Source organism: Molothrus ater, chromosome 5 (genome assembly GCF_012460135.2).
Source record: "Molothrus ater isolate BHLD 08-10-18 breed brown headed cowbird chromosome 5, BPBGC_Mater_1.1, whole genome shotgun sequence".
In the NCBI taxonomy this organism is placed as follows: domain Eukaryota; kingdom Metazoa; phylum Chordata; class Aves; order Passeriformes; family Icteridae; genus Molothrus; species Molothrus ater.
In genome coordinates, this window is record NC_050482.2 from 42,649,074 (window position 1) to 42,766,346 (window position 117,273).

General features: G+C 38.6%; 2 protein-coding genes across 8 annotated transcripts; one reads left to right on the plus strand and one right to left on the minus strand.

Moving 5' to 3' along the window:
- Positions 1 to 11,337: 11,337 nt before the first annotated feature.
- Positions 11,338 to 72,103, minus strand: ATP2B1 (ATPase plasma membrane Ca2+ transporting 1). 7 transcript variants are annotated; one of them, XM_036400813.2, is made up of 22 exons: positions 71,414 to 71,595; positions 45,295 to 45,706; positions 40,278 to 40,475; positions 39,199 to 39,453; positions 38,993 to 39,118; positions 38,466 to 38,609; positions 36,125 to 36,163; positions 35,588 to 35,749; positions 33,971 to 34,185; positions 32,563 to 32,805; positions 29,946 to 30,187; positions 27,017 to 27,254; positions 25,947 to 26,126; positions 25,771 to 25,858; positions 25,292 to 25,398; positions 23,588 to 23,779; positions 23,181 to 23,394; positions 22,839 to 23,050; positions 20,863 to 20,970; positions 18,850 to 19,032; positions 18,433 to 18,546; positions 11,338 to 14,253 (listed from the first exon to the last, which is right to left on the minus strand). In XM_036400813.2, the coding sequence occupies exons 2-22, from the start codon at positions 45,497 to 45,499 to the stop codon at positions 13,942 to 13,944; spliced, it is 3,777 nt and encodes a 1,258-aa protein (XP_036256706.1). In that variant the 5' UTR covers positions 45,500 to 45,706; positions 71,414 to 71,595; the 3' UTR covers positions 11,338 to 13,941. The 7 variants fall into 7 exon arrangements, with proteins under 7 accessions (XP_036256706.1, XP_036256702.1, XP_036256701.1 ...); XM_036400809.2 differs by lacking the exon at positions 71,414 to 71,595 and adding an exon at positions 72,001 to 72,103 and having other exon boundaries at positions 14,110 to 14,253; positions 18,393 to 18,546; XM_036400808.2 differs by lacking the exon at positions 71,414 to 71,595 and adding an exon at positions 71,750 to 71,864 and having other exon boundaries at positions 14,110 to 14,253; positions 18,393 to 18,546.
- On the plus strand, positions 70,421 to 73,070 carry LOC118698089 (collagen alpha-1(I) chain-like). The gene is made up of 3 exons (XM_036401169.1): positions 70,421 to 70,761; positions 70,855 to 71,607; positions 71,756 to 73,070. Exons 1-3 carry the CDS (start codon positions 70,421 to 70,423, stop codon positions 73,068 to 73,070), a joined length of 2,409 nt encoding a protein of 802 aa, XP_036257062.1.
- The last annotated feature ends 44,203 nt before the right edge of the window (positions 73,071 to 117,273 follow it).

Here is a 117,273-nt window from a genome sequence, read left to right on the forward strand (position 1 = left end):
CCTGAATGGGAGAAAGTACCATCTCTGCTGCTTTAATTGTGTGCTGCGTGCTTTCAGTATTTCTTGTACTTTGTGTTTTCAGGTTTGGATCTGTTCTGGAAGCTGCTTAAAACCCAGTGGTCAGAAACATGTTACTTTTGTTAGAAACTGAGCTAAATGACAATTTCCAGTCCTGCTGAATCCTTTTCCATTTGCCTTCTTTAGAGCTGCTATGCTTTCAGCAGGTCAGTATATTTTACTGATTTTGGTATGCTCACAATAAACTGGAATCTCTACCTGCCCACAAAACTCCTGGACTATAAATTGCCAGGTGATAGGCATAAAGCAAAGGAATGGCTGTGATTTTGGAGAGAAGGAGGGTGGCATCTCTCTTTCTACAAATTGACAGTTGAGTGTTTCTCAAATTGTGGGGCTTACAAAGTTAATCTATTTCTTGCTGTTTCTCCTCACCTGAGAGTGCTTTGAGGATTCCCAAATGCACGTAGGAAGCAAAGTATTCCTTTACTGCACACATGTCATTAGCTAGAGTGACTGTAGTTACAAAGCTGGCAGGTAATAGTTTTTATGATGATTATGTTCCCTCATTAGTATGTATAGATTTTATTTTTAAAATTATTTAAAGATTATTGTAATCTCCTAATAACACAATTATGAGTTGGCATTGTCTTTTGAAGGTTGTGATATGCAGGAGCAACTTACTGTAATAAGTTGTTGTGCACTGTGATGACAATGATAAATGTTGCCTCAGAAAATGTGTTCCAAGCATCATGTGTCAGCAGGCTGCTGTTTCAGCAGCTATGGAGTTGGTTTTTTCTCAGGTGCTGTGTTAAGGTAGTATATGTCCAAACAAGAACTGTATCTAGAGAAGAACACTTTAGGATGGTAATTCCAGCTTGTGCTGACTGCATGGTCACTGCAGGAAAAGAATTAGTAAAAGGATGTGTAGAATTCAAGGACACGTGGACAGACATGATAACCTCGGTGCATGAATGCTGCAATGCACACATTAATTACACTAATTACATATGGTTTCATAGTAATAATTGATGTAAAACAATACATGAGCATAAGGGGCAAATATGCTAGCAATATAGTAGCCCACCAAAAATTCTTTCATGTAAAATGAGGTATTTTAACTTAGTGTTAATTCTACTTTAAAATAAAACTAAGAGCCGCAGCTGTAATTATGTGGGCTCCTATTGGGAGCAGCTGTGTTAGCAGCAGAGCAGTCCAGGCTGCCGAGAGGCCTCAGGAGGTCATGCTCTGTCACTAGAGGGGAGTGTGAGATCTGCTTTGCCAGCGTGGTGTTATTCCACCACGTGGGTGTTCATCCACCTACATGCAGGAAGAGAATGTAGTTCAAGGGCACGAAGATTTAATTGCAGGCTGTCTTGCTGTCGTAGAACCATTATACCTTATGATCTTTCTTTCCATCCTCTGATCCTACATTTTTTCTCCTCCAGCAAAATAGTTATGAAAATAAATATTAAATCTATGAAATAACTTGTGGAGTAGTGTTGGGTTTTTGCTTCTGTTGAAATTTTCTTATCAAAATCCCATTAAAGTCTTTTTGCCAATGGCAGTAAGAGAATGGAAAAGAAAAGAATATCAAGTAGGTACATAACGATTTGAAATACAAGGATGATTTGGAATACATATAATGTTACTTTTAGTCTAAGAAACATCCTGGGGTTCTGAGGGAATTGGCAGTTGTAATGGCAGAGCCATGTCTCCATCATGTTTGAAAAGTCACTGCCATTCAGTGACTGGAGTGACAGTGACTACCTGCAACTATCTCAGGGAAGGGATTATCACACCCAGACCCTGGGAACTGCTGACCAAGCAGCCTCACCTTTATGCCCAACAAGATCATGGAGCAAGTCCTGCTGGAAGTTATGTCAAAGCATATGAGGGGTGATTGTATGAAGGTGATTAGAGACAGCCGACGTGGCTTTGCCAAGAGCAAATCATGCCCAACTCATCTCATGGCTGCCTATGACAGAGAGACTGCATCAGGGGACAAAGGAAAGTGATGTCACTTCTGTAAAGCCTTTAATACTGTCCCTTCCAATGCTTTTGCTTCTAAATTGATGTGGATTTGATGGATGGACTATTAGATGGCAAGGAATTGTATGACTGCAACCAAAGAGCTACCAGTGCTGAGTAGTATCCCCCCAGGGGTCTGTTTTGGGGCCTATAGTATTTAATATATTAATGACATAGATAGTGGGATTGAGTGCACCTTCAGGAAGTTAATGGGTGACACCAAGCTGAGTGGTTCAGTTGACACAGGGTAAGGGATGCCATCCAGAGGACCTTGACAGGCGTGAGGAATTGGCATGTACAAACATCATGAAGTTTAAAATTGTTCTGCACCTGGCTTGAGGCAATGCACAGTGTCAATATACACTGAGGGATGAATGGACTGAAAGCAGTGGAAAAGGTACTGGGAATACCAATGGATAAGAAGCTGGACATCACCTAGCAATGTGCACTTCCAGCCCAGAAAGCCAAATGCATCCTGGGCTGCATCAAAGGTAACGTGACTACTGGATTGAGAGGGGTGACTCTCCCCCTCTGCTCTGCTCTCATGAGATCCCTCCTGGAGTTCTGTCTCCAACTCTAGGACATGGACCTGTTGTAGCAGGTCCAGAGGAGAGCCACAAAAATGCTGAGTAGTCTATTGATGCAGATAGATGTTTGAGATTTTTCTTTTTTCAGTGTAGGGATTGTATTTGTACGGAAGGATGAAAAAGAGAATTTATCTCTTATTACTGATGCCTGAAGGGAAACACGTGTGAAAGAAAACTGCATAATTTAAGACCAGCACTTTAGAACAAATAACCATCTGGATTAGAAGTTGAGAGTGACAATTACTCTGCCAAAGACCCTAAAGTCATTAGAATTTGTATAAAAGTGAGTGTGTTATCCAGAAGTCCTTTTTTGTTTTTTCCTTAGATACTTTTGTGTATAAGATACATATCTTCATAATGACTATAGGGATTAAATCCTTAATGTTCCTCCCTTAGTACCCAAACAGCACAATAAAAACATTGACAGACTAATATGCAGCATGTGTTGAGCTGCATTTAAATCTCTTAGTGTTACCTTAAATGCCAGACTATAACTCTTGCCCTCTATAATGTATGTGCATTATTTGAATCTCAGAAAATTTGCAGACACTAATTGGTTTTGGATAATTGAACAGGTTTTACTATGAAATTTTCTGGGATAATCTTATTATGGTATTTTATATCAGTAGCATTGCTATGTGGATGAATATCCATATGCAATTCTAAATTTAAAGAACATCTTCCTTTTTTTTCCCCCGCATGTTTTAATGGATGATCAATACCAGTAAGGTTTCCTGTGTTGCCATTAACATGGGTGTGTCGGTAAAAACATTTTTATTTCAATGCACTTTCATCCAGCTTTTCTAAAAATAAGTAAAGCAGTTTTTTTCCTAAATAGATATGTAGTTTGCTGTCTCTTTGCCATACAATACCTGAAATTGTCGTGTTGCAAAATTCAATGTATTGGAATAAAGTTACTTTAGCAAATTGTTTGGTAATGTTCACTTAAAAATCAATTACTATTCCTGTGTCTTACTGAATCTGTGAGAGCTAGATCAATTTTAGAAGAATTTAATACAACATAGCAAAGGTTAGTACAAATTTATTAATGCTTCAGAAGATACTATACAGAATGATTTAGGGCATCTTCACTTAGTACGTCGTCTAACAGGATCATTCATCTGCTATAACATGGATGCTAGCTGTAAAGGTGAATCAATGAAAACTGGGGAATTGTATAGAGATGCCTAGTTTGGTAAAGTATCTCTTTAGGTATGTACTAGAAGGGAACATTTCACCTAAAGGAGGATGATCTAGGGAATAGAACAAACATGAACAAGGAATCCAGAATAAGAAATCTAACTAGAAAAATGAGCTCTTGATATCAGAACTCGCCTAAATTTTCAGGAAAAAAATGTAATTGTCCAAGTGGAACTATATTAAGCATGTTTATAGGTAATTTTAGCAAGTGGCCTTTTAAAAAAAAACAACTCTTATAACTCAGAATTTTATTTACATATAATTTTCAGGGGTAAGTATTCCCTGGAAGCACACTAGCAATTTCTTGGAGTGCTGAAATAAGCATTGTGAACTAGACATTAATCCTGTTTCTGATTTTTCTGTAATCCTCCATAAAATTAGTTTCTTTAGAGTGCATGTTTTCAACAGCAGTCTTCCAATAGCAGTAAAGCTAAAATAAGTGCTTGAAACCAATATCTGCAACTGCCAGGTAAAAAGTAAGACAAATGATAACAATTGTAATTACAAAAACAGAAATTACTGAAAAATAAGGAACCTAATGGTTCTTGAACAACCGCAGCTACAACATCCTTGATGTTAATTTCTTCTGCTAATTGCTTTCTGAAGGGTGAGGTCTGACCCACCAGAGACTCCAGGTGCTTAGCAGGGGCTGTTCTCTATGCATTTCTTTTGTAATGTCATAGTCCAAGGCTCCCAGCTCCACACCCCCCATGCATCCTCTAAAAGGATTGGATCCTTGACTCTGTATCTCATGAGTGCTCCAGAAGTGACCACTTTGAAATGACCACTTGGGTGCTGATTTAGAAATGTCACTGTTCTCTCCTCTGCTGCTGCTTTGTGGCATCTGTCTAAGGAGCCAGTTTATTTTACCAGGGCTGAACCAGACTTCTGTTAGTATGTTCAGAAGAACTAGGAAACTTTGATTCTCTTAGGTTAGCTACCCATCCAGTGGGACAGGACTCAGGCAGCAGTGGCAGCTGCTTCATTTCAGGATAGTTGTAGAGGAGATATGAGAAGACAACATTACCAATCACATCTGCGTTCATCACTACTTTACCAGAGTAGGGCAGGGACTTGTTCTGGACAAGAAGAACATTCATCTTTACTCTTCTTTTGTTTGCTTCCTTTTTTTTTTTTCTGTTGCAGCACTGGGTGCTTGGGCAGGAAGAACTTCCCAGCGTGACAGTTGGCAAACCCACAACATGACGGACTGCCACAGATGCTTCCTGCTGCTATCATATAGATTTTCTCTTGACTATTACTTGTGTGCCTGATGCAGAGAGAAAAATGAAGGGAGTGGTAGTAGTATCAGAGTGAGGTGCAGCAGAAGGAGGCATCTGCTTAGTAGTACAAAATGAAGCAAGGAAGAATGCCCACAATTTTCTCATTAGAACAAGTTTTCAGAAAAACCCCTCAGCTTCCTGAGGAGTTAACAGCTTTCTGTTGTATCACAGAACATTAACTGTTTTTATCAAAAAGTGACTGAAATACTCTAGCATAAGTAGAGGGCATAATTTGTAATGCTCCTGACATTACTGCCTTTAGCTGGATAAATCTGCTTTAAAACACAAGCTTTTCAACTTGTATATTCATGTTTTCTGCTCTTCTTGCTCCTATCCTGTTACCCTGCTTTTCTTCCCCAAAAGTTTTCAAACACATGTTGCTCATATGTTTTCTTCCACTCACCCCTTTCAGTTCCTACTTCCTTCATCTACAGTGCCTTGGTTGTTGTTTCCTGAGCTGGGCAGCAGGAGTCACGGGGGGAGCAGGTCTGTGCTGGAGTTGCTGCTGTGCAGAGAGCCCCACCCCACCCCAGCAGCCTGCAGCAGCAGTTTGCCCAGAAATGGTTCCGGTGTGGTTGACCACACTGTCACAGGCGCTGTTGAAATGAAACAGAGGGAACGCTGCAGGAAGAGAGGAGTGGTAACCTGGGCCAGCATCACATACTGCATCTCCACTCTGTGAAAGGATCAGTTTAACCCAATCACATCCCTGCAATGAGGTGGAGCAGTTTGCTTATAAAAGCTACAGTTTTGCTGGAAAGCTGACAAGGCTGACTGTACAGATACAGATAAGTTGAACTTGTCGACACTCCCTGCTGGGAGAGCAAAAGAAATCCCCAACACCAGATCCTCCTTGGCAGGTGGCAAAGCTTGTTCAAAAGCTTGGAGATGGTAGACCAACAGGCGTGAACAGAAAAATAACAAATTTCCTTCTTAGAAGTGGCTAAGCCCTTTCATTTCATAACACCAAAGCAAACCACTCAAGCTGTATAATTTTATTAGGGTGCTTAGTACATAAATAAATTCTTCCATGAAGTTTCCACTGAAGCCTGATTTCTGAGTTACAGCAAAATCATCAAGATTTGCTAGACTAAAACAAAGCAAGAAAGCCATGGGAGCACTTCTGTTTTTTTTGGCAATATTTCAGATGTAGTCAGTTTGGAAATAGCTATCTATGGCTTAACTGTTGGACTTGGATTGATTCCAAGTGCAATGTTCCAGACTGGGCATATGATAGCATATACAAGTGTGTCCCAGTATTTCAGTCTTTTTGACAATGATTGTCAGAGATGAAGCATGACCTTGGAAAACAAACACTGAGGGGTCTATTGGTTGTGCTGATTGCCTTTGGGAACAGTAATAAAGAAAACCAATGGGAAATAATTTACTCAAGTGCTATTTTATCAGCTCACACTCCTTGTCCAGTGATCAAAAAGCCTGTAGCACTTCTTCATTCAAATATGTAAAATGCTGATTGTGTTGATTGGTATCAAGCTGACACTTGATCATTTAGTTGATATTCAGACTTGGACTGTTTATGGCCCTTTTGAAAAAGACTGAAGTCAGTAAGATTTAAAGCCATAATAACTATTGTTATTAAGTACTGACATGCCTACAGAATTGGCTGGGCATCATCCCAAGCTCCTTGAAAATGGCAGTTCAGAATACTTTTAACCTCCTGCTGTAGAGTTATCTTTTATTGAATCATTAAGACTTTTGAAATGAAACGTGCTTCAATATATTGACTCCACAGATGAAAATTATAAAGATTTCTGCACCTTTAAGGTAGAGAGCCATTATATAGCATATTGGAAGTTAATGTTGTAGGCACTCCCCCACATCCTCTAAACATACTTGTTTTAAATGTGTTTTAGTTTCAAAAGGAATGTGTTATTTCTAACAAAAAAAGACCATGTTTCTGTTTTGCAGAAACTCAGCTATTTTTTCAAAAGTTAGAATGTCAAATTTTGGGTTGAATCGTCTCATTACTATGACATTTGATCATCCAGCCAGACAGTTTTACTATGCAGGTTATGCATGGACTCTTTGAAACTTTTCATATTGCAACATTTTTAAGATCAGAATGGCAGTTTCATAATGTCTTCTTACATCAGCATTAAAGTTTTATAGACAATCATGTGAGAGGCAATAAAAAGAGAATCCAACTCTGATACAACACTAAATTTTTTAAGTGCAGCAAAACATTTCTGCAACTGCAGGCAGAAGAAGGCAGCATTTGTATGCAAGATCAGAACTGATATGGCATTTCATTTAATTTCACCTATACTTAGCTCAATTAGATAAAAGCCTGTAACACCACCACTCCATGAACTAAGATAAGGAGAAAAGTTAGCTTCTCAATTCCAGGTAAATTATAGCCTTCTATGACTAAAAACATACTTTTCAGTGCTCTTTGTGTTGATCCATTAGAATAATATAAATTTCACTAACTTTATATGCCTGCAAGAGAATCTTTTTTAAAAGCTGATCTTAAACACTTGAAAGCAGAAAAAAAAATAGTAACTTTGAAAAAAAGGACCAGGTTCTTTCAAGAAAGTCCCAAGCAGTGAGCAAGGCAATGAAACCACACAAATATTCAAATAAGCTGGAGTTTAATTTCCCTTAGAAACAGCTAATTTTTTTTTCTTTCTACACCTGAAAGAGGCAAATAACAAATTGAGAAATCCTCTCCTTAAAGAGAAGCTGGTTTCCACAGGTCTGCAGCTTTCCATAGGTCATGTTAAAATCTGTGGGCTTTCCTATGAACTACAGACTGCCAGTCATGATTCAAGAAGGTTTACTAGAGCAGAAGTGATCCAAGCTCTCCTACCACAGTAAGCATTACAGCAGGCAAATATCAGCAAGCCTTTTGGTCAGGTCAGTTTAAGATAAGAGAAAGAAAATAATCAGTTGCTTCCTTGCTTTGCTTTAGGTTTGATTGTTCCAGTGACCGGCGTCTTTGTTGAATTCCATCTATGCATGGAAATAATATCCATGAGGATAGTGAAGAAACCCAACAGAATTACACCTCCAGCTCAAGAATTTCAGGATCAGAGAATTGCTGAGGTTGGCAAGGGCCTCTGCAGGTTATCTTTTCCAAACCTCTGCTAAAAACAGCATCAGCTACAGCAGGCTGCTCAGGGCTGTGTCTAGCTGAGTTCTGAATGTCCCCAAGGATGAAGACTCCCTAACCTCTCTGTGTGTTTTCTTGTGTTCACGCAGTTTCATGTGCTGTCACTTTTAACTGGCTGGGAAAATCAGAAACTAATTTCTTATAATGGCATCAATTTAGCTGTGTTCTGAATCTTTATGGGCTAAGTAACCAGCCAAGCCATTCTGGTGATATTTGGCCTGCAAATATCTTTGGGCTTAAAAATTTCATAATGAAACTCATAATGTCTTTTTTACTAATTAGGAAAAAAAAGCTGTCTGTCTGTCTTTCATTCTTTATTTTTCCAAAGCCAGTTCTTTTCATAGATGATGTTGAAAGAGCTCTCCTATGAGTTGCTCTGGGCTACAGCACCAAAGGATGCTACCATATAAAAAGTACTCCCCAAATTTACTGAGAATGGGTGAGAACTTGAAGAAGAAAGCAGAAGAGAGGATCAAAAGGCAAGATAGAAATATGATAAAAGAGACAAATCCACACCTGCACATCCTACGCCATCTGTCCTTCACTGATTCCCTATAATCATCCTTGGCAGACTGGAAGGGGGAAGACAGGAAGGAGTTACCAAGTCGTAATTTATGTCTATATACTGCTAGATTTATTAGAGCAGAGCCTAGTTGATTTGGCAAAAGGAAAGAAGCTAAGAATGACTCATCTTTTAGGGAAATTAAAATATGACAAAAAAGTACCTTCTCCAGAGTTTTCTTTTTATTTAAAAACACTTGTTTATTAGAATGCTTTTTGAATGATGGTCCTCAATGAATTAAATTGATGCACTGATCAGAACATTAATGGCCAATACATGGCAAGTGATTAAAGAGAAATCTTCTCATCTCTAATGCAGTGTTGTCCAAAGCAAAATCCTGGTTTATACCAAAATATCAGTTTGAAGAATTTCCTATTTCAAGCATTCGGTGCCACTTATCTATCCTTTTACAGGTCCCATTGCATGGCTCTGAATTTTGTAAATTGTTCATTTTGCAGATTCTCTCCTAAAATACATAGCACAAAACACTATGCAGAAGCTGCCAGCACAGTATTCAAAATAAGCTATGTATTTCCCCACAAATATCTGCCAAATAGAGACTTACCTTCAGATCTTGCAACAACCTTAGGTCATAATTGAAGAGGCTTTGTACCTAGCAGCCATCAGAGCAACCAGCTTGTAGAAAACTGAGGAAGTCAAGTTAAATCCTGTATTTGTAATACTGAAATTGTCAAAGATAACAAACAGATCTTCCAGGGTTTATTTGTAGACTGGGTTTGTGGTTTTTATTATATCTTAAATCAAAAGCTTTGGGAGGCTTTTCACACAAGGCATTTGAACAGTACACCCTAATTCTCTACAAGAGACTGCGAGCTTTAAAACAGGAAAAGCCAGTATTCATTCTGTGCCTGAGCAGTTGCCATGGAGTGAAACCAAGGCCAAGGAGGCCTCCTTTGCCAAGGAGGAAGACATTGAAAAGTTTTCTGTATGATCATACTTAGAGTCTTTCAGCATAATTGAGCTTTGTGCCCTGCAAGAGAGGCAGCCTAGGAAAGTTAGTGAAGATGCTCAGAATAGTTAGATACTGCTACATGTGCAAGGGCTCAAAGGGATCCAGAATGCACACTTCCATTTTAGTGAGCAACTGCTGCTTCAGGTTTGGATTGACACTTGTCATTACACCAGAATGTGAGATGATGTTCCAGTATTCCAGAATGTTCACTTCCTCCAAAAGCTGTTAATTCCCTGAAATACTCCTGTTAGTTATTTTTCCAAGTTTAAATTCCCACTGTCTTCTATTTGGGGCAAGCCAAGGTACCCTTCTCAAACTGCTAATTGTATAAATTTTGTAAAAAAACTCTACATTAGGTGTTCATAACAGTAGTAAAGGGTCACTATCTAGTGTGCTACCTTTTACATGCTGTCTTTTCTCAGTTGTCTAAACCCATCCCATCATTTTCTTAGCAAGCCCTCATCTTTGAGCACAAAGGACAAGTACTACCTGTAGGAGGCTTCTGTTTAAGAAACTAAGTCATATCTCCTTGATGGATGCTGCAACCTCCTGAGGAAGGTGGCTAGGTATTTCTGGACACAGTTCAGAGGAGAAGATTGGCAGGAACAACTATAAGGCTCTTTATTCTGGCCCAGAATTTCTCATGACATGGTCCTGAATAAGCAGGCCTAATCAGTGAGGAGATAAATTGGAGCTGGACCCTTTATGCTGGCCAGGCTCATCCATCAAAGTTAAGGTACTTCAGTGAGGGCTTGAAATCTGTAAGATCAGAAGAAATGCACTGCTGGGGGAGAGGGTGCAGGTGGAAAAAAGCAGCAACTCTTTAAAACCAAGTATTTGCATTAGAAGAGTAGTACAGACATTAAGATATTCTACTTTAATCTATGTAATGCTAACTATGATCTGGATTATTCTAGAGCTCTGCAGAGGGTAGAACTACTGGCAGTAGAAATTGAACTTATCAGGCCTTTGGAATCACTTTCCAATACTCAATATACACAAGTTACATGTCCATGAATATTACATTTGCTTGCTTACTTAAAACACATTGGAAAATTTGCTGTTATTCTAAGAAAGCCTTTGAGTATGTTACTTCATATATTTTGGCTGCTTGTACTTGCTATAGACCTCTGCATTTACCCACTTATTTAGCATTAAGGCATTTGGTTCCAGACTACTCCGTGATGCAGCATTTTCCTCTTCCTATTAAGGCCAATATGGAAAAAAAAAAAAGAGTCCTCTTATATTAGTTACTGTTTTCAGCCCTCCTTCAGAGCCAAGATGAGGTGTCCTAAGATGTACACACCTATAGCAGACATCCCACCCAGGAAACCCCATTTTAAGCCACTCCAAACCACATTTTAAGCCACTCAGTGTAGAACTGAGTTTATGTTCCAAGTCACTATCACTCAACAATGTACACTATATACCATGACCTCTTCAAAGCAAATGAGTGCAAAATTGTAGCAAGAGCTGTTTTATATAACTGGCATGCATTTCCAGATTAAATCAGTACTGTACTGATATTCAAGAATTTCAGTCCCCATACAGACTGAGATGAACAGCACTTTTATTTATTTCAGTTACAAGAAGAAAGACAAGTAAACCTTACAACCAGAAAGGCAATGAAGGCCTCATGAGCTTAGTGAAAACCATTTCATAATCTAGGCAATGTTATGATTTCTTGAGATCACAAAGAAAGCATACCCCCCTCTTAAACAACTTTTCCTTATTTCTGTAAGGATGTTTCCTGCAAGAACAGCACATTGATGTTAACAGAATCAAGAGGGACCAGCGATGTACAAAGCCTACATTCACCATCCCACCCCCCACAAAAGGTTTAAGTGTAGATATTATTCCAAAAAAGATTAACATGCAGTCATGATCACACCTAGAGAAGAGGGGAAAATTAAAGTTTGTTTTGAAATGAAGTCAAATCATTACTCATTAACGAAGTTAAACGAAGATAGTTTTCCACATGGCAGTGTACTTCACAGGTAAAGAAAACTCCCTTTATTTTAAGCCAGTGCTTATCTGACTTTTGTAGTAAAGAGAAAATAGCTTACATAAAAACTGACCCCCCAACCAAGCGCTCTAGATAAGAACTATGATGTAAGAAAAGTGCTAGAAACATGTGGGAGAAATCACTATACAAAGTGTCAAGTGCAACCCCCCACCCTCGACCCCCTTGCCTAGAATTCAGTGTATTTACTGAAGTACAATAGAAAAGATGGAATTCAGGAGTGGTTGACAGTGGGATACAGTGCCACAGGTTGAACAATATCCACTAAAGGACAGCCCCAAGCATGCATGTACCCCACCACAAGGGAAAGATGTGCTTGAGCTTCCCAACCTGCTCATTTCTGCAGTTAGCTCCACTATTATCTCCTTCCTCATTGCCAACTTAATTCTTGCAGTCCTTTGAAGGGACCACCTTAAAAAATGTCCATAATTCTGGATTATTTAACAAAAAAATTCATTTGGTATTTTTAAGAATACAGAGCTGGAAAAAGAAAATCTTACAACTCATGTCTTCTGTTGCGCTATTAAGCAGTATTGGACCAAGAAAACATGAGGAAGTGCCAGACCAAGTACTGTTTCATCATCCTTCGCTGTCTGAACAATACAGCAGAGGCAGACCATAATTTCTTCAGTCAATCTCTAGCCGATCAGTTCTGGTGCATTTCACCTGTGCTTTATGTCAGTTCTCAGTCTTCCTCACTTAAGCAGTCAGAGATACTGTGAGTACCATGTAATAAATATAAGTCTTGGAATTTCAGGCAGACCTATTAATTCCCCAGGAGTATCCTTTTGGCTCAGTGAAGACTTTTGAGTACCTTAACTTACATTCATTCTGGAGGCAGCCATCATGATTCCATTTACCCAGAGAGCTATTTGGAGTGGGGCTGTTACCATCTTGAAATTGCAGTTTAAAGGTAACCAGTAACACAAAAGAGTACCTTCTGTTATTTCCAGTGAAGGAGCTGAGAAAAAAAAATCTGTAAGAAACCATTGCTGCAATTTTATTTTAACAAAAGGGCAGATTTATTCATGTTTACAAACAAGTTTCAAAAACAAAAAGGAGAACATGTATGCTACCCACTAACAACCTTTCAAAATGCCAACAGCCCTCATGCTGCATGAAGGATTCTATAGATTAGAAAAAAATCACAGTTCCACTCACAGTTCACCAAGACAGCACTAAACTAACATGATTAGACAAAAACAAAGGACTAAGATTCTGATGTATTTTGATTTAATCCATTTTGCCCGAGATAACAGAAATATTTCAAGCAAGTTCCATCACGTATTGATGTCCTGCATTAAACAATCCTACTAAGTTCTGAACAAAAGTTATTCATTAAGTTTCTCAAAATTTTTAAAAATTAAACAGTTGTTTCAAAACCATTAAGTAGTAAATGTATTTAAGAAACTAATTAGGACAGAGGCCATAACTTCATTAGAACACCACTGCTCATGTTTTTACAAAGCATTAGTGTTATCTATTTGGCTATTAGTAGTAGCAATTTATCTACAATATTTAACAAGGTAAATTGCAGGCAAAATTTAGTACAGTTTCAATAGAAACACCCTTTTCCTGAAAATACAGCAGTATTTGAAGGACTAGTTTTTTTGGTTTTTTGTTTTGTTTTTCATCTTCTCTGCATCATTTATAAGGAAGCTTCCCATCTATGAACAGGAACAAAAAAGTATCTACAAACCTTGTAAACAGATCTGTATCATTTATAAACATAAATAATCCAAATTATTAACAGCCAACAGCAGAAATTAAAGTATCAATTCAATGATCCAGGGCCTCCTTGCCCTTCCCAGCTTTCCCCTCAGAAAAGGATCATGATAAACTAAAGCTCTGCTAACACACTCTTCAGGACCATTCTTAGTACAACAGATGATCCACAGGTCACTTATGCTGAGTTACTGTTTATCTGTCAGAGTTCATTATTACTCCCACCCACAGAAAAGCACCCTCCAGTCTGGCAGAAAGCTTTTTTTTAAAAAAATAAATCTACATTCGTACAAGTGTTTCTTCTGTTGAAGTCCAAGACAAGAATATCATCTTGTCCATCATAATGTGTGAAGAGACCCAGTTTCAATTTCTTTACAATGCAGCTAGTGTGTTAACATTCAGCTTACAATCAGAGTGATGTTTCCAAACTATGTAGTGGGCTCCCTGGGGATGAAGAGGTAGCAGACTTGTTCTTGTCTGTTGTAAGGTGAATTCCACTGTCAACCGCATTGTTATTTCTATTGGGAGAGGGAGGGGGACTAGAGTTGCGTTTTGTTGGAGCATCATCTTCAGCATCAGTATCATCAATAAGGGGAATATGAGGCTCGGAGTCTTCTATTCTAAACTCAGGATGCGTCATAAAATTGTGAATTGAACTTCGTGTCTCAGGTTTCTCTAGCCCCTCGTACAAGGAGCTACGAAATGCATTCACCACTCGGATCTGTAAACAAAGAAAGAGTATTGTTAAAATGCTGCATATTTACTGATAATGGCATGGTTCTTATGAGTTTGAATCCACAAACAGCTAGACATGAGTGAATCAAATTTGTATGATGCAGTGGAACTTGCAATAAACTGTAAAAAATGAAGAGCATTTCAGTACAGCACTGCCAGTCTACACAGTAGGAATAAAAATTGTGAAAGCACTGCAAAAAGCTGAAGGGCCCTAAAATTCAGACATGGCACTAGAGTTGTTTAATTATTTAACATGGGCTAAGCATTTTTCAGAAGTGAGGCCAACAAATATTTACTTATTCAAAAATTAAATCTCAATGAGTGTTCTATTGAATATTTGGGTGAGGCTGGAGGGAGGGAAGGAGGGGAGAGGCTGAAAATAAGTTAGGGGATAAAAGGGTCACTAATTCTCATGCTAGGAATTAGGATGTCAACTGACTATGAAAAAGCCAAGCAAGTGTAAGCCAATGTCACAATGAACGAACATTTACAAAGTCATGCAAAAAAGGATACCGCTGTAACAGCTGTAAATATTCGAGTATATAGCCATTTACCACTCTAGAGAAAGCTCCTTAGTGAACAGTGCTTTGGAAACTTAAGACCAGAAGTAGGAAACTGAATACTGTGTTGTACTGTTTAGTAGCCAGGACAGGTTGTAACTTTGAAGGGACTACTTAAGTAGTGCCAGGTATGAGAAAAGCAGGATGATCAGCCTTTGCTGAGTCTTCGATTTACATTGAATTCATGGACATACTTTCCAGGCTGAGGACTGTTTTGTGTCTTTTAGTTGTTTAATATTTCTTGAATCAGAAAGCCAAGCTAGCAGATTTCATACATAAACCTTTCATAGTTAGATTAGATACAAAAGAAAGCACACCTTTATTCTGCAAATTGTGCATGTCCAGGCTGACTTGAATTTAAGCTTTTCTAACTATTATTTGAATGATGAAACCAGCTGCCCACACCCCCCCTTCTCCCATGCCTCGTGTTTCCCTGATCAACTGGAGAAACTGAGGATCCATTCTTGAACTGATAAAACAAGTAAGCTGAGGCAGAAGACATTCTCTCGTTTATCCAACACTTTTCCCAAGACAGTTTCCCCCTCCTGTTGACTCCTTATTCAATTCTCAACATCCCTACCCTGAGCAAGTCTCCAGCAAAGCAGTGTGAAATGGTGTTAAATAGTAAGCAGCAGAGCAACTCTGTAGTAAACAAGAACTTGCTGTTACAAACAGCAAGTCAAATTTAAAGCTTTTCTTAGCGCATCCAAGATGTTTCAAGCTGAGAAACATATCATGACTAGTGCTTCCAGAGTTCCTCAACAGGAAAAATAAAGTGACTTCCAGATGAGGGAATGAAGCTGGAAGGTCAAGCAGATCAAGAGCAGAGACTTCAAAACAGCTAAGATACACCTGGGAAGTTCCCTGTAAACAGAGAAAGGCTCCCCAAAAGCAATGTATTAAATCAAATTGGTTAAATGGAACCACTGCACATGATAAATAACCACTGCACATGAGTCTCACGTCTCAACTGTGTTCTAGAAGTAGCATCATTTCCCCAGATGCTCCCTCAGACGACTTGCACAAAGAATTTTACTCCAAAGTGATCATGTCCCCATTTTTATAATACAGGTACATGCTGAGCCCAATTAACCATGGAGGCAAGGGAAGAAGGCACAGGGAATAAGGGGAAACAGGGATGGGGCACACGATCAAGGGGGAGGACATAACTACCAGTAAGGGGAAGACAAAAGAGAGGGAATGTGCTGGAAAAAAGATTATAACAGCAGCTAATACTTTACTGTTCATTGCATGAAAAGAATTGAGCACACTGTCAAGGAGTTGACGCATTATACAAGGTTTAAGTAAGTCCAGCCAGCTGCCTAAACTGGTTTGGCACTTACCAAGAAAATTAGCAGTGTCAATACCAGACTGAAAGCTTGCAATGACTTTATTTGGCATGTTGCATCCCACTGTGCCATTTATGTGGCAAAATGAAATATGAATGTCTCATGGGACTGTTTGTTCATTGCTTACAGATGAGAATTTAAAACATCAGCAGCAATGAAAAACAATTCTGGCTTAAGAGGACAGCTGTAATTATCATAGACTATATGCATACCCACAATAAAGCTTGGTGCCCATGCAGAATGCATACTACACAAGTGGACCAGACACTACAGCAAGCCCAGGACCCTAAGAGTCCAGCCACAAAGGCAGAAATCAAATTTTCAGCACTTTGAAAGGGAAAATCTAGTGTTTTGAAGGCTCTATTTTCAACCACTCAAGATAATTAAACTAGAGGGATAACTATAAATAAATCATGTAAGTGAGGTGCAAACAAGACAATTTGTTAAGTGTAATTCATACTGTCATCAGGCCTTCCTCATATTAGTACCAGAATAGCAAGGAATGCAGTTGGCACTCCAAATCCTCCTAACCAGATGGCTGCTTAAGAGTTGCAACCTTACTTTATAGGAACTATTTTCCAACAAGCAGCTCCAAAAAAGAGACAATAACACATCTGCTTCCCATTAATCTATATTAGTTCTCAAAAGCTGCTCTTCTGGAGGGTGTAGCAGAAGACTGTAATAGTGAGGATAAAAAACTCGTTCTCTGCTATGGTAGCTCTGTAACTGCATTGGTCATTTGATGCAATGAGATGCTGCAGTGCCCAGTAGATTCTGCTCAAATAGCAGCATGGAATGACATTGCTCTCTAGAGAATTCTGAATGTCTAATTAATGTTCTGGAGTGTAGTTAGGGATACAGGTTACTAATTAGCATTTTAACTAGGAGATGCAATCCTGTGCATCCTTAAGTGTTAAATCTACTTTTCATTTTGTGTTCTTGAGGCATGCAAATTTGTGAGCTGAGCTTCTCAGTACTACTGCAAGGTAGGGAAATACCTGTCTCGCCACCAGAGAACAAATACAGAGGTAAATGCTTGTGCAAGCTCACAAACGAATTCTGGCTGAGCCCAAAAATAATAATAAAAGCAAATAAATAAATAAAGTCTGAAGATTTCACCATTTCACTTAAGACAGCTCCTGAAATTAAGGGTCTTCATCCATCTGGTAATCTGAAAGTTTAAGCAGGGAGGGGAAGGGGGAGAAGAAGCCCTCTCAGAGTTATTTTAAAAAACCAATTATTTAACCCGTCTCTAGGAAGTTAGAGAAGAAAGTTAAACATGTATTAAGATGGAAAATTCTGAACAAAGATATTGGCTATCAGTATTCAACTACAACTACTATGCATCTTCTGGCTCCAGAGTTTAGGCCTACATCCAAGAGTAAATAAATCTCCAGCCTCTACAGAGAGGAAGGCTGAAACTGAAATGCCACTTAGAGCACAAGATAGAGATGGTAGAATTGAGGTGAGACAAACTTCGCTGTCACTGATGGCTTATGAACTGCTCCCAGAAGAACCTAGAGAGGAAAAAGAACCCTTCAGATTCGAATGAAAGTTTTGCCATTTAATGCTTAATTTCTTTTTCCTTTTTATATTAGCTAACTCGCATTTCTTCTGACTTGTATGCATTTTAGAAGCCTTGTTTCGCCACCTGAATCCTGATGTTGAAAAAGGTGTTATTCAGTAAATAAGGTCCAATGAAAGCAGAGATTCATAAAGTTCCTTACAGGCTACAAAGAAAAGGCATTTAGTGCTCCATGTTCTAACTACATTCATTCATATCTTCAACATACCGTTTGCTTCCAAATCAGCTTGCTTACTTGAGTATTGCTTGTGCTACAGTGCAAGAGATCTGTTTTTGTTGACCTGGGTCCATGATTATACAGTTAATTCACTTATTCAATGCAAGTCACCCTAAGAGGCATATACTCGAAAATTTACAACAGTTTTCCCTTTTTATCTTTAAACTCCCTCTGTACACGAATGGATGAAGGCACAGGATGTGCAGGCTCACAGCTTTCGCAATAAAGTCTTTTGTTGAAACTGTTCCACCTGTTCTCAGCCCTCTAAGAAAAAAAAGTCTTGAGGACTCCACTTTGTGGAAGAGCTCTATAAAAGCCTGAACGATGATTTTAAGTACTAAGGAGAAAATGAGAAACGTTAGGTACGTGAATTAGGAAATGTTAATTTCATGCACTTTAGGAACACACACTCACACCCCACAGTAGTAGAAGCAGTAGTAGAGGAAAACACTACATGTGTAGGGGTAGAAATATTTGTTACATCATGGTGCTGGCTGGCGATGGAGGGTTGCCGCCTTAGAGCCCCCTGAATGGTACTTCCACTCTGGAAAGCATTCACTACATCCATCTGCAAGGAATCAGAGATTGTGACAGCTTGCTCAGCAAGAGAGAGAGAGAACAAGAGAAAGGACCATCCCATCTATAACACACAAAAAGTAAAGAAAAAAAGGCACTTTTTAAAAACAGAGCAGATAAACAGGCAAGAGTTGCATTTAAAGCTGAAGAAAACAGAGGACCCTGAGGGATTACACATCCATCCATACCCCCTTTTGACAGTCTCAGTCACACCAGTTAGAACAGCCACCTTAGTCAAAAATGGAGAAATTTCCCTCATAACACCCGTGGCATCCTACCTTTTTCAAGACCATACCTGAGTTTGTATCCTGTTTAGGCCCCTAAACCACAAGATCTGACCACGACGCAATTCTCTCTCAGCATGATCAATCTCCTCTACATCTTCTGCTAGTTCTTCTTCAGGAATCTCTTCCTTTTGTGTTCCATGACCAGCTTCTTTAAGGAATTTCAGTCGGCTGGTTGGAATTGTTGAAATCAACTAACAGTGGATGAAATACATAAACCAGGATTATTCTTTGTTTAACAACAACAACAAAAAAAAAAGGAGTAATATCAATCTTAAGGCTTAACAGATATCCTGCATACAATTAGCAAAGTTGAAAAAACTAAGTTACATAGACAGGATGAGTGCATCAACATAGAACAATCACTCCAGCTGAATAGCTGCAAAGACGTGAATATACTTACTACCTCAACCAAGGTGTGAAATTAAGCTTGGACTACAAAACAGCCTTGGCAGGGACAAAGAATTCCACATTAACATTACTTGACAATGCCAGGAAGGAGCAGTACGAAAGCTACAAAAGCCATTAATCCTGTAAATTGTACTTTTATCTAGAGCTTTTACAGTTTCATCAGTTTGATGAGCATGACTTGTCACCTCAAGTGAAACCTCCATCACCTAAAGTAACCACAATTAATTCAGAAATACAGAAGAGACATTCATTCATTTGTGACCTGGGAGATATCAATCCATTTGCAAGGCGAGTGATGTTTCTGAAATTTTATGTATCTCAAACTGTTACTTTGCTACTTGGTGTATAGCAATTTATATATTTTAAACAAAAACTACAGTGGTTAAGGGGAGTCATTTTTTGGTACATTATATCTGGCAGATTCAGATACATTCCAAGACTGCTTTCTTTGATCATTACAAACCTAGAAGACCATTTTTGCAGCTGCAGAGGAAAAAAGTCTGCACCAAAAGCAAGATAAACAGCCCTTTATGCTGAAACTGCTACTATGAATGCTCCCAGCTCACACTTCAGTTTCTATTATTCTCAGAAAATTCAAGCTCTTTGAATTTAATGAGATGCTAGAACAGCATGAATGGCAGTAGGGAAGCTTTGACCTTGCAAGATACTTTGGGTCAAAGGTATTTCAAGCCATCTCGATTCTCTCCTAGGAGTCACCTCAGAGTGACTCTATTTGATTTTTTTTTAAATAATTAATTTTCCAGAGAACCTTGTTAAAAAGCTTAGTCACTTTTAGAACATGTCTACGTATGTATTTACAACTAAAATTCATACTACCAATTTTATGGTGAAACATGAAGTGTCTTTTACTTAGTGGAAGGAAAGAAACTGTAATGGAAAACTCTTCATGTGGTATGAAAAGTTTAGACAACTATGTCATTAAATAATAGAAAACTCTGTAGCTCTAAAGTTTCACGTAAAGAAGCTTGCTGCTTACAAGCACTGTTCTGCATGCAATAGTAATGACACTCTGGCGGGGGGGAAAGGAAATAAAAGTCCAAATGTAATGGCTTACTAAGTGGGAACACTCTTCAATTATGCCACAATTATGCAAATAATGATTAAAAGAAAGTTGGTTTAAGTTTTGCTGCATTTCTTGCTACTCCAGGAGGTTTTTAAATCAAGAAAATACTGACAAATTTAGCAATTCTCATTTTTCAAGAAAACTTCTAAGCACCAAGTTAATTATTTTAACATTAGCATGTTCATTGCATCTTGTATTCTTACCATATTTTCTGGTACTCATATCTGGCTGATATAATTTCATATTTAAAAGGTAACTACAGTTGCTTCTAGTTAAAAATTGCTAAACAAACCAGCCACAGGATCTAGTTATGAAATGTTAACAATTGACCCACTCTGAGGAATATTCAACTAAAGACTTTTTATATCTATTGAACAAGTCAATTGTAATTAATATTAACTGTTAGTCTTCATATATTCATATAGTCCACTTGAAACATATGAATGCTAAATACAGTTGGGTTTTTTTTTTCCATTTAAAGTATACTGTTGCAAGTAGATATTTGGCATTTTGAAAAATCCTAGTTTACCTGGCCCCAAAGTAGTGTGCCCATGCCCAGGAAAATGGACCACAGCCACTGTTCAATTGAGAGTTCTGAGCAACTGAAAGGCTTTCCACCAAACTGCACAATAATTATCTGTGAATAAAAACATAATTAAACATATATCAGTGACCTGTTGCTAGAAAATTCCCTAACGCTTTAAGATCACAACAGACAGCTCTGCAAGAGAACATGGGATTTCCCATGCTATTGTCTTAGCAGTTTGCACAAGTTTCCAAACCTATGCCATATTCTTCCACTTTGCAGTATTTCAAGACCTACCCATTCATTCTTCAAATGTCACACTCATGAAAACTTGCTGACTCCTCAATTTTGCTTGAAGTTTTTTTCCCTTCATTTCATGATTACAGTGTGCATTTGATGCTACAAATGTACAGTGATTACTTATGCTGTGAACACCCCTCTTGGAACTAAGTCCAAGATCCACAAATTTGTATTAATAGAATTCATAGATCCATATGACATGAAATATCTCAGAAGTAATTCTACAGGATATTACTATGTATCACATCAGTGTTAAATATCACACTTTAAATCACCACATGTAGTAAATCTTGGGGGAAGAGGGCAGAGAGCTCAAAAGCTAAATTAAATGAACTCTGACTGCCTTAGCTATTACAACAAGCTGTATGGGCCCTAATGAGCAAGGTATCCCTCTGCATAGGAATTATATGCATGAAAGTCTGCCCTGGAGAATCAACAATTCAAAGCAGCAGGGCAGGCATGAAAAGGAGACAGTATTGTCCATTAAGTAGGACACCTGACAGCTGAAAAAGCAAAGAGTATCTTCTGTTTTAAGTCCAAATTAAGCACTGAGACAACAAATCAGGAGCTGGGAAGGTATTCAGTCTGCCAAATTTATAAAGGGAAGAAACACAGTGGCAGTCAGGAGTAATTTCTAAATGTTTGGCTTGGTTGCACAACAACAGTCAATCTGCTCATTCGTAACCCCAAAAATAAGAGCAGTTTCTGAAGAAGTGTCATCTATAAAAATCTAAACCTGAGAGAGTAAGTTCCCTGACTTAATGTGAAGCAGCAGTGCATACATTTCCAATGCTTGAACTGATGTAATTTCCATCAGCTTCACTAATTATCAAGTCTAAGGAGAAGCTTAGGTTATATGTGGGTTATATTTCCCAAATAACTTAATCCAAAATGAAAATGGGTTCTGAAATTAAGTGGTATACTGATTTGTTTGTTATTTCTTCTGACTAACTAAAGTGAAAGCTATTTAGACGGTGAAAATAGTTCTTGTAAACTATTTACTGTAGATTGTTTTAAATTGGTGTTTCTCAACACCAGCATATGAACCCAATCAACTGAAGATCATTTAATTTCCTTTGTTAACATGTACTGAGTTAACTAACTAGCTTTTATGAGTTCCCCTATGTGCTGGAACAGAAGATCCCTAGACATCAGGGTTTTTTCACTTAAAATAGTACCTCTACAATATATACGAGTAGGCATCACTGGTTCCTGCACCAGAAGGTAAAAACTGGTACTCAAATTTCTAAAGCTTATTCATGTCCTAATCTCACTAACAAAATAAAAGAAGTTGTTCTTTTTCTATAATTGTTTAAATGGACTCTCATTCAGATACACAGGTAGATATTATAAGAAAGATTTAGGGACAAGGGGTGAATGAACAGATGACACACAACTTCTTCATATTTTGCCAAAAGATTAGAATACTAAGATAAAATTGAAGAAGCTGAAAATTCAAAAGCTAACTACAATACAACATTCCAGTATTGCTAACTTCAAAGAGGTTTGAAAACTCCATCAAGCTGCACTTACAACTTAATTATTGTGTGCTTGACCCTGGAGGTTTTCCATATTGCAGAAATTAGATCTCTGGCACTAGTTGATAGGCATTTCCAAGGTAAGCAAGTACATCAGTGCACTAAATGCATTTTCCCCCCACCCTCCAAGAATCTGCTTACCTGCACAACAAATGTCCCCAGCACAATAGAACAGAAGATAGCGTTGTTAAAGATTCCTTCAAAAACATTTCTTTCACCATGAATCTTTCGGGCATTAATTTCATTAAAAAGCTGCATCATCACAAATGTATTAAATACTATAGTATAATGCTCTGAAGGAGGAGCATGCAGAGGTGCATTTCTTCCACTATCAATGTCAAAAATTTTCTCACCTGTATATAAAAGGTATTTATGAACAGTTTGATTAGTGTCTTTGCATACACACTACAGCAAAAATACAGTTTTAAAGAAACACCTCTCTACAACATTCAGAATAAGTCTGTAAAGCCTCAGTATTCTTACCAGCAAACAGGAGTGTGAAGACCACTACAAGCTGGTAGAATGCATGACCCAAAATGTTCTTCATCATTGTACGAGAAATCAAAGGTTTGTTTCTACCATAAGGCTTCCTCAGCAGAAGAGCTTCAGTGGGTGGCTCTGTTGCCAGGGCAAGAGAAGCTAACGTGTCCATGATGAGATTTACCCACAGCATCTGCACGGCTTTAAGTGGAGAATCCTATAAAAATAGATACATAAACCCTCCAATAGAAGTGCAGAAATTGCAGCTATTAAAGGCATCTATCACACAATATTGGCATGCTCTGAATAGCATTATGGTCTTTGGACTACTGTTTTAAGTGAAAGTTTGAACCCAAGAATTAATAAATCATGACCTTTATTAGCTGAAACAATTCCCCACTGGTACGTACTTGTGTTATGCATGCTCCTGTAAAAGCAACAATTACTGCTACTACATTGACAGTAAGTTGGAACTGAAGAAATTTGGAGATGCTGTCATAGACATTTCGTCCCCACATAACTGCTTTAACAATACTGGTGAAGTTGTCGTCTGTAAGGATAATATCAGAAGCTTCTTTAGCTACGTCTGTTCCAGCAATACCCTGATGGAAAAAGAAAAACATGAAATATAACAGGATGCACTGACATTTTATGACAAAAGCTCTTATGTCCTTGGTCTGCCTTCACTTGGATGCACAACTTCTGAAGGACTCCTTTAACGTAAGCACATAACGGCCTATTGAAACAAGTTCTACTTGAAAGTCTTGGAAAAATAAAAACAAAGTAATGCTCTCTTTAAAATAAAGATCTTAATATAAATTTGAGAGTTGACAGTAAAGACACATTAAGTTCTCCCAAAGAAATGTTACTGAACCCTGTTCAAGCTGAAGGCCACCAGATGGTGCAGTGCTACAGTTCAAGCTCTGCCCTAATTATTTTGTTGTATGGATTCCAGCAGCAGGCAACACACGTGCTTGCAACACAGTAGGATCATAAACATTACCAAAAGCCTTTTGCAGAAGGGGATTAGCATTGAACACTAGACTATGCAATGTCATTGCATATGCATTGCAAAGCAACATGACATTGTTAAATTTTAAGCACCTCTAGTCTCCTACAGTACCCAAACAGCTGTGTTCTGTGTAATGATGCCTGGAGACACCTACTTCAGAAAATCTTAATTTTTCTTTTGGCATTCCAAATCCACTAAGTCAATAGCAAATTTAAAGATCCCTACTCTTGATATATTATTTGGTCAAGGAAATGAGTCACCTGCACAGCTATGTGTTCACCTTAAAAGGTACCTTTAGATATCATATGGTATATTTTAAGTGCTATTTAGGTAAGCAGTTAGAGAAGATAGTTCCTCACACTGATGAACACAGACAGCAACTGCAGGAAACATTCAAAACAGATAAACAAATCTGCCCCTGACAGTGGCAACTACAGCAGCTATACAAAGATACTTGTTACAACAAGACTGTTACAGTCTAGAGAACATTTCATATGTAGCTGTCAAATTTTTAAGTTATGTTTTTGAAAAAAGTTCCTTGAGAATGATGTGAAATCTCTTTCCATTTTTTCTCAGGAGTAGATTCTGAGTCTGTCCTTCTTTTTCTGCATGTGGTATAGGAGAGTGTGGTCTTCATTTTTTCTTTCCTTTCAATTGCTTTAAGACTACAGTGAGCTGCCATGACCAAAGTATACCTCTTACATTTAAGACTGAGGAGGAATCCTGTGGCAAAAGGAAGCTTGAGGAATCTGTCTTACCTGTGTCTTGAAAGAAAGCTGAAACCTGCATACTTAAAGCATGAGTCTATGCAGTATAGGCACTTAAAAGCCAAGACACTGTTTGGCAGCCACATGAAAGGGTAGTTGAGAAAGCCATGTAATCTAACAAATCATCCAGATAAGTGCAGATCCTACACCATCATAAAATGCTGGTGCTTCAATTGTACTTCAGATGTACAAGATATGGCCTCCAAAGCCATTTTGAACATCAACTGGCAGTCTCTTTCATTATGGTTTTCCTGCTCACGAAACAAGGTTCTTTAATCTGAAGTGATTGATAAGTCATTGATAAAATACTGAAGATGTAAAAAATAAAATCCTACCATAGCAAATCCAACATCTGCCTTCTTCAAAGCTGGACCATCATTGGTACCATCACCAGTTACTGCTACAACTTGCCTCTGGTCAAAGACAGTGCTGTCAATTATACCTAAAATAAAATGACATACAAGTGTTACAGTTCTAAATTGACAACACAGGAAAGACTTAGCCTAAAAGAGAAACTCAGGTTTTTTTTTTTGTCTTTATCAGTCATAAAACAAACAAACAAACAAAAAAAAAAACCAAAAAAACCCCCAAAAACCAACCAAACAAAAAAACCCCAAAAAACCCCCCAAAAAACCAAAAAAACAGTCAACAAAAAAGTTCTCATTCACTCCACCTCTCAAGCAGAAAATAAAAAAAATCAGTTGGAAACAACTTCACAAACATTTCCCATTGTTCAGTCCTATTTTTTTTTCTTAGAAGCATGGGGGGGCGAAAAATCCAACTTTACTTAGAAGTTCAGAGAATTTTTACCTACCTTTCACTAGAGTGTGTTTGTCAGTGGGAGAAGATCTTGCAAGAACACGAAGCTTTGGCCAAATTTTATCTATTCGCTCTTGCTCAATCTGCAGAAAGAGCATTGGTTACATTTTCCGCACGTAGGAGACTCAGAATATCTGTTTATCTACTTGCTGAGAGAGTCAGTATGCTTACCTCTCCTTTTTCATTGCGTATTCTCCTGTTAAAGTCTTTGCCCTCTAAACACAGGAAGTCTTCACCAGGATTCAGAATACCACATTTCAGTGCAATAGCACGAGCAGTGTTAATGTTATCACCAGTGACCATACGTACAGTTATGCCTGCACGTTGGCACTTTTTTATTGCATCAGGTACCTGTAAGCAAGAAAAAAAACCTCACAGGCTCAGAGACTGTGCATTAGTTAAATAAATCTAGACATGAGAGTAAAAGGAATGTTTATGGCTCAGTACAGGATAACTGTTATTTTAAAATGAAGACTGTAGTTATGGAACGTTAAAAAAAAATTAAGTAGCATACCACAATTCTTTTCCTAAAAACCACACAAGTTGCAATTCTGGCAAGGGGCTTTGTGCCACTGCTATATATCTGTTCTCCTTTCCCCTCCCTCCTGCAATTTTTCAAATACTACAGTATTCAAAATACCACAAAAATCCTCATGACATATTAGGCTGTACTGAGTACTGGCATTTTATTTATGATTATGTGGAATAAACTACAGCTTATATGCCACTACTTCATCAGTAACTTTTACTGTGAAATGACAATAGTGCAGATCAGCCCCAATTTCCACATGCATGTGGCATAAAAGCTTTCACTATTGAAAAACCTTACACCTCAACCACAAGGCATGCTCCTTGCCCTCAGTTCTCAGGGGACAAGCTCACCTCTCTCCATCATTCCCCATGAGAGGTTGGTAACAAGCACAATGGCTAATCTTATCCAAATCAAAAACCCTAATACTCCAAGTGGTAAAAAAATAACAAGTTGTTTCATTTACTGAGATCCTGCACAGTAAGTACCTTAAGTTATTAGTTTGTACAGAGCTTCAGTAACACAGCATAAGTGACATTAAGTAGTTTTAATCTGCTTTTATAGCTCCATTAACTTTCCCTTTAAGAAATTAGATTTTCATTTATTAACTATGCTTAAGGCATACAATAGCAGTTCAGTTCCTTGCACTCTGCATGATGAAAAACATGAATCCCGTGTAACAGAATTACTGCAGTTTAGCTGGTGACCCTACCTCAGGTCTCACAGGATCTTCAATCCCAACAACAGCAATGCATGTCAGACCAGTAACGATATCATTTTCATTGTCCCACTCTGGCTCAGGCTCCCCTGCTGGGAAGTCTCTGAATGCCAGGCAGATGGTTCTGAGACCTTCAGAGGCCATTGGCTCAATTACAGTTTTCACAATATCATCGCGGTCCCTAGGTCTAAATACCTTTGGTTCTCCATTAGCACTCAGTATTTTGAAGCACCTGGAAAGAAAGGTTTAAAGAGTTATCAAATTTTAACCAGAAGTTCAACTCACTCTTTAGCTTATCAGTCAAGTTCAGTAAGTTTCTATAAGCTGTGTTTTTGCTAGACCCTAACACACAGGCACAAAAATCCAGTAGTGGTATCTCTCTAAGGTAATCTTCTCCAAATGCACTTTCTTCAGTTGCAAAACATACTTTCTGTACACAGTTAAACGGAGCCAATCATCCTAGGATGACAGTAATGCCCGACAAATTTCACATACAAACATCAGTTACCTCCCAGAAGTATCCATTTCTCCATTGTATGTGAACTGACTGCTGTCTGCACTGGTTGAGGCAATCCAGTTTCATGCTCAGCAAAATAATCCCACCTTGTTAACAGCAATACAGTCTCAGAAGTAAACACACTTTCAGAACACTCATGAGCTGCTTGAACAGTTGCAAGCATTAAATTTACAGCACTATAAGCAAACTGAGGTACTGCTACCCTTAGAACAAAAAAGTGTGCAGCCTTTCCCCTTCCCCCCCAATCTAAGTGCAGAGAATTCAGAGAACATCTGGTATGTGAGGCAATGTGAAATATTAAAAACAAATATTGAAACTGATTTAAATGTTTGTATAGGAGACTGGATTCACTACTATGCACTCTAGCATTTCAATACTTGCTCTCCTAAATATGTTTCTTCATGCCAAAGATGCCACTGCTTTCACGGAAAGCATATATACCTTATGAATATTGATGCCATGAATATAACACTACCAATGATTTGAACAAGAAATTAAATCTTGGTCATGGGCACTTTGCAAAGTTTTGCCATAAAGCAACGCTATTATCCATTAGTTTTACAAAAGAAAACAAACAAACAAAAAAAAAGAATTCAATACTTTCATTAAATATCAAGTTCAGACCTTGCAGATCTGCAAAGATGACCAGTGTTACAGTTAATTGTATGGTCCACAGATTTAGGGAATTCCCCTAAAAGTTTCCACCTCGTACTCATACAGAAAATTAAAATGAAGCAGTCCCTTAGAGCTTCAAAATTCATATCATAACTGAAATTCGAAGTCTATGTGAATTTTCTGATTTTACTTATCAGTTCAAATGTCAGCAATCATTAAGGATATCTAGTGTTAGCTGTAATCATAAGGCTGGTGACAAATTCAAACATTCCAATATGACTAAATACACATAAGTAAATTCTATGCAAAACCGCACTGGAACTCACTTCAAATATTTGACTTAGTGATAAGGAAAGAAAAAATAAAGTGCTTTACCTGCAAAAGTTTCTGCATTTCTTCTACACTTCCTAGTGATTCATTTGTGCCTTATAAATGTTCACGTTTAAGTTTCAGTATTTTAGTGTAGTTATACATGTTGAAATAGAGAAGGAGCAGCACAACTGACAAACCAGATTACAGGTACTGCATAGGAAGCAGATTATGATGGCTAAATCTTTGTCCAATTCAATGCATACCCTGAAGTAGTTTGCTATTTGAACACTATTCCTATAATATCCAAATCAGTCTAGGTTTTCTTGTTCTTTGCCAAATGCTCTTATTATCTATTTTCTTATTTCAGTTACTAAGTCAAGTGGACCACATGAGTCTGGGATGACTGAGTTCTAGCAACTTCTACAGTTCAGTTGTCCAATATTATAAGTTACAAAATACTTCAGAAGGTGTAAGTAATGTGAATATAGGCACATCTATTAATTGATAAGATTTGGCTTAAAATGTAGCTTCGCAAAAAAAAGATTTTAAGTTTCATATCAAGAACAAGAGTCCTTTAAAGATTGACATTTTGTTCTCAGCAAAAAGCTGAGGAGAAGGAAGAGCTCATATTTTTTCTTTAATATATTAGTACCTTCCTAGGTAATGATTTGAGGGAGCAATTAACAAGCAAAAAAGTAAATTTAACTGATGAATCTAATCTATATGCTACTCAGACTAGAAACACTTTGACATCAGAACCAAAACAGGCCTGGCTACCAACTGCTGTTCCTAAAGAACATGATGCATGCACGTGTGACATCTCTCCTCACCTAGTTAGGAGTTACCACAGCTGACTTCACACCTATAAAGGTTTGTCCCAGTGGTACCTAATCGCTCACTAGGTCTAAACTCATCCTAATAAATCCTTTCTAGGTGGGCAGATGGATAAGGAAGCAATTGCTTTATCACATTAAAACCCCTCAAGTTGCTCGAAACATTCAAGTTCAAGCTCCTGTTAAAATGATCAACTTCAACAGAAAGTTGCACAGTCTAAGCAGTAATATGCTAAAAGTAATCACTTTTCAAAGGTACAAGCCCTTCCTGGAATTTAGGCATATCAATTGATGGGACTTTACTATAAGGCAGGTAAGCATTTTGATCAACCACACCTAAAAGTAAAATAGTTTAACTAAAGCATGATGACCATCTCTTTCTCTTTTCTTTTGTTTTGAGGGGTAGGGCTGGGGTGTTTGAAGTAAAGTAATTTAAGTGCTAATGGCCAATTTTACTGTAGAAAGTCAAACAACGTGAAGAGACAAGCCCTGAGGCTGCAGTCATAAGGGTATAGGACTGCTGCCCTTATCTGTGACTAGAGAGACAAGGATTCCACAGACTGTGTTGTTTAGTATGTCAGTCTCTCCATGTATCACAACATAAAGCAAAAGTTAAGTGCTGAATCACAGTAATAGTCGTTCTTACTTTTTAAGAACTATCTCAGAGGCACCTTTACTGAATATCCGGAAACTGCCATCAGAGTTTTTCAACACGGTACTCATCGATTTTCTAACAGAGTTGAAGGTGTACACTTTGTACAAATCCTCTTCTGGTATCTCATTTCTTACATCCTGATAATCACGTTTTAAATCCAAGAGCAATCCCAGCAAGGCACATTCAGTTTTATTTCCAACATGACGTGGTAAGCCACCTTCCTTTTCAGGAGGCTGCAAGAAAACAAGAACCATCACTGATTAGGTTAACTTACAAACCACTGAAACACAGCACTTAGAACACAAGGAAGGACAAGCTTAGTTCTGGGATGGGGAGGTTTTCTTTTTCAGTAATTACTTAATAAATTCCTATGAGTCATAATCTAAAGTCATATGCTGCTTTTTAAAAGTAACTTCTGTACCTATTTAGGATCTTTCAATCCTTCAGAAATCACCCATTAAGTTTGTATCAATCCCAACATGACCTTTCTAAAGGACATTTTCCATTACTTTAAATATTTATCTGATCAATTGAGTGGAGACCCTGAACAATTGTTTCGGATTTTAAAAGTACAGATAAGTTCACATATACTGACTTCAGCAAGCTAAATGGCATTATTTCTGCTAAATTAAAGTGTTCTCTCCTGTAATAATTCTTCAATGACTTAGACTATGACCACATCACCTGTTAGCCTTCTTCTGAACAAACTAAATCTTTAAGCTTCTTAAGTCTCACTACAAGTTCTGCTTTCCAGGCCATGGCCTATTTAACTGGAAAGAGTTGAGAAACAGGTTTCCAATCCTTTAATACCAGAAAAAGTTTCTTATCTCAACAATGTGGGTTCTCCACATGCTAGTCCTATAAGTAAAGAAGTATTTATCTCAAAATATTTGAGTTTGTATATGCATAACACCACAGTATTTTTTGAAGTAAAATATGGAGAAGCACTTATTTCATCTGACATGTCTCAGGTGGCTAGAGCTGAACTACATTAATCCTAAGTCAGTGGTCCATTTTCATTGTTCAAAGCTGCAAGATTTTGGATTTGGCTGTACTGAATACTCACACTTTGAAAACATTCACTTTAATGCGCAGTTTAAGACATCCAGTTCTGGGTGTCCCAGTATGAGAGATATCAACATCCAGGAGTATGTGCATCCATGGCACACAAAGATAACACAGACACTCAAGCACCTCACATATGAGGATGAGCTGAAAGGGTGTTCAGTCAGGAGAAGACAACACTCTGGGAGAGAAACTTTTTGGTGTGTATTGAATGCCTGAATAAGGCACATGGCTGGAACAATGCTAAGGACTGTCTAGCCAGACCTTCCTAGTGGTGCCCAGTGAAAGAACAGGCAATGGATACAAACTGAAGATTTTTTAACTCCATTTCAAGGTAAGGAAACACCCTTTTACTCTAGAGGTGTTAAAATACTTGATCAGGCTGCCTAAAAGGTTGCAAAGTCTCCATTCTTTGAGATTATTAAACCCTGAGAGAGTGCCCTGAGAGCAATGTACTCTAGTTGACTTCACTTTGATTGGGAGGAGTGGATCAGAGGTTCTCTCAAGAGGTCCCTTTCAGCCCTCTCTGATTCTGCAAAGCAGCCTATCTCTACTGCAGTGGATGTAATTCAGTTAAAATTGTAGTAATAAGGGACTAGGTCAGCTTACATACAGCTACCTTGTTCTTGGTATAGAAAGAGCTTTAGAAAACAGACTGTGAAACTCCTCGTGTGCTGTAACTCATTACAGAATTTCCATTTTGTTTCAGAGAAATCAGGGCTGTGAAACTTTATGTGCTGCCTGAAGTACTGCTATTGTGGAAATTCTTGCAGACATACTGTTTTTATTGGCTGATAAGTAGCTTTTGAACTCAGTTTTCACTGCTATTTGTGTACAAAGTATCCATAGTGGAGGCTTCTGCAAAATCTTGAAATGCTAATTCATTTACTAAATCTTACTTATTATTTTTACTGCCTGAAGAATGTAAGTTATACAACATGTTGGAATAACTACAGCAAGGAAGCTATGCTTAAGAGTTTTTGAAATTAAAGACTAATGGACTGTTACACGTTATATAGTGGATTATTTCACATTTTATGTGCATTATTTTCTAAACATTTTGCAAGTTTCAAACAAGATTTTAGCAAATATGTTAAACTCTAAAGCTTACAAACTTATACAGCAGTATCTGGAATAAAAATCCATCAAAATCCTTACCTGTAGTTACATTTTTTATTATATTTTATTTAATGTACTACTCTTAAATATTAATACTTTAATATTTATTTTCAAGTAGTGCTCAAATCCAGGCAAGAGACTCTTTAAGTGGCATAAACAGCCCCACTTATAAAAACAAACAACTGTGAACTTGAAAGGAAATTATCTTTGAGATGTTATCTTTGAATTATGAGTTCTAACTGAAATAAGCTATTTTTTCCATTAAGTTTCAAATGAATGGTTGAGCAGTTTACAGCAGGTACAAAATACATTACCCTGCATTGTGCCACACATTTACACCAAAACTGCCTGTGGCCATCAGACAATTTGCATCTTTTGAGGAAGTTACTCAGTTATCTTGATTGGAATTAAGAAATCCACTTACCAGTATTTTGGAAGTATAAGCACAATTAACAGAAATTCCTGTCACAAGATAAGCCATAGTTTTCTCTGGAATAGCTTCTGGTTCTGGAATTTTTTTATAATGTTTTTCATTGATGTAGGCTTGGACCACTGTCATTCTGTTCATAGTCAATGTTCCCGTTTTATCTGAGCAAATAGCTGTGGCATTGCCCATAGTTTCACATGCATCCAGATGTCTCACCAAGTTATTATCTTTCATCATTTTCTAAGGAAATAAAAGCAGTTAACAGCAATCCATGACCATTACTTGACTTCAGAAATTCTCATTTTTGGGATCCAGCCTTACACAGCACTTTCAGAAAACACTCAGTCATTAAGTCATCAGGCATATTTCAGAGGAAGAACTTGCAGCTGCCTCTTTCTGTATAGATCTCCCTAAAGTCCATTATGTCACAGTAAACGTCATTTTGAACAAGGTACATAAATACAATCTTAATCTCCTCTACCTGCATGTCACACTGACTATTGATACTATTCAGATTGTTAGGAGAAAACAGTTTATAACAATATTTAGAAATTGAGAAGAGGTAAAGTTTGAACTTTACCAGATACAATGATTAAAAAATGTTTCTGCTCACAAGAAAAGTCTAATGTAGCTTATTTGATCTATCTGAAGATCAGATAATATAGATTTCAAAGATCCTAGATTCAGACTTATAATCAAAGTGGGAACTTAATGTTTCAACTAAAATAGTGAGGGTTACATGAGTTTCATAGATTAAATATCACTTTAAATTATTTCCTTAACAGGCTTTAAGTGATTTTATCTCTAAGCGGAAGATGAATTACAAATTATACAATAAGACCACTACTACTAAGTGCTGTAAGTTATGAATTTAGAACACAGCCTAAGCACCCAGCATCTTTACAATTAGATTATAGATAAATAATGAGTCTCAGCATGCTGATGCAGTACGAAAATTAAGAACACAAAGAGCTCAAGTTAAAAAACATGCTGTATAGTAAGCAGAAAACAAAATGCTTTACACTATTCAGTCTTCAAAAAAAAATCAATCCAGAAGCTTTCATAGCAATTGTTTAACACAACAGCTAGGTAGAAATTCACATTTACAGAAAAGTTTGTTATTTACAAACTCTAAGACATCTGTTTCTTGTAAGCAAATGCTACAATGCTACATACTGAACCCATTTATCTTTAGCTGGTGACAACAGGCTGGCAATGCTCACTGTTCTTGTCAGTGTGTATTCATTCAAAGATGAAGAGTACTGCAGGAGAATTCTTATGCAGTTCAGAAAATAAGAAAAAGTTCTTCCCAGTCTAACATATATATATATATACACATATATTTAACAGCTGATGAATATGCCCACCTACCTTAAAAAAATCTATTTGCCCTCCACCTACTTACCTTAACAGAGTAAGCCAGAGATATAGTGACTGCAAGTGGAAGACCTTCTGGTACTGCCACCACCAAGACTGTAACTCCAATAATGAAGAACTTCACAAAATACTGAATATAAATTGGGGTACATTCAGCAAGCCAAGGTCTCTTCTGAACCCAGAAGGTATCAATTACAAAATATAACACAAGGATAATGACTGTGATTGCAGACATCAACAAACCTTGTTAAAAAGAGAATAAACAGTTTTAAGAAATTGTCTCAAATATTTGGCAATACAGACTGTAGATATATGCAAATACTTCTGCCCTTATACAAGCTAGATTAGAACTAAGGTTTCAAAGAGGCAAGTCAAAACATGGAGGCAGTTCTCAGAGGTGTTCCTGCTTCCAATGCAAGTATTTCCTCATGCATTTCACCAGAAGTGCCTAGAAATCTTTTTTTCTCCAATTTAATTGAAAGCATGGAGCTAATTAGTAACAGGACAGACCAATATGTAAAGTCAATCGACTAAGCAGAACAAGAAGTGAAAAAATTCAGGAGGCCTTCACCAATTTTATGCTGACTGATTCAGTAGAGTGCTTCAGTGCAGTCTCGAAGCAGGAGGACAGGCAAATCCATGCATGAAGTAGATGAGTATTAAGGCTGTGTGGGGAACTACAATGGGTCAAAAGGTACATAAAGGAACACAACACCTCTTGGAAGATATGAAAAAAAATCTTTGATGAGGGCAGTAATTTACAGTACACATATAATGGAATTTGTTTATCTCACTAAAAAATTAATATCACCATACACAACTGCAGAGTGCTACAGCTAAAAGTTTCATTGCTCCATTTCAAGCTGAAAGTGTCTAATGACCCAGATGCTAAAGTCAGCCCTTCTTGAGCCATGAGCTGGTCTAGAACTCTTCTTGAAATTCCTTCTTGAAATTCCTTGAATTTCTTCTTGAACCTTTCAACAATTCTACATGGACCAAAATAAATCCTAAAATATTTGAATTAAACCACTATACACTAGATAACATAGCCTAAATTTTATACTGAACTTCACTGCTGTTTTAGCCTACTTTCAAGCAGCAACAATCAACCAAAGATTTTGACAAGGCATCTGAATACTAGCTGATAGAAAAGTAGGAAGTCAATAAAAATGTTATGTATCAACAAGGCATATGTTAAGTGGAAAATTCTAAGCCTCTGAAAGTACTAGAGAATCTTGTTGACTGTACCACATTTTCCAGGCTGCAGCTGTACAAAACTCAACTTACAGTCTCCAGTTGAACAAAACTCAACTCACAGGTTCTCTTGGTACATTGCTAAATGCTATATCTAACCTAAAAAGATTTTTCGTAACAGTTGTCCAATGTTATGAAGCTGGAGTTTTCCCTCCTAGAAGCTGGCACTTGAAAGCCTGACTATTTAAACTAAGGAAAAATAAAAGCCATCCACATGACAGAGCCTGAGAGGCCATCAGCATACTCAGGCACAGCAGCATACTTGCATTAGAATTTTGCACTTAAGTAGCCAGCCTTGAGTAGTTTGATTATTTTATCTCCTCACAAACTATGCATGTTCCAACTTTTTTTAACATGACATCCACATGAGGAGAGTACTGAGACATTGTACCTGCTTTGCCAATCTGAACTGCAAGCTTTGTGAGTTTGCCTTGGAGAACTGACTTTTCCTTCTTTGGCAAGTTTGCTTTCTTCTTGTCTTTCTCGTCTCCATCTCCACCATCCTCACTCTTCAGTGGCTGCATTTCCATGGCTGCACCATCCTGAGCTTTAGCTAGAAGTTAGGATCACAAAAAAGTTTAGCCATTGGTAAGTCTCCCAAATCAAGGATATCTAAAAAGCTTAATGCCCAGCTCCACTAAATATAATAGCACTGAGAATTATCCTGTATCCAGAGAGGCCATACACGAATGTTTAAATAAGTGTATTGTGTATAGCTTATTAATAAGTGTATTGTGTATAATGTTTAGTGTATTGTGAATACCAGGTTCAGTGAAGCATTTGTTTTGGGCAGATTCACTTATGCCATCTTTACCATAAGCACTTTGGATATAAGCATTCAATATGCATTTTTATAGGGAAGTCTGTATTCATCTACACTCTTAGAAAACAGAGACTTGCAAGAAAGAATCAGAGAACCTGCATTTACCTTTGTTACGGTTTTCAACAGCCCCGTCTTGCTTTTTACCTGTCAGAGAGAGAAACAAGTGTTTTAAGCTGGCTGTGCAGAATTCATTATTCTATTTATGTTTTTATATAATAACTACATTACTCTGCTAAAACAGCAAACTGCATTAAAAAAAATGTAAAACATGTAATTCAGTTCACAGAAACAGCTCATGGCACTTTTTGGACTTAACTTTTCACATACAAGACTGCTGCAGTGTTAATCTACCATGGTTAAGTTTGCACAAATTACTGATACTGACACTTATGGCTTGTGAGGAAAGCTTCACAAAAGACATCCTGACACGTTTTTCTAGAAAAGATACTTGTGACAATTCAGTGATTTTGGTGGCCTCCATCTTACTGTATTCTTCCAATACTTGCCACCAGAATCTGACTACCTCTGTAAATAAACTGCAAGGTCTCCCCTTGAGAATCAGTGCTTTTGTACAATATTGCAGAAGCTAATGTGGTATAAAATATTCATAAATCCATAGCGAAGCTTAGTGGAGGTACAGCACTGGATTACTATTTACACAAACATAAGCATAAATCTTTAGATAATATATCATACATCACAGTGAGAATAGCTCAAGTTCATAATAAAAATCACTCCTACCTGTGTTCAGAAATGGGGCATAACAAGAGATCATAAAGAAGGAGAGTGAAATAATGAAAGAATTTAACAAGTGAAATATTAAAGGTTGGAAGACTAACACATCATGTGTTGTTTTTGGGGGCTTAGAAAGTGACAAACTTTATTTCTAAGTAGAGAAAGCAAGGGTTATAATTACTGTTTGTGATAAACTGAAATGAAAGCACAAAATTGAGCAATTTAGAACAAAAGCCAAACATTTTCAGGATTACTGGTAATTCACTAAGTCTTTGGCCTTAGCTTATGTAGACCAAAATTTACAAGAGTACTCAAGTAGAAGAAAATCAAACTATCAACCAGCCTGTCTGGCATGACATTTAACATCTCCACCACACCATTACTGTAGACACACTCTGATTTCTATACATAAGATTTCTCCCAGCGTTCTCACAACAGCTTAACAGGAAAAAAAAAAAAAAAAAAAGCATGTTCACTTTCTCTGGAAGATGCCACTTTAGACTTCTTAAGAACTCGTCATTGTTTCCTGACTTTGCATTTCTTCCCTGGTTCCTCTCTTCCTCTTTCAGGAGCAAAGTTCTACATTTGAATTACTTGCAACTGCTTGTACATACATTTGCTTTCAGTCTGAACTGTGCCATACACAGCCAGCTAAATATAGTCCCTTTAATCTCCTTAACATTCACAGAGAAGTTAATTTAGTTTAACCTGAGTTTTATCAAGGAGAATCTTATTAGGCACCTAACTTAAGGGAAAGAGGAACCTATCTATCTTGGGAGACAAAAAAACCCCACTAGTGTTTGGGTCCCAGGATACACCAAAACACTGCTTGTCAAGAGACTTCTGCTTCTAGAATAATAAACACTGGCAGAATATTAATAAAAGCTATAATCCACTCCATATCTCCTGTAGCAGCTGGTACTGTTATTTGTTTCCTTCTCCTTCCTCTGTAAGGGGAAGGCACAGGATGGCAACTGCTTCACACTAATGACTGCAAGTGTTGCAGGTCAGCTTTTACTTTTTGCTGTCATGCTTGAGCTTGAAACTAACTTAGAACTTTCAATTCTTCTTGTAATAATTTTTCTAACTTGTAAAGGAACTCACTAGGTTTTTTTCAAGTTTCAAGAAGGGTCAGAATTGTAAAGTATTTGTGGGTTAGGACAAGACAAAAAACCTTCAATCTCAATTCCTGCACGGAGCACACATTTTAGCAATTGCCTATTGAGTTTGAAAGTCTCTGAGAATCTTAAACACATTTCTGCGTGAATTTTCCATTATTGTCTTGTATCCCTCTGATAAAAAGATCACTTATAAGTATGACTAGATACTTATTAGGTTGAACTTCATAATAACTTGTTTTCCATAAACAAGTATTTGCAATTAGACATCAATGCACCTTGAAGTTACACAAGATGAGAGTTTAACTATTTATACATGGTATGTATGGCTGCTTAGCAACTGTAAACTTTCCAAACTCTGACTCATCAATGGGATCTGAAGTTTAACTACATTCCATGTGACAAGAGTTAGTACTCTCAGGTCACTGGACCCAAGGTGTTTTTCCTGTGAAACCTACAGAAGGTATGAGTTTTTTTAAAAAGCTTTCCAGCTTTGGATGACTGGAACATGTTTTTATCCAGTAATATTCAAAAGTTCACCATCATCTCCAGTCCCACTCCCCTGCCAAGGTATTTAAGATTAATATGCCTACTTTTCTTTTCCTTCTTTTCTTTTTCCTTCTCCTTTTCCTCTTCATCTCCTCCAGCTCCAAGTAAGGTAAAGATGATTCCAGTCTGAGAGTTCACACCTACAGCAGTAACCACCATTCTTCCAGAGCCTTCCATCACATGTGTACCTGAAAGATTGAATCAGGATTTCCACTGAGACATGAGCAGTTATATGGCAGGGCACAGGGCACACAAGTACTTTGAGGAAATGAGCTTTCAAACTTGACTTTGATGAAACTCTGAGCTGTGTATATGCACCACTATGCTCCCCTAAACCTTTAGTTGCCAAAGCTATCTGGAAAGTAAACTCATAAGCAACTACACAAAATGTTTGTCAGTTTTATAGGTCTGATCACTCCAACAAAGTTCTGTACTTTGTGGACTGGTTTGGGATAGTTCTAGGAGACAACCTGGATAAAAAAACAATTTGCTAGTTTTAACCACAAAATTTGAAATAACCACCATACCGCAGAAACAAGCTACTTCATTCAAAAATTGCCAAATTACACACCTGACAGCAGCATAGGATCTCTATCCAGAGATTTCTTAACATGATCAGATTCCCCAGTCAGCGAGCTTTCGTCAATTTTGAGGTCATTTCCTTGAATGAGCACACCATCAGCCGGTAAAAGGTCACCTACGAGAGATCACTGGGTTTGTTGACAGCAGTTCCTTTTTTAAAAATAAAAGAAAGTTCAAATTTAAAAATATGTTTACCATATTTCACTTGTGCAATATCTCCAACAATTATGTCAGCTACTGGTATTTGGATGACTTGGCCACCTCTGATGACTGTGAATTTCTGTTCTTGTTCAATACGGCTCTGCAATCCCCGAAATTGTTTCTCTTTACTCCAGTCATTGAAAGCTGTTACTAATACCACACAAACTACAGATAGGAGGATTGCTGCTCCTTCAATCCAACCTGCTTCAGATTCCTCCTCTTCTTCACCAACATTTACTGATCCACATACTGCAGAAAACAGGTTTTAGATTTAAGAAAGTTCACAAAGATATTTCAACAATGAAAGTTTTGGCACACAAAAAACTTATAGCTGCTAAACATTTTCCATGCTAGCCTTCTTTGCAATTTCACCTTTATTTCCATAAGGGTAACACACAAAAAGATAAAGAACCTGAAAGCTAGAGCAACTTGAGGAAGTTAAACCACATGGCTTATCTGAACACAAGAGAAGTTGATATAGAGAAAGTTTCCTGTCCTTATTTTGTTAAATGATGGCATAAGAATGCCAGACTGGTAAACAACATTCTGCTTTGTCAACATATCCAACTTTACATTTGTCTTAACAAACCAGATATCACTGCAAAAATTCAGTTAAATGAAGTCACAATCCCTTTATTTTCTGTTTGGAAGTACAAATATAGCTTTGTTTCTTAATTATAAAGTTACCAGTGTCATATCACAAATAAAGGAAAATTTTAGACTTGCTGACTCCCCAAAGAAAGCCCATGACTGCAAATTATAAATTGCTTAAATATTTGAGGCAAAGCTAAAAAAAACCCCACTTGTACAGAGACTGGATTTCAAACAAGTTCTTGTTCCTGCTGCTTGCAATTTACCTTTGGTCAGAATAATACCAGATCATGACCAAGGAAATCTCATGTTGCCCTTTAAAGGCAAGCTAGAGTTTTAGCAATGTGCTCTCAATAAGGAACAATAAGCTGCTTTTCCACTGACTTACTGTCTCCCATCAGATTTACAGTATAGGCATGTTGAACCAGGAAAGTCAATAGTATAATAATAGTAGATATCTACTTTTCAAGAAGTTTACTTACATGATTCATTTCCTCCTGGAGGCTGGTAAAAAGAAAGGCCCAAGGATACTACGGCTGCAATTTCTAATATAATTAGTGTAACGTCCTGTAGTGCTTCCCATACTAACTGAAGAAATGTTTTTGGCTTTTTAGGAGGTATAAAGTTCTTCCCAAAAACTGCTTCTCTCCTTTCTATATCTGCTGGATTTCCACTTAAACCTATTTAACAATAAGACAAAGTTAGTGACACTTACACACATTTCACCCTCACATTAGAAGTGACTGAAGTTTCCCACTCATGGAATCAAGTCCCACTCCATATTTCAATAACAAAACCAAAAAAGCCACATCTCAAACATAATTATGGAAGTAATACCATTAAATCAGAGTCACTATAGAAAGCCAGCTATATTTTACAATTCTCACCTTGCCAAAATAAAGTTGATGGTCTACCTGGTTAATATGTCACTTAATATGACATAGGAACAGAGTAATAATAACAGACATACCTTTGTTCAAAGTAAACAAGTTTGCAAGACAAGATCATTAGTAGAGTTACTACTATTGAGACTGAGTAGCACCATAAAGCTTTAGCAAGACCACAGCCCGTGAAGGCAGCTCTGGTTCCCAGTGTAGGGATTCTGTATTCAGACACAACATCCTAGGATCCTAAAAGTAATGTAACATTTATAATGAGATGTTTATTATAATTAAAAAGGTAACTATTATAATTATTATATTTCCATAATGTTTGTTATATAAAATACTATTTAAAATGGTCGAAGCTCTCTGCAGGCACCATGTGGAAAGATGCAACCACTTTTATGATGCTGCTTCCACCTGGAATGGTGGTAGTTATTTGTTCTTCTGAAGCTTCACTTTCTATCTCCTCTCACACAGAGAGCCCACGTTTAGCACTATGCCGGGTCTGTCACCTCAGTTTTGTATCTATCTTCTTTCATATATGGCATATTTGAGTCCTTCTGTCTCAATTCTGGTACCATCCTTAAGGGACACTAGCAGACAAGAGTGAGGGGCCTACATGAAAGCTACAGCATGTTTCAAGAACTTGCCAAGATCTTAAAAATAAAGGAATACCAAGTATTTTCAGTGCAAGGTCATGCACTCAAGGTCTTCTGTGAGCACATCTCCTGGTTACTCCTCTAAAAATTTTCAGCTGACTAACCCACCATTCAGAATTAAGCTCATTTTCCAAATCAAAATTGCCAAACTTCAGAGCAAAGGTCTGGGTACTTCAATCATATTGACCCTAAGGTTATGATTAGCACCAGCTCAAAGACAATTATTTTCTTAGTAGCAATTTTTTTAGTAGCTAACCCAGCTGCTTAGTGATAAATGCATTGCAAACATGCTAGGTAATAAATAAGAACAGTAGCCACTGCAGCTGGCTTTCATGGTAAGGGAGGGTTTTAACACCTCTAACAGACATTTCCGCGAATCATCACGTATTTCAAGACACTTTGAAAAGGTTACTGAACTGCAAAGCTCAATTTTGAATGCTAACAACTGCTATGGAATCACTTAACTGAAAAGCAAACTATATGCAGATCTCTTCAGAAGAGAAATTAATTAAACATACTCTGTGTATATATTACATTTATTCTAACAGTCTTCAATTCACCCTGAATTCATGTCTTTGAAGGTTTAATAGAAAAGAGAAATTGTACTCATTACAATTGTACTCATTAGCCATAACCTTACACTTCTTGCAGCTCAAGCTTTAAGGTGCTTACTTTCACTCTCAACTCAAAGAGCACTGCAAGACAATTTTCAAAATCAAGCTATACATTACAGAATCTACAGAAACTCAGGACAGTGTGGTCATTCCAAAAAGCTGGGCCATGTTGCTATTTTGCAAAAGGTACTACTTCTCTATTCCTTTAACATGGCAGAGTTTGAAAATTTATTTACATAATATTGGCAACATCACCCTCTTCCTCCCTTTCCAGGGTACCACAGTGCAGAACATCAGAAGTATACAGCAAAGGTCCTTGAAAAATGAAAAGTGCTTCCAAATGAGGCTATATAAAGTCAAGCTACTATCAGAACCACTTAGTGAAGATTAGTAAATGAGCCTAGCAAAGATAAAAAGCATTTGTATTTTTAGTATACACTATAATACACCATGCATCATTACTGAACTTGCTACATTTACCAGACAGCTGGTAATTTCACAGTTCACAACCTACAATCCTGAGATCAAAACTACTGCCATTGTATTCTTAACTATGTGTCTTAACAAGGGAAATTTATGTTATTTGGCGTTAAGTTTGAAAAATATTAGCCAAGGGACTAGTTAATGCTTCATATTCAAATTTTATTAGAAATATCTATATCTGTCCAGAATATTAGACAGACTTTTGCTACTAAAGATATGTCAAACATTCATTTTGCACACTTGCGTATATGTAAGCAGTAAAGTCTGCTCAGCGTCCTTTTTTTAAGCAATACTGGTAAAGGATTGTTCCAATTTCTCATTTCAAATCAGATAAGTTTGATCCAAATTTTGCCTGAAAATAGATGTTGTCTTACACTGTCAACAACTTCACAGCAAGAAACAGAACAAGCTGAACTCATCCACTGTGTACCACGTCAGAACTACCTGTACTTTTCCTGTGAAGCCCCTGGCAATTACATAGTGGTAAGAGTGTCATGTCATAGAGAAAGCATCTGATTAGGAAAAAGTGTCCTAGGGCTTTGCAGGTATACACAGGAGGTTTCAGAGAGCCAGTATTACTGTAACGTGTAACAGTTTTCTGCAAGATCTTCCCTAGACTTTTTTCTGTTAGTATTGTCTCCCTTTCTACACTTACGGTTAGAATTTGACAAAAGCAGAGACCTAGTTCTACCTTTACAAGAGCTCTCCAGTACTACCTCCAGAAAGTTTATAGCAGGTTACCTGTCAGGGTGGCTGATTCTCTAAAATTTCATGTTGTGGATTTGAGTCAAAGCGACACCTCTGTTGGACGCTGTTCTAACTCAATTAACCTTTTCTGAGCCTGTGAACATGTTCAACTGTTGAGTCTTTGGTGCATTTATGAGCTTCTCTCACACTTTAAAAAGGATGGCACCCTTTTATTAAGTCAGTGACTGTACACTGATTGCAGTGTACATCTAAATGTCAAATCCTTTTGAAAGTGAAAGGCCTTGATCACACAGCCCTCAGTACAGTACAATCAATCTGCAGGAAAGGGCATCCAACCCTTGAGTTTTAGTTCCCTGACATGTGACATGTTTAATAACCTGCACGTTTGTTACATTAAGAGACAAAGTGAATACTGCAGTACACAAGGTATTTATTTGGTGCTTAGTGCCTCGTGGCTATGTAAAATTGTATTTCCACCTAGCTTGCAGCAATAATGGACCCTTTAGCCTTGCAGATCACTGTGCAACAGAATTCAACTCTCAGTTCAATTCCCAGTTGTAGAAAACCATATCCCTTTTCACAGAGAAAGGAAACTGCCTTCCAATACTATGCAGCAGGTATAACGTGTATCTCTCAGTGTAACCAGAGCCTGTTGCTCCTGAGATGTGTTACACTGCTTATACACTACAGTGCTTCACACACATGCACTGTACTTTACAACTGCCAAGGAACAGAAGTTTGTACTCCTTGTGTTTTACAAACTTCTTCATCCTGAAATTGGTCTACTCCCATTCACTGGTAGTTCAGCCATGTCAGCGGGCTGAACAGTTACAGTTTGGTAAGAGGAACCCAACTCATCTACTGATGATTTCAGGAGTCTGAAGTCTGGCTTCAAAAGTGGATCAAGCCAAAACATGCTAAATGCAGATGTACCCAGAGGTACCTTACGGCATTAGCAGGCTGCTCTTGGTCCAAGAAGGTAAATCTTTCCATAGCATTTCTGAAGAACAGTAAGCAACGGCTCGCCAGGATTAAGACAGCAGGTATTTTGCTGCTACCAACATGACACCACATTGGTTAAAATCTACGTGAGTCCTTAAATGCAGAGACACTACAATTTGCCAAAATCTTGATTTTGGTAATTCTCAATTGCTCTCAACAGCAGGACTTCACAGTAAGTTTCAGTTAATGTTTATACATATTTTAATTTAAGTGCAGTTTACTGCAAGTACTACAGTATGTAGATACTACAGTATCTTATGCAGTATGATTTCCATCTTTCACAAATACATTAATATTATTTATTTTTTATTAATATTGGAAGAAAGCCTTCTGGAAGGTTCTCAAGAAGGAGACTTAATAAATTTATTTACTTATCTCTTCACATTTGTACAGTCTATCTTGGAGTAATAACTTTAGATAGCAAAAGCATGGTGTAGCCACATTTTACAGAAAGCCACTAAGTCAAACATGGTAGAGACTCCATCAGAGATGCTTATTTCTAGGGAATAAGATTGTGTAATCACTTTGCAAACCTTCCACTAAGAGTAAACATCAATGCTTCAAGTTGTATTAATAGTTATTTTGAACAGTTCAAATGAAATCTACAGAATTCTGATACTACAGAAATACTGCAGATTTAAAAACTAGATCCTGCTATTAAGAATCCAATAGAACACAAACACATAATCAGTTTTAAAAATTGCTGCATTAGCAAATCAAATAACTAGGTAGCCACACAGAAGCATTAATAAGCCCTGCATTAGAATATTAAAACCCCGGGCTCTACAACAGCATGATCTGAATTGGGAACTATAGGTCATATGAACTATTCAGAAAACTGGTGCTTTCACAGTGAGTTGAACACTGCTGTGTTGCATTGCTGTTTCATATGTGGATGTCTACATCAATGAACTTTGTTCCAAGTGCAACTTCATTAATATAACATCTCACATGCAGCTAGACCAACTGAAAAAAAAATTCTTGCTTACTTATTACCATGGAATACTTCTGTCTTAAATGAACAAGAAGCAATATTTTGTTATGGTAACTAAAATCCTTTTACAAACTTTGTTCTATTAAAGAAAGCAGTTTGCTTACTAAGCCTTTTCCTAAATGGAGTTTCCTCAGGAAGTGTTAGAATTTACTTACCTTCATTTGGTGAAGTTTTCAACTTTGTACAGATGCCATGTACATCACCATAGCATTCCTGTATTTTATGCAGTGCATCTGCAGCTCGAAGTTCCATAAGAGAACGGAGCTCTGCAAGAGTAACTCCAAAATCTCCATGATTAGATTCTTTTACAGCGTTTTTTACGCTGCTATATGCAACCGAGTTGTTTGCCATGTCACCCATGATGCATGCAGTCTTTAGCGTAGACAGTTTCCAGCAAGGAACAAAATTTCAACTCAAAGTATTTCCAAAAGGAAAATAAATCCTTTGGGTATGAAGACAGTCAGGAGAGCAGACACATCACCCAAGCAAGAGAGCCCGTCTGGAGAGATATCTTTGAGGTTGTCCCATGGTGCGTTCTGTTCCCCAAAGCCAAAAGGCATGTACAGTCTAGGGAGAGAATAGATACACATTCAGTTACATAACAGCTATACTGAAATGCATTGTAAGACAGTCCCTACTCTTTGTACTAAGGTTACAGAACAAATTTCTTTTTTAATTTCCTATAATATTTTCAGTTTGCATTCCGCGCACAAGAGTGACAAGGAAGAAAATGGATATTTCCCCCCCCCCAAAACAACCTTGCATTATTGGATTTCCTTAAATCATTAACTTTGTAACAACTGTTGCCTTTAACACTGGCATTTTCCTTCAAATGTCCATATGGTTCATCATCAAGCAGCAACCTTTAAAAATACCTAAAATTAAATCTGTTTCCAGGGAACTGGAGCTTGCAGCATCCACAAGTGGTGTCACATGGGGAAAGAATATGCTCAAGTTAAAAATTCCCACTTTCCAATGATGCCCTCACCTCAGAGTTTGGGAAGAGCAAGATTTTTTTGTTCCCATTAATTGGTTTATGCAAACCTCAATAAAAAACTTCAACACTAAGCTAGCCCACACGTGAAGTACTTTTGTATTCTAAGTAGGATTATATCTTCAGGCAGACCTAGCTCTTAATAAATTTTTCATGTCCATACAGTTTTAGCCCTGCTCCAGCCCACTTCATCACAACTCAAGCCTTGCACAGTATCTCCATTTAATTCTTTGAAGAGAGGGAAAAATTGCACAACACCACCTTTCTGCAGAAGGGATGAGCAGACTGAGAGCAGTTCTTCTGTCTGATGATCAGTGTATTTATTGTAGCTGAGAAATTATCATCTAGACACAGGATCTGAACTTGCACAGGCATTCTATATCTAATCCCTGCTCAGCAGACATATCTTGCACGTACACATGTAGCTACACAACAGTGCAGTGCACACACAAACTCTTCATGCCTGTGAGGAGTTTGTGTGTGAAGATTTGCTGTGTGCCAAAACCAGACTTCTGATCACATAAATCGGCTTTATTGGCATAATGAAGTGCAATGAGCATGTGTAACAACATATTCCCCCACAAAACATGACTGTCAGGCTCAGATGAACAACAACTTGGACACTTCCAGGTCAACAAGACCCTCAGGTGTCATATGCCTAGCAAAGGCAAAAATATAAAGGCAAAGTATCAGCAAACAAAAGATCTCTAGATACTTCCCTGCCAGGTTAGAAGACTGTTTGGTTGAACTGCTGAGTCTATGTTGAAGTAAAGGTATGAGCACCCAATTACCAGAAATTTAAGGTCTTGGTTCCAGGAAAGACTCAGATTTCTGTTTTGGAAATAATCAGTTGCAGCTATACTAAATCTATCTACCATTTAAAGCACCATGGCACAGTACTTGGTTTGCCCTGAGAGCAACCACTGACACTGTAAACCCCTGAGCTGATACCACCTGACCACAAGTGACAGACCCATCTCTGGCAGAACTACAACTTCTACAACTGCAACTGCTCTTCTCTTCCTGTCACAGGAGGTTCTGAGAAAACCACTGTCCATGGCTGTTTTCCAGAGAGTGACAAAAAGCATAAAGCAATCAATATTCACATGCATAAAACTTCCAACATTCTATAACATCAATAAAGTTCTTAATTTTAAAATAATTTTAAATCTTCATTGTTTTCTCTGTTACTCGCAAGAAAATGTTGCAACAGTTGAAGAGTCCACGATGATAGTGTTAACCTGCATGCTAGGATATAGTTTTGATTAAGACTCTAATGAGTTCTATTAGAGAACAAGTGATCCTGCAAGTGAAGAATTTCATGCAAACCATGTATGAAAGAGTTTTCTTTAAAGACATGCCACATTGTTATCCAATGCCAAAAAGCTGGATGTTGCTGTCCAGCTGGTAGCCTAGGAGGATTTATCAGCTGGCATCTGATCATAAGCTATGACAGTATAACAAGAAGCAGATCAGGCAAATGAGTTTGTATAGCTATGGAGAAGATGCTGCAGCTGCTAATTAAGCAAAAATAGACCAAGCAGAAGGCCCCACAACCAATTACATCAAACTTGATTCAATTTTAATTAAGAAAAGCTCTGTTCAAGCCTCTAGCAGGAGCCCTGTACTTGATGCCCGAATACACCCAAATCCAAGAGAAAAGGATAGAAAAAGCTACAGCTCTAGTCACTGTTCACTTGTCATCAAGTTCTAGGACTTTCTCTCTCCATATATATGCATAGAGTGGGCCAAACTTGCTTTCACATGCAACTAAACTGAAGAGCAGTAACTCTACTTAGTCATAACTCAGTGTGCTTGCATTCCAGTTCAAACCTCTCTATGCATTATATAAATTTTTACTAATAAGTAATAATCCATATTAGTCATTAATAAGTTTATACTGGAGAGGGTCCTCCTATGCTGTAAATGACATCCTAACATATCAATGGACTCCTAGGGTTCACAGGCAAATTCAATAAGCATTCATTAACTACAAAAACAGTGCAGTTCTACAGATCAGCTCTAGTAGTGATACAAATTATTTGGTACATCCCTGATAGCAAGAAGGGATGTTTCTTTTATGTGGAAAATTGAAAGGAACAGTGCGAAGATGTCAAATTCTGAATACTGAACAAATGCAGTATTGTTCCAGATTATAAAAATTTGATTAAACATTATCAATTTTTACACAAAATCAGACCAGGATCTGCTTCAGTAATCCATTTTTACCAGCCATTTCAACAGAGAGCACAATAGCTTCTTGTCATTCAGGTACAGGACGGACTTAGTCCAACAGAGATTTTTCTGTAAGAATCAGCAAAGAAACTTTCTTTAAGAAATATCCTTAATGCAGTTTTGATGTAAAATCTTGCAACATTCAATCAGTTCCTGTTACAGCAAGTTCCAAGAGTCCACTTTTGTAACATTAGTGGTGATGCATAATGAAACTATTATGACTGAAATTTAGCGGCATAAAAGGAAGCACATTTTAAAGTTACAAAGATCATCTAATGGTATTTAGCTTCTCGACTAATGAAATATTTTATTTGTTTTGACCAGTGTTTCAGTTCTCAGTTATTGCATCAGTCATTTGAGATAACTGAATGACATGAGCTCTGAAGCACTATAGTTTAAAGCAACTCACCTCAAACTTCCAATCTGTTAATATCTCAAATTTCAAATTCAGGAAACAGTTACCAAGCTAAAACTCATTTATAGACCAATGCTGACATTCCAGCCTATTTAAAGTTTAATTCAGTAAAGTTTTGTGTTAGTTTCCAGCTTAAACAAGCTGCATACAAAATTATTAAGATGTCTACATTTCATTTGACACATCAACTTTTGAATAATACTTTATCACCGACACTTGATTTATCCCTTTATATCACTGAGACTAGGAATAACTTTAAAAGCTATTCTCTGTCACACAAAAGTGACTAAAAAACTCGAACTGCAGAGGCATATTTCAGTAGCAGCACATACTCTCATAGGTAGGATTCAGGAACTTATGTAAATCCCTCTGAGAAGGCCTTGCTGCTCTTTGGTTGTAGTAACTTCACTGACACATCATATCATTGTAGCTGCTTATGAGGAATAACTTCCTTACCCAAATCAAATCATTATTTATTGCTAAGGGACTGTGTATTGTTACCAGACAAAGACACTAATTCAAACCCATAACCCATTAAACAAAGGTTAGACAACTTTGCCAGTGTTGGAAGTTCATCATGATAAGCTTCTGTAGTTGGACTGGAGAAAGGAAAAGCTCTAAACAGAAGTCTACATGAAGAGATGCTTACCAAAGCATGAAGAGACTATAGATTACTTATCTATTTAGTGCTACCAGAACATTCTGCACTGACCAAATTGGAAGCTGCAACATGTTTTTTGAAGTGTTACTGTAGTGGCACAATTACTATTGCCCAGACACACAGGACCTAGCATGCCTTCGACTCCTATCCAAGCTTTTCCTATGATTACATTTAATACTTGCTTCACTAACCTACAAGGAAAAACAATTTTCTTAATTAATATTGAAACACTTAAGCACACTCATACCTCAAGAGTCAAAGCTCCAGCAATTATAAATCTTGTGTCATTTAATTTAATTTATACATCTGCTTGAACAGTATGCATTCAGATATTGAGCATTAGCTGGTAGCATTTGACCTTCAGCAACACACTAAAACTGGGCCCTGTAATATAGGAAAGGGCTTGCAAAGTGATTATCTCAGGAAAGCCTTTGTTTAATCTAATTAGTACAATGAATAGCAGACAGATCTGCATATCAAGAAGCTGTTGTGATAAAAACCATCCCCATATGTTTCAGTTGTCATGCCTTTTAACCTGCCTACAAAGGCATGTTAAAAGATATTGAAAACATATCATATGCTTTTGCATACTTCAGTTTGGGTGTGTTCAAAGCTTTAAGCCATCACATAACATTGCAGGGGTGGGGGAAAGAAAGAAGGGAAGCTGTCTGCAATATTATTATAATGGAATATTATTACAATGTAAAGTAACTGTAACTGAGAAAGTAACCTGCAAATCAAACTGAAATTGACTGAGGTTTTGTGCTCTGAAGGGTCAAACTTCTTGCTGTAAGAGACAGATCCTCCCACCTACTTGACAGGCTACAGAAACTCACCAGCTGTTTCACAAGGAATATGAATGAATTCTAATGAGGCAAAACATAAATACAGAACAGTATCCTTTTACAAGTCATTATTCTGTAAGCTAAAATGTGCCTAACTGAACAAACAGGAGTTAAATAACTTCAGTGCTGTGCTATTGTTTCAGAGCAAACATCTTAGCCTGGTTTATGAAGAGACATGTACAAGTAGACTGAAGAGCTAAGAGACAAAGGGCACAAACAAATTTTTTAGCATACCATCTTCAGCCTATGTCAAACAATGTTGCAATGACAAGTTTCAGTTATTACAGCTTATGTGCTATAAACAGTAAACTCATCAAAGGTCATGACTTTTGCTTAGTTTTCAAAGAGAAATCTGATTTAATTCTGAAGCCTAATCTCCTGGGAAGCAGATGTACTTACCTATCTGAAATAAAAACTGGCCTAGATTCTGCACTGGATCTAAACACCGGTATTGTCCCTGCTCATTGCAGGGAGGTTAGACAAGAAAACATTTAGAGGTCTTTTTCAACTCAAATTATTCTGTGATTCTGTGATTTATGGCACTTAATCTAAGGGATTTCTGCTGCCTACTGAGATTGACACCTGTAGAAACCATTTCATCCATTGGTAGTTTCTTTCCTTTAAGACCCCGAATTTATTTCTTATTGAAATTATAGCAAACAAATTAGTATTTCAGTAGTCTGAAGTCTGTTTAGTAGTAATACAAATCAGCAGTGTTCACACATAGGTTCTGCATAATTTTCCTCTTGTTTTGGTAGTAGCAAGGAAAAATTGTACAAGTCTTGAAGGTGAGTTATTATGGCACAAAGGACATAAGCTTCTCTTACAAAGCAGCTTGGTCCACAGCCTCTGCCAGGAGCCCAGCAAGCAAGCAGACATTTTGTTATGCCATGAACCATCTGCACAGGCCTGTATTGCCCTGCCTTGTCCAAGCCAGGGCTTCTCCCCACTCACTAAACAACTCAGCTCCAGCTGCAGTGACATCTGGATTAAGAAACAAGATCAGAAAGTGCTGTAGGAAACTATTTTATCAAGAGTTTAAACTAATCATTACCTTTCTGAGGTAACCAAATAGATATTACTGATCCAAAAATAGACAGACTGATGCAACAAGAAGGGTTTCAGAAAATCTATGACCACTTTCAAGGAACATCAGACTTTGAGACATACTGGAAAATCCCAGAGGACAAAACCAATATGATCATCATTAAAGAAAGCAACAAGTGTTCTGTGTGTCTGAAGTACTAAGGTTTCATAGTCACCTATTTCATATCACATTGCTGGCCTGTCTACAAGATGACAAACACTTAAGACAAAACCATGCAAAAGTGTCAAGTTTGTAACCACTTAAAAGACTTTTCTGCAGCCCACAGCTCTGATCAACACTCAGGCAGCTTCTCTCTTCTCCACCCACAGGCTCTGAAGCTTCCTTCTCTGTACTTCTTTTTCCTAGGCTCATCTACTTTCTGCTCTGTGATGACACTATAAACTAAAGGCTACATTCAAGAGGACTCTTTGCAATGAAAGGTTACTCCAGTTTAAGACTATAATCCTAGTGAAAAAAAAAAGAGTTTTAACCTCTAGATGGGACTCTGTCCCATCCAGAATCATTTTGAGTGTGTTCAAGCACCTAAAATGTATTTACTGTGTGTGTCAGCTTCCTCATCTAACTTGAGGTGAGTGAAGCTGCCAAAATTTGGATGAAGGCAACTGATGACTGAAGGCCAACCTGCTGGTGTATAAAATGCAAGAAAAGAAGTTTGCCCAAAGTCCATCAATATTTTCCTTTCCTTCAGACCCAGTGAGTTCAAAATAAGATGACTGAGGATTTCAAGTCTCTTAATCCTGCACAGTATAGGATAATTATGCTGTAAACTAAGATCTTTAAACAGATCTGACATATTAATAGCCAAATATATAAATCTAAAAGTGGGTTTAAAAAAAAAAAAGTAGTAAAGTCATCCATTAACAAATATTCACATTACTAGGTTCATGAACAACTTACCACACTTTTCCCACCAACATTTGTCAAAACCATATTGACAAAAATGACAAGACAAAGCTGAGCTTTTCCAAAAAGAGATAGGGTGGTAGCATGGCAACCAGCTCACTAAAATTATGCATCATAAGACTACAACAGAGTTTACTGGCATCCTTAAAGTGGAAAATGTGTTCAGGTCACAAACCTGACAGGTGTGTGTTAAATGAGGCATGTGACATCACTATATGCAACTAAGTTTCAAGGAAAGGTAAAGTGAGATGGTACCAAATTTCATCCAACAGAGATGGAGTTGGATTCCAGGATTTCAGCGACTTGTTGTATTTAGAGCTCAGTGCAATGCATCCAGCTGGTCACTTCTGATAATGTCAGCAAACCAGCAGCTGAACTTCATCAGTTATTCCTACAGGTATGACTTGTCTTGAGAAATTTTTTCACCTCTTTTTCACAGAACTTATGTTTACTATTTCATCCTGATTTGAACACTCCCCATTTTTTTCTTTCTGAAAGTATTCTTTTATGCTAGTATCCACTTAGGCAGAGCAGTAGGCTTTTGACTATGATCATGTTTCATGACATCATAGAGATGCAAAATGCTCTTTAGATTTATGAGCCTTCAGGCAAAAGGCAAAAATTCCATTCTTACCTGATTCTTCTTGTATTCAGAAAACTTCAAAAGAGATTTAAAATTAGTCTTAAAACTACTAGGAAATATTTATGCCTATGAGATTGAGCCAAATTACTTCCATAAAGACACTCTGCACATAACCAATTCCTTTCAATTAGAGCAATAAAAGTAACTTAGACAAAATTTTAAGGCTTTTCTGGCTACTTTGGACTAGCTTATGCTAAGTACAAACAGTACCACAAAATACTCTATATGCTCATTGAACCGTAAACAGGTAATATACAAATCGTGATATTAATGTGGTACAGGATCCATTTATGATCCTCAAAATCACCATTCCAACCAAGCAAGTGTCTGGAATGTAAGAAAAATAAAACAAAAATCTCAGGTATGGTCACCCATCTCAGTGAGCCCACACTATGATGCTAAATTGGATGTCTGTTTTGTCCTCTTGTGTTTAAAGTTTAAGAAGCTTCCCTTTTGGCCTGTAAAAAGCCAGTCTGAGAACCTTCAGCTTCAGATTTTTCACAAGCCTTTTGGAAATACCATACTACAGTATATCCTTATCCTCAAACATTTAAAGAGCCTTATTTCTTCAGAAACCTATAGTTTGAAAGCTATGCTAGCTTCCCCTGAAGGTCATTAATTCCTGCCTGCCAGAAATACACCAAATAAACTGGCTAAAAGAGTCATTCTGAGAAAATCCCTTTCAAAAACTGCAATTATGCTTGCTATTTCTCTTCCTAAGGAGACAGAGGGTTTTAAAATTCAAATATCATAACTAGTCCACACTTGAGCAGCACTTTGAGAAATACTTCACAACTTTGCTGCTCCTGCTGGTTATGTAAAGAGGTTCAGGGGTCCTTTTGGTTTGTGTTTTCTTTTGTTTGTAAGGGCTTTTTTACCTCAATATTTGAATTTGAGAATCCAGTGTATGGCTTCGCAGAAACACAAGAGTGAAATCTCTCACAAAATTCTTTATTATGATTATACTGGTAATCCCTTTAGCGCTCTTTGATAGTTTTGAGAGCTTAGCTCACTGATCCATTCCACTGGGCCTTCTCTTTCTGGTACAGTGTAAGAAGCATGTTCAGTAGGCTTCAACTCATGGTATTATCTGACATATTTTACGATTTTTTAAGCCTACATATTCTTTATCCTTCAGGGACTATCCAGTTTCAAAACTAGTCTTTCCTCATGATAATACTTTTCCATCTCTCTGATGTCTGACACCCACTTAAAGGCTAAGTTGTCATGCTCCCTGCATTGTCACACACTTCTAGCTACTCCAAAGTTTCTCATTTATGCAGGGTTGGTTGCTGGTCTAGAATAGTTTTACACACATTGAAGCATTACTGCAATATAGCTTTACTGCAATGTTTTACACACATTGAAGCATTACTGCAATATTGGCAGAACTGTGTGTAGAATGATGGTAAATTAACTGCTCTGTGATCATTACACACACATGACAATCCCATCTCCACCGTCCAATATAAGATAATAAATACTTCTCTCACGAGTTTGTTTCTTTAACACAGACAGGGAATATATAAGCAGTGTTAGTAGACAGAATGCACAAAGCTGAGATTCCCATCGCAGCACTTTGTAACTCTAACAAAGCAGCAAGACTGCCACATCCTCAGGTGACCAAAGGTATGGCTGTGCTACAGTGACACGGTGTAACACTCCCACTCACAGAGGTCCTGAAGCAGCTCTCATTATTTGACACTAACAACACTGCAACTTACACCTGCCACCCTTATCCTTTTGCATTGGGAAAAGCCACGGACTCTGCCAGCTGCATTAATGAAGTAACAGAGTATGGGAGCTCTGCTGTTGCAACAGGCACACAGGCAACCTCGGGCCTGCAACACACTTCTTGTGTGCTTCCCTACTCTTCTTTACAGCACCTCAGCCTCTGAGAGAAGGTAGTTCATTTCGGGTCCTGCTCTAAGTCCATCTCTCATGGGATATACAGCACTCCAAACAGTTTTTCTTCCTTTACTAATGTTTTTTTTTTTTCTCTTTCTTTCTCCATGTACTTCTATGACCTTTAAAAACAAATAATTTTTTTTTCCTAGCCATGAAATCTGCCCCCCTCCAGGATCCAAGGAGCAAGAAAGCACCATGCCACGGTGCTTTTTTCCAAGCCTCCACCTTCCCTCCCACTAGCTGTGATGGTAGTCATGCATTTCATGGTTCCACACCTGTGAGTGGGCTACTTGCAGCTGGGTGGTTCAGAAAGCTGTCATCCAAAAAGGATCTCCCCCAACTCAGTGGAAAAATTTAAATTGCAGCATTTCTACTGTCTAAACAAGTTTTCCCACAGGACACCAGAAGGGGCTGATTTATTTGTAGAAGTCACACAAGCAATGTGGATATGCCAGCTTAAGGGACAAGAGACACATTCAGCTAATGCTAGAAGCATCTTTATCACAGAACTATATGGCTGCCACCTTAAAGATAACATTGAATCTCCCTTCAAGGGAAGGTTTCTCTTCCCTCTGCTATTTCAAGTTAAAGTGGGTTGAGCAAACCCAGGACACAAGTCAACTGGCTTGCCACTAAAAAAATAGCATGGTACATAACTTTTCAGTGAAGGGCAGACACAGTTTGGACTGCACAGCAAATTGACATGGCTGTCAGACAATGGCTCAAGCAGATTTAGTAAATTTAATTTATTTCTCATGGTAGGCTATATAAAATTGCTATACAAATTGGCCACGTGCAATTAATAATCACAGCTTTATTTCTGAAGTCTTCAGTTGTGAAGTACTTCATTGTGTATAACTCTTTAGGTTTCTGAGATTACAAAGACATTAGTGCTTGATTAATTAATTATAAAAAAGAAAGCAATTCAGAAAAAGTGCAAATAAAACCATACTCCATGATAATATTTATAAGTCCTATGCCACGCAATAAAGGAAATCCCATAAGCCAAAGGCCTTAAGTCTTCACTAGCATCAGTGGATCCTAATGCACTTTTTGTACACAGCTCTGCTTCCAGGCTAATAATCATTCAAATTCTGAGGTGTGCTAGGTGTCTAATTTAGCTCTGGCACACCTCCCCTAGGTGGAGAAAGGCTATGCTTTGAAGAACTTCATCACAACCAGCTGAACCTACTCTGTGCTGAGGATCAGCTACCAGACTCCATCACTCCCCTGCCCTACCAAAGCACAAGGCCAGCAGAACTAAAGTGGTAAACCAGCAGGCACTCAAGATGCCTGCAGCATAACCACCTTAGGAATATACAGTGAGGTGTCAGTCTTCTGATAAGGTAGCTCTGAATCCTCAGTAGCAATTGCTAGTTTAACAAGCTTAATATCTGTCCTTCCAAAGGATGGTATCTGGATTGAAAGCCTAATGCATTTAGCACAGCTAAATGCTCATAGCTCAGCCACAGCTGACCCTCAGGACCAAGAGATAACCCACCCATGAAGACTACAGATCATCATTCTGTCTCATCAAAGTCAGACCTATTTTGTTCCTTCTACAGAAAGCTACTTCCCACAAGTGTTTATTTTGCAGTGGCACATTGCTCAAGTTGCACACTGCTACAATCATGTTGTTTCTAATGATACCAAAATCATACAGTATCTCTGAAGAAAGGGGATTGGGAAAGGCAGTATCAGCTTCTCAAGTGGCAAGCTTCAAGCATCCTGCTGAAATTCAGCATGTTATAACTGCTGATGGCACAAACTCTTTAAAAAACCAAGATCTGTATGTTCAGCTCATGGCTTCCAAGAGACTCCCTCAAAAGGACCAGCACGATTGCACGTCTGACTGTATCACACCTTGGCTCAGCAGGAGATTCTTTCACTATACAGCTGAGTAGGGGCTCACAGACCTTGTTAAGTCAGAAACCAACTATATTTTTAATCTAAACCCTGCAACTCACAAATTTATCTTATGCAGCGTGCAGGTAAAGCAGAGTAAGGAACACAAGAGCCTCCTCTAGCCTGAGGCTAGTAATACTCCGTGAAATGTCTGTTTCCCCAGTGGAAGGAAGTGACTGAGAAGATAAAGTATCATGAAAAAAAAAAAAAACCAAAAACTGACATGGCACCATGAAGTAAAATATAGCACCAATTACCCAAACTCTCACAGTTAGGGACTCAGTTTTTCTGAAGGCAATTTTAGGAGATTCTTCTCTGGTCCTATTGCTCCACTTTCCTAAGCAAAATCCTGCATCCCTGTTTTCCTCAAAGGATGCCATCAGCTGGTTTCTCAGCACTTTCAATAGACCCTTAAGCTTGAAGGACACATAGCATTTGCAGAAGAGAAAGCAGCCTACTAGGAAGCAGCTGTGCTAGGACTGTTCTCCAAAAACCTCCTTTCAGTTCCATTAAGGATGATTTATTTCAATTAGTTTATCAAGGGAAATATAGAAAGAAGCCATCTGAAAACCTCTATAATTAAGCATTATTTCAGTAGCCTTTCAAAAAAAATCCTACCTGATGTAGACAAGACTTAGAAAAAACTGGGCCAAGTATGTAATCCGCTAGTAACAAGTAGCAGACTTGTTATTCACACTTTCAGACCTGAGGTAAGGAAAACACTGGTAAGGAAGATGAAGAGAAAGCTAATGAATAAGTCCTACACAGTGAAAACCAACCATACGCCTCATTTCAAAGTCGTTATGAATTTGTGTCATTTAAGTTATACACGAATTCAAATCTGTACACCATGACAAGCAGATTGACAGCCCAGTTCTACCATGGTCTCTAACCTATTAACTTTTTAGTTTGATTTTACAACTTCTTGTTGTAAAATCAAACTAAATTTTTGTTTTCCATTTCTCCTCCTTTTCTCAAGGAAAGGGAGATGCTTTAAGAGAGACAAAAATTTATACCAATGGACTCCTAAATCTCCTTCATGTTTATTCAGACATAGCAGCACAGCTTGTGAAAAATGTTCCCAGTTCACCTTCAGACAAAAGCCATGCATTATACTGAACCTTTATAAGTAGCTTTGTATGTTGCACTCAGACTTGTTCCCAGTATCTAGTAGCTTGCTCTAGGTTACTAGTAGCAAGTTGCTACTTAGTGCGTCATAACCCTGCCACAGGAGTCAGATTTTTGCACAGGTATCCATTGCCTTTGAAATCTTCTGCTCTAACCAATACAGCACGAAATTAGGGTAAAGGTTGGTTTGTTTGGGGTTTTGTTTAGGGGGCTGATGGAATAGCTAATTTTGTTGGTGTTTAAACAGTTATCCAATAAAGGAAGCCAGCAATGTGATCAAAGAGTATACAGTCAGAATCCAGAATCAAACTAAGTGTAAAAGAACAATTTTAGGCAGTTACAGGGCTGTCTGTCAAAGTCACAATCTAGTTTGACGTGTGATGCTTCAGGCACATAATTAAGCTAAACAGTTTTCAAGACAGCTTTCTTTCTTAAAACTGAAAAAGTAGGTAGTTACTAAAACTTTACCTTGTTGTTGAGCAATTATTATTAAAATAAGCCATCAGCTGTCACAAGTATATTTTTCACAGAGCAAATATTTTCAAGTATTTAAACAATTGTATCATGGCAAAATTGCCCACTGGAAGCCTAAACCACGCTATTTTATTATTTTAAGATATTTTAAGATCAGGATTCTCTGACTCTTTAATTTGGAGATTCTGAAATGTACTATTAGGTTCCTAAAAAATTGATGCATTTTCCTGTGCATGGAGATCCTCCATTGTTCTTGTTTGACAAGACCAGGGTTGAAGGCAGACATTGCTGAGCTAAATTTAATGGCCTACATTATGGAGGTTCACAATTTTTGGTTTACTTGTCAATTTACATGATTTTTAAAATGAAACTTTGGACATTAAAAATAATATTGAGCATGGTAGTAAAACTCTGAATTCTGATCATAAGTCAAGTCACAGGGATAAACTTCAGAAACTTAATCCACCATAGCAGGGGGAGGAAGAGCGTATCTGGTAGGAGGAATTCACTTGTTTTGAGAAGATTACTTGTTCTAACCTCATTGTGAAGGCCTGGGCAACTGTCTGGTTTTTTGCAGCCAAAAAGCCCCTTCTCAGTACAGCAATGCCTGAAGACACCTGCAGACAGCCACAGGAACACCCAAAGAGAAATTTAACAGGAGGAACTACAGTGGCCGCACCGAATTCTTAATTGAATTTGCTCAATTTTTTACTGTTCTGGAATATGACAGTAAAGTAAAGTGCCAGGACAAAGACCGGAAATGCATCTTGTAGGGTCAAAAATCCAGAAAATCTCCTCGGACTTCACAACCAGAAACCAGACTCCACGTCACAAGGCTCAAAGATTCTTGTTCAGAGATGTTTTGAACTGGCAAATGGTAAAAAGGCAGTTTGGGTTATTATTCCACCTATCTGGTTACTGACCAGTATATTAGGGTGCGTTACCCTTTTAGTTCTCTGAAACTATAAAACTGTCACTGAATTCCACAAACTAAAAATAACCAGAGCAGTAGTATAATAGAATAATCATACCAGAAAACAAGATAACGGAATTAACTACATTGGCATGTAAAGATGCCTACTAAATTCCAAGTGCAATTGTTTTGATTATGTTCATAAAACCTATATATACACCAAGACTTCATTCAAGCCCAAACTTTTTCCATTCTGGCTGAGAATTTTTATATTGAACATCTCTTCACATAGAAAAAAACAAGTAGTCTCAGAATAAGCAAATAAAGGTATATGGCACTCGAATTTATGGAAGTAGATAAGTTTTCTTTCCCCATGTGAGGCTTCTAATCATAGCTTTTCATATACATATGGAACACAATACCTATAAGAGCGGAGCTTAGATGTATAACTAGATGTACAAGTATTTTAATTGATAACCCCATCCAATTGTTGATACACAAAAACAGATCAGACTACAATTACAAAGGTATATACAACACCAGTGTTTACCATTTTAGGAGGAGATAGCATCTGAGACACCTGATTGGCTTTCAGGAACTATTTGTTGACCCATTTTTCAGGAAAATCCCACTTCTATTCATTAAACTGTTCTTAACTCAGAATTACACGCAGGCATATTTCTAAGAGGCGCTACTCAGCTATTTAAGCTCATGAAAGCTACTTTTGCAGAGCCAGCAGAGGGAGTACAGACATCATTTTACTTATCAGCTGTGAAAAAGATACCTTGTAAGAAAGCACTAAAAGAGCTGTGCCTGCAAATCTAATGCACTTAGTTTAAAGCATGCCAAGAACTTCCTTGGTCTTTCATAGACATGTATGTCAATGGGCAGTAGAGTTGGTATTTTGTTTCTGATCCTCAACCAGCTGTCACATCTTAAAAGTCTCATATCTGATGAATAGCAGGAGCAATTCTAACAGTACTAACAAGTACCATAAGGTCTGATGCTTCAAATACATTTTAAAAAATCAAATAAAAAAAAACCAAACCAAAAACTCAACAACCAAAACAATCACATAGCTGCAATTCAAGTTTTTATTCCTATGGATTCCACTGTCTCTCAGTTTCTGAAAAACTAAACCCTTTTGGTTGTCCATTTCTTAGAAAACAACTTCACTTGGAAGACAAGGTGAAAAACTCAGAGTTCAAGACAACCTCAAGCAAAGGAGCCCTGAAGGCACACAACAGTGTTGGACTAGAAGGTAACAACAGTGAGCCTTTCTGCTGATATTCAGAGGCACACACCTCCTGGCAAATCTGGTTTCACACAGCCTCTGAGGCAAGAGCCCTGCTGCTTTATTTAGCATTTCCATTGATCAGCCTGCTTTGGAGTTGACAATTATGACTGAACGGTGTTGACACAGTGGCGGCGGTGGAAACAGTTTTGGAAAGAGAAATAGGCTTTGAGCAGACAGATTGATAGCTTGTTGCCATCACCTCATGGAGGTGAACCCAAAACTATAGGCCAACATGAGACAACATACCTTCCTGGCAAAAACTCCACAAACAGACACCCACATTTTTTAGTCTACAAAATTGACTGGATTTTTTTTTTTCTTGAATAAAGTTCACATTTCTTAACTTGTTGGTACAAGGCTAAGCTCATATAAAATTCTTTCCAATCTTAAGCATTCATCAAATAATTTTTTTGGCGGACTATTTCTAAGTTTCACTATTTAGAAATCTGTATATGAGAAAGTCATACAAGTGCAATGAATGCCTTTGTCTTAAAGTTTCCTTTAGAAGAGCAGCAAAACACACCTCCTCCCAAAGAAAAGATAAATTTCCATCATCTTAAACTTCACATGAACTTTAAAAAGCTTTGACAGCTTTAATCATTAGATTTTGATTACTACCTACCGAAGAAGAATGTGCCTGTAGCTACATAATTTAGCCTTCACTTGTTTCAGGTTGTAAAAATAGAATAACTACCCTTCAGCAAATTAGATGGCTGTTTCTTCTCCCCATCTACAAGAAAGTGGTATTCACTTCTCAGATTCGTTTTCACATGGCAGATTCACAAAATTAGTAATTCAGTGTGGGCTGAGCTGGTTCCCATCTTACAGAGCTTACACGATATTTTATAGCTGACTAAAAAGTTTTACCCCTATCATGCAAACCAAGCCACCTCAGAGTTTTGCTGTTGAAACTCAGAGCTCCTGCAGTGTTCTCTATTTGTGTGCTGTGCCTGGGTGGTTCCCAGGACTCCAGCTAGGCTGCTCAATATGTTTTATGCAGAGCAACCACAGCAAGGAAAGCCATGCTTCTTCCATCACAAACATGGTGATGATCAAGTGTCAGGATGCATACCAACCACTCTGATCATCCCTTACTTCCCCAAGTTATTGCAGTCTCTTGTGACAACAGTGATGTTCCTGCAGGTACACAGAGTCATATACAGATAGTAAAAATGCTTTTTTTTTTTCAGGCAGAATGGTTATATTATATTAACCAGACTCACCACACAGATAATCCAATGCCAGTGCCAACTCAAAACATGGCACAGAACTACACTGAACCTGCTTGAGTGAAGCAAATATGAAACCATACTCACAGGAAATAGACGACAAATTCTAATTCATCCAGCAACTAGAGCCTTGCTAAGCTCCCAACTAACTATGTTTATAACACACTTTACATTTGAGAGGCTGACATTAGGGTTCTAATGAGCAAGTTAAGACACATGATCCGTTTATATAAAGTAGGTAGGGTGCGAGGGAAAGGGCTGAAAAGCCCCTTGAAACATGAGCATCCTTCCTCTTGGTGAAGTTTCTACAGCAAATTCCACAGAATTTTATACTTTAGAATTACTACTGCTGCCTTTAAGGATCTACAGAGGCTTGTTGTTATCTCAGTTTTTAACCTGAAACCTTCCCATTTAGTACACAGCTGAACAACTACTGATTCTAGCATTAATCACTCCCCATGATTTAGTACTTCAATAACTGGTAATAGACAGCATGCAACAGATGCAAGAGCTTTTTTAAAAGCCAGTCTTGAAATTGTGCTCTTTCCCATGACCTGTTTTCACCACCTGAAGGGTCTGTCTCAAGTTCTGAAGCCTGTGTGCATTTTGTGGGTTAAAACTTTACATTCCTTCCATCATATGCAAGATTCACCTGCCCAAATGGGAACACCTGCCTCTAAGGTAGGAACTTCAGGCGCTTTTTGTAAATAGGCAATGGAAAAATTAAAACATATCTATCAAAATATTATATTTAGCCACCTAGGACATGATCTAAAATAGTCACATGCATCTCATAGTAGATGCGCTTGCGTCGCTTCAGCAACAGAAGCGGCCCAGAGTGACTGGTTTCAGTTTTTTAAGACGCTTATGTAAGTGGCCAGGATTGCTCTGCCAAAGTTAAGCACAGTCGGCTGGGCTGAACTCGCATATCAAGCAGCTGCACTACCATGTCAGAGCAAGAGGAAGGATGTGGCTTCACAGTTAGTTTAGGAATACCCAAGGCTGTGCTACTGCCAGAAGGTACAGCCCTGCGCCAGCACTGCCGCTCACCTGACCTCAAGGGCAGGGGACAGCCCGAGATGAGAACCGGTGACAAGCAAGACAGCAGCAACACCAGCGGTTCCTCCTGAAGGTCACACGGTGACAGGGACTGCCCCTTCCAGCCAGCACAGGCCTCACCAGCTCAAGTCAATCATGGAAGCTCTTCTCCACACCCCCACAGTCATCCTGGGAAAAAGACGGGCCTGGCTGCACCTTTCCTGCAAGGCGCCACTACAGACCATCACCAGGGCCCCTCTTTAGCCTTCCCCCTTCCAGGTCAAGCAAAGCCACCTCACTCTAATTCTCTCCACACACCACAGGACAGCCCCTCATCGACTGCCAAACAAAGCACCATTTTTGGATGTGGCCTCACAAGAACGACTGAAGGCAAAACCCACTGGTCACGCTCTTGCTCGTGCTGCCCAGCGTGGGCCAGTCCTTGCCAGCCCAGGAGAGCCCAGCAGCTGGCTCAGGCTCCCTGTCCTGCAGGGTGGCCAAGACCTTTCCTACAGGCATCCTCGTCCCCACGGTCGGGTACAGGTGCCAGCCAGCCTCGGCTCTCCTGCTCACCCTCACTCCAGGAATCTAGGCCATGCAGTAGCCCTACAACCACGTCACCATTTTCAGCTACTGCCAGCTGTGACAGTGCAGAGGAAAGCCTGTCAGAAGTGTTTCTACTGTGTCAGCTCAGTAATGCTCAGGAGTGGCCTTGGGCAGCTCCCCATCAGGAGCTTGAAATTGGCCTGTTTTACAATGGCTGCCCTAAAGTAACATGTATTAACTTTGTCCAGTTCAAAGCATTTTGCCCAGGGTTATATATACAACCTTATTCTCTGTAACAATTTCTGTAGCCTTAGATTTGACTATCAGTAGAAGGTAAATATAAAGCTTTGAGCTTATGCAAATTCAACTCTGCAGTTTTGGAATGAGAGGTTAATCTGTCAAGAATGTTCAACTATCTTCCCAAAAAATATGAAGTACTCCCCTCAAGCATACACCTTGTATTTTTCCATCTGGTAAACCAATTTCCAGTGTTAGAAGGTAGCACAACACAGCTTTAGGGTATCAGACTTCTCACAACCAAGACAACTTTTCTAATCCATTTTGCTAATATGGTTTGAGGAGCTACTGTCCAGTGCCCGGCAACACCAGGATCAATAAGAAAAACAGAAAGCCATACACAAATTACTAACTCACAAGCAAGACTTAGCATGGACCACTGCTTTATATGCTGGCATCTAAATTCACATGTGTGTGTTTGCACCAAAGTTCTTTCAAAAGGTTCCCATAACCTGGTATGCATTGCAGAAGGAATAACTCTACATGAAGGATAACTCCACTGTAAGTGCCTCCACTACCAGTAAACAACACACATACACACAAATCCAGAGAAAGAGACCATGCCTTTCTCAGATCCCAGAGAATTTAGTCCTTTATTTCCAAATCTCTTTTAACTCACTTGAGAAATACAGCTCTAGTTTAGGAACAAATCCTTAGATCTGCAGTCACTACAACAAGATCTACCTATTATCAAAATGCATCTGAAAGCAGACTTTGTGAAGATGTCAAGATGTTTCACTATGCAAAGCAAGCTCTTTGCAGAATAAGAAAAATCACTGTCAATGTTAACTATTTGGATTGCAGAGCAGAAGTAGGCGAACACAAACTGTAATGATTTGTATTATTAATAAAGCAGAAGTAAAGCAGTTGTGCTAGCAGTGGTAAAGCACCTTCCCTACTCTCTCCAGCTGTCAGTCTCAACTATGCATATTTGAAAGCCATCTGGCACAGACCCTGACAGCCAGTTTAAATCATTCCATGTTTCATACAACCTCAGCTGAGTGAGGCTGGTAGACACTGCTCTAATTTAAGTATTGATTTGCACTATGTTCCATAGGCTTCATGAAGTTCTGCACCAGCTTCATTCCCAAGTAAAGAAAAATTGGCAGATCCGAGCAATATAAAGCCATTTGAAGTGCAATATCAATACTGATAGCAGTAGCACCTGGATGGAAGCGAAAAAATTCCTGTTCAATATGCATATTGAGATCCTGATCTACCATCTATTGGATCTAAACAACCAGAAGAGATTCAAAAACACCACCCTTTCTTAAACAGTTTAAGGGCTAACCATACCTGCCACCTTTTCTAGCCATTTATTGTTACTATCTACTCAGTCTTCTCTATGTAAAAACATCAGAAAGCAAGTCTGGATGCTCAACACAAGCAAAATTTCTTTTACTCCACTGCAGTATCAGAAACCACCTAGGCATATAGTTCTTGTGTTTAAACCCAAATATACTTTTATGGAACACCATTAGTTGAAAACTGGTACTCAAACAACTCTCCCATCAAAACAATAAGTTCAAGTTCTCCCATGTGAAAAGGTTAGTACTCTCCAGGGAATGGTTTCACATGACTACTGCACAAGGAGGAACATTCCCAACCATCAATCCAAAGATTTGTGTCGCTTTCCTCATGTGAGCCTCACTTCTCACCTTGGAGAGACCAGTTTGTGCACAAAGATTGTGTAACAAACCATCTAGTGGTGCACTTTGAGTAGATTCAAAGTGGCAGAGATGGCACAAAAGAGGGGGGAATTATTGCAGTTAGGCTAAGATGGAAATGAAAGTAGCCATAAGGTCACCTCAGCCAGCCAGTGAAACTTTGCACTCACAGTGACAAGCCAAATAGGCAATTACAAATTATGCTCTCTCTGTCCCCAGCTTCTTGGATTATGCTGATCAACCAGGACCTTCAGAAGGCCATCATAAAAGTATCAAACGTATAAACAGAAGTGACTAACAAATCTTTCAATGGGGACTTAAAAGACTCCTCTCTTGAAACACCTACCATACAAAACCAAATGTTTTCCAAGCTTTTGGAGAGTCAGAGTGATCACCTTAAACTTTTTAGAACACTCTACAATATTCTTTTAAGAAGTGTGCTGCAGCTACAAGACTTCTTTATTGCTAGTGGCCCAAGTTCCTTATTTCAATAAAGACCATAGCACTATGGTTTTTTCTTTCTACAGTGGAAAACTCCACCAAACACAGCTAGTGACTCTTCCTCCCATCCCCATATGGAGTCACCAGTTGTTTTATTTAAAATCTAGACAGAAGCCAAAATACACACCACAAGAACACATCCTTGTATTTGCAGAGACACAGGGGCAATCCTGAAAGAGCCGTGCAGACAAGCCACCAGTCACTGGTCAAATAACAAGTGCAGAAAAAGTTATGCGATTTCCACGTAAGGGCACATCTGTAACACTCCACTGAAGAGCACTTGGGTTTCTAAGTTCATCTTTGATTCAAAATCTTAAAATTAATATGAAAGTTTAAGTTTTAATGACCATGTAAGCAGGAAGAGAACACCACTATAACTCTAGGGGTATGTCCCAGAAGTTAGATAGCTGCTTAAAGCAGAGCGGGCTGAATCATCTTTCCTGCCTTGAGCTGGGGTTTGCTGCTATCAACTGTGCAGAGCATGGTACATCCTGGGCCTCCTCTCTACAGGACCAGACACTGTACACCAAGTGGTGAGAAACCAATAGTGTTGTTTTCCCTGCTGCTACCTTATCTTTCTGTGAATATAAGGGCACAAGTAAGGGTAGCAGATTACAAGCGATAGGCTCCAAGAAGTGTGTTTTAAGAACATGGTGTTTCCTGTGCTCACTGGGAATGAAGGCAAGATCCAGCTCAAACACAATATTAAGAAAAAAAGACATGCAAACCACTGAAGTCCACTGCAAATAGGAAGCCATGCAGAAAATTGCCTAACTCTCATCTACAAAGCAGCATCAGGTTATAGCCAGCAAGAAGCCAGGGCTACCTACCCCTAGTGCTGAGGCTGGTCATGCTGTAAGTGGCAAAACCAGCCAGACTTAATGGCCAGCACTATGGAGGATGATCATCAAATGTCATCCTCAATATGGATCTATGCATTCTTTAAATGCACAGTGCACTTGCCAACACCAGAAAGGAGGAATATATTCTCTTTCTCATTCCATTCCCCTTCAAAGGGAGGGCAGATGTTATTTGTCTGCTTTGTAACAGCAATTACATATTATCTCTTACTGGACGAAAAAATAAGTTATATTTATTTTCAAAGCTACTTCTGATTTCTTTTTTAAATGTCTCCTACATTTTCCTTAGATTTCTTCTCCCACAAGACCTTTGAAATACCAATGGAGAAAGCCTCATACCTACTTTGCAATTCACCAAAATTAAACTAATAACACCTCCTGCTGTCATCTGTCAGTTAGAGTAAGATTTATAAATGGCAGCAGAAATAATTTTCATAATGTTTACTTGAATACCAATAGCTTGAACAGACAGCTCCTTCAAAGATACTGCTCATATCAAGTGAAATCTGTCATGAAAACTAGAAATTCCTTTTAATTAAGAGTATTTGAAAGCCTAATAATTTAAAAATAAAAGACAAACTGGACAATACCATGTGTCTGTGTAGAAATGACATTCTGTCTGAGTAGGTGCAACTGTTTCAAGACGGGTTAGTCTAATGTTTTGCCTGTTGATTTCATTGTACATGTCACCTCCTGGAAATCCTCCTTCTATACTGCTCATTATCACTGCTTACATCTTCTGTGTGAAACTACTGAACACATTTTTATTTTTCACATGCATTAAGATATGTTTGGAGGGCTTCATGAACAAAAAAAAATCTTACTTTTTTATCCCTCTGCTGTTCAATTAATGAACATAGTCTTTTCAGCTAACTGAACTTAAGTTAGGAGAACACTAACATTAGGTACTGAAAAGAGGAGGAATCCAGTCTTTATAAAGGCAAGCTATTTTGAATAAATTAATAAATCTTAATATTCGTGAGAAATATCCATCGTCTACACAAAGTATCGTAGGTTCATTTTTTTTTTCAAACCAGCAACAGTATCACCTTATCTTTCCTGCCTCCCTTGTTCTTCGACCTGTTACACTTTGCAAGAAATAAAACTGTCTTCTGAGAAAATTTAACAGGTTTGAATAAAAAAGCCAAAAAAAACCTGCTTGAGACCGTTGCACACACTCTAGAAAGCCAGTAGGCAGAGCTAATCCTAGCTTTTTAGACACAATTCTGCAACTCCTAGATTTTATCTAGTTTTTAATTAAAATACTGTATAGAGAAAGATCCTTATCTGCTGAACTGCAACTTTTAACAAGTCTTATTATTATTATTACTTAAGACAAGTAGAGAATACTAGAGAATACAAATTTAAGACTATTACTGCAATTTTATTGATCCTTTTGTAATAAGGTAAGCATGTATTTCTATAACAGAGATCTCTTATAGATTCAAGCAGTCTTTCTTATTTCTCAGAAGATATTTACTTTTAGATGCCCAGGACTAAAATCATAGCTGTTCGCCATTCTGCATTAAATTTGGCTAACTGAAATCTGACTTCACCTTTAAATAAAATGTGAATCCCTTTTGGCACTTGTACTATTTTCTCTTTAAAAACATAAGAAAACATATATAAAAATAAAGACTTCAAACACTGAAAGACATTAGTGAGGTCACATTTCAGTGGTAAAGAATGCCATTAATATTTAGTCTACCTTAATGGAAGAAATTCGAGTTAGAAGATACTTTAGGTTATCGTGTCCACCCTCATGTCAAGGGAGACTTTCTTGCTATGGCATGTTATTGATTGTTTTGCCACATTTATTTTGAACTTGCCAGTTAATAGTAAGTTTCCAGCTTTAAAATCTTAAATGTTGGTGAAGTCAATTCTTCCAAAGCATCTGTTTTTGAGGTGGCTTTAGCAGATCCAGCCTATGTCTCTTCCTTCTTAGTATCATCTCATGATTACCTCCCATTTATCACATCCTTCTTTACAAATAAATTCAAACAGCTAAAAATAAAGCTAATAGAAGCAATTGCTAGACCTTTGTGCTTTTGCTACAGGACACTTTCAAGCCTGAATTTCCTTTGAAGCTTTCTACAAAACAGTTCAGATGTTTGCAATTTTAACAGGTGACATAAGTTCTCTATATTTGTGGTCCACAAAAGAGTGACTTTCTGAATGAGACTCTTCCTTTAGACTACAGTGGATTTCAATTTGCAGGATTAACCCCAGATTATTAGCAGAATATGTATTACATACATACTCTGGGGAATGGGGATCCTTTCCTTGCACCATAATCTGTACGTAATGCAACTTTGTGTAAGAAACCGATACAGTTTACCCAATGCTAATGTGACAGAAGTCTTGTTTTCTGCTTTAAATTCCCAAAAACATTTGCTTCATATACATAAGTAACAGTATGTATGCTTACAAATAGTACACCCACAATTCCCTTTAAAATCAGTTTTGGCTTATATTATTTGAGTGATCCACATGGCTTTCCATGCGTTTTTCTATGAGTGGATAGAAGTAATAATTTTGCAATTCAGCACTGACATAGGAACATGGATTAGGAAAACCTGCAAGTATCTGTACACAACACAGGATTCACATTTCCTTCAGCTAACTCAGCCTGGGTCGGTCACCATAATCATCAGTAGGAGCAGCAATAAACCGAACCACACAATGATGCTCTTCCAGACTAAAAATTTCACACTGAAGTGTATGAGTTTTTTTTCCTCACTGAATTCAGTGACCACTTTTTCCACTGACACCAAGAGTTTCCATTCATTATGCCATAAGTATTAAAGCCCTAGTACATTGGAAGCTGTTCCTGCCAGAAGAGCCAACAGTTTAAAGATACACAAGTTTACTTCTATTGGAATTCACAGTTTGTGGTGTTTGGAAGAAATCCTTGAAAATCACCAACAAACAGCTGAAAAAAAAAAAAATGGCCCTGGCTATAGCTACAGCTACCACCTTCTGAACACACAGAATCATGAACCAAGGAATTGACAAGTTATCTAACCAACACTCTTCCAAGTACCAAAACACATTATTTTAACCCAAATTCATTAGGACCCAGGAATGTTTAAGGGATGCAGCAGCTTTCCTACGGCGGTAGTTTTCCAAAGGCAAGCTCACCCACTAATGATGAAGGCATTTCACCAGGACTGTGGGCTTGGAACTTGACTTTTAAGAAGGGACATGATTTGAATAATCACCTAACCAGTCACCTCTCAAGCACTGTGAGGTGAGATACCAGCAAACATTCTCAGAATGACAGCTTCAGACACAGCATAGGTGTCACCAGCTCCTTCTGAACAGACCTTGAGAAGAAAGCCTCAGCAACTAAAGTTATAAATGCACAAATGCCATGCGTAACAAGTATTGAAGGATTTCTGTAATGCGGATCTTAAAATGACAAGAAAAAAAGCCCCCGAAATTTTGTTACTGTTCTCGTCACCAGCCCTTACAGTTTAAACAGTCAAAGGTAAAAAAGATTTTTGTGGATCCCGCACAGCACTACATAACCGCCTATTACAGCTGAACTAATACACTGCCCCACAGGCTGCGAACCCTGGGACAGACTCAACCACAGCTCTCCGCTCCTAAACGCTTCCCCGAGCTCAGGCTGAACCCCTTCCTGCCCCTGGCGAGCAACACTCGCACGGCCGCTCTAAAGGAAACGCTCCCGGGGACAACAAACCGCTTTTCATGAGATCTTCCTCTCGAAATCCTAAGTCCTTCCGACTTCAGCCTTTACCGACTGACCGAAGGGCTCGGCAGGAAGCCAGGGCAGACGGCGGCGCGGACACCCACCCCACTCTCCCCACTGCGAGCGCTGCCTCCCGCGCTCGGCACCGGCCAGCCATCCCCGGCGGAGGCTCCAGCCCGCTCCCAAACTCACGTGGTGCAACAGCCAAAGGTTACACGCACCGCCGGGTCGAGGATGACACCGCCGTTAGAGGCGCTTCCCACCGCGGAGCGGCCCCGCGCGGGGTCGGGCTCACCCGCGGCGAAACGCCCGCGAGGGCTTCGCTCTCCCGGCACCCGAAGTAGTGCCGCATCCCTTCCTCGTGCGCGCCGGTCGATGAGCAGCCCGGCTAGGCATCGATAAATCAAACCAGCCCGTCCGCTCCGACGGAAAGCTGCGTACGACTCAGCCGCGGCCAAAAACACAGCCCTGGGGGCGCGGCGGGCGGGCGAGGCTGCGCGGGTGCCGGGCTCCCAGCCCCCGCGGGGCGGCGAAGTGCCCGGGATGTCGGTGTCGTGCTGCCGCAGCGGGCTAATCCCGGCTACTTAACCCGGCGGGCGGCAGGGGCTGAGCACCACCTTAATCCACGGCGTGAGCGCGCCCGCCCGCCAGGAGCTTGCAGGGCCGTGGCGTGCCGGCCGTGTCCAGCCGCGGGGTCCCCGACGGTGCGGCGGTGCGCTCCCGCGGCGGCTCAGCCCCGCATCCGCTGCCCTCAAGGTCACGCCGTGCCCCGACTGCACGGTGGCGGCCAGGTGCACGCTCCGGTTACCTGCGGGGAGAACCGGCGAAAGCCCAGGAGCGCGGCACCCGGCCCTCCGGCCCGCCGAGCGAGCCCAGCCACGGCTCGCAGCCCCGCGGCGGGAGCGGAGCGACGCTGCACCTGCCGCCACGCTGTTGCCCGCCCCGGTCGGCCAGCCGGGAGCAGAGCCGCCCCGAGCCGCCGCCGCGCTTACCTCTGCGCCGTGGGGCCGACACAGCCGCCGGTCGGGGGCCAGGACGAGGCGCCCGTAAACCTGACGCCGCCCGCTCGTTCGCTCGCCGAGCGCACAAGGTCCCCGCGCTCCCCGCCCTGCCCACGGCCGGCCGGCCCCGCCGCGCCGCCCCCGCCCTGCGGCCGCGCGAGGAGGGCGGGAGAGGGGGCGGGGGGGTGAAGCGGCGACCGAATTGGGGAGGGAAGGAGGGAGGGAGGGGGCACCGGCGCGGGGAGAGCCGGGGGAGGAGAAGGAAGGAGGGAGGGAGGGAAGGAGGGAGGGGGGCGCGGACCGCCCGCCCCGCCCCCGTCGCCTCACCGGCAGGAATCAGCGATTCGCCCTCCTCTCGGACGCTCCCACCGTGGCCGCCGCCGCTCCCCGGGGCCCGCCCGCCTCCTTTCCCCCGCACACACCGGGCAGCGCCGAGCGCGCCGCCGAGCCCCTGCGCCGCAGAGCAACCGCTACAGGAGCCGGGCGCCACCGGGCAGGGCGGGGCGGGGCGGGGCGGAGCGCAGCGATCCGCCCGCCTCCCGCCTCCGCCCGCCCGCCCGCCCGCCGCGGTCACTCACTTGCCCGCGCCCCGTCCTCTCCCGGCGCCGCGGCCGCCGGTCCCCGCCGCCTCCCTCGCCGCCTGCGGAGTGCGGGCCACGTGACGGGGCCCCTCTCTCGGCCCAGGAAGGGGGGTCTCGACGTGCGGAGCCTTCAATGGGGGAGGTGGAGGCGGGGCCCCGGTAGGCACGGCGCCCGCGGAGGCGGAGCCCCGCGCCGCTGCCCGCCCGCCGCCGCCGCCGCCACTGGCGGGCGGGAGGCTGACGCGCTTGTTTCCATGACGTCGGCGGGCGGGGCCGCGGCGTTTGATGGAGCCCGGCGGGCTTCGGGGGTCGATGACTTTGCCACGAGCGGCTCCCGCGGGGCGGGGCGGGGGCGGGGCGAGGCGGGTGTCGCGTCGCGTCCCTCCGCCCGTGGGTCGCGGGCCGCCGCCAGCCAGCGGGGACGCGGGCCGCCTCGATGGGGCGGGGATGCCCCGCCGGCGGGAGAGGCCGCGGTCCCACGAGGGAGGGGCGGTCACCGTCCGGACTGGGGCGCGTCTATTGCCCCGGTGGGCGGGGGCCGTGCCCGGTGCCGGAGCCGTCCCGGGGGCGGTGCCGGTGCCGTCGGGGGAGGCGCCCTAAGGGACCGCCGGGCGCCCGGGGCGCGGTCCTCCCCTGCCCCAGGGGGCGCGGGGGTGCCGTGCCCGCGGGGCCAGGGGCGGTGTCGCCCCACGGCCTCCCCCTCCCGAGAGCAGCTGGTGGGAGCCGCGTTGGCGGCTCCTGAGCGGCGGGCGCGGGGAGCACGGCGGAGTCTGGGCGAGGCTCCGCTGTGTCTGCCGGGGCGCGCTGCAGCGGGAGGTCCCTGTTGCGCGGGGCCGCCGGCGGGTCCGGAGGGGCAGGAACCAGCGTGCCGCTCGCTGCCGACGGTGGGGATTAGAGAGCTCTGGATCCAGCCTCCCGTCAGGCGTGTCCGCCTCTCGGGGAACCCTGGCAGCTCCCTCGGGAGAACGGGGAACGTGTGGGGGCCGCAGGTGTTCAGCGCTTCCCAGTCTCCAGCCGAAGGCTCTTTGATTGGAGAAAGGAAAACAAATGGGGTTATCAAGGTTTGAGCCCGAGTGAGCTCTCCGGGGAGACGCTGGAAGTGAATAACAGGATTGGGAATTACACTGGAAATGAAAACCCCGATTTCAGTTCTCTTCCAATGCAGTAGACCTCCCACCGCCCCCTCCCCCCAACGAAAAATACCCATCCATAAACTATGTCATTCTATAAGCCATTTGTGTGAGGGTTTGAGCTGTGTTTTGACATCCTCCACTCTCCTCTGTTGGACATTTCGCCCGAGTGACTGGCCAGCTGCATCACAGGCTGTCAGGTTCTTTGAGCCTGCCATAAATACCTTGCTTCACCTTCATTATCGTTCAAATCCTAGTGCTGCAAAGGAAATGAATGGAGAAGCTTATGCAGCTCTACAGTCGCAGACCGGAGATGATGCAGAGCCTAGAGGGTTAAAGCAACAGGATGAAGTCAGCACAAAGCAGCCCACAAGGACTGGCAAATAAATAAATCATCCTAACTACACTATTATTATGGCTTGCCTGAGGTTCATTGTCTCTTTCTTTTTCACCTGAATGTCTGTTACATTTTTCTCCTTGCTCAAGAGAAGCAATCAAAAGGGACTGTGAGCAGTAAATGGCTCCTGCCCATTTTGAATGTTGCTAAAAATACTACCTTACCTCTCCATATCTAGAGGTCAATTGAAAAATCAAAATAATGAGGTAAGCAATCCTGCAGACTGTTCTCTTGAGGAGATTTCTTGCATTTCTTCCCAGAAGGAGAATATAAAACTATCTGAACATACATAAAACAAATTCTCTTGCATTCTGTTTCCAGTTCAGCACCCTCCTCTGCACTTATGGCTGTAGCTCAGTGAGGCTTCCTTCCCCAGGCACTTGGAAATTACATTTCTCAATACAGCTTTATAAGACTGGCAGATGTGTTCTGCACAGTTCTGTCATATCTCCTGGCTCTCGGGCAGATAAAATTAGCTTTGGTACAGCTAAGAAGGAGATGATGTGTTTAAAGCACTGCAGTTTGGGTACATGTCTGTACCTGCTTCCGTTTGTCTTGAGGGAAGGTGGGTAGGTTGTGCTTCAGTGCTTCTTCTATGAAATGGGAATAATGTCCTATTTTCTTCACAGGAAGGAAGCAAAGGTGGGAGGGGTACATTTCATCATTATCTTTTATGATAGAATTCTCTAAGTGGATGCATTTTTCAAGGCACACAATAGTCATTTAATGTTCCTCTTCATTGATACACAGGGATAGCATAAAAACATGCAACACATTGACTGAAAATAAGGAGTATTTTCTTATATCTCCACAGAATCTTCTCCCTGAGGATTTAAAAAATTTCCAAATTAATCCTCAGTAGCCAGCATGCTTCATGATTTTTTAAATTTTTATTTTCTTTTTGTGAAAAAGAGGTTCTCCTTCTGTTTCTAAAGACTAGGACATATAATTGACGAACAGAAAACATTCCCTATAATGTAGGTCACCAACAGTATAAAGCGAGCAAAACCAAGATGCAGAAAGGAGTATTTCTGGAGATCTTTCATTTAACTTTTGAAGAAGCAGTACCATTTCAGAAAAATTCAGAGTGGTTTGCAGACCATTTGGAAAGGCCAGATTTGATGAATCAGTGTCAGTACTTCAGCCCATTCTATGACCAACATACTAACAACACAAGCATCCAACATTTTAATAGACACAGAAAATGTGTCACAGCAAATATAAGTAGATTGCCTGTATCTAATCTACTTACTATGAGACTTTTAACATAAGAGTAAGAATTAGAGTATTTGGATCATTACAATATTTGGTCAAAAATTATTAAGATGACCAAGATCTAAATGCTCACCTCACCATCCTGTATTAACTGGGGGGCTTTTGGTAAAATCCCATTATGGGCTTGATCTGAGAAGAGAAAAAACAGGCTTTTCATAGTTTGTGTATAGATCTTAACTTTATTGAAACTGTTTTCTTGACTGTTTTGCTAGGCTAGATCCTGTTCAAACTCAGTTTATTAGATTGGATGGAAGTGGAGAGCACAGACAAAGCGTGAGAAATTAGGGGAATATTTGTGCGAGCAAGAAGATATGAGTGTCTTAAGCTTCCAGGGGTTTTGCAGAACCAAATGTTCTATACCAGGTACAGGTCTCCAAGTTGACATTCTTAGTTCAGTACTACTGTTTGACCAATCTCTTCAGTCCACCACGGAGAAGATTCCTGTTTTCCATGCTCCTGGCTGATGGGCTGAGCTCGTTCCTGTCAGGCCCGTTCCTGTCAGGCCCTGGAGGCTATATCTCGTGATTGTTCTAGTATTCTGCAGGCTAAAAGATCAATCTGTTGCCTAAAACACTAAAAAGCCACCTTGATAGGCAAACAATAGACCACTCACTCATCTTTAGGTGGCACAATGACCAAACCGCTCTGTCATTCACCCATGCAGCCTAACAATGACCTTGTGTCAAAACAGTATTTCCATTTCATCTTGAAATCCTCCACCCCACCCTTAGGAAAGAGGCCTATCTGTAAACATTTGCATTTTTATCAGCTCAAAATTCTTCCTCTTGACTGCATGGGAACTCAGGATTTGTGCATAATGTGCTTCCCTTCCAGAATGCATATGATAATTTCAAATAGTTGATTTTATTTTCTCTATTCAATTTTCCTCTCAACAATGTTGGATCATTTTGCTTTTGGTTTTTTGGTTTTTTTTCATTCAGTTTTATGTTTTACTGTGATACTGCAGGATCAGGAGGCTGAAAGATTCAAAGTATAAACAAAGAAATGTGAGGAGTAATAGTTATTACACAAATCGTTTTTCATGTATATTGTATATTAAATATATCAGAAAAAGATACACTGGACCTAATATGTTAATACCTGTTCTTTTCAAGCACCTCTGCAGCTCAGCAACATTACAGTCCCAAAGCAGATGAAAGACTGGAAAGATATTTCCTGAGCAAGGGCAGGATGTCTACATGCCAATTAAAAAAAACAACAACAACCAAAAAAACAAAAACAAAAAAAAAAAAACAAAAACAAAAACAAAAACAAAAAACCCCAAAAAAACTCACAACAAAACTCCAAAAACCAGCCAAACAAAACAACAAAGCATAAATCATGGAACTGATGGAGAATTTGATCAGTTAAAGGAATTCAAACAGACATGAGAGACAAGGGGGAAATAGAGCTGGGTGGGATAGCAATAATTGACACCTCTATAAAGAGGAGGAAAAAAAAAAGAAATATTGGTGAAGACTTTCTTGATAAGACATAAATCATTAGAACCAAGTATGGATGGTGATGACATAGTATGACCACGGCTGCCTCCATGTGAAAGTGAGAAATGACAGGTGAATGGATGTATGCTATCACTCAGAAAATAACTACTAAAAATGCATCCAGTGAGCATCCAGCTACCTCCACAGAAGTGTCTTTTCCTATGTAATACTTCCCCAGTTTGAAGTTAATACTTTCTCCCCCATGGCAAATTCATTCTTGAATTCCTAAAGGATGGCCAAAGTTTCAAGCAAGGCTGTCCTTGCAGAAACTGGAAGCAGTTTTGTCCAGTTGACTAGAAGGGTTTTTTAAAAATAAGCTACTGTCTTAATTTCCCAGGAACTGCTTTTAGGCATCAACTCACAGTACCTGTCCTTGTTATGGACACACATTGCTCTTGCAGCTCATCTATCACCCCAAGACTCAAAATGATAGGATTGCCCATTATACTTACCAAACTACAAAAGTCCTTTTGGGGGTTTGTGGTATGTACAATTCTGGATTGAAATAAAAATGTTAGTTCATTAGGTTGATGATGCTGTGGGTGTTTGTAGATATGATGCTTTTTAAACCTACTAACTCGTCTGATGAAGCTGTGGCCTTGTCTTTGAGAGCCTCTTTTCAGCTGATGATACTTTGTAAAGCTTCATTGATATCACTCCTTTTTGTGACCTATTCCAGTTCATCCTGACTGACTATCTTGTTTGTAAATTGTAATCTTATGTTCCTCTCCTCTGTGATCAAGTGACAATGGACTTATTTTTTTCTTTGTCTCCTCAAGATAAGAAGCAATAGGAGTAACCAAACTATCGCTCTCTGATCAACATTACTGACCTGAGTCACACTCCTGACTCACTAAAATTTGTCTTACAAAGAATAAGAGTAGACCCTCCTTGATCTCATCAGTGCTGGGTAATTTTCTTAAGAAAAAAAAAAAAAAATGGTCTCTTAGCAATGCTAGTTCTAAGTCCTTTGGATAAGAAAATGGTTCCGTTAAGTTTTAGGCTCCTTCAGCAAACATTAGCAATTCTGCCCCCTGGCAATTTTTCAAGATGGGTTTGAAGCATTTAAGAGTCATTAGAGGTAACAGTTCCCATTCTGCATTTCTTTCAGAAGAGATGCACTACCTTATTTATACGACCTTAGTCAAGAATTTATCATTCAAATAATAAGTGACTACCAGGACATAGCCGAATAAATTATTTGTTTACTTTGTTGATCACATACAGCTCTAAATCATCTTGTCTGGTTTCAAGACGCTAAGGAAATTATCCCACCTACTATAAAATTGCTTTTGAAGAATATTACTAATGACCTACTTCACATGCATTTTTAAACCTCTGGGCTCAGCCTTGCAAGACTTATTCAGGAATAATCTTTTGCAGATTACAAATACAGATCTGAAGATTGTCAAGGTCAAAATTTGGATATCTTTGAAAAGGTGTGGCTATAAAATATCCAGTATGAAAGCTTCAAAAGAAATCACGCTCCACAGTAGTATAAATTATAGCAATAGTATTTAAAAAAATGTTTATATTTGTGTATATATAAAATCAAGTATATTTACTATGTTTAAATGTATACTATGGGCAGTCAAAAGAAGAAAGTCTTGCCTTGAGTGTTGTTTCTATTGTCAGGTAATAATAGAATGACATATATTTAGGTAAGTAGAAACAAAGTTTTAAAAATAATTAAAAATGTTGCTTGTCAACTCATAAAAATTAGGAAAATTAACTAAGTTCTTGTAACACAAACTATATTTCTATTATGTACCAGTAGAAAAGATCGATAGGGTTTTCCTCTAAGTTCCCTCTTGCCAACTGGACAACATGGCAGCCTTGTCTTGAGCTAGCAGAGCTTGACTATATCATGTCACAGGTACTTCTAGTAACAATACTGCTGTGGGTTATCTTCAGGCTACAACATGTTAGGCAGAAGTAAAGGCAGTTTGTTTTACAAGAGAAGTGGATTAAAAGATAGAAAAATATTTTGTTTGTGACAGCAGTCCAATCATTGACAATTTTGTTACCTTCAGTTCTGACTGGATTCAGTGAGAGCTGCACATGCTTAGTAATTCCTAAAGCTGATGTCTGTTTTAGTAAAAATATCTTGGATTACTAGAAGGTATTTTAAAATAAATACATGTAAAAGGCTTTTAGATCTATGCAATATTAGATCTACAGTAAAACCTAAATTTGTTTATTTATTGTGCTTCACTCAGCTTGATGTTAATTCACTGTTCAACCACTTCTCAGCGCCTTTCATGTTCAAGCCCCCAAGCCCTGGCAGTGCCTTTTTTATGAAGCCATACCCTCAGAATGGTCCACCAGGACAGCAGAAAGGGCCCACAGCTCTCTGTGAAACTAGTTAGGAGTAATTGTATGAGACGTCCTTGACAGCATAAGTAGTGGCCTTTAAAAATGTTGCAAGACCAACTGGTCCTAGGAAGAAAACAACTGTGGATCCATTAACAGATGTGGTTCATGGAGTTTCTTGAGAATAAGGTTCAGGTTGCAGGGTCAAAGTACCAGAACTATCTCAACCTGCTTTGAAAATGTCAAAAACTTTGATCTTTGTAGGTACTACATGTTTATCTGCCTCCCACCTTTATGTGGTTCTGATGAAGTTCATGATGCTCTGTCAAATTACAGGGAAATACAAGCACTTGGAAAAGGCTCAAGAATCCCTCTCAAAGATGTGGTGTGTATAAATAACTATAAAAGCATACATATACAAATAGAGATCTTCCTTTAGAAGGAAACTCTAATTTAAAAGGGTGTCCAGCTAAAACTCTAGGACAGTATTACAATTAGCAAAACAAAAATTTAATAATTGTAAGACAACAGTAAAATGACCATAAATTCTGTCAATATTAGAAAATCCACCTTGCTACCTAAGCCAAAATTGTTCCTTTCCTTATTACTGTTTCTTTCCCTATGCATATATCCCTATCCATTTGAGTTTTGCTGTGAAGACAAGCAAAAGTAACCATTTTAGAAAAAAAGTTAGGAGATCTGATGGTTTTAGATGGGAACCATACAAAATGTTGAGGGGGTTTGTTTGTTCATTTTTGCTTATTGGTTTACTTTTTTGTTTTAAAAAGGAACCAGAATTCTTATGGTAAACCATGGAAGTTAAGCATAAGAAATGAAATCAGCAAGAGTTAATTAAGACCTCTGTAGCCAGAAAAAATAGTGTTGTACAGATAAGATTTGTTTGGCTTTTTTCCCTTTTCCTCTGATCTATTCCTCTTTTCTAAATTAGATAAAAAAACTCCATGAATCATTAAATTGGCAGGCAAGTAAAGCTAAGATAAAGCACCTCTCTTAAACCCATAATGCCAGGAAATTCAGAGATGTAGCTATAACAATACTCTTACTCCATACTGCAGTACTTTTAGAGTGTGGAGTTTCTCATTGTTGACTGAGATAAATAAAAATCAAATAATTTTTTGTCTCCCCTCAAAAATTTTTCGTTTGAGGTTGAGGAGTGGAGTTTTTTACTAGTTTACTACAACATTTCTGTTTTCCCCTGCGATACGTTCTGCACATTGGGATGTATTCTTATAATAGTTTTGGGTTTATGGTTGATAAAAGTAAATATAGGTATGTGAGAAAAATCAATTAATATAATATAAATCTCATACTTGTATTAGATGGAGCTTTTTTCTTGTCATTCTGTTGCAAGCTCCAAACAGGTATGTAGATTACTTGAACTTGTGCATGCCTTTGCAGGTTTAGGACATAAACTGCCTAAAGGAACTCACAAAATTATATTATTTGTGTTGTGTCAGGGAGTTTCTGTATCTTTCTCAGTATAGACATTGTCTTCCATATGCAGGATTTAAAAGTAATTTCCAAAACTCCTTTGAAAATTTAAAGAAGTGCACTTATATACCATCCCTACAAGAAAAAGGAATGTTTGTTGGAGTTTTTCTCTTAATATATTTCAACCTTACTGCAGGCCCAAAACACATCAAAGAAGCATGGTGATCATGCTGAAGCCTCATAGCGTGTGGCATTTTCATCAGGGTTACAGGGATCAGAAAGTGTTTTTAAAAATAGAAATCACCAGGCAAGTCCAACTTATTTTGTTGTTCATCTTCCCCACTTTTTACCTGTGGCCCACTGGGTGGAAAGGATGAACAACTTTTCTGAGTGCTTACCTCTTTAATGAAGTGGTAGGAGGGAGGAAGGAAGAAAATTAAATAATGAAGTCCTGGTTCCACACTCCCTAACTCAGCTAGCACTTTGAATATGTTGACTATTGGAGTATAAAGATTTAGTAAGACATTTATTAATTTTTAAGAGTAAGGGAAAATTAGAGAGGTAATGGATCTCAAGCAGCTCCTGAGTCATTGTATCTTAGATATTCATTAGTGGACTGGTGTAATCCAGCCATCTCCTATTTTTCAGGGCTGCCTTTAGAGGAACTTTATCAGTCTGCAGGAATTAAAAACTAACTGAACAAATAATTAATCATATAAAATGCATTCACCTGTGTTCCAATTACTTTAGTTTGTATTTTGAACCATCAGCGAAATAAGAGGTATGATACATCCAAATGTATCTAAATTATATATCAAAAATAATTTCTTAGTGCTTAAGACAAATATTACATTTGAATACCATAATCTGTATAGGATGGTATGTTTCTACTTGGCTTTAGTGACACAAGTTTTGGGGTATGATGATGATGATGATGATGATTTGTTTTTAAACATGACTCATGAGGTTTCTTCTGCATGCTGGTTATGTAATGTTTCTTCCTTCATGATAGTGACTGTCTGTTTTCTACTTTTGGCTTGCTTTTCTACTGTTATTTCTAAATTGTTTACACTTAGCTGATGACTGGAGGATCTGTTTAATTATTCCAATAATTAAAGAATATTAAGAATTTAAAAAATATTAAAAATTTAGAAGTTGTCGTATTTGCTGTATATTAAAAGTCTTAGGAGAAATAATTTTTAGTATTTTGTGCTTTCATTTTATTATTCTACAATGTTCTTATACTATGATATCTGTTATGCATAAGTCAGATTACAAAGCAAAAAAAAAAAGTAAAAAATATAATCAGGTGTCCCTGATGAAGGAGGAGCTTTATGTTGTCAAAATCAAATGCACAAAGGAGTAAAAGGAGATATTTGTGAAAATTCTGGAAGACATACCAAAGTTTCATGAGAATCGAGATGAGCTTAAATAATGTTTGTGTACATTGGTAAGGAAATAATTACGTACTTTTTAGTGTGGTTAAAAAGGCAAGAGCCTTCCAATGGAATCTCAGTGAAAGAACTTTTAAAAAAGCAAATTCTCTAAATGCCAGCCAGTTTAGGTAGTAAATAAATAAAGCAATATTCACCAGAATGAGCATGGCAGAGTCAAGCTTCTTACAGTCCAAATAAATGCTGGGGGAAAAATATCCACATTTTATTATTTTCTCCTCTGATATTTGCTGTTCTTCATAGTTGATATTTATCCTAACAATGGGTTTATTACTGCTTTGACAAAGAGAAGATATAATGAAAGGAAATATGTATCGACCATTAATATAAGATCATTTTCTAATTTACAAAATTCAAATGTTCTTAATAAAGTTTACAATCCTTATTTTTAAAGGTAAAATCTAATCTACAAAGACATATTAGTTATTTTTTGTTGCTCTTTGTTTCGTATATTGCTCACTCATTAAATTTAATTTTACAAGTTAATAACGGTGTTGTACTTTTATTAATATATTTTGATATAATTGCTACACCCTATTTAATGATAGTATAACTTTGCAATTAAACAATTTGCTTTACCCACAAAAAGTTTCTGTGATACAGTCTTTTTTTTTTTAGTCTACTGAATTGCTGCCAATTTCTTGGTGAAACTATTTGCTTTTTCCAACACACTCTCTTATCCTTTTATTTAATGCTCACTTAAGTGTTCTCCTGAACTTTGGATGTTTGATGACAGGTTTGCAAGGTTCAAAACACTTGATTTGTTGGGCATGCCCTTTGGAAATGAAAAACACATAAGAAAAAATCATGTCTCTGAAGACTTGAATCAAATATAAGTTGTCTCTCATAGCCTATATAAACATATGAGGGTATGCCTCTGCAGGATAATGATGAGAAGCTTTATAGGACAATAAATCAAGTTTCTATTTTTGATGATGTATAGTTGTCTTCCTTTAATTGTACCTCTCTCATAAAATAAGTTATGTGGTCTTTCACTACTCAGTGTTGTACTCTCTCTCTAACTTACATAGTCATCCAGGTGTCCTGTTTGTAGTGCCTGTAGTCTGCTCATCAAATCTGTAATCAGCATCACTTGTATAATGCTTTGAAGTGCTGTGTCACATCAGCATCACAGCCCATCTGACAGAGACCACTGCATATTTCTGAGGTTTTTCAGAGACACTGTCACCTTGTATGTTGTCAGAGCTGCTTTATCCATGAAAAACCTTTTTCTACCCTAGCAGCTTGAAAATCTCTAGAGGATTCCCCTTAGGAGAGGGGACTTGTACAGTGTGATGACAACATCCATCAGCTCCTCTTCAGAAAAAAAACCAACAAACACAGAGTGTAGGTAACATTGCACTGAAGAGCTTTCAGAGAATTCTTTACTAAAAATTATCTGCCAGATTGTTTATGCTATGGAGAAAGAAATGCTAGGGAAAGAATAAGGCAAGCACTGACAAAGCCTAAAGACCTAGATCTTGAAAGTGTAAATCCCATGTCTACCAGAGCTGTATGAGGGTAACAAACCACCCTTAGCTCTCTTTCACCCTTACCTCTCCTGAAAACATCCTCTGCTAAAGTTGAGAAGTAAACTTGCCTGTATGTCTATCTGACCGTAACATTTGGTTATTTAGAAATTCATTGCTATTTTACTTGTACCTGTTCCTTTTGTAGTTCTTCAGTAGCCAACAAACAGTACCCAGAACACATACATGTCAGCACAGTCTACTTACTCCAACTTGAAATGTTTGCTAATGGCTAGGATGGGCTCTTAACTTAGGCAATTTTTCTGCCTTTTGCCCAGTTTTTACATCAAATACTACATATTACATCCAAATTTTGATAATGTAAGGCACTACTTTAGGCAAATTGCCTCTATGGGTAAGGCAGAAACATTTTTTATTTTCTAGGGCAATTAATTAGGCATCTGCAATGTCACTCCCACACTTAAATTAATCTCCATATGTTCAGTTATCATAGGGGAAAGAAAAGAAAGAAGAAACTGAAATGAAAACTCATAGCCACAACTCTGCAATGTATTTTTCAGACACCTAAATTTCTGTCAGCTTGCTGGGGAACCATAATGTCTTTGCTACATGCTTAGCTAACCAGCACATATCATAATTTCTACACCAGTACATATCATAATTTCTACACAAACAATGGCTCTATCACTTTTCATCATATATTTAAAATAGAAGGGAAAAAAGGAAGTGTAACTGATGAGTTTTTTGTACTTTTATTCCATGCAGTTTAGGATAGTTACTATTTACCTGTGAAATACTACTTTTAATTTAAATAGTGCATTGCAAGTTATTTATCTTGTGATATACTCTCTTTGGTTCATTTATCTTCTTGTTCAATTTTCTTGCTAATTTGGAAAACAAAATCCATACTTGCTTGGTAATTTTTCTGAATTGCCAAAGTTCTAATAGGTCTTGCTGGGGACTCTATTAGGCTTTTAAAATTAAATATCTTGTTTGATGGGTGGACTCAGGGGAAAAAAGAAATACGGAAAGCACATCTGAACTACTGGAACACTTTAACGCAGGAAACGTTAAGAACTTACAACTAGTGAAATGTAGCAATTTTAACCTGTACTTATGGATTCTTGGCCTGATATATTTGTTTTCTTTATGCAACATTCCTGTGTTTTAAGGTATTAAAATTGCTCCCAGTCTTGCCTACAGTGTTTCAGTTGTACTCAATCTGTCTGATCAGTAGGTATGAGGGGGCAGGATTTAATGTTGCATGGGCTCAGGCTGGCATGGAGTTACTTTTCCCCATGGCAGCTCCCCTGGTGCCGTGATGGTGCTGGAAAGGTGTTGATGACACCTGGGTGTTTTGGGTACTGCTGAGTGGTTCTGGCACAGCACCAAGGGTGTCTCTCCAACATTGTCCCCTCACCTCAGATGAGGATGGGCCAGTTCTTGGGAGGGACACAGCCAGGACAGCTGACCCAAGGTGACTAAAGGGATATTCCATAAGATGTGGCATCTGCTCAGCAATGAAAGCTAAGGAAAAGGGGATGGAGGCATTTGTTATGAGATTTGGTCTTTTAGAGGATCCATTTATACTTGCCAGAAAGTAACTGGACATCTCCTGCTGATGGGAAGTAGAGAATAAATATTTTGTTTTCCCCTGCTTCTGTTCATGGCCTTTACTTTATCAACTGAGATTAGCTCAGTTGTTTGGGGCATGGTGCTAAAAATGTTAAGGTTGTTGATTTGATCCCTCTATGGACCATTTACTTAAAAGCTGGACTCAATTATCTTTTTGGGACCCTTCCAACTCAGAATATTCTGTGATAAACTGCCATTTTCTGACCTGTGAGGTTTTGTGAGGTTTTTCCTGGGTTTTTTTGGTTTTTTTTTGTTTTGTTTTGTTTTGGTTTTTTTTTTTTGGTTGTTGTTGTTGCGTTTTTTTGGTTGGTTTTTTTGGGTTTTTTTTTGTTTGTTTTGTTTTGGTTTGGTTTTTTTTTTAAATTTATTTTATCCTCACCCTGCCTTGCTGAGGAAAGGGAATGATAGAGTGACTTGATGGGCACATGTTATCCAGCTGGGATCAACCCACCACAATGAAACAGGCACAAATCTTGTCCAGCTTGCAAGTCACAGACTCAGCCCTCCTTTTAGGCCGGTGCCCACGCATGTTTCGGATGCTTACTGCACAGATCTGACTGTGATAAGGAGTTTTCTTCTTCCAGCTTTTGGAAAGGAGCATGAAAACCAAACCCTAACCATCTACAGAGGCAGTTGAACCATGCTGCCACTATCATTCTTTTCTCTACAGCACTTCAGTGCACAGCAGGTACTTGAAACCCATAGTTTCAAGCACCCCATATGAACCCTGTACGAACTTGTTGACCTGGATTTTATAGTTTCAGTAAACAGAACCACATTAAGGAGGAAGGAGTCCAAGGTTTTATGTAAAGTTCTGCTAGATATGCCTTATCTGTGACGGGAAAGTTCTGTGACTTTCCCATCTTTCAGGTCTCACTCTCAATTTCAGCATTTCTTTAGGTCTTGTGATCTTATTTCTTATTTGGTTTAATGTTTTCTTCAAGCTACTACCTGTTTTCTTGCATTTTTATTTCCAGCTGGGGAATTCATCAGGTGTGGCAATAGACCATTACAATAGACAGAGAAGACTGTTTAGTTGTAGCCATACCTGTGCTTTTTTTTTGTTTTTCTTTTCATTTGTAGAGATTGAAGAAGGATGTTGAAATTTAATCAGTCTAAAAGCAGCCCTTCCTCCTTCCCCTTCTCCTTCTCCTTTCTCATTTCTTCTTCCTCTCCTCCTCCTGTCTTTCTCCCTTTTGTTCCACCTTTCCTCCCTTCCTCTCTTTTTTTTTTCCTTCTCTTCTTCCTTATCTGTAGAACCACTATGGAATTCAGTAAGATTTCTGAACTGATTGTAACTATATAACTAGATGTTAATAGAATTGTTCTTCTGTGTAAGGGCAAATAAAAGAGACATTGAAAGAGAAAATTTCCATGGAAACAATATCTCAGTAGCAATGAAAAATATTTCTCACCACAACATGCTAAAAATAACTTCACAAATAACTTCATAAAATTGGACTTTTTATTGATAGTATGGCAGGAAAAAACATAATACTTTTCAGCTGGAGGATAATATGTTGCATTCTGAGTTCTGCATCACTAATTCTTTAATAGGATAACTTTGCATTTCCCAACCTGCTTTTTAAAGTCTATTCTGATGTTAGTTATTTCTATTCATCTAGACAGAGGGATTACAAAGCAAAGCGGGCTATAACGTGTTCTTGGTTCCTTGCCACTTCCCAAATTCTGCATTGTGGTTCTTTCATAGCAATCTTAAGATCAATTCTCCTGGGAAAGAGCAAGCAGCTTGTATCTGCACATTCTTCACTATTGCAAGGAAGCGATGTCTTCTTTTACCCTACTTACAATTTTTATGGAAAGGTTGATTGACAGTTCCTCTACAAGCTACAATAGAGCAGTTAAATTGGATAAGCAGTCCTTTGTGAGAACTCTCATTGTACCATATATTTTGCTTCTTCTATCATTGGACTTATGAAATTCCCCTTGGGATCTCAGTTTTATGTTCGTATCTCCAGTAGTCATGTACATCCTTGGTTTTCGGTTTCTTTTTCTTCTGCATTTAATTTTCAAGTACAAATATAAAAGCATATATCTGTGATGATTTGTGTCACTAATATTGCAAGTTGTACACAACTGGATTGCAGTCTGCAACTCTGTTTTTTCTGTAAGGGTTGTATGGTTGTACTTGTTTTCCCCTGGTGCTTCATTATTTCAGTGAAGTAAAATTTCAGTGTAATTATCTGTATAGGTGGTTTGTGTAGCTAACTGAAACATTGTAGCCATAGAGGAAGGAGTTAGTTTCTATGGAATAAAGTAGAAGTGTAAAGATTATTTGATCAACAGATTTGTGCAGCAGGGCTTTGCGATCATCTGATGGGTCCTGTCTGACAAGGACTGAAAGGTTTAGAACAGAAAGAGCTAAAGTAAATACAAACACCTTTTCTTTTATTTTCGTCAGCCTATTTAAACAGAGATTTTCTGCTAGAGCAGTTTGAAGGAAGAGGAAATGTTCCTGTCTTGTTGCTGACTGCTGGGTCTTCAGGGTTTTTGAATGTATGGGCTTAGAAGTCCCATATGTAGGCCTGCTACTTATATAGCAACCTCTGGCTATGTTTGTTTTCTCCTTTGAGCAGGCAAAATTATGAGCTTGTAAGGGTCATGCAGAAGGGCAATTGCCCATAATTATTTTCTGTTTGTTTGTCTGTTTTTCTGAGAAATGTGTGTTTAAGCTTATAGTGGTAGTTGGAACTGGGTCTTACATAGAGATATCTGGGTTTTGGCTCTTGGAGGAAATGTTATAGTTGGTTTATGTTCTTAACTGGGAAAGACTGGATTCCACCCAGATGGTGGAAGTTTCAAAATGGGAGTCCCTAACTGCATCTCCTCAGTTACATGAGAGTGTCTACAACTGGGCACTTTATTGGGTGCTATAGTGGAGAACAATACAGATTGTGCTCTTATGGTATTTTCTCTGTCAAGGACCTGCTCCTCTGTGGCTATTTGTGAGCCACTCCCAAGAAGAAGCCTGTTACTAGCTTAAGTGCCTTAAGAAATGACCTGCAGAAAATTAGGGAACCTTTTACAATTCAAATATGTAAATACTTAAGCACAAACAATGCCTTTAGGAAGTTAGGGTTAATAGACCAAGACTACATAGTCTTCTCTAGTCATATGATGGTAAAGCAAATTTAATGTTCTTTTGAAATTATGGGAAAAATAGTTTGAGATGTAAGATGGGACACACAATAATGAAATAATGATTACTTTGTCATATTGATAAAAAAATTATTCTAAAGGTCAATGTATTTTTTTCTTCAACATTTTATCCACCTATGTAGTAACACTTACTTGCTTTTGGATCAGTACAACTAAAAGTTGAATATCTGTGACATATTCATTTACTGGTGGGAAAGAAAAGACCTAGAATTTGTATCCTGAAGAAGAAATTGAGATAGAACTCTGAAATGAAAGTTTGACTGAATTAACAGATTGGAGGTTTAGTACATACTCTTATTTACAACTTTCAGATGGAATGAAGTGAACACAAGAGCTGAGATCATTGAAAAGGACCAATAGTGAGGTGAAAAGAAAATTAAACCAGTTTTAAATGGAATTTTTAGGTTAGGTAAGGACAGGCCGAAACCTTGTTAGCCATACTGCACAGGGTCTCATGGCTGACAAAATAGTTAGGGTCAGGACTCATCCATCTTGTCAGTCTGAAATGCCTTTAGTCTACTAATGGCCTTTTCTGTAAGAGTAAATTCTTTTTAAAAATAGTCTTAATATGCAGGTTGGGGGGTTTGATGTAAATATGTTCTAATTAGGTATATATGCATTGATTAAATGACTTTAATTTCTTTGTGCTTTGAAGTTTTGTGGCAATCTCATTGGTGATCATGCTTAAAAAGACTTGCTTTGAGTAGACCATCTTCTCTGCACAGTGGATAAAAAATACCGTGATCTTCAGCATCTGCAGTCAGAACTCCTTTTAAATGGATTTTGGAATGTCAGATTGAACATACCCTCCTGCCTGTGATCCAAAGCAGTCACCCATGTGAAAGGTTTTCAGCCTCTATTTGTTTGTGCTCTTGGCTCCACTGGCAGTGTAGGTTTTGCACAGATGATTTAAGCTGACTGTCAATAAGTTTGCTGCTGTTAAAGATGCTGGTAGCAGCTTAAGCAGAATGTGTAGACCATAACTTGGAAACCTTCAATTTAAGAAACTGCTACATGACAGTTACCCTATTTGAAATATTAAATAGTATGTAGGATGACAGACTTGAAATGGGCTTGTAGTAATGAGCATCTTATGCAATAATCTTAACTAGATCCCTTTCTTTGTGTTACCTGAGCCTAGATCCAGAAAAGCATATATTTATGTGTGTCTTCACTGATTGTTCATTTGACTCCACTGGTGACTACCAGCCAAGATCTAGTAGCCATTTGCATTGCATGTACCTAAGGTTTACTCTAGCAGAGTCTAGCTTGATTCTGTAAGATGTGAATGTCCTCCAAGGGGTTAACCTTGCTCCTGTGGAGTTTGGAAAGTGGATCAATGCTGAAGGGCTATTTGTGGACTGCAAATGTAGGTGCTTAATTCCAAAACATGGAAATTCGAACTGGCCATTGCCTGTCACCCATATTGTCTGTTCTAACCAGCAGAATTCTGCAAGTGGGCATAGGTCTGACCTGAGTGTGCCCAGAGATACTGACAAACTCACAGACTGAAAGGGTCACTAGAATACATAAATTAGAAATTGACTCCCAAATCATCTAACCCACTGCATATATTCAGAGACTGTGACTGAAGAAAACCTGCCCTAAACCCCACCTGTGATGATGAGTCTCCTTTAACAGCTAACCTGATGGTTAAACCTCTCACCTGTTAGATAGGGCACATGACTCTGGTTTCCTTTTTTAGGAGATTCAACCCTCTACTTCCTGGTGAAATATGAACCCCTGAGGTATTTGGTATTCAGTTCTTGTAGCCTCTTCTGATGAAAACTAAGGAAAAAAGTCATTCTGTGGAAACACAGTGTTCATCTAAGTGAGGCCATATCCAGGGTGTACATCCAGCAGCACTGGTGGATGCCTGAACATATGCTGGGACTCTCCTCCCAGGCTGATAAGGAGGGCTCTTTCTACTTGAGCTGCTTCATTTTTTCAATTAATCAATTCTCTCACAAAGGATATGAGACTTTATTTGTCCTGTGTTTCCCAGAAGTGGTTTTCTTTTGTTCTTGCAATGGCAAGAGGATTTTAATTTTTTTTTAAGTGTTATGGAATGTTACTGTCATTTGGGATAGGTTGGTTGTTTTCCTTGTGTTTATATAAATCAGTGATCAGTGTTTCATTCAAAGCCAAAACAAACCTGAGAAGACAGTCCAATCTAAATGAAAGGATTGCAGGCACTATTAACTCTCCTCCAATGTGGTAGCAGATGTTGCTTGAGGGAGTGGGTCAAACACTGCCAGAGATGTAGCTCTCCTCAGCACAAGGAAATGCTGCAAACTGGTCCCAGTGCTGCTAACAATTGTTTTGGTCCTCAGGTGCTGGCAGCATTTAGAGCCTTGGGGTAAACAAACCTGCCAGCACTTTCAACACTGTTATCTACTTAGAGCAGACCTAATCAACACTGCTTAAAATGCTAAAGGTCTTCTGTGCTCTCTACTATAGCTTCCAGCTTTACTGAGGAGACAAATCAGTCAAGACTTTAGGTTTTGACATGGTTTAGAGCCTTTGCAGCTTACAGAGTGTAGTAACACATTTAACTACTCCTTAAGAGCTGGGATGATGGTGAGAACCACAGGAGGCTTGGAAGGGATGCAAGGGGTGTCATGTGGTGGGCCCTGAAGAAAACCTGATCATAATCTTTATCCAGGCAGAAGGCTACTATTTGGGAATTGCCATCAGTCATCATCAATGATGTAACACAAATCTTCTGTTACAGCACAATAAAAATGATTATACATATTCTTTTCAATGAAAAGTTAGTAAATGAGCTGCTCTTCCTAATTTTGAAGTAGATAATGAACCAGACTGTATCCATATAGCCTTGTGGATTTCAGTTGTAGCAGAACACACTTGCACAGTTTTAAAACATAAATAACTCTATTAATATATTTGTATTCCCTGTGTCAAAGTCTTAGTTTCTGTGACATAAATCTGTACGACATTTTGATCTGTAAATCCTCTCACATGGTGATTTGCACTGTAAACCACAGGTTTTTTTTTCAATATGCAATGTACTGCAAAGTGGAAAAAATCTTTTTAAGAATCAGAGATAAATAAAAATATGTTATAAAGTGCAACTGGAAAACTGCATGGGGCCTTCTATTGTGCCTTATATGACATAAAAATATATTTTAACCCAGGATAATAAGGACACAAAGCTTGGTGAAGGCCCTTGGCTATTTTGTTAATACCTTGGCTGTCTGATTTGCTATGTTTGCTTTGGTTTTTATGCTACTTTAACTGATTATTTATTATCTTTTAATATTAATATATTAATAAATTTTATTTTAAGCTTTTGTTTTCTTTATGTTATTTGTATACCTTTCACACTATATTTTGTCATATTATTATCAGAATGTAAACTTTAAAGGTTTGACTGGAATTTTTTCTAGCTTGTTAAGAGAGATTCTTGGGGAAATTCTCATTTCACTTCAACTGGCATTTCTCTTTCAAGTTTGGGATAACATTGCTAAAAATGGAGATTTAGTCTACACAGAAATTATTGTCACTGACCTTTTGTATTGCTACTCCGCCAAGTTCAGAGTACTGCAGAGTTGCCTTTTTTTCTTTTCAAGTTTAATTTGTTGCTAAGTTCTCACCACCATATTTGGTGCCATTGTTTCACTTATTCTTTGTACTTTTGTTTTCTGACTAGATTTAGTGCAATGATTGAAAACAGAAAAGTTCTAAGCATGCTTTGTGGGGTACTAAAGCAATATTTAATTTCTGGCAACATATTGTAGGTATTATCTCAGCTGTATTTCAAAAATACTTAATATGGGTAGGAGGAAGGAAGATGAGAAAGAGGCACTCTTGCTCTCCCTTACATGGTTGTAGAAGACAGACAAGGTTATGGAAGGAGCAAATAACATCTCTTTTATAGACTATTCAAAGATTTTTGTGAGACCACAGGGTAGCTGTTGTCTATTTGCTCATCCTGAAATAGATGTTGGAAAACAATGGAGAAGTGGGAAAAAGGTCACTAGCTGGTCTGATGAATTAATATTTTACCTGCAAAAACATGCACCAGTTGACTTCCCCTCCTCCTTTACTGGCACAGCAGCTTATCTCAGGAAGATGCTGTGAGTAACAGAATGTTTCCACAAAAAACCTCAAGCACCCAGAAGGTTAAGTAATTGGTTTGTTCTTCCATGTTTTGCAAAAAATAAAAAATAAAAAAAGCCCTAAGCATGGTTCCAAACATGCAGGTCTTCCAAAGGTAAGCTTTAGACAGTACAGATGATGGAAGAAGTTCAGGAGGAGGAAGGTGTGAACAAAAACTGGGTAAGGCAGTAAGGCTGCAGTGAGGTACTGAGTTTTAGGTATGGCTTGAAAGAAAGAAAGATGCTTGGCTGAGTGAGGTAGGAAACATTAAAGAAAGTAAAATTTGAAAGAGGCAGAAAGATAAAAGAAATTAAGAAAGAAACCAAAGCTGAGTGTAGGGACACAAAGGGTCACTTGAAGTTTTACTGTTCTTCAATTCAATAATACACTTATTATTTATTACACTTATTGGGTTTTTACCCTTTCAGAATGTCCATCTCTTCAGTTATCTGGCTTTTCAGGGTCTTTCTCCAGAATTATTTCATTTGAAATGAGTTATGTACTAAACATTAGTTTCAATATATTTGTGTTTAAAGCCACTAGGCAGTACCAATTCTAATTCCTCTTTTCTCTATCTTGATAGTGGAAGAGAAGGTAAAAGCAATTTTTTTTCTGTTTGTTCATGAAGCCAAAATGAACAAGGTTGAGATCTGAGACTTGTGACTCAGAACCTGAATAGCAACTACTTTTTAGCTGGGAGAAAAAAAATACATTGATCTGAGACTTGGCTTGGCAGGTTTTACATTTTCATTAAATATTGATATTCAAACATCATCTTTGTTTACACTGCATGCTGCTTCCTCTAGGTTTTAAACAAGGTGGAATTTTGCAGATAGTGTTGAAGTCAGAAGTTCATAGCAACTTATTTATATGTGATAGGAGTTTGTCAGTGGCTTGTGAACAATATGGAGATATTCTGGTATTGTTAATGACACCTCAAAGCTGCGGGGTTCTTGATATCAGATTTCTGACTTCAGTCACCTTAGAGAAGCTTCTAATTAAATCATAGCCCAATAAATAATCTGCATAAATGTCATGCTATGTGTGATCAATGCACTAGGGTGCAATCACTAAGGACATCAACATTTGCAATGGAATTAATCTGCAGTCTTGTTCTAGTTGTTTGTATTGTGTTTGCTTTCCAGTGAAACATATTCTATAGTTCTTAGGTTTGATTTTCCTGTTTTCAATAGATTAATAAATTTGCCTTTGTATTTTCATCAGGGCCTAGGGAAAGGCAGAAGGAAGGCTAAGAGGAAACAATTTCAAGGTGTTTAGAGGTACCATTTTTAGCTATTGTGAAGATAAGCAAGGTCCTGCTTGTGTGTTTAGGTTCCCAAATCAGGGTCAGATCCTGCCTTGAGGCTGTTACAGCAACTAAGTTGGCTGCTGTTGGCTTTTGCTTCCCTGTGGATGGATGTGCAGGAACTGCACAACCGAACTCACTTGTAACATGACTGCAAGCAGATCTCACTTGGGGTGCAATGGAAAGGGGAAGAGCTACCTCAATTGTACTTCTCCCTTTTTCTTCTAATAAAATCACAAGAGAGACAATTAAATCAGCACTTTTTCACTTCTCAGTGATATCAGTACCCTGTGAGTTCATGGGAACATAAAGTTCAGGATACCTCCACACTCAGTGATTCGAGAGGCAGTGCATGTGTCATGGTGATAAAGTTTGCATGTTGCAGAACCACATAAATGTACACTGCCAAACAAAGAAGTTTGGCAGTGTACATTTATGTGGTTCTGACTGCCACAGAGATGAGAGCATGGAGCTCATGAATACAGACTTCAAAGATATATGACACTAAAAGCAGGTTAGAAGGCATAGGCGTGTATAACTCCATTTAATATCTTCCCATAGCCGCCCACTTGGAGCTCTTCTTGCTTGCACTGTGTGCCTACAATAGTTTTGGCTTACCCTATTGTCACCTGCAGTGCTAGAGCCCCCTGTGTCATATCACATATAGCTATTTCTTATATACAGAGGATCCTGGCAGACATTATCCGCTTACTAAAAGGAAGCTCGTTGAATCTGCTGCAGTTTCAAGTTACTGAGTACCACCCAGATTATACAACTGAGAAACACCCAGATTATTCAATCACAGCCTCCTACCACCCTCCTTTCAGAAGGCACTCCAATTGCTCCAGCCATCATCCACATTCTGCACTCTACTAGACTGGATCCACTACTTTTCCCTAAGAGGGCAAAACTCATCCAAGATACAGAGATATCTGTTAAGAAAGCTTGATGGACTATTAGAATAATTTATCAAAGGAGACAGTGGATTTTCTGTTCAGCTCTTACAGACTGTTTTTCTATTTCATAGACATGAAAGTAGTCCAATCAGAAGCTCTATCCAGAAATTAGTTGGATTAAAATTGATGACCTAGATTATCACTGTGAATATATTTGTTTTGTAAACAGAGTCCATGCAATAATCTGCTTATATCTAGCTGCAAAGAATAGGTTGGCATCAATGTAATTTAAATAAAATAAATCTAAGCATAAATGCAAACTGCAAAGATCATCCCTGAAGTCGGTACACCTATTCTGGTGTAAACTGGCACAGGTTTGCAGTGAATCACAAGCAAGTCATAAATACTGTTCTAAAATGAAAGTAGTCATATGGAATATTGATATCAAAAGCAAGGAGTAAAGGTGAATTAGTATTACCAGCTCATTTTGTTTATCACAGCAATGACTGGCTGTGGAGGGAAAAAATTACTTGATAGTTTATCATGAGTAAGTTTTTCCATTGTATCTTTTATGCCCACACGCAGCAATCGAAGATGCAATGAGTTGTAAAATGGTTTCTGAGATTGCATCCACTGGCAGGCTCAGGGCAGGGGTTGGTGTGTACCTGCTGCTGCCTGGGGCTGAGCTCTGCAGGGAGGGATGCCAGGACACCCCACCGTCCCAGGGCTGCTCCTGCTCTGGGCTCCAGACTGGACATTAGGACCCATCACCAGCACCAAATCTGTTTACAGTGCTAACAGAGGCCTAGCATTTGAATGCCAATTGTGTCAGCCAGCAGATCTGAGGAAAGCAGGAGAAAGAAGGCTGAGTGAAGCCTGGGTATTCTGTACTAGGAAAAATGACAATAAATTAACTATCTTGCACAGGAGTCACAGAAATCTGGGCATCTGAACAAAGAAGGAATGGGTTGTTGAGCCAGTCTTTCCACTGGACAAAATAACTGGTATAGATAATGCCCTGAAGACAACCAACATCCCTTCCACTTTGTGTCCATTTTTTTGAAGGTACTTGATATTTGTCTAAAAGGGGGAGAGGGAAAGGCAGGATGAGAGCTGGGACATCATTCTGAGCAGACAAATCTAGCTTGTCTGTCATCGATTCCATGTGCTTGGTTTATTTGCATGCTAGCCTTCAGCTCTAGGTTCATTAATTAGTTGTTTGTTTGGGCTTTTTTACCCCATTTTGTTTGACACTGCTGAGAGATATCTTGCATCTGTTTCTTAAGTTGAATGTTTTGTGGGGAGAGAATCCTCTCTGACTGCACGTAACATGCAAACTCAGCAGCTCAGCTTTTCTTCTTCTCATGCTTTCCTGAAACATCAGACAGCAACATTCAGATCTGTACAATGACAGGGCAGGATCAGCCTAAAAGAGACACAATTCTAGTTTCTTTCCAGCTGGTTGACCAAGTTTTTGGTCACTTTTAACAGTAAGTTAAACCACATTTCTGTAAGTGTATGAGAATTTTGCCACCCTGACAAAAGTAGATATGGAAATTAATGTACAAAGCCAGCTTGACCACTACTCTTCAACAATGCAAAACTGGTTGATTAATCTGGGTTTACACTGCTTCATATTGCCAAATAAAATAAAGCTAGATTTGATAAAAACTAATACATAAGATAATAATTTAAAATTTATAACAGGACACATTTTCCCATATTATCTGATTGTCTGCATGTTTCCCTACTGTTAGGAATACATCCTAAGACATGTGATAACAATGGGAATTTCAGTTACTGTGTGCATTACTGAAGAGATCATATGATTTTGTTTAGACTTGAGAGAAAAGAGTGGTGAGGAAGCAGTGCTAGATTCAAGAGATTATAAAAAATGTATTTATAGCAGTTATGTTTGACTGGCATAAACTGTGTAATTACTCAATGCCCAAGGGGAGCACTCCTCTTTTCTGGCATGATTTACCTATCATAATAAAGGCCATGAAGAAAGAAATGGGACTTGAGCTGACACAGAATTGTGAGTTTGAGTGACCTCTGAATGTTCAATGTGGCTTTGTCTACAACAGTACACAGTAAGTCATATATAAATTAGTATAATTTCTGGATTGCAATAAGTTCTGTGATGTCTACCCTCAGACATAAAGTGCACAGTTTGTGGCCTCTGCAGGGTAGCATGGAGGAGAGGAGAGGCAGCTGGGTATAAAATAAGGCCACAGTGCATGATCATAAGCAAAAAAAAAATTCAAGTTACTAAGACTTCAGTGGCTTTAATGGCTTTTTTTTAGTCTTGAGCACTTTGCTAGAAAGAATAGAGAAAACATGCATTGACTGAGAATTCATTTTGCAGATGTGTGAACTCTTTTCTGCAAAATGCTGTTTGATCAGTTTTGACCGCACCTTTCCTGTCTTCTAAAAAAAGCTGAAAACATAAATGAGGAATTGTGGTTAGAAACTGACAACACTTATTTGGTTGCATGGTTACAGGCTGCGAGCATATAATGTCTGTTAGGGTAAATGGATTTACATTATTATCAGCTCTCAGTGTTTTGTGAGGTTGTTTCTATGTACAGTTTCTAGAAGCTGTTGTGTAGGTGAACAGAGACTTAAACTACAATTAGTGTTTTGCTGAACAACTGCTGAGTTTAATCAAAAAGGAAAAGGAATGACTGAAATAGTAAGTAAAGTTCTATATGTTGCAAATGAGAATAATGTTTACATCTTACTGTAATTTCTTTGGAGCATTAATGGGATTTGGCTCTGCATTTTTTGAGGGGAAAAGGGAATGAAACATGTCTTAAAGTAGCAATTGCAGAACATAAACTGTGCACGACTGTCCCTGAATATTCTTAGTATCTTGAACCTTGACAACAGGGCAGATTTACCATATCTTTAGAGCATGCCTGGCCTTTAGGTTAACCTGGTTTGGATGAGCTTAGCATTCAGGATACATGGTACAGCTGCTTCCACTTACAAATATTTCACAATATGAAAATAAAGTAAGTACCTTCAAAAAAATGGACACAAAGAGCAATATCAGAAGTCTGGCATTTGAAATGCAGTGTAGGCTCAGGTATCTATACTAAATAGAATAAATTAAAATAAATAATATAAAAATAGACCAGTATGACCTGAACAGGATCCTCAAATTATTAATGAACCTAAGTTTCCTGGAAAAAGTCCCATGCAAGGACATGCAGTTTGGTAGTTAACATAATATCCTGTGAGAGGGAAGGGGCTACTCAGCTTCAGCTCCCCATTGGGTACATTGCAGGAATAAAAAGTAATGTAAAATTCAGAAAGTTTCCTGGAAACAGATGATATAGTAATCCTTCAAACAATATGCTGTTGATTTAGAAACAAAATGGAGCAGCAGCTGAAATGAAAGTGAGGCAACAGGACAAAATGTCACAGACACTGTTGTGTAAATCCTAATGGTATTTCCAGATTGTTCTTACCCTCACTGCAGTCACTGATAAGTTTGTTGGTTGCTCTCAGAAGGATGAATAGAAGCAGTTGGGGTGTGTGTAAGTGCCAAACCTGTCTATCAGAACTTTACTTTTACAGTGGCTTTGATTTGTAAGGGTTCAAACTATACCAAGCCTCACTAGATCCCTAAAATTAATTTGTTTGCAGGGAAAAGGTTGACTCATTATCCAGTGGTCATGATGTGTTCAACCATACAGCTACCAGCCTTGGGATGAAGACATCTATCTATTCAATCTGTCTGCAGAGAGAGTAACAACATTGCACTATTCTAGAACTGTCCTCTCATTCTTACTAGCACAGTAAATGAAGCATAAGATTTTTCTCAGACAGTCCTAAAAGGGCATTTTTGCAGCAGACCATTGTACTGTGCAAACTGGTGTAACACTCATTCACTGAAACAGAAATTGGCTGATTTATGGAGAAGGTGTCATTTGAAAATCTTCTTGCAGAAGTCTGCGCTGCTGCAAAACTCTTGGGTAAAAATGCAACCAGGCCAATAGAAAGAAAAAAAGCCAAAACATTTTAAGATTATTACATTAATTTTGCAAAGTATCAATGTACATACTGCTAAAATGAGTTGTAAAAGATGGGCTAATGACAAAATGATGTATTAGATGATGGAATTAAAACCAGGTGCTTGCTACATTAAGAACACTTGATAGTTCAACATCATCATCTATATATTTATCAGCATAGTGATGGAGATGGCATGTAATTTGCTTCTGAAAGTACTCTCCTGCAATCCTTGGGTCTTCAAAAGCCATTAAAGCAAATTAGCCACAAAAATCTAGAGATCAAAAATAGGCTGCCAAATAGCTGGGCATGGATTTTCAAACCCATAGGTATAGTAAAACCAGATAAAAATCTTAATGTGTCCCTGCAGTTGCAATCCATGGCAAACATCAAGTCTGGCAATGATGATAGTATAATTGAAACCTATGCAAAAAATCTATATCTTTAATAGACATTACACATTAAGTTCAGTAACAGTTAATGTTTTCTTTTTTTTTAAGTGGCAAAAGAGTTTTGTTTGTTTGGTTGTTTTTTTGAGGCAATACAGCTGTTACTGGTAGTCAGCAGAAATTGGATGTAGTTTAGAAAAGTTTTGTCTGCTTAATCTAGCTCTGGTATACATAAGCATGCATGTCTGTAGAGTCTGCAGTGTTAAAGACAAGAAAAACATTTGGCAGAGAGGAGTTATCTGAAAGGGAGGTTACAGACTGCATAATGTTGGTAAAGAAAGCTCACACTGTTTATGTCTGCACCATATGGCCCATGTGTTTATGAAGTAGTTCAATACTTATCTCATTCCTACCCAACATTCTCTTCCTCTTATTCTCATCTTCATTTCCTTGTTTATGGATGAGACAAGCATGAGAACTGGAGTTTCATATGAAGCTATAATTCCCCTTACTGGTTTTTTTTTACTATTGTTTTTGCAATAGTCAGCATCTTAACTACTCAGAAATGTATACAATCTTTAAACATATGAACAGAAATTCCTTAAGCCCTGTTGATAATTGAGTTAATTGGAAGTATGGTAAAAGGGAATAGGACCACTTGTGCCTAAAAAATTAATCCAGAGGAACAAAAAATGTTCAACCACTGGATTGAGTTGATGGTGAGCAGTTGGATGTTAAATGGTCAAGAGTGAAGTTTAATAAAACCATCATCCAGCTGAAGAGGGACACTGATTCAACCAAATCATGTTTGGTTTATTTGCTGCTAGCTTGGCTGATGATATCGGTAGCCAGCCAGAGAAATGATGAAATCCTGTTGCTGCTGCATTACTGTCCTTGCCTAAGAACTACTGTTTATATTTACTATCTCTACCCCATTTTATATCAGATAATTAAGATATACAAGCAGAAACTGTTTCATATTATCCTTGTGTAATCCCACAGGCCTCCCCTGGCACTACTAATGCTGTTGAGAGAGGCAGTATTGGAAGCACCAGAAAGATGGAAACCTGTGCTTTTAAACCTACACATGCATACCTGTTTTCACATTTGCATATACATTCTGGCATATATGAGACTATGGATCAGGCTGACAGCCTGATTTACCAGCATCAAACTGTTAAAGATTGAGGATGAGCCAGTGGAATGACCTGCTTGAAAGGAAGGCCATCAGCATCCTGGATTGTGCTAACTGCAGCACAGGCAGTAGATGGAACTGATTATTCTCGTTTACTTGTGAGACTACCTCTAGATATTTCATCCAGTTTTAGGCCTCCCAATACAGGAAAGTCATAATGAGCAAGTTCAGCAGAGGACCACCAAGTTGGTTGGGGCTGGAGGGTCTGACCTGTGAGAAGAGACTAGGGAACCAAGGCTAGTTCAGCCTACTTAAAAGAAGATTTCAGGCAAACCTAGCAGCTGCCTTCCACTCCCACAGTGCTCTGTACCTACAGAGTATCAAGAAGACAGAGCCAGGCTATACATGGGAGTGCATGGTGGGTGGACAAAAAACAGTGGCTGTTTATCAAGGGTTTCTACCTAATAAGTTGTTTTTTTTTTTGCCATGTGGACAGTCAAGCAGTGGTTGCCTACAGAGGTTGTGCAGTCTCCATCCTTTGAGGTTTCCAAGGCCTGACTAGATATAAGGCTCTGAGTAATGCAGTCTGATCTCAAAGGTGAATCCATTTTGAGTGAGTGTTTGGACTATAGACTTTCTGAGATCCCTTTCAACCAGACTTATTCAGTGATTTTATGATTCTTTGATTCTACATGGATAAACACATTTCCTACACTGAACTCTAAATTAAGCCCTACTTCATCAAAGGAAAAATGGGAGACTATTCTGCCATTATTTGTGCTCTGGCTGTGATTACAAAGTAAGATGTTTCTCAGAGGAAATTTCTCTCTGAACAAACATCTATATCTGTGTGCTTCTTGCTTCACTAAACAGGTAAGAGTGATGTTAAGTGCTCAAGGTTGCTCAATGGGTCTGTGGCAGAGGGAGATAACTCAGATCTCTTGGGCCCCACTCTATTTTGAATTTAGTTGTGAAGACATGGTCCTCACAAGTTTTCAGTTCTCTTATTCAGTAATATACACACTTGTGCCCAAAACACCCCATTGAAAACAATCTTTAATTAAAGCTGCTGTTTTAATAGAAAAAGCTTTCATTTTTCTTTTTTTTGAAAAATACATAAACTGGTTCAGCAATAGGATCAAATCGTGTTCTATTTTAGAGAAGGGCTAACTTGTGCCAATCATTTATATATTCTCATCTCTGATAGTCATAGTATCATAAACATGCTTTCAATTTATTCTAGCTCTGGGTGAGAATCACATTTATTTATGGTTAGTTATTATAACTGTATATGCACTCCAAACAGGACTGGTATCTTTTTCATTGTAGGTACAAACACATAGAAAAGACTGTTCTGCCTGTGGAGAGTTTTCATGATTAGCTAGATGGCTGATTATTAGAGACATATGACATCCATATTTCAACTAAGCTTTAAATTCATGAGCTGACATTCCTTAGAGATGTCCCTACACAGAGGTCTTTGGGTTGATACATGCTAACCTCTGTTCAGTTTTAAAACCCACCCAAAGCCAAATGTAACAAATGCAACAAAGCAGAAGTGCAATTGCTCCTTGTTTGTTAGCTGAGTCCTCTTCAATGATATGAACCACCTGTCTCCTCACTGGACCTCCAGTAATACTCTACAGTCTTCCAATTTTCCCATTCTGGTATGGAATTAGTTCCTTCAGCTATCCTCAAGTCAGCGCCTGATTACCTGACAACTATTCCTGTCCATTTTACTTTCACCAGGGAAATAGCAGATGGCATTGATAGAATTTTGACCATTTCTATTCTGCCTGGAATCTGTACAACTTCTTCCTCCCAAATTGTTGGCCTGTTGAGATGAAGAAAACCACAGTTTGTCATTGTTTCTTTTTCTTCTTCTCATTGCAGCTGATCCAGAACACCTTCTCTTCTATTGTCTTGCCCATTGCCGCAGAATGAGTTTTCTTCTATTTGCCTCATCAGGTATTTGCTCCTATTATTTTAAAACCTATCACAGAAGTACAGAGCTCAGAATAATCTAATTACCTTATCAAGCATTCCATGTTGAGCCCCATGCTATTCTATTGAGGTGACTACTGTCAACTAAAATAGGTAGTAGGTTAATGCTGGCTTAAACACAAGTTTTTACAGTGCAATAGAGGTGCTCTGCTAATATATGTTATGTCATTCAACTTCCAAAATACCTGACGTGATCTTTCTTTTCTTTTTCAATTTGAAGATTGGCTGCTACCCAAACTGAAGAGAACAGCGGTAATAATAACTTTTGTTACAATACTTTATGGCTTCTGTCTTAGAAATGTACAAAGTCATTTTGGAGAGCTATACTAAATAATTTCACCATGTACTTTGCTTTAAGTGCAAAATAAGGTCAAATTTGCAATTTCATATGCAAAATGGTTGATTTGATTAACCACTCATGCAACAAGTATTTAGGCAAAATAAAACTTGCTATTTAGAGGTGTTTTTTTTTTGTGTATATCGACTTTTTCATGACAGGAGTGATATTGTTGTCTTGGTTTTGTAACTGAAGACTTACACTTGAAATTCAAATTAATTAAAGATAATCTGTAACAGAATCATACTATGTTAAAAGACCAAGAAAAGTAAGAAATTATTAGAATCGTCCTGGAGATTACTTTGATAACCTGGGTGGAGGAAGGGGAGGGAAGAAGAAGAGAGAGAGGGGGTTTTGTTTACATGGAATTATAGGCATTGAAGATGCCTATAATTGCCCCCATTGTGGCAGTGTAGCTAAAAACTCTGGTGTGGCTCTTAACAGTAGAAATAGATCCCATTGCCATGGAGGCTCTACCACCTTGGTGCTCGTGCAAGCAACTTCTACTGGAATAATGTATCCATTTCATGTGTCCAGAAGTCAAGAGAAGTCAAGAGAAGGAAACTGAGAAGAAGTGAAAGGAGCAATTATTGGGAGGACGATAAATGTGTTAGCAAGGCAGTTTTCGGTAGACACCTTGTCTGCATTTGAAGTAAAACATGTTCAGTTCTGAATTAATGAACATGTCGATTTTGGGGTTTGTGGGGTTTTTTTTTGTGTTGTTTTGTTTTGTTTTTTTAGAAAAGATAATTAGATATCAGAATAATTTACCAAGGTGGATTCTTCATCACTAAAGCTTAAATAGAAAGTAGTTTGTTTGGTTTTGTTATTGTTTTTAGACATGCTGTAATTAAACCAGGAACAACTTGGGAAAAGTCCTGTAGCCTGTCAGGGATCAGAAATATCAGCCATTACACTTGGCAGACTGCTAGACAATTCCTAGCTTGCATAAGTTCTTATTATACTAAGGAGAAATATGGGAGTACAGAAGGATGCTAATCCTGTTCCTACTCAGCTCACAGGGGTGATAGAACTGAAGAATAAGAAGAGACATCAGCCCCCAATTTCTTTTGCTACAAAAGCAATGGCAAGTATTAATATTTCATCATGGGTCTGAGTGACATTGCATGTATTTTTCTCAGAAGAAAAATTCTTGTTAACTAATGAGTGGAACTTTCAACTTTTCTTAAAACAGAAAAACCAATATCTTCCCAACCTTCTCCTTTCAAAGAGACATTTGAAAACAATGCAGTTTCACCCTGAAGGCTAAGAAAGTGATAGATAAAAGTATGCACATACATAATTAAAAAAAATAGTTGCGGCTTTTTTTTCGAGAGAAGCGATTCATAAATTTTACATGCTTGAGGTTGGTAGTGCTGTCACTAACACAGTTGATTAATACACTGATCTGGGTGCTAGACAAGTGCTTCTTCATCTGTAGAGAATGCAGAAAAGAGCAGATGCCACCCAGTTCAGATCACATGAGCAGGATATTGCTGCGGCAAAACAAAGTAGTCTTTAGTCCTGAAATCACTTCAGATTCTTGGTAAGAGGGGGTTTTTCGGAGCTTTTTTGGTTTGGGGTTTTTTTTAATGCCTGTGAAAATCATTCAATTGTGAGTTACAGTACAAGGCTCCAAAAAAGGTTTCTAAATCAGGTTGAGTCTTCAAAGAGCCCATAACAGTAAGAGACAAAGGCAGATTCTCACAGAAGGGACAGGCTCCTTCCAGCACTGCCCGCTGCCTTACACCACCTCCTGTCCTTACCGGTGTTGGCTTCACCGAGGGCTTGCCATAAAAGCTTACATGACAGCATTCATTAAGTCTGACTGGCTCCAAAAATATTCACTGCCTCTTTGCTTCTTATGCTCCAACCTGGACCCATAAATTAAGGCAATGGCTTCCTAAGGCTGTTTAGTAATTTAACAAGGAGCCAGTTCTTTGGAATGTAGGCTCCTCCAATGAGTTAGGGACCTATGAGGTATACGTGTCAATTAATAGTGTCACTTAATTAATAGTCAAGATAAACTAATGATGACTCACTGAGGTGACAGGGCACTGAGTTTTAATGCTCTATAACTCACAATAATAATTTCATATATTGTTGTTTCTTTTTTATTTCTCCATATTATCTTTGATTGTAAATATGTAATTTAAAAACTTAAAGACATTTCAAAGATTTTTTCTAGGCAGGTATAGCAATTTAATTAAATTTTACTTTCCTGACTTGTTAATTTCCAAATGTTTTTCTGAATGTTTTGGAGTTATTTGCATGCTTGTTTTGTTTGAGCAGATATTTTTAGTTCTTGTCCATTGTGGGTAGGCTCTGTCTTGATATACTTAGAGTTGTATATAGTTGTATGGTCAATTTATTTTGTACCATTACTTTCATATATATATATAATCATTAGTTAGTAATTGAAAACTAATTTATGCTTTAACTGGAAAAGTGTGATTCCTAAAAAGCAGTCCAACTAGAAGATAGCTTGAGACCTGCAAGTTGATAATATCGACGTGAGTTAGTCAAAGTAAGTAAATCAACTTCTGTGTAAAGTACAATACAATATTTTTAACATATGTTAAATCTCAAAGTAGATCCTTAGGCAGCCAAGCTTGTGAAAAAGCTGTGAGGGGAGAAGCAGTGGACATACACAGAGCAGTAATTATATGATTTTCCATCTTGCTTAAAGGTCAGGTCCCTGACCTCATGTCCAGTCGCTCCAAGGTTTTCAAGCAGTGCAAGACAATGAGGAATCTGCTCTTAGTGCAATCTAATCCCTGTTATTACAGACTCCTACTCCCTTCTCCTTACAGCCAGAAAATTCTAAATCGTGAATAGACAGCTTCTACAGCACTCATATCCATTATTCTGCCTAAAGAGCTGTCTTAATTGGAGATTTGGATTATGAGGAAATCTGAGCTTCACCTTATGGATTCATCCCATTCTGGGCTGGTGGAGTGGTCCTCATGAATCTGCTGTATTCTTGGGCAGCCAGAGGAACTAGCTGCCCAAGGTGATCCCAGACTGAGGAAGATCAAAATGGAGATATAAGAGCCTGTTCTTGTCTAAACCACAATCACAAAGACCTGAAAGTTCTTCAGGAATATGGAAATATCTGAATTGCATCCCCTGGAAGCATTCAAACTTGGACAGTTCTTGCATGCTAAGGCAAGATGCCAGAGGAGAGCCTTGAAGTCAGCGCACCTTTTGTTAAGGAGTACTATAAAGTATCGGTTTATGCAAGGAGTGTGCAAGGAGTATTATAAAGTATCGGTTTTGCCAGTGTTGTCTTCTGCCTGGAAATGGTGCCACTTACATTTCTGCCCCTAATCCCAGGTTCTCCCATCCTTTCATGATTGCAGCCACAGGTGAAAGCATCCTCTGATACTTCCTTCTTAGCAACACCTGCAGATCTGGATTTCTATGACTTTTAATACCCATTTGTTGTCCCTGGCTCTACTACTGTGGACAACTTACTCCTTTACCTGTATGTAGAACTTGTCCCAGCTATAGTGCTATTAAATATATTATAATTCCTTAAGTAATTCTAGACCAGTTGAGAAAGCAGTCAACATCCCCCTAGTATGCCATATTCCATCGCTACTGCTTTTCCACCCTTTTTCTCATGAGGTTTTTAATATTATGTAAGCAGAAATTGAATGCTTTTGGTACCAACTAACCTTGATATTACCTAGACTAATGTTGCTTCATTCCTTCTGTTTCTATGGTTTTCCCCACATAATTGAAATTAAGGGTCTGTGCTTACTATTGCTGACAAACAAAGATCCCTCGTCCTCTATTCATGTTGTAAAGGTTAGCCTAATGACTTCATGAGAAAAAGAATTAAGGTAGCTGTGTGGGAAGAATTGGTTCAGAGTGAGAAATCTCAGTATCCTGGAGACAAAAAGGATTCCTCATATTCCATACTGCATAGAATTCTTGTTTCAAGATCTCTTCCAAGGCTTCAACATACACAGTGTTCTCAGGAATATATGTTTGAATTGCCCATGTAATTGTGCTCTGACCACAGAAAATATGTTAAATGACTGTGAGAAGCCCTTCTTTAACCTTGTATCTTAACACGGCACAAAGGCAGCTTTTCAATGTAGAAGACACGTGAGCTTTTATCCAGAAATGTCAAAGCTTTATTTTGAAATATGTATTTCTTTCCTATACTGGTGTCTTAAGTGCTGGATGGAATTCATACTGGCAGAATTGTTTGTAAATGTGTGTATATGCATATTAAGATATCCACATGCTTTTGAGTAATGGTGGAATTATAAACCTTGATACAAAGGAGGCTAAAAAAGGATTTTGATGTATCTGAGGAACTACTGGAATGCTAAATTCAAAGTTAAAATTTTCCAATACTAGCCTAGTTTTTAAAATTAAGTTCTTTGTGATATTATTGGTCTGTCATTAATATGGAGCTAAAGTGTTATGAACAAACAAAACTTTAAAATTGGAAGAATGATGCTGTTTGTAATTTTGAGGTAACTACTTTCAGATCCTTAAATAGATCTATTTTTTGAGAGTAGATCTTCATCACTTTATGGAAAACTGTCATCTGTAAAACTTTTCAGTGTGGGTATCAAAACACTGAGGTACATGAAACATCATGTTATGCTCAGTTACATACTAGTGCCCAGAAAATTATTGCAAATAAGACTGTCTTATTGCAAATAATCTTGCTTATGCAGCATTTCATTTTGTAGTAACAGCAAACATTTCTAAAGCATGTTATTCATGTTCTTCTTTTTTACAGACTTTTTGGTAAGATTTTGTATTGATTCTAATCCGTTAATTGAATTTAGATCACTTTATTCTTATACCTTTGTTAGAAAGTATACCCACTTTCACAAAGAGGTAAAGCCATATCCAGGCTGAAATATTTGCAGAACACTTGAGGGAATTAATTATCCCACCACACTGAACTCGACTGACTGAGGTGAAGCAAATGGAAAACTCCCACATCTGGAAAGTTTAAAGAAGCAGAAATTTAAATGCTTGGGTTTATTTGCATTTGACCCATGCTTAGAATTTGCCACTGTAATTGAACATGTGACAGCCATGAAGTGTGCTAGCTGACTTCTGAGCATTGCTGCTATAATAAGCAGTGTTCTGTTTCATGGCCAAATTCTCTTCATCAACAGAACATTTTAAAAGTTTCAACTGAAAAATTGCAGCAGCTTTCATGTTGGAAAAATTTTAGTAAGATGCTGGTTTTAGACAGCTTCATATTTCCTGGCAAGCAAGTAAAGCAGGTTGAAAAATTTTCCTCTTGGAAAATGTGGCTTTGCTGAAATAAGAACTTTCTGTGAGAAAATGTCAATTTCAATGCATATTTTTTTATATTACAATTTGGGTAATCAAAACAAAGCCCTCCATGTTTCAAAGTGACAGTTTGAAACAAAGATACTTTTCTGTTCCAAATAATTGCTTGAATTAAAACAAACAAACAAAATAACAGGTCAAGTTGCTCAGGAAATTTTATTCCAATCAGAGGTCTGGTAACTTTTCACTTTGACATTTTCATTTTGAAACTTCTTATAGTTTTCATCCTAGGTTCTGGGTTTTTTTTGTTTTGGTGGGGTGTTTTTTTTTTTTTTTTTTTTTTTTTTTTTTTTTTTTTTTGATACTCCAATTTTTCATCCTGTCTTGAAGTAGAAACTAATTTTCTATGGAACAAAATTTTGTTTCCCAGCTAGTTCTGCAAGAGACCAATCAATCTAAGATTTTCCACGGGAATAAGGGAGGAATACTTCATAAACACATGAATGTCAGTTACAATTACCTGACTGATCTCCCAAGCTGTTTTTGAAATAGATCAGGAGAAAACGATGTCATTATCAGATGTGATGTACCTCAGACTTTGTGCTCCTCAGACTGCCCTCACGAGCAACATTACACATGGGAGGCTGTTTTAGATTTTCTTTTGTCTGGGTTATACAGACAAGCCCTTCAGAAAATATCTGGTTTTGAATCACTTCAGAAACCTTCCTCAGGTCTGTCACTAATGTCTGTGAGAACTGGGGACAATCTTTTCACGTGAGAAGAATATAAAGACCTCACCAACCCTTTTTGTTACCAAACTAATGCCATCCTGCATGACTGCAGCCCTTTAGTCTGATTTCTTTTTCTTGTTTAATGAAATTGTATTTGTTAGCATGTGTAGTCAAGGATCTAACAATCTGAAAAGTCATACCTGAGGAATGACCTCTCTCTTGATTTCCACTTTGCCTAGGAAATAACTTTTGTTCACTACAAGCCCTTCACAGCCACCTTCTATCATTTATTATAACCAATGATCTACTCAACAAAAAATTGTAAACCATACCTGAAGAACATTGCAGATGGCTAGTTGAATTACTATAATGGCTAGAGATGATCAAGAATTTTGTAGGAAATAAAGGATTCTCTAAACAGAGATTTTACTTGTCATGATCACTGCTATCTAGACTTCACTATCTGGCTCCCAGAAAGATGAGATTATTTTTCACTTGAGTTTTAGTCTCTGATGTTCTGAATATCTAGATATGCTGAAAAGTGTTTCTCTAAAAATAATACATCCATCTCACATATTTTGGGAAGATTAATCAGCAAAACTTGTGAATCCAACTAATTATGTCATAGTTTATAATTTTGACTTGGTGGCAGCAGATCAGCACCATTTTCTCTAGGAAATAACATTTAAAAAATATGTTTTGCAATGCAGAAGTGGTGCTAGAAACAGTATCAGTAAGCCTCGAATTTACTCTGTGATGTGGAGTACTGGAAGTTTTTGGAGAAGAAAATAAATCTGTGTTTGTTTCTGAAGGTCATACAGTTAAAAAGATGTATAATGCCATAAACAGCTTGTTTCAGAACAAGAATTTTCATTGCAGAAGATATGTGGTATTTTCCTCATTCTTTTCTGATTCATTCTGAGGGTAGACTTTACTGCATCATCTAAAAAGGGTGTTATTAGGCATAAATAACAAGGGACTGCTTCCTTAATAACAGAATAAAAATCTACAGTTTGATTAGCCAATCTGTGTTTCACAGAATGAATCAGAAAGCAGGATGATTCCTTGCAGATAGAACATCTTAAGAAAGGATTTTTGGAACAGCTCGTGGGACTAAGATTAAATGTCTTATACACACATACATGCCCATGCATCTTGGATATATCCCAAGATCTAGGATGTAATCACTGGAAAAGATTCAGCTTTCCCAAAATATTATAAATGGAAGTAAATAAATGCCCTGATGGTCAAGGGAAGGTAGCCTTGTGTAAGTTTTGCACTTTACAGCACTGCGGTTATCAGTGCTTGGCTAGGCAATAATTAGCTTAGCTGTCTCTCAGTGATGGAATTTATACCTGGACACAACCCTCCACTGAGTTCATGGATGTTTTATTTCAGTTCCATCAGGGCTGACAACAGTCATGTGTTTTAAATTGTTGTCTCAGACTGGGCTGGTCAAGACACTTCCTCAGCAGTGATGTTTCAGAAAACTGAATCTGCAGAAATCAAAGTGTAGGACAGAGTTCTTTATGAGACCTTATTTCTAAATCATATATCTGCTATGATTCTGTGAGGATTTTTATTCTACTTCTGGCATAAAAAATGCTCAGTTTCTTATAACATTGGAATGTTTGGATCTGCTTTGATTCATTAGCATTACATGAGGAAAGGAGGAAGCTGAAACTCAGGTTTTGCTCTGCTTGGATGCTTTCTTTCATGGTTTCCAAGAGGTGCCAAAGTTCAAAGTGGAAAAGTTATCTAATTGTGTATTTCTGTGAATCTTATAAAGAAACTATCTGTATGCTGTAAACCTTCTCTATCAATAGGAGCTCTAAGAGAGTATGGTTGACATGTCTTTTTATGTCACAGGGGTGACACTATCTAACAAGCAGTTAAACCCATTTGGGGGAAAAATCTAGTTCCCTGCCATAATGCAGTAGGTTATTATCCAATTAAAAATGATCTGATAAAAACACTTTTTAAAATTTGTCACATTTTTTGCCTGTTTGTGATCCAGCCAAAGAATTTCTATCATTTTGTGAATGCAACCAAGATATAACTAACTGTTGCTAACTGTTGCCATACCAATATCTAGGAAGAAAAAGAACCTCCTCCACATGTACTACCCACACAGATCTGATGGGCACAGTTTGTGAAATGCCTTGGGAATAAAATGGTGTGGAGACTGATGGCATGCACATGCCTGCTGCAGTTGGATCTGCCTGGGACTTACATGCTCTGTGCGTGCATATGGAGTGTGCGTGAATCACTGAGGCATTGTATCTGCTCATTGTATCTGCTCACACACACAGCTCCCATTTAACTCACTTGCTACTTCTTTTCCTCAAGCTGTCAAATTCTGCCAGAGGAGCTGTGGGCCTGAATCTGGTTGTAGCTGTCTAACAGTACAACTTGCATAATCCCCACAGCAGAATGGCAAGATTATTCTTATTTTCCTTTGTTCCAACCTGAGGGCAGTTTTGCCTGTGTGACATCCTGAGATGTTTGATGTCTGTGTTCAGTGATACCTTTTCACTGACACTAGATGTTCTGACATTCTTATGTAAAATGAGGAAGTCTATATGATGCCGCTTATATTTCACTTTAAGTATGACCACTAATTTTCCTTTTAAAGCAGCATTTCATTTTCTCATCCTTTTCTCTGTGTTCTTGGCTGTTAGATTGTGAGCACTTTGGAACAGCATTCAACTATTTCTGGCTGATGGCAGTGGGCTTAGCACATCATGAAAACTAATACATATATATTTTAAAATGGATAAAGTTCTGAAGAAGTGTCTGAGCTACTTATTTCTCACTTATGTTATAAAACAGCAAAGAAAACAAAAGGCAAATCTCAGTAGTCCAAGGCAAACACTCAGTAGAAAAGAGAATGAAGAATTTATAATTCCTTAATCTTTAGACTCTCAAAGATATTAAATTTACTACTCAGTTATAGTTGTCTTGTAATGCTAATGGTGTGATATGACTTACTGTTATAAATAAATACAGTCATTGAAACCTCAACATTGAAAAAATTAAGTCAGTTCAAGGCAAAATAAACTTTGCATTATAAGGGAGGATTTCTGCAAAATGAAAGGAAATTCCATGCTGCTTCATTTTCATATCAGTCAAAAAAATCCTTATATAAAATAAAATATCATTTGGTTGTGGGCTATTTAAGACTTTTAACCCTTTCTTCCTCATTTAATCTACTATGAAATTCTTCTATTTTGTAAGCATAGAAAGCAAAGAAGAATAATGTCCCTTCCAAAATAAAAATTTCAAAAATATTTTGGCTTGTAAAGAGTTCTATTGATTTTTTTAGCTAACATTTTTCATCAGGTCCTATTCAACTTGTAGATAGCTTCTGCAATATGTGCCCCTTCCCTTCACTGAAAATGCCATGAAAAATAACAAGTAACTGATGACAGTAACTGGTCATCAATAGCATAGTACCTCCATTTTAACAATGGAGTCATGCTTTTATACATACTGTGTGTAAGGTTTTAAAAATCATGTTCCAGTGTAATATATATGGTCATTTTGAATGCCTGTAATGCACTCTCTATTGAATTCAAGCTTTCAGCACTCACAAATATCTGTTCTCATATTTATGCAGTCCTGGTTTTACATATGTTTCTAGTAAACATATCTTCTAAGATATTTGATGGGAAAAAAGTTTAGGATAGATCTACCTCTCTGGGCAACCTGTTCCAGTGTTTCACCTCCCTCATAAAATAGAATTTCTTCCTGATATCTAGTCTGCATCAACCCTCTTTCAGTTTAAAACCATTATCCCTTGTCCTATTGCTACAGACCCTACTAAAATGTCTGCACCCATTCTTCTTCTGTGCCCCCTTTAAGTATTGACAGGCTTTAATGAGGTCTCTCTGGAATCTCCTCATCCCCAGGCTGAGCAACCCAAGCTCTATCAGACGTGGGAGAGGTGCTCCATCTCTCTGATCATTTTTGTGAATCCAACAGATCCACTGCTTTCCTGCGCTTAGCTCCCCAGAGCTGGTTGCAACAGCCCAAGTGCGGTCTCAGAAGGGCAGAATAGAGGGGCATAATCACCTTCCTAGACCTGCTGGCTGCTTTTGATGCAGCCAGAATATGGAAGCAATCTTCTAATCTGACTAGACATCATAGGATTCACCCATTTAGATCCACAGTGGCTCCAGCAACTCATGATGAAGAAAACTGCTCAGGGCATTTATGTCAGATTTGATAAAACTTCTGCTAAAGCATCCATTCAAATAGGTCAGAAGTTTTAATGGTAAATCTATCAGACATTTTTTCTGAGGTCATGAACTGTGAAGAATTTGTTCCTTCTGGCTGTCAGTAGGTCTGCTCTTCTGGAAAATAAAAGCAGTACTTAGCTAAGGATACAGCTTTCCTCTGGGACACACATACCACTTCATCTGATTTCACTGGAGATTATGAAGTTCACCTGAGGCTTAAATAAGTCTGCTAATAATTAATTGTAAGGATTTTTAGGTTAACTTTAACTGTTCCAGTTAAAAGTTCAGATACAGAACCATTTATAGTAACATCCCAAGCAGCAGAAAGGCATCAGTCTCTTGTCACCTGGTATAGTTGTTACAAATACATGAATGGCAGCTGCCTGCTGAGATTAAAGGGGAAAAGATATTACACATGATTTCTGTATCTCCTAACTTCTGTGTTTGTGAGAAAGTTGGCTTCTGTTTTCCATAAAAAATTTCAGATTCAGTCAAGCCAGCATCTTGTGCCTTTACATGACCTCTTAAGTTACACAGGCATTGATATCAGGGGCCAAGAGTTAAGGGAAAACTTGACCCACACTATACCAGAGTGAACTGGGATCACTGAATGCACAATTTGTCCTGCTATTTGCTACATTACAGATGAGTATGAAACATTTGTGTGCACACAATTGTATAGGTTAGATTATATTTTAATGTTAACTTAATTTTGCACAGTTAATAAAAAATGAACATCTTTCCAGATTTGATAACAGGATATCATTGCCAATACACAAGTATTGCCCTTCAAGAAGTTAACTTCATAGTAGGTTCAGAGTTTTGCAAATGATGCCTCAAGTTCTGGTCTTGGTGCTGTATACTGCACTTTTATATATACTCCTTCATACTGACTTTCTGTTTACTTAATAGAAAGGTACTTAGCTTTTGGAACTTTACAGTTTTTGGCACACTAAAAGAAACCAACCTGCTTTATTAAATTCATGATTGAAGGAAATCACTCTAAGCCTAATAAGATTTATGTGTTTCCATTCAGTGTCAGCAGGGAGTCAGATTAAATCAAGGCTGAAGGTCTCAGCTGCATTCAAACCCTTGATCAAGCTACTAATGCTTCAGTAGGAAAAGTATGACAAGATGATTAGATGATTTAAATAGCCCTGTGCTTTTTGAGATGACAGATATCATGAAAGAAATTATTTTTGCAGCAAAAGTATGTATTTCTTATAATAATATTATGTGGTGTCATGGCTCAACTCCAGCTGGAAACTAAGTACTGCACAGCTATTGGCTCACGCCCCTACCTCACAGTGGGATGGGGAGGAGAATTGGGAAAAGGTAAAATCTGTGAGTTGAGAACAACTTAAAAATTTACATAAAGTAGTATATATATATATATATATATATATATATATATATATATATATATATATATATAAATAACACTAATACAGATAATAATGATAATAACAACAAAAATAATAATATTAATACTAGTAATAATAGTAATTAAAAGGGAGATAACAAACAGAGAGGAATAAAACCCAGGAAATACAAATGCTCGGTACAATTTGTCACTGCCTGCTGACTGATACCCAGGCAGTCCCTGAGCAGTGATCAGCCCCTCCTGCCAGCTTCCTGCAGTTTGTATGCTGAGTGCGATGTTCTCTGGCTAGTTCAGGCCAGCTGTCCTGGCCATGCTCTCTCCTGCCATCTTATGCACCTGCTCACTGTCAGGGCATGGGAAACTGAAAAGTCCTTGACAAAGAGTAAGCACTGCTGGGCAACAAATAATCAACATGTAATCAACACGTGGTTTGTCAAGTTTTTCAGTGTAGTTGTCTAATGAAAAGAATAATTTATTTTGTTTCATATGGTTACCTGTTACATAGATTTTCTATTACTAAAGACATAATACTTGATGCTTACACAAAGTTGTTCTCAAAGCATTTTACAAAAGAGATCTGTGTGATTGTCCCTTTCTATAAATATGGAATGGAATGTATTTAATGTTGCATTTATTGAATGATATGTCAGGATTTCAACATCTATTCTGATCTAGAGTGACTAATGAATAGACACCTACCTTTTGAGGTCTTATTCCACAAATAATGTTTAAGTACAGCTAAAAGGAAGAAGCCATTTAACCAACACTGAGCATTTGGAAGAATTTTCTTGTACCATTTGAAGATTAGATAGTGTTACTTGGTGTTCTTTCATGAGGAATGGTCCAAAAACTGCCTGTGAAGGTCTACAAACTGACTCACCCACTTTTCCTTGCAAAATAAGACCAATGGTGCACCAATGCTTTAGTACCTGGTGCATACATGAGACTTATAGTCAAGGATGGATGTCAGATGGATGCTGGACTTAGAAACATGTCTTTTACAATTTTATTGGAATTAAATGTATCTTCATTCTACTACAATGTATGCAAATCAGACTTGGATTCTAGGCCACTAAGAGCCTACTGAAGAAATCCAGGGAAATTGAGTGAAATCTTAGGAATCTTATTTTCATGGGTTCATGTGATGACAGTATTATATTTCTGATAAAGCACACACTTTGAAAGCCAAAATTATTAATATGCCTTTCTTTTGCCTCAGTGTTTGCAAACCAAAAGTGCAATCCCTGACAGTAAGTCTGGGAGCTAAAATCTGTAGATAATGGATCCATTTGTAATTAAGTCAAAAGATAAGCTAAGCATTAAGGAGTATAGTAGATATAGAAGGTTAAAACTTCCCTAAACTTTATCCAGGCTAAGCTCCTTTCTAAACCATGTTTCTCTTCCTTCATTAGCTGAGAGATCTTTGCTGGCTTTGTCAGTTTGAAATGCCATGCAGCTTATTACAAAAGATGGGCATTGCTATAAAATGAATGAACAAATCAAACTCAGTGTTGGCAACAAGGTATTTCCTAGTCCTCACTATGACTAAATGACAACCTGTGACACTGAAAGCTGGCAGTAAAGTAGATTTTAGACATTTACTAGCCTTACTGAAATTTTATCCTGTATTCTAAACTAGACTTTGTGCACAGGCATCAAACACTTGGAGTAGCAATAACCAAGGACTAACCACGTGTTGCTAAAATTTTTCTGTACTGAAAGAGGTAGTAGAAAACTACTTTTGGGATTCTCACATGGAGTACAAGTAGCCCTAACACTCTTCCAGACAAGATGGATGTGTAGGGTAGGGAAGATCATGGATTAACACCTCATTGGAGTAGATCTCTTCACATAGGGAAGGCCTTCTAGATACAGAGACATCATTGTTGATAATGTCATGGAATTGTCTGAACTGTAATCACACTGCTTCTGCCTGGGATGGCCTGGGATCGCCTGGGAGATAAAATCTTTCCCTTTGCTATTAGCAAACTGATAGCTGAGAACTCTCCTTATAATGTTCCAGGTCACTGAAACCTATTTTCCTCTCAATGGACGCCGTAAAAAAAGGTGATGAGCAGGTGGACAAAATGATTATTCAAAATATATCACTCAGGACTGTGTAGTCAAGGATCCTCTGATGAAGCAAAATGTTGTGGGATGATATAAATTGTCAGTCTTCTCCTTTGCTGCTACTTGCCAGTTTGTTGTTGCTGTATAATATTATCAGTCTACTGGAGAATGTTGATATATACAGATAACAAGTTTCCATGGTTTATCCCAATCAGATAAATAGTGGCCATCTTAAATACAGTTCCCTCTTTAATTTCAAAGGTACGGGTACACAGTTCTGTTTGGGCTGTAAAAATTGCAAATAATGCAGAGGCTGAAGCAAGAAATCACAAACACATGACATTCTAGATGCAGTCAAGTGAGTACTGACTGACCATTTACAGGTCTCTGGAAATAAATTCTGTGTGATTCAGGAGTCTCAATCACAGAAGTGTCTTAAAATACGTAAAAATGTCCCTTAGGAAGTACAAACATACAAGAATAATTTATTCTATATGTAGGAAGCAAGAAATTATATGTTTTATATATGTACAAAATGTTTATCATTACAGAAAATGTGGGAAGGGTTAAAGGGATGGAAGTTAAAAGGAAACTCTCCCTTTCTTTTGTGAGTAAATCAGTAAGGGTGTACTTTGCAAAACTATCCAGTGAACTGAATGAGCTTTCCAACACTACTTTAGGCTACTGATGGCAAAACAAAATACTTATGCATCTATTTTGTTACAGGTCATGAAATGCCATGTTTGCATAGAACTTGTTTAATGGTGAAGGTCTCGTAACAGAATTTCACTTCTTCCTGCCTGAATATCCTCTTAACATGAACGCCTTTTCTCAAGCAGCAGTCTTGGCTAAGGCTCTGCAGCGACTGGCCAAGCTCACCCAAGTGAGGTAAGAAAGTTGTGGATGGCAGATGTCAGGAGCAAAGGCAGCTGCGTGACGTGGGGCTGCCGTGGAAGGAGCAGCTGCCTGCCAAGCCCTGTGAGCAGCGATGTGCTTGAGGTATGTGTGAAGCACAGAATTCTGTGCTGCAGTTGCAGGGCTGCTCTGCTCCGTTCTGTGCTCACACATGAAATGTGCCTCCAAGTACCCGAGATAGAATTGGAGCAGTGTGAGACCAAGAAGCACATGTGCATCCCTAGCACCAAGCAGCCTTAGATAACTTGAATGGACTCCAAAGTGAGAGGAACTCATGTCTACTGTGATAAAAGAGCCAAATGATTATGGGCTAGACTGATAACTGGCAGTACAGAGGCACAAGGTGGACTCTGACACACACCGTGGCTGCCCTAAATTTAATGCTCACCCCTCCTATCCATAACTGCAGGGACCCATTATCTCCCAGGAATGAATAAAGAGGAATCAGAGTCTGTCAGTGTCCATCCCATTCCTGTCTCTTCAGAATCATATAGACCTCAGACTCAGAGTTCAAGAGCTTTTCAGATGCTAACTACTAATTTACAAAGAGATAGGAACCTGCTGTGACTTTCAAATAAATAACAATGACACAATAATAGCAATAGATCCTAAAATGTC

Coding starts and splice junctions, on each gene's coding strand:
- ATP2B1 (XM_036400813.2), bottom strand. CDS start 45,499: ATGGGTGACATGGCAAACAACTCGGTTGCATATAGCAGCGTAAAAAAC. Junction 39,119..39,198: donor TATTGCACAAGTGAAATATG/GTAAACATATTT, acceptor GATCTCTCGTAG/GTGACCTTTTACCGGCTGAT. Junction 25,399..25,770: donor CAAACACACTCTAGTGAAAG/GTAGGTAAAAAT, acceptor ATTTTATTTTAG/GTATAATTGACAGCACTGTC.
- LOC118698089 (XM_036401169.1), top strand. CDS start 70,421: ATGAGATCTTCCTCTCGAAATCCTAAGTCCTTCCGACTTCAGCCTTTA. Junction 70,762..70,854: donor TCGCTCTCCCGGCACCCGAA/GTAGTGCCGCAT, acceptor TCCGACGGAAAG/CTGCGTACGACTCAGCCGCG. Junction 71,608..71,755: donor GCGGGAGAGGGGGCGGGGGG/GTGAAGCGGCGA, acceptor CCTCACCGGCAG/GAATCAGCGATTCGCCCTCC.